The following is a 140,496-nucleotide window of genomic DNA, read 5'->3' as shown; positions in this document are numbered from 1 at the left end:
TGTACAAATGTGGGAGTTGGACCATAAGGAGGACTAAATGCCAAAGAACTGATGCTTTCAAATTGTGGTGCTGGAGAAGACTCTTGAGAGTCCCTGGACAGCAAGGAGATCTAAACCAGTAGATCCTAAAGGAAATCAACCCTGAATATTCATTGGAAGGACTGATGCTGAAGCTGAAGCTCCAATACTTGGGCCACCTGATGTGAAGAGCCGACTTCCTGGAAAAGATCCTGATGCTGGGAAAGATTGAAGGCAGGAGGAGAAGGGGACAGCAGAGGATGAGATGGTTAGATGGCATCACTGACTCGATAGACATGAGTTTGAGCAAATGCCAGGAGATACTGAAGGACAGGGAAGCCTGGCGTGTTACAGTCCCTGGGGTTGCAAAGAGTCAGACACGACTTAGCAACTGAACGACACGCCAAGATACAAATGAGTCCATCTGTGTAAATTCCTAGCACAGGGCATGGCCCAAAGTTAGGGTTGTAAGAGTGTTTATGGTCACTATTTATTTTGTCTTCATGTGAGACTCCTCTGAGAGGTCTTCAGAAAACTGAGGGTCAGAGAAGGGAAGTCACTTATCCAGGGTCACACAGCTGTAAAGGGAGAGCTGAGATTTAAACCTCAGAAGCCTCCCGCCCTAGAGGAGACTGTCCTTTTTTAGAGCGCAAGGGCCAGGGCTTGGCTCTCCCCTTTGTCCTTGACTCCTCACATGACCTTGGGCAAGCTGCGTCACCTTTTTGAGCCTCAATTGTTCCATCTTTCAGATGGTCATGTTACTTTTGCTGAATGAAGGCCTACAGCTGGACTGGATGGATTGGACTAGACTGCAAGCCTGGAAGGGGCCTCAGAAACGATCCAGGCTCATTCTGTCCTTTGAAAGATGTGGTCACTGAAACCTGGAGAAGAGGAAAGCTTCCAGGGCCACACAGCATTTAGGATGCTGCCAGGGCCAGAAGTTTCCAGCCTCTAGGGCCAGCACTCAGGGGGTGACCCCGGGAGACCTCTCTCCCGCTGAAACCTCTGGCTCCTCCCCAGCGGGTGGGGGTGGGTAACCCATCTCCAGGCCGCAGGCCTCTGCTCCTTGCCTCTCCATCTTCTGCCTCTTCTGATGGGTCCAGCCAGGTACAAACCTTGACCTGCAGAGCTACGGTTCCAAAATCTGAGGCTTCACCTTCCCTGTCCCCACCCAGAGCTGGAATGGACATGCCCCAGAGAAACCAACATTCTGATTGGAGCGTCGTTAAGATGGTGGACTGAGGAGCAGTCTTGCAGTTTCACCAGGCGGCCACTCAACCCCCTCTATCCCATTAGGAGCCCATCAACAACTTGGGGGACAAAGGAGGAAGCATTTTTTGGAACCTGCAGAATCCCCATTGCCCTCTCCTTCAAGTCTCTGGAGCTGGAGGAAAAAGCCAGGGAACAGGACCTGTTTGGCAAATGGGATGGGAAGGAAGGGCCTCCCACAGGACACAGAGAGAAACAGCCTGGAAATAAATGGGCACTGCCAGACCGCCTACTCAAGGGGGATTGGAATTCCATCTCGGGAGATTGATGCTCCCTCTTGCTGGTCTCCAACTCTTGATATTGGATTGCTGATACCCCAGAAAGTTAATGCCCCAGGAGCACTGATATTTAAGGATCATTGGAGCCACAATCTCGGGGAGTTGTGATTGCAGGAGTGTTAATCACCGAAGAAGGCAGTTACTCAGGATGTCCCGGACGACCACTCCAGGAAATCGATCCTCCCAAAGCATTGATTCCTGGAACTGTTGGTGCCCCAGAAACAATCGTTCCTTGTCCTCAGGCTCCTGGCCGCCTGGTTTTTCCGGGAGATCCAGCCTTGATGGAGACACTGTGAGGGATTTTTCTCCCCAGAGGAGTTTTGGAGAAACGCTTCTGGACTCCAAGCAGCGGTTCCCACCTCTCTGGCACCAGGGACTGGTTTTGTGGAAGACAATTTTTCCATGCGTGGTGGGGGTGGTTTCGGGATGACTCAGCGCATAACATTCATCGTGCACGTAATTTCTGTTACTATTACCTCGGCTCCACCGCGGAGTGTCAGGCGCTGATCCTGGAGGTTGAGACCCCTGCTCTAGAGCACGGCTCTCTCACTTGCATCATCTGGAGGGCTTCTCAAATCACACGCTGCTGGACCCCCTTCAGAGCTGCAGATTGGGCAGGTCTGGGGTGCAAGCGTTTACATTTCTAACAAGTTCCCAGATGACACAGGTGTTGCTGGTCCCGGGGACCGCACTGTGAAAGCTTCTGTTCTAGAGCATAGATACTAAGTTTTTAACTCTTACATTTTGCATTTACATTTAAAGTCACCCAGTCGTGTCCGACTCTTACGACCTTATGGACTATACAGTCCATGGAATTCTCCAGGCCAGAATACTGGAGTGGGTAGACTTTCCCTTCTCCAGGGGATCTTCCCAACCCAGGAATCGAACTGGGGTCTCCCGCATTACAGGGGGATTCTTTACCAGCTGAGCCACCAGGGAAGCCAAACATCTGACTTGTAGTTTGTCTCCTCCTGCCGCTTAAGAGAGAGATAAAAAGTGTCTGACACTTGCGGCCTATTTCCTCCATTTGGAGACTCCTAGCCTTCCTGCCTGGAGAAGGCAATGGCCACCCCACTCCAGTACTCTTGCCTGGAAACTCCCATGGATGGAGGAGCCTGGTAGGCTGTAGTCCATGGGGTGGCGAAGAGTCGGACATGACTGAGCGGCTTCACTTTCATTTTTCACTTTCATGCGTTGGAGAAGGAAATGGCAACCCACTCCAGTGTTCTTGCCTGGAGAATCCCAGGGACGGGGATGGGGCCGTATATGGGGTCACACAGAGTCAGACACGACTGAAGCGACTTAGCAGCAGCAGCAGCAGCCTTCCTACCTGTTACCCTCTCGTTCCCCCCTTTTCTTTTAGGAGGATTATGTTGCTTAGGGAAAGGGTCGTCGTCCTTAAATCGGTGAGGCAACATATTCTCCTAACCCTTGTATTGAGGGTTAACTCTGGCTGCATTTCATTTCATTTATTTATTATTAAAAATTTATTTTTTGTTGAAGTATAGCTTTTCTTGGAAGGAAGGTTATGAACAACCTAGATAGCATATTAAAAAGCAGAGGCATTACTTTGTCAACAAAGGTCCGTCTAGTCAAGGCTAAGCTTTTTCCAGTGGTCATGTATGGATGTGAGAGTTGGACTATAAAGAAAGCTGAGCACCAAAGAATTGATGCTTTTGAACTGTGGTGTTGGAGAAGACTGTTGAGAGTCCCTTGGACTGCAAGGAGATCCAACCAGTCCATCCTAAAGGAGATCAGTCCTGGGTGTTCACTGGAAGAACTGATGTTGAAACTTAAACTCCAATACTTTGTCCACCTGACTCATTGGAAAAGACCTTGATGCTGGGAAATATTGAGGGCAGGAGGAGAAGGGGACGACAGAGAATAAGATGGTTGGATGGCATCACTGACTCAATGGACATGGGTTTGGGTGAACTCCGGGAGTTGGTGATGGACAGGAAGGCCTGGCATGCTGTGGTTCATGGGATCACAAAGAGTCATAGATGACTGAGCAACTGAACTGAACTGAATATCTTTTCTTAGGCTTCAAATTACTTTAATTTTTTTAAACTGAAGTATAGTTGAACCGTGAACTTCCCAATGTTCAAGCTGGTTTTAGAAAAGGCAGAGGAACCAGAGATCAAATTGCCAACATCCGCTGGATCATGGAAAAAACAAGAGAGTTCCAGAAAAACATCTATTTCTGCTTTATTGACTATGCCAAAGCCTTTGACTGTGTGGATCACAATAAACTCTGGAAAATTCTGAAAGAGATGGGAATACCAGAACATCTGATTTGCCTCTTGAGAAACCTATATGCAGGTCAGGAAGCAACAGTTAGAACTGGACATGGAACAACAGACTGGTTCCAAATGGGAAAAGGAGTTCGTCAAGGCTGTATATTGTCACCCTGTTTATTTAACTTTTATGCAGAGTACATCATGAGAAACGCTGGACTGGAAGAAACACAAGCTGGAATCAAGATTGCCGGGAGAAATATCAATAACCTCAGATATGCAGATGACACCACCCTTATGACAGAAAGTGAAGAGGAACTCAAAAGCCTCTTGATGAAAGTCACAGTGGAGAGTGAAAAAGTTGGCTTAAAGCTCAACATTCAGAAAACGAAGATCATGGCATCTGGTCCCATCACTTCATGGGAAATAGATGGGGAAACAGTGGAAACAGTGTCAGACTTTATTTTTCTGGGCTCCAAAATCACTGCAGATGGTGACTTCAGCCATGAAATTAAAAGACGCTTACTCCTTGGAAGGAAAGTTATGACCAACCTAGATAGCATATTCAAAAGCAGAGACATTACTTTGCCAACAAAGGTCCGTCTAGTCAAGGCTGTGGTTTTTCCTGTGGTCATGTATGGATGTGAGAGTTGGACTGTGAAGAAGGCTGAGCGCCGGAGAATTGATGCTTTTGAACTGTGGTGTTGGAGAAGACTCTTGAGAGTCCCTTGGACTGCAAGGAGATCCAACCAGTCCATTCTGAAGGAGATCAGCCCTGGGTGTTCTTCGGAAGGAATGATGCTAAAGCTGAAACTCTGGTACTTTGGCCACCTCATGCGAAGAGCTGACTCATTGGAAAAGACTCTGATGCTGGGAGGGATTGGGGGCAAGAGGAGAAGGGGACAACAGAGGATGAGATGGCTGGATGGCATCACTGACTCGATGGACGTGAGTCTGAGTGAACTCTGGGAGTTGGTGATGGACAGGGAGGCCTGGCGTGCTGCGATTCATGGGGTCGCAGAGAGTCGGACACGACTGAGCGACTGATCCGATCTGATCTGATAGCTGATTTACAGCGTTGTGTTAGTTTCTGTACAGAAAAGTGACTCGGTTATACATGTATCTACATACGAACTTTTTCATGTTCTTTTCCACTGTAGTTTAACATAAGGTGTTGAACACAGCTTCCTGTGCTGTACGGCAGGACCTTGCCATTTATCCACGTTGTGTATAACAGTCTGCGTCTGCTGACCCCTGCCTCCTGCTGCGTCCGTCTCCAGGGCCCTATACTTGGCAACAAGTCTGTTTGTGCATCTGTTTCATAGATAGGTTCATTCGTGTCACCTTTCAGGCTCCACAGGGTGATGTCGTGTAGCGTTTGTCTTGTTCTTCCTTCACTTGGCACGATAATCTCTGGTTGCACCCATGTTGCTGGAATAACAGCGTTATTTCATCCATTCTCATGGCTGAGCAGCATTCCTCTGTCACGCGCCACGTCTGCATCTGCCCCCTGTCAGTGGGCATTTCGGCCGTCTCCACGTCTTGGCTGCTGTGAATAGTCCTGCTATGAACACAGGGGTACATGTGTCTTTTTGAATCACAGTTTTGTCTGGATATGTGTCTGGCTGCATTTTGGAATCAATCACTGGTGAAGATTTTAAACTGTTGTCCTACTCGGAGAAATTGATTTAATTTATCTTGGGTGGAGCTAATAATTCAAACAGTTCTCTAGGTGATTCCAGGGAGTGGTCAGGAGTGGAGGCCCACTGGGCTCAGCAGGCTTGGGGGAGGTGAAGAACTAGCAGCTGCGTCCTGTTAGAGCGTCTGAGACGGGAGAGGCGAAGCCGGGCACTGGGGCTCTGGGGGAGAACCTTGGGCTGAGCTCCCAGAAGGAGCACCCCAGACTCAAGGCCCAGGCATCCCAGGACCCTCTTCTTAGAGCTACTGAGATGGCTTCTCCTGGCTCTGGTGCTGTAAGGGGGGTCACCCATATTCAGTAGACGCGTATTTGGCACCTACCGTGAGCACTGTTATAGACCCTGGGGTGTACAGCTGTGAGCGAAATAGACAGACATCCCTGCCCTCGTGAAGCTCAAGTCTGAGTTCATGGCACTGATGCCACCAAAAGCGGTCCAGAGGCGCCCTGGCATCTGAGCGCCCTTTGCTCATACTCACGGCTGGCAAAATGATGGCGCCGGAGCCTGGGGCAGGCAGTGAGGTCAGGGCTGGTTACGGGGTGGTGGAGGAAGCGCTCAGTGCACCCTCGGGGTAGATTCTCCCAAACCTGGCCGAGAAGGGAGTCCAACCGTCTTCTGGGTTCTGTTTGCTGTCGGCAGACCTTGGCTCAGCTTTCAGGTGACAGGCCTCTTGACGCCGTCCAGTCCATGCCCCTGCCCCCAGGGAAGGTGATGGCAGGTCTTCCCCTGGGGCGTGCCCCACGTGGGGGGTCTGAAGCCCCCTCTCTCTCACGTCTTTGGACTCTTCTCTTCCTTCTTCGGTTCTGTCCTCCTCTCTTCTTCTCTCTCCATCTCAATCTTCTGTTTTCGTCCACTTTCTGCTTCTCTCTCTCCATTTTCCCTTTGTTGGCCCATTTCCATCCTTCCAGGCACACTCAGACCCCTGACCACCCTGGGGCTTCTGGAAGCATCTCTCGTGATTGGATCCCTCTTCTCTGGCCACATCCGTTTCCTCTTCATGCACGTGTCCTAAGCCTGAAGCTCCACGAGTCCCCTGGGGAAGCCTGACTGGTTTCCCTTCCTCTGCCGATGGATGCAAGTTCTCTCCCTGGCCGGGCCCGCAGAGCAGACTCCAGCATCCTGCCTCTCTCCCTCCTCACGGACCTGGAGCAGCTGGGGGTTACTCAACCGTCAGAGTCCCCGTCGAGGAGCTTCCGATCTTGGTTGGGTCAGGAAGCCCAGCCCTCAAGATTAGTTAGGGAAGCGACCCTGATTCATTCTCTGAGACGTGAATTCAATGAACATTTATGGGCCGCCAGTGATGTTTCAGGCGCTGAGACAGAGTGAGAAATAAATCACAGTCTTTACCCTAAGGAGTCAAGTGAGTGATGCTGAAAGTGCCATTCATCGACTCTTCCGTTCCTTCCCTGTTCATTTGTTCATTCATCCATCCGTTCACCCATTCAGTAACTAGTGACCACCTTCTACGTCACAGACACATGGGGATACAGAGGGGATAGAGAAGTAAACGCGAGACATCTCTGCTGTCAAAATCACCCCCTAGTTGGGAAGACAGACAAGCCGACAGTTCAGGGGCTCAGAGCTCTGATCAGATCCCAAGTTTGGACGGCGGCTCTCCTCTTCAGCCCATCTGCTGGGTGCTGAGTGGCCTGGGCTGGGACCGTCACTGCAGGCCTGGCTCAGGAACGGGGCAGGGTTGCCCTGACGCTGCTCGGAAGGCCTCTGTGCTCCTGACGTGCTGCTAGGCCTGCCTGAGCTGGGTTAGGGGTTGCAGCCCAGAGCCTGCTGTAAAGTGTGCCCCTTAATACCTTGATGGCGTCAGGCACAAGAATGAAAACCGTCTGCCACGGGGAAGTGGAGGAAATAATTTCCCAGCTAGGAAATTACTGAATATTTAGGACCAGGAGCAGATCGTTTAGAGGGGGAATGAATTTCTCCGGCTTCCTCTGGCGGAGATAAATCAGCCCAGATGCTCTCGTACTTTCATTTACCCCTGCGGAACGGGTCTGGATGGGTGTTTATGCGATGTGAAGGTAATCGTTCTCTCAGAGGTAACAATTGCTTTCAAAGCCATCAGTTCCCTCCTGATGCTGGTGTGGCCGACCCTATCGGTCAGCCCCTGCCTGTGTACACTGCCAGGTCCTGGAGGCCAGGGAGCGCAGAAGTGGGGTGATGCCACCTTCCCTTCTCATGGTTGAGATCTTGTTTTTTGGTGGGGCATTGAGGAGGATCCAAGCCTTGGTCAGTAACAATGGGAGACCCAACAAAGTGATGGGGTTGGGCCAAGGGTCTGAGCCCCAAGGCAGGACTGGGGGAGCTGGACTTTAGTTAGACTTAAGGAAGGACTTGCCCTGTCAGAGGGTAGCTGTGGTGTTGCTTTCCTTGGGTGATGGGTCAGAGCAGAGGAGACCCTCATCTGTGGGGGACGGACGTGGGGGATGGGCTGGGTGGCCTCTGAATCCCGAATGACACAGGATTCTGTAGCACCCAGGTTACCAGCCCATGAGTGTTGGTGATCTTGCCTTGACACTGGGCACAGACTAATATTTTCTTCATAAAGTTATGTTCTTCTAGACCGGAGTTTGGTCAACTTTTTCTCTAAGGGCCAAATAAATGGTAAATGTTTTCCTTTTGGTGGGCCACACAATTTCTGTAAAAATTACTCAGCTCTATGGTTGTAGGGCTAAAGGGGCTGTGTCGTTCCATTGCTCAGTCGTGTCCAACTCTTTGTGACCCCATGGACTGCACACGCCAGGCCGCCCTGTCCATCACCAACTCCGAGTTTACTCAAACTGATGTCCATCGAGTCGGTGATGCCATCCAGCCATCTCATTCTCTGTCGTCCCCTTCTCCTCCCGCCTTCAATCCCTCCCAGCATCAGGGTCTTTTCCAAGGAGTCAGCTCTTTGCATCAGGTGGCCAAAGAGCCTGTAGACAGTATGTAAATGAATAGGTGTGGCTGTGTTCCAATAAAACTTTATTTATAAAACACGTGGCGGGTTGGATTGGCCCCCCTGCCTTGGTTTACTGACCCCTGTTCTAGATTTGATTGTCAAACGAAGACTGAACCAGGAGTTTCTGGCTTGTGTTTTTGAGACTGCTTTATTTCATTTTGCTGATTAGAAAAGTAATGTTTGCTTATAGTAAAAAATTAATATAGAAGGTGAAAGTCATTGGTAACCCTCCCCCTTCTCAAAGACACCGGCTGTTCGCAGTTTAATGTCTGTATATATTTTTGTCCCAACACCACATTCCTTATAAAGGTCATCTTGTATAGACCATATTTACTGAGGCTGTTATATTTCGAATCCCAAGTTGACTCTAGCTGAAAGGAAAACAGAAAATGGTGGCTGGGAAATGAAGCTCAGGGTGATAGGAAATGAAGCAGGTGGCCTTCCCTTCCTGGGAACCTCCCTCCCGGGGAGCGGCCTGGTGCCCCTGTGATGCCCCTGTGTGCCAGCTGAGGGGGGAAGGGGAGGGAGCCAGGCCGCCGGGAGCCAGGTGTCCTTAGGAAGAACGTGCTGAACCCAGCAGCGGGGTGGGCACCCTGACACACTGCTGATGGTTGACGGGGGAGTTCTTGGCAGCAGGAAGGGGAGCCCTGAGTCACGAGGGGCTTGGCTGCCCTGAGGGGCTCTCCCAGCTTGGGGCACTGGGAGGGGCTGGCCTGCTCATTGCCTTGCCTTGAGCAAAAATGCATTGAATCAATGGAAAAGGGAGGGTACAAAGAGGTAGAGAGAAATCTAGTCTCAGAAAAAAGCTCCCACTGCCCCCAGGACTCCCAGGCTTCCTGGGGATGGGGGGATGGGGAGCCTGAAGCCCCTTGTGGGTTCTTAATGCCGTCTGTGCCCTGAAACGGGAGCCGAAGGTCCCAGACATGGGCTTTCCTGAAGTCTCAGTTCCGTGGAGGAGAAAGTGTCTTTCCCCATCAGTGACAGGACAGAGAAGAAGGGAGGAGGAGAGGCTGCCCCCGGGCCGGCTGTGTGTCTCCAGGTCCAGGCGGGCGAGGCGGGGCACCACTCCCTCGAGGCTGGGCTCATGCCCACAGCCCCCCTTGGTGTCCCCGAATCTTGGCCCTCGACCACTCATTTCCAGTCACGGGCGTTCTGGGATCACGCGCGGGTCTAATCTGGGAGCATGGAGGTATGCTGTGGTTTTCCGGGAGAGTCAGAGCACCTGATAGTTATAAGAACAGGAATCCTGAGACCTGGGTTTAAGGCCGGCGTTTGTCACCTCCTCACTGGAAGCAAGCCTCCTGTGGTTCCTCACTCTCTGCACCTCAGTTTTCCATCTGTGAAATGGGTGTGCTAGTAACATCCTAACAATCACATGAGATGATCTGTGTCAAGTGCCTGCCCCAGCGAAGGCTACGGGAGGCATCTTTTATTCTTTTGATAAAATGTAATTAAGGCCTCAGTATAATCTCGAACTAAATCTCAGGCTGATTGATAGAAGGTCTGGAGAAAACAACTAGGAGTGGTCAGTCACTTATTTTTTTTCCCTCTAGAATCTAAGAGTCTTGACGACTAAGTTGGACTGCAGACTCCTAAGCCAAGAGCCTTGACCGCCTAGTTCACAGCAATGTCTCTAATGCCCAGCTGGGGCCTGGGGCCTAGTGGGTGCTTATCAGCAGTTGTGGGGAGATGCATATATGCCCAGGGAAGGGGAGTGTCAGAGGCAGAGGAGCTGAGAGATGATCCCCTAGGACCCTTCGTCCCCTCTGGCCTCTGGCCTGAGACCCGGCTTCTTGCCTCCTTTCCCCAGCAGCCCAAGAGCGGATGGCCCAGTTTTCTCCATCACTGTCTTATGCCACTAATGAATTTCAGGTTGGTTGGATCCAATTTGGCTCCTGAGCTACAAAAAGTAAAAGAAGTATAATTAAACAACAATAACAACAATGGAACAGAGTTCAGCTATCAGAGTCGATTTTTCTCGGGAGTTGATGATGGGGAACTAGCGCAGCCTCACGTGGTTCTGGAAGCAGCGCCGGGCGGGGTGCGGCGGCGCGGTCCCGCCTCCAGAGCACGTGCGGTTCCCGCGGGGGCGGGTCTGAGGCTGGGTCCTCTGCTCCCCTCCAGGCATCCGCACCTCTGACCGGTCTGGCATCCCTTGTGACTGGGCTGACCTTTGTCCCTCTTTGTCTTCTGGAACGTCAACTCTCCAGTCAGCCTTCTGCGGCCCTGGCCTGTGCTCCTCCTCCATTCACTGCAGTTCTCTGCCCCCGACTCCTTCTCCTGCAGCAAGGCTCCCCACCTGCTCTGTGGCATCTTCAGAGAGCACAGACCAGCAGCAAGGAGCTGGAAGGGCCCTGAGAAACATGGGCTCCCGCCCCGCAGGACAGCCGATGATCACAGTCGGGTTACCGCATACTTACCACGTGCCCACGTCGCTGCCTTCTCCTCATGGCTCTGCAGAGCAGGTCCTGTCATGGCCCCATTTTTATAGATGGAGAAACTGAGGCTTGGAGAGGTGAAGCACCTCGTCCAAGGATTGCAGCCAGGTAGGGGTTAAGCTGGAGAAGAGCGTGCTGAACGCTGTGTTGCGTAACAGCTGGAAATAGGCAAGGCAGGGCAAAGCCTGTGACTTCAAGATGCTCACAGTCAGGGCAAGCCTCGAACAAGGCTGACTGGCTGGCAGAGTGGATGGATGAGCAGCTGGATGGATGGATGGAGAGATGGACGGATGGATGGAGAGATGGATGAATGGACGGGTGGACAGACAGATGAAGGGGCAGAAAGCCAAATGTGGGGACATAGGAAACGGGCAATGAAGACAGGCTGCACAGATCCCTCTGGGCTTGATGTGGCGGGGACCCAGTGAGCAGTCCTCGCTGACCCCGACGTCACCCCGCTGCGTGCCCTCAGCGACACTCTGAACGTCTCTGGGCATGGTAGTCTCATTTGTGAAATGAGGGCTTCATCGCCATACTCTCTGAATTCCCACTGGACTCCAGTGGTCTCTGACAGACTTAAAAAACTCCAATGGTTTTTTAAGTCTGTCAACCCCAGAGTTGTGAGACTCATGCTCATACTGGGGAGCAGAGGTGATTGTGTGGGCGGTGGCAGTGGACGAAATTTGAATTCTGACTTGTGGGAATTCTCAGAGAACGGCAATTAAAAGCTGGCAGCGGAGACTTAGACACAGGTTTCTTTTGTTCATGTCCATAAATACTGTTTTTTCTTAATTAACAACCAGCATTTACGAATCAGGCAATTTTTCAATTTGCCTTTGAAAAATGAACAGCAGGGCAACATGGGCTCCTACTCCCAGAGTAAGTTAGTGGCAAAGAGCCAAGCTTTGCCCTGAGTCAGAAGGAGTTCAAGTCCCAGTGCTGACCTTTTCTAGCTGTGAGTCTTTGGCGGAAGTTACTTACACTCTGTGCCTCAGTTTCCTTATCTGTAAAATGGGGATGATGATATCACTTACTTCATAGGGTCACTGTGAGGACTAGATAAGTCAGTGCATGTCGAGATTTAGAATAGTGCCTGGAACTCAGTGAGGGCTGTGTCAATATTGCCTTTTCTTATTGTGATTTTTCCCCCCTGGGTTATTAGCCTGCTTAGGGCTGCCAAAACCAAATTCCATGGACTGGGTGGCTTACACAACCCGTTTGCTCACAGTTCTGGAGGCTGGCAGTTCCAGGTCAGGGCGCTGGCATGGCTGGTTTCTCTTCCAGACAGTGGCTCCCTGCTGTTTCCCCATGTAGCCTTTCCTCTGTAAGGGGCATCTCTGGGGTGTGCTCCTTCTTGCAATCACACCAGTCCAGGAGGATCAGGACCCACACTGAAGACTTCGTTGTGAGACTGAGCCTCCTTAAAGGCCCTATTTCCAAGCATAGTCACACTATGGGTTACTGCTTCAACTCAGGGGACACAATTCAGTCCAAACGACCGTGGTGGAGCATCAGCCCAGGGTGGACAGCAGCTGCCTCCTCGGACAGGATTGTTTTTTCCTGCTCACAACAGTCCCCGCTAGGGTGACTGCGCTTTGTGGCCGGGTTTCTAGCTGGAGAGGTAAGGAATCCGCCTGCAGTGCAGGAGAGGCGGGTTTGATCCCTGAGTTGGAAAGATCCCCTGGAGGAGGAAATGGCAACCCACTCCAGTAGTCTTCATTGGAAAATCCCATGGACAGAGGAGCCTGGTGGGCTACAGTCCATGGGGTCATAAAGATTCGGACATGATCAGATCAGATCAGTCACTCAGTCATGTCTGACTCTTTGAGACCCCATGAATCGCAGCATGCCAGGCCTCCCTGTCCATCACCAACTCCTGGAGTTCACTCAGACTCACGTCCATCGAGTCAGTGATGCCATCCAGCCATCTCATCCTCTGTCGTCCCCTTCTCCTCCTGCCCCCAATCCCTCCCAGCATCAGAGTCTTTTCCAATGAGTCAAATCTTCGCATGAGGTTGGCCAAAGTACTGGAGTTTCAGCTTTAGCATCATTCCTTCCAAAGAAATCCCAGGACCGATTTCCTTTAGAATGGACTGGTTGGATCTCCTTGCAGTCCAAGGGACTCTCAAGAGTCTTCTCCAACATCACAGTTCAAAAGCATCAATTCTTCAGCGCTCAGCCTTCTTCACAGTCCAACTCTCACATCCATACATGACCACAGGAAAAACCATAGCCTTGACTAGACGAATCTTTGTTGGCAGAGTAATGTCTCTGCTTTTGAATATGCTATCTAGGTTGGTCATAACTTTCCTTCCAAGGAGTAAGCGTCTTTTAATTTCATGGCTGCAGTCACCATCTGCAGTGATTTTGGAGCCCAGAAAAATAAAGTCTGACACTGTTTCCACTGTTTCCCCATCTATTTCCCATGAAGTGATGGGACCAGATGCCATGATCTTCGTTTTCTGAATGTTGAGCTTTAAGCCAACTTTTTCACTCTCCACTTTCACTTTCATCAAGAGGCTTTTGAGTTCCTCTTCACTTTCTGTCATAAGGGTGGTGTCATCTGCATATCTGAGGTTATTGATATTTCTCCCGGCAATCTTGATTCCAGCTTGTGTTTCTTCCAGTCCAGCGTTTCTCATGATGTACTCTGCATATAACTTAAATAAACAGGGTGACAATATACAGCCTTGACGAACTCCTTTTCCTATTTGGAACCAGTCTGTTTTTCCATGTCCAGTTCTAACTGTTGCTTCCTGACCTGCATATAGGTTTCTCAAGAGGCAGGTCAGGTGGCCTGGTATTCCCATCTCTTTCAGAATTTTCCAGAGTTTATTGTGATCCACACAGTCAAAGGCTTTGGCATAGTCAATAAAGCAGAAATAGATGTTTTTCTGGAACTCTCTTGCTTTTTCCATGATCCAGCAGATGTTGGCAATTTGATCTCTGGTTCCTCTGTCTTTTCTAAAACCAGCTTGAACATCAGGAAGTTCACGGTTCACATATTGCTGAAGCCTGGCTTGGAGAATTTTAAGCATTACCTTACTAGCATGTGAGATGAGTGCAATTGTGCGGTAGTTTGAGCATTCTTTGGCATTGCCTTTCTTTGGGATTGGAATGAAAACTGACCTTTTCCAGTCCTCTGGCCACTGCTGAGTTTTTCAAATTTGCTGGCATATTGAGTGCAGCACTTTCACAGCATCATCTTTCAGGATTTGGAATAGCTCAACTGGAATTCCATCACCTCCACTAGCTCTGTTCGTAGTGATGCTTTCTAAGGCCCACTTGACTTCACATTCCAGGATGTCTGGCTCTAGGTCAGTGATCATACCATTGTGATTATCTGGGTCATGAAGATCTTTTCTGTACAGTTCTTCTGTGTATTCTTGCCACCTCTTCTTAATATCTTCTGCTTCTGTTAGGTCCATACCATTTCTGTCCTTTATCGAGCCCGTCTTTGCCTGAAATGTTCCTTTGGTATCTCTGATTTTCTTGAAGAGATCTCTAGTCTTTCCCATTCTGTTGTTTTCCTCTATTTCTTTGCACTGATCGCTGAAGAAGGCTTTCTTATCTCTTCTTGCTATTCTTTGGAACTCTGCATTCAGATGTTTATATCTTTCCTTTTCTCCTTTGCTTTTTGCTTCTCTTCTTTTCACAGCTATTTGTAAGGCCTCCCCAGACAGCCATTTTGCTTTTTTGCATTTCTTTTCCATGGGGATGGTCTTGATCCCTGTCTCCTGTACAATGTCACGAACCTCATTGCATAGCTCATCAGGTACTCTATCTATCAGACCTAGGCCCTTAAATCTATTTCTCACTTCCACTGTATAATCATAAGGGATTTGATTTAGGTCATACCTGAATGGTCTAGTGGTTTTCCCTACTTTCCTCAATTTAGGTCTGAATTTGGCAATAAGGAGTTCATGGTCTGAGCCACAGTCGGCTCCTGGTCTTGTTTTTGTTGACTGTATGGAGCTTCTCCATCTTTGGCTGCAAAGAATATAATCAATCTGATTTCGGTGTTGACCATCTGGTGATGTCCATGTGTAGAGTCTTCTCTTGTGTTGATAGAAGAGGGTGTTTGCTATGACCAGTGCATTTTCTTGGCAAAACTCTATTAGTCTTTGCCCTGCTTCATTCCGTATTCCAAGGCCAAATTTGCCTGTTACTCCAGGTGTTTCTTGACTTCCTACTTTTGCATCCCAGTCCCCTATAATGAAAAGGAAATCTTTTTTGTGTGTTAGTTCTAAAAGGTCTTGCAGGTCTTCATAGAACCATTCAACTTCAGCTTCTTCAGCGTTACTGGTTGGGGAATAGACTTGGATTACTGTGATATTGAATGGTTTGCCTTGGAAACGAACAGAGATCATTCTGTCGTTTTTGAGATTGCATCCAAGTACTGCATTTCGGACTCTTTCGTTGACCATGATGGCCACTCCATTTCTTCTGAGGTCTTCCTGCCCGCAATAGTAGATATAATGGTCATCTGAGTTAAATTCACCCATTCCAGTCCATTTCAGTTCTCTGATTCCTAGAATGTCAACATTCACTCTTGCCATCTCTTGTTTGACCACTTCCAATTTGCCTTGGTTCATGGACCTGACATTCCAGGTTCCTATGCAATATTGCTCTTTACAGCATCAGACCTTGCTTTTATCACCAGTCACATCCACAGCTGGGTATTCTTTTTGCTTTGGCTCCATCCCTTCATTCTTTCTGGAGTTATTTCTCCACTGATCTCCAGTAGCATATTGGGCACCTACTGACCTGGGGAGTTCCTCTTTCAGTATCCTATCATTTTGCCTTTTCATACTGTTCATGGGGTTCTCAAGGCAAGAATACTTAAGTGGTTTGCCATTCCCTTCTCCAGTGGACCACATTCTGTCAGATCTCTCCCCCATGACCCGCCCATCTTGGGTTGCCCCATGGGCATGGCTTAGTTTCATTGAGTTAGATAGACAAGGCTGTGGTCCTAGTGTGATTAGATTGACTAATTTTCTGTGAGTATGGTTTCATTATGTCTGCCCTCTGATGCCCTCTTGCAACACCTACCATCTTACTTGGATTTCTCTTACCTTGGGCGTGGGGCATCTCTTCACGGCTGCTCCAGCAAAGTGCAGCCAATGCTCCTTACCTTGGACGAGGGCTATCTCCTCACCGCCGCCCTTCCTGACCTTCAACGTGGGATAGCTCCTCTAGGCCCTCCTGTGCCGGTGCAGCCAGGGCGTGGGGTATCTCCTCTCGGCCGCCCCCCCGACCTCGGACGTGGGGGTAGCTCTTCTCGGCCGTTGCTGCGCCGTTGCAGTCTGGCACTCTGGGTTGCTGCCCCTGACCTCGGACGTGGGGTAGCTCCTCTAGGCTGCCCTTTAGCGCGCCCGTCGCCGCCGCCGCCTGCGATCTAGCGACTAAACGGTGACAACAGCCCTTCGTGATTTGCTTAGGACTGAGGGGGTTCCTGGGACTCTAGTCTTTCAGTTTTAAAACGAGGCAAAACCCAGGATGAGCTGGACACTCAAGTCCTAATCACAGCCCACTTCCTTCATTTATTCACCTGCCTGGCCCTGGAATGTTGACCTTGCCTCGGAGGGACACCTGGTCCTAGGAAGGCTGGTGAGAGGCGGGAGAAGAGCACGCTGGGCTTCAAGGCGCAGATGAGTTTCTTGGCCAAGGTGGGAAGAGGATGGAGCCCTGGGCTCTGTGAGAGCCCGGGCTGGCAAGGGTTAAACCTGCCCTGGGAAAGAACACAGCAAACACCAAGGGAAGGAACCAGCAAAAGCATTATCATGATTAATGTTATTTCAAAGACTTAATTTTCCCCCCTCTTTCAGAAATGTTTGTGCGCTGTTGTGCTGAGTGCTCTTTCTTGATTCTGAACGTCCTTCCCCCTGGAGTAATTTGGAACAAGGTCACTGTTTAGCAGGCGGCCTCCTTGCCTCTCTTCTACCTGCTGGCGGCCCTGCCAGGCGGAGGGGCTCTGAGCCAGCAAGAGGCAGACCGATGGAGGAGGCGCCAGGACTGGTCCTGAGGCTTTCAGGGCTAGGCCTCCTCTAGCTGTAACCTAACCTCAGCTCGCCCAGGACAGACACAGTCTTTGGTCCTGGGGTCGAAGTGGGAGAGGTCTGGGGTGAGGATCAAGACCTGTATTCTGGCTCTACCCTTTGTTGGGCTCCCCTGGTGGCTCGGATGGTAAAGAATCCACCTGCAATGTGGGAGACTGGGGTTTGATCCCTGGGCTGGGAAGATGCCCTGGAGGAGGGCATGGCACCCCACTCCAGGACTCTTGCCTGGAGAATCTGCATGGACAGAGGAGCCTGGCAGGCTGCAGTCCATGGGGTCGCAAAGAGTGGGACATGACTGAGCGACTAACCACCCCTTGTTGGCTGGGAGATTTTGCATGTCTCAGTTTTCTCATCTGCAAAGTAGGGACAAGAATGGTATGTCCCCTTCTGGATGGTTGTGTCGGCTCTTAATTGAGAATTTCAAGCACTCCTCAACTTCAGCTGTGCACACTGACCCCCTGGAGTGGGCGAGCGAGGCAACCTCTGAATTTCCAGTAAGCGTTCAATTGCTGCTCACACTGCTGGCCCAGGGACCGCATTTTGAACGACAAAGGTTGTGAAGATGAAATGAAATGTAAGTTCCTAGCATGGTAGGAAGTGCTCGAAGTACATACTGCTTATCACCCTCATATCGTCACGACCGTCATTATCGCTGCTTCCTCTTCACCGTCTTCATCGCCAGCATCAGCATCGTCTTCATCGCCATCGTCATCGCTGACCTCGTGGGTTGGTGCCATCCCTGGACTTGTTGTCTAGGCCTTCTCTTGCTCCCATTCTCCAGCGGAGGTAGTTGAGACCCAGAGCTGGTTTGAGACTGCTCCCAGCCAATTTTACACAGAAGAGAGGCTCCCTGGGGTCGAGGGCTGTTACACTGAAGTAGACAAGAGCCTGATGGTTAGAAATCAGGAGCCTGAGGCTCAGGTCTCACTCTGTTCCTTATTAATTAGGCCTTTGAACTTTTACAACAGGCGGATCACGACCTTAAAGACTATCCAGTTTAACTTCTTCCTCTAACGTCTCTGATATGTGGGGACACTGAGGTCAGATAGAGGAGAAGATACACAGTTAAGGGTATAGATATTGGAGGTGGACAGTCTTGCATTCAAATCTGTGCTTCATCACATGCTGGTTGTGTTACCTTGGGCGAGTCACTTAATCTCTCCAAGTCTCAGTTTTTCCATCTGCAAAATGGGATGTGATAGCCAGGCTCCAAGATGGCCTCCACTGAACCCCACCTTCTGCTATTTACACCCTTTTTCAGTCTCCTCCACATTGTCCCAGATTTGGTCTGTGTGACCAACAGAACATGTCTAAAGGGATGGTATCCACTTCCAAGGTTAGGAGACTAGGTTACCAAAGATGCTGAGACTCTATCTTGAGTTTCTGTCTCTCCCTCCCACTCGCTCTGGGGGAAGCCAACTGCCTTGTCCTGAGACCACTCAGGCAGCATATGAAAAGGCCCATGTGGTGAGGAGCTGAGACCTCCCAATGGCCATGTGGATGAGCCTGGAAGTGGATTCCTTGACCCCTGTTGGACTTTGTGATGGGACAGCAGCCCTGGCTGACAGCCTGCCTGTAGCCTCATGGGAGACCCAGAGCCATCCAGCTAAGCCACTCCCAGATTCCTGACCCTCTGAAGCTACAGGAGATAATCAGTGTTTGTCATTTTAAACTGCAAAGTTGTGGAGTAACTTGGTACACAGCAGTGGGTAAATAACACACGGGGATAATGCTATCTGCCTTGCAGGTTGGTTGTGAGGATGAAATTCAGGTAAGCACTTTGCATGGTACATGATGCGTGCTGAAGGCTGTGTGAAACGTAAATCAGCGAGAGCGTAAAGCAGATCATTGACAGCTCCGAGGTCACATAGCAAGGGCGTGACAGGGTTGACGATCCTGTGGTTCCCAGATGCCCAGTGTTCAGCATTTGTGTCCCCTGAGGCTTCATGACCTCGGTGAGCACCGAAGGCTTTGCCAGAAAGGAAATGGCAGGACTAGGGGGTGTGGGGGGCGAGCGGAAGATGTGACGGTGGTGGTGGCGGTCCCTGGGCCTCTGGGAGGGAGAGCAGTCAGGGTATGTGCAGGGGGTGTAGGGCCGAGCACAGGAATAGTGTCTGGGTGCATATGTGTAATGGTATATGTGGCTGTGCACAGGTGCAAACACAAGAAAGCACGTGTGTATGTGTATGCACACGCACACGTACACTTGTATGCACGCACATGTGAATATGTGTGTGTGCATGCGTGTGTGTGCACGTGTGTGTGTGTGTGTGTGTGTGTGTGTGTGTGTAGGTCACCTCTGAAGACCCTTCAGCCCAAGAGCAGCTGATGATCTGATTCACTGCTTGTTTCTGGGCCTAATGTCTGTGGAAGGCTCAGAAAAACCATGGCAACAAAGAGACAACGAGCAGGAATGGAGAGGCCAGGAACCAGGGTATCTCTGAGGTGACCAAGAAAGAGGCCCAGGAGGAAGGCCCACTGGGCTTTGTTTCCCTGGCCCTCATGAGGCTTCTTGGTAGAGAGATATCAAAGAGGGTCTGAGTGGGAGGTAAGCCCCTGGGCCTCCGGTTTCAACATTCCAGGGAGCCCAGGGTTCTCAGTACCCACCAGATGGCTCCCTTGGGTCGTCTGCTCCCAGGTCCTGGACCACTAAAGTTAGATGCATTGTTCTTGGGAGGCTGTCCATGGCTTCCTCCAGCTTCTTAGATGGGGCTGTAACCTGAACTATGGAAAATTCCTAGATATTACTCATTGTAGAGACAAGCATAATGGAGGCACAGAGAGGTTAAGGAGCCTGCCTCAGGTCACACAGCAGGCTGTGCCAGACTCAGGCCTGGAATCCAGCCTCCTTGCTGAGCACTCTCCCCCAGGGTGGAGCCTCCGGTGGGTGTCCTGGGATGCCCTGGTCCAGAGGCCTCCTGTGTGCATAGCCCCCTTGGGCTGGTCAACCGACTGCCAGGAGAGCTGACCCGCCTTTGCCCCTGCCTGGGCTGGATGGGCCACCCTCTCACCCCTGGCTTATCTGCCTTTGCATTTCCACAGGGAATAACTGGAGAAGACAATTCTGGGGGAATACAGAGTCTGCCAGGTTTGAGTCTGGCATTAACATGGGCAGCTGGGTATCAGGTAGGCTGGAAATAGAATCAGTTAAAAGCGTCCCTCAGAAAAGGCAATGGCACCCCACTTCAGGACTCCTGCCTGGAAAATCCCATGGACGGAGGAGCCTGGTAGGCTGCAGTCCATGGGGTCACTGAGGGTCGGACACGACTGAGCGACTTCCCTTTCACTTTTCACTTTCATGCATTGGAGAAGGAAATGGCAACCCACTCCGGTGTTCTTGCCTGGAGAATCTCAGGGACGGGGGAGCCTGGTGGGCTGCCGTCTATGGGGGTCACACAGAGTAGGACATGACTGAAGTGACTTAGCAGCAGCAAAAGGGTCCCTGGGGGACTGCTGGGATCAGCTTGGCAACTGTCTCTCTTGGCTTCTGCCAGACGATCCATCTCAGGGATGTCTCCTCCTAGCCAGATCCTGCCTGCCATGTACCAGGAACATCTGAGAGTGTTCTGGAAGGTTCTAGAATGTAGAAATGGGTTACAAGGGTCTCAGTTATGTACTTGATCACAAAGAAAGGGAACTGGTGTGCATCTGGAGAGCCTGCTGGTACAAGGTACTGAGTGAAACCCCTGTACACCCTTAGCTTCCCTTCTCATTGCACCTGGGGTATGAGGCTCCATGTTATTGATGAGGAAACTGAGCCTTAGAAACTCTAGATTACTCTGCCAAGGTCACCCATCTTCTAAGTCGCAGAGCTGAGATTTGAATCTAGATCTGTTTAACTCCAAACCTGGCCTTTTCCCACCTCTGATATCTCTCTGAATACCCTCTACACCTGCTATGTCCAAGTACCAGTTTGGATACTGGAGATACAGACGTAAATGGACTCTAGGCTTTGCCTTCAAAGCACTCATAGTTTAGACAGTATATTAGCTATTGCTGCTATGTTAATGCTGTGTAACAAATAGTCCCCCAAATCTCAGTGGCTTATAACTCTAAGCAATTATTCCTCTTGCTCACAGTGGTTGGGTCGGCTGGAATGGCTCTGCTTCAGGCTGCAGGTTGGGTCCAGTATGGCTTCCCTTGTCTCCATCTCCTTCTAACAGTGGCTACTTAGTTCTGCTTCCATGACTGGGCAGAAATGGACGATATCCTCCAAGCCTTCATGCTGAAATCGGTGCACTGACCTGCTTCTCAGTTTCTGGGGCAAGTTACATGGCCGAGCTCTGCATCGATGGGCGGGGAAAGTTTCCTTTTCTACTTAGTGGGGGGGCACTGCAAAGTCACAGGACAAAGGCATAGGTGTCTAACTTTCTAATAGGGAAGCAAGAAGAATAGGGAACAGTAATCTAATCATCTTCTGGAGGAAGACAGACAGGCCTGTGATGAGAACACTGTACTGCATTTCATCAAATCTGAGAAGGCATCAACTGTAAGATACACCATTAATTTATGCAGCAAGAAAGAAAAGTGCCTGCCAACTGAAGCGTGGCATGACGCTTTCTCAGCTGTACTTTTATTCTTATGGAGAGAGCCATTTGGTACTCACGTAGGCGTGGAAGCGACGGCCATACGGACGCTTTGATCGGGTTTCCTCCTGCACAGGCTGTGACAACCGCGTGACCACAGCTGCCGTCCGAGGACATGTGAGATGCATGGGCTGCAAGGCGCAGGCTGGTGTAAACATGTGAAAACATGGACGTTGTGAGATGCATGGGCTGCAAGGCGCAGGCTGGTGTAAACATGTGAAAACATGGACGTTGTGAGATGCATGGGCTGCAAGGCGCAGGCTGGTGTAAACATGTGAAAACATGGACGTTGTGAGATGCATGGGCTGCAAGGCGCAGGCTGGTGTAAACATGTGAAAACATGTGGGTCTTAGAATCGATGAATTGTTTATTCATGGTGAACATGTGTCCACAAATGGACACTGTGCTAAATAGTCTATGTGGATAAACCACTTGTACCTTATGACAACCCAAGGGGGCAAATATCATCCCCATTTCGGAGAAGAGAAGGATAGGGCTCAGAGTAATCAGTTGTCTTGCCCACCACTCACAGTTAGCAAGTTGGGGGAGCTGGGATATGAACTTCCGACAGTCTGACTCAAGACAAAGTGGTTAAGAGTGTGGACAAACTGTATCTCAGCTTCCTCATCTGTAAGATGGGGTTGCTAGCAGTAACGACCGCGCAGGCTGTGAGGCATCTGTTGGAAACAGAGGGAAGCACAGAGTGCTCGCAGCATGCTGGTCCCTCTGATAGTCCATCTGGCCCTTCTGCAGTGAGCATCAGCACAGCACAAGCTACGACTGAGCTAAGAGCTAAGAGATACGCGAGCCCAGAAAGGCAGGCCAGTAGCTTAATCATTTGGGGGGATTGTCAAATTAGATGTGAGAACAGAAAAAAAGATCCGTGCTGCTGCTAGGTCACTTCAGTCGTGCCCGACTCTGTGTGCCCCCACAGACGGCAGCCCACCAGGCTCCTCTGTCCCTGGGATTCTCCAGGCAAGAACACGGGAGCACACGTTTATTTACACAAACATGTTTACCTACCGTGCGCGAGAAGCGCACAGTGACTGAATTTGAAGCCAAAAATTGGGGGGCGAGGCTACTCGCAAAGAGTCAGACACGACTGAGTGACTGAACTGAACTGAATTTTTAAAATTTGAGTTGTAGTTTATCTTCATTTAAATGCACAGAAATTGACGGTTCCATATGAAGGTTTTCCACAAATGTAAATGGCTGTGTTACCACCACCCCAATCACAACAGAGAATATTTTCATTACCCTAGAAAGCTCCATCGTGCCCCTTTTCAGTAAAATGTCTCTATCCTGTTTTTAAAATTTCTGTCATTGTAGATTAGCTTGCCTGTATTTGAACTTGATATAAACAGGAGCGTACAGAATGTTCCATTTTCTATCTGGTTTCCTTCACCCCACATAATACCTAGAAGATTAATCCCTGTATTAGTAGTTCCGTCTTTTTCATTGCTGGCTGATATTTCACTGCTTGCTGGCTATTCACCATTGCTCTGTAGTTCTAAACTCATCCTTCTTGCCTGCGGATGGAAAGTGAAGCTGGGCCCTTTAAATCTCCACCCCTCGACCCTGGCCACACAGCAAGCTCAGCCTCAGCTGGTAGGGGGCGCTGGAGAGGCGCACGGCCGCTCGCCCCGCCCCCTGGCTGGCCCCGCCCCACCCCCGGCTGGCCCCGCCCCACCCCGGCTGGCCCCGCCCCACCCCGGCTGGCCCCGCCCCACCCCCGGCTGGCCCCGCCCCACCCCGGCTGGCCCCGCCCCCTGGCTTCCTGCGTGCGTGCGGGTCCCTGAGCACGTGCGGCGTCTCCCGTGCGCGTGCGTGGTGTCTCCCGCGCGTCTTTGCGGCCGTGGTGTAGCGGCTGACACCCAGCATCCCTTTAAGTGTGGTTTTGTAGTGGGGTGACTGGTGAGACGCCCGTGAGCAGCCCGTGTGCCATCCTTCAGAGTGGACTTCCGGTGAGTCCCCAGGCTGGATTTCTAGCAAGTTCCATGGGTGTGCGGCACGGACCAGCTTTCTGCCCGAGCCACAGGCGTGCCCCTGGGTGAGGTCGGGTGCCCGCGCTGGGGGTGTGTGTGGGCGCTGCTTTGGGGGGCTCTGCCCAGGGCCTTTTTCTGGGGGTTTTACTTAAGGTTTAGGAGGGGCCCTTACTTGGGGGCTGTGTCTCAGCTCTGGGTGGGAGGTCTTCTTTGGGCTGGGGCTCTCGCACCGTTTAGGGCTCTGTCTCAGCCTGGTGGCAGGTTTGTTTTTTGGGCGCCTCTCTGCTCCATATTAGCCCCGAGATCAGGGTGCTCCCCGCGGGCTCTGTATCGGCCGTGGCTTTGGGGGGCTCTTTCTTTAGGGCTCCTCTTCAGTCCTGGGGGCTCTCTCTGGACTTTTGCAAGCCCCGAGAGGCTCTTCCTTGGGGACTGTGTCTGAGTGGTGAGTGGTGGATGCTCTGAGGCTCGATCCCAGCTCTGTGGGTTGTGCCGCTTCTTACACCTGCTGTTCTTACATTAACTATAGTTCCTTCTATTAGCCCTTGTTTGTTGGTTCAGTCCCCTGTTACGGTTGAATAATTCTTCATTTGAAACGTTCCCTGTTAAAATTACTGTGTGATTTCTTTTTCTCAGTTGGACCCAAACCAATATAGAATTGGTTTCAGGAGAGATAACAGGAGATTGACCTGTAAATATGAGATTTATGGATTAGTTTCCTCGTGTCTTTGGGCTTGAGCATGAGCCCTTGCTAATAGGAAATGGAATGCCGGTAACCCAAGGCGTGTAGTGGCCATACAATTAATGGAGATACTACGTGTGGTGGGTTGAGATAAAGCGCTACATCCCTTGGGAGCCTGAGTGATACTGCCCTTGACTGTTAGGGCAGTAATGATGCTATAAGGACTGTGGGGTGGGGTGGGTTCGTTGGAGGGCTCTTGAGTACTTACACAGAGAAAACAACAAGCTAAGGTCCATTAAGTCCCTCTTCTCATGTGGTGTGAGAACCAGCGAGTTCCCATGACAGCCCTTTACAGAAGTTCTTATTTCTTGCAGCCCCAGGGCTGATATTGCTGAAAATCAAATAAAAAATTTAATTGTGCTGGTTGCTGAATTATAACCACAATTGAATTCACATCTTGACAAATTGCTCATGTGGAAATTAGGGCATTAATTGGGAAAGAAGGGGGTCCTGAAACGTGGGATGGGGACATCTGTGGGACCCAGATGAAACTGATGGTCTGAAACTTCCAAGTGGCTGTGAGCATCCCGTATGGGTGGTGGGAGTTTTCCTTCCAGTGTCTGAGGAGGCTGTTCTTCCTCTGCTTGAAAACCGGGTAATAACCTCAGTGGAGGCAGGTACCCTGAAAGGGGATGCCTGTTTTCCTTAAGATTCACCATAACCACCCTCTCTTGTCACTAGACTTTAAGGGTCAAATCTCAGTCCATTCCTTGGTGACTGGGACTCAATAGGACCTATGAGGGAAAATGCAAAAGAATTGACACACTTTTGCTAATCTATATCAGCAGAAATGTGGGAAACGTGTGTGGGAGTTTATTATAAGAGTTTTTGACCCAAGAGGGCAGAGTATCACACCGGATTGGGCTGAATTCTCCGCTGTGGATGCCCTGACTAGGAGTCTGGGTTGATTATTCGCGTGTGCAGTGGAGGCTGGCTCTGACAGCCCACCTGGCTGACTGGCTGAAATCTGGGCTCAGTGGTGCCGTTAGTGGGCTGTGATGTGGAAGAGGGCATTGAAGGGCCTGGGGAGACAGGCGTGTTGCGCTGGATGTATTACATGAAACCTGCAGATTCCAGATCCACGTTGCTGCACAGCCTCAGAAGCCCTCTGGAGGCCAGGTCCTGTGGAAGAAGGAGCCTGCATCGTTGCCGCAAGTACTTGCTGTAACTGTTCCTCCAAATCTGCCCCACAGGGACTGGCAGCCATTTGCCAGAGTGGCTGTGCATTGGGGCACAGGAAATGCCCACACGGTTCTTAAATTACTAGGCTCAGGCTCTGAATTCACACTAATTCCCAGGGACCTGCAGTGCCACTGTGGGCCATACGTCAAAGTGGGCGCTTATGATGGGTAATAGAGTCTTGGCTCCCGTCTGACTCACAGTGGACCTGTTTGGTCCATGGACCCACCCCGAGGTTAGTTATGCAGTTTCTGAATGAATACGTGGAATAAGCGCACTTTGCATCTGTTTCGTTTTCTCCCCTTTCCAGTTTTATTTCGCATGCAAGTTTTTGGAAGCTAGCTTTAAAATATAGTCTTTAGGCAACAATATTCTGTGGAACTGTGACTGAATTTGAGGGGTAATTGGTGGCAGAGGAGAAGGGGACGACAGAGGATGAGATGGCTGGATGGCATCACTGACTCGATGGACATGAGTCTGAGTGAACTCCGGGAGTTGGTGATGACAGGGAGGCCTGGCGTGCTGCGATTCATGGGGTCGCAAAGAGTCGGACACGACTGCGCGACTGAACTGAACTGAAGTACAGTCTTGAGCGACTTCACTTTCACTTTTCACTTTCATGCATTGGGGAAGGAAATGGCAACCTACTCCAGTATTCTTGCCTGGAGAATCCCGGGGACAGAGGAGCCTGGTGGGCTGCCGTCTCTGGGGTCGCACAGAGTCGGACACGACTGAAGCGACTGAGCAGCAGCAGCAGCAGCAGCAGGTACAGTCTTACGGCTGTGGGGCTGTTGGCTTCATTTTATGGAGAGGGTGAGAACTTTGCGTGTAAGAAGGATATCTGTGTCTTCTTAGGTAGAGATACAGAGTTGTGTTGTCATACAGGGGTTTGGTTCCACGTGAGAAGGGCTCACGTGGAAGCTGAGTCATCAAAGAAATGGGTATGCTGGATAAACGCACCCTTCTTGCCTGCGGACTGAAAGTGAAGCTGGGCCCTGTAAATTCCTCCCCGGCTGCCCCCGGCCACCAGGAAGCTCAGCGTCAGCCTGTAGAGGGCGCCGGAGAGCCGCGCGCCGCCCCCGCTCGCCCGTCCCCCCACCCCGGCTCTGCGCGCATGTGCGCGGGCTCCTGAGCGCGCGCGGCGTCTGCAGCGCGCGTGCGCAGCGTCTCCCGTGCCCGGTCACGGCAGCCGTGGTGCGGCAGCCGGCGCACCCCGCATCCCTTTAAGGGCGGTTTTGTGGTGGGGTGATTCTGGTGAGACGCCTCGAGTGAGCCTCCCGTGTGGCGCTCCTCACGGCAGACTTCCGGTGAGTCCCGCAGGCTGGATTTCCAGCAAGTTACGCGGGTGTGCGGTGCTTTGCGCCCGAGCCACAGGCGTGCCCCTCGGTGAGGTCCGGGTGCCCGTGCTGGGGGGAGTGTGTGTGGGCATTCTTCCGTAGGGGTTCCCCTGCCGCCTAGGGCGGCTTCTCTTTGGGCGGGCTCTCATCCTGGGGGAGGGGGTGCTCCCGGGGGCCTTGTTCGATCCACGTCGTGGTGGTGGAGACTGTCCATCGGGGTCTCTCTGTTAGGCCTTGGGGGTTTTTCCTTGGTACTATTCTCTAAAGTTCTCTTTACTTCTCTCTAGCTGGGCCTTGTTAATGCAGTCTGCTGTTACAGTTGATAATTGTTTATATGAAACTTGCTCTGTTCAAATCGCGGTCTGCTGCTTCCCTCCTGTCGGTTGGAAAGGGATATATAGATCATAAGATTGTTTATCCATTTCCTGTTGGTATTTCCAAATTAGGGCTGTTATGAGTCATTTGCCATACATATTGTCAAATGGACAAGATTTTCTGTGTGATATGCTTTCATATTTCTTGGATAGATACCTCTAATCAGTTCCATTGTGAAGGCCAGCCTAATGGACTTTGACTTTGTCTGGAGGGTGCTGAGGAACTCCTGGGAGTTTTATGGGGTGTTTTTTTGTAGCAGCGATGGGATTCAGTGTGGGTCTTAGAAGCATTCTTGGCCCTGTGTGAGCTGGGGGGAGAGCACCAGCCTTCACGTCCCTGAGATGAAGGCGGCAGCTCGGCTCTGTGGCTGTCGCATGTGCTCTGGCATCTGTTTGGAAACCTGTGAAATGGGAATGTTCACACGCATCTACACAACTGTTGGCAGGACTGAACGGGATGATGCCCATGCGGCCTTTGGCATGGGGTAGGTGTGCATGGGGCAGTGCAGCCAAAATGCTGGTTTAGTTGGGGGTTTAAGCCTGGGTGTTCCAGTTTCTCCCTGGCACCAGCTCCCATGTGTCCACAGAGAGAGCCTAGAGGGGTGGACAGGGGTCTCAGCACCCTGCCCAGAGGCACATCTGGACCCGGAAAAGGCAGCACGCAGCTGCCCACTGCTGCTCAGTGCCTGGCGCTTCCCGACACCGTCTTGTGGCTTTCCTCTGGGGAGTGGACCCACAAGGTGGCCTTGGCTTCTGGGCTCTTTGCCCAGCCCCTTGACAATCACCTCAGCTGGCACCCTGCCAGCCTGAGCCCCGAGCCACTGCCCCCCAGCAAGTCAAACGGCCATGATTAGTCAAATAAAATTTCCATCTGTTGAGGAATTTACAAGAGTTATTACGGGCTATAAAACTGATCGGAGGAGAAGGATGGCTCTGAGGGGGTAGGTGCCTCTAATTGTGCGGTAGTGACTTTTAAATAAGGTTGCAGATGTCCTTATCGCAGTGATCCAGATCCCTGTGGTGGGCTGGGCTGGGGGGGCTGGGCTATGTGGGCCCCTTCACTGCAGAGGGAGGAAGAAGAGCGCCCTCTGCATTGGAACCTTGGGGGTCGTGGCATTTCAGCATGATCCTGAATGCACGCAGCAGGTGCTTAATGAATGCGCTTAATGCACGTTTCTGCTTTCTCTGCTTTGCTCCATCCTCCTCTGGGGCCGGAGGCAGGCTCCTGGTCAGAGGCAGCAGCCTTTCTGGGCCAGAGTCCTGCTAATAGACGCTGTGTGACCAGCAGTATAACGCCCTTGGGCTTCCATAGCTTCATCTCTGAAATGGGACAATTACTTACCAAGTGTCCGTCCCAGAGGAACACCGAGAATAAAGGTGTTTGAGAATGTGGGCCCAGCCTTGTTCTCTTATAATATACGGCTTTGTTCTGGTGCTTGGCTTATTTTATGCCCTCCACATCCGGGGTTGGAGGTGACATCTTTTGTCTTGGATGGGAAGGTTTGAGGTGGCCGAGGGACTCCTCTGACGTCACCGGGATGCCAGGGGCTCCTGAAGTCCAGCCCCCTTCCTTCATCCTGAGAGCAAGACTGTACTTTGGGGGCAAACTCGAGTTCCTGGTGGCTGGGGTGAGCCGGGGAGATGGGGGGGGTTCTTGCTGAAAAGGATTCAAACAACACTGAAGGTGGAGATAATTTACCCGACCCCAGAGAGGGTGGTCCCCAGGGTCCAGACCCCCAGAGGCAGGGCTTGGGCCTGAGACCTGAAGACACACAGCCCCTGGCTTCTCGGCCGGAGGTCTCTCCGTGGTCGCTGTCCGTTCCTCCCTGGCCTTCCCTGCCCGCCTCGCGGCCAAGCACAGACTCGCCTGCCCCTCCGTCTCGGGCCCTGTAAGCTCGGGGCGCACGCCTGGGCCCACAGCCGGCCACGCGCTCTCTCCTTGGCCGACACCAGGGCCAGGAGCCGTCGGGATTCCGCCCTCCCTGGGCCCCAGCTCCCCTCCGGACAGCTAACTCTGGCGCTGGGCCCCTTTCCCTGCCAGGCACTTTGAGGGGGACCTTTTAGTTGGAGTGTCTGGAGTCCCTGGGGATGGAGGGGCCGATGCTGATGTGAGGAGCCGAGCCCTGAGGTAGGGCCTGTCCTCAGGGACGCCTTCTCCCTGGGTGCCCCCCCCCGCCCCCGCCCTGTCAGGCCTCAGCCTGGGTATTCCTGCAGCTTGTTCCTTTGGGCTGCTGGCGGCTGTGGAGGGGAGAATCGGCCTTGTAGGGGCTTCCGGCTCCGCGGTAGCTCTGTGATCTGCTGTGTGGACCAGGGACTTGGTCTCCATCTTTGTGACGGGAAAGGTCAGCGTGAGCGTGCGGGAGAGAGACTCCCGGCAGGAGCGGGTCTCTGATCCCTTGGTTCCCCTTCCGAGCCACGCTAGGGCGCCTCTGGGGAGGGGAGGCTTTTGGGGCTGGAGTGAGGGTCTAGGACTTTCCCTGGTACCCCACTGGGGCATGAAAGACCCTGTGATGGGGTGGGCGCTGGGGAAAGGCACTGGCACCTGTGAGCTTTGAATGACGGTGGGGTTTAGGTCTTAGAATGAACTTCCATTGTGCTGACCCCATCCAGAGGGGTCTCAGGGTGTCTAAAATAGTGAGGGGGGAGATGGGTGGTGAACAAGCCAACCCAGGCATGGAAGGTTACAGGTCACAGCAGTGCTGAGACCACCAGAAGTGGATGGTGTGGGTGAGGGGTGGGGGTGGGCAGGGGAGCCTCTGGGTTCCCTCAGTCACAGTGCATGTTCCTGCCCCGTGGTTCTCCCACCTCAACCTGCGGGAAGGTTGGGCTTGGCGGTGGGAGCCCCCAGCCTGGAGTCTGGCTGCTCCGAGCCCCTCCCGGTGCCCCCCCCCCCCTTCCCTGGGGCCTCTCGCCTGGAAGGAGAGTCTGGTAAGTCCCCTCTGGAAAGGATGGTTCAGAGGGCACAGTGAATCCCCTGCAGGCTTGGAGAGGCTTTTTTAAGGGTCCGATTTCATCTTTTCGTCCCAGTTTCTCGTTAGCGGGAGGCCCTCTCCAGGGTTTCTGGGCTCACGCCCAGGCCTTGGGCACTGGAAGGCTTAGAGCTCAGTGTTCCTTCATCTTATTCCTGTTTTCCCTTCTGCCCGCCACCCCTGCCCAAAAGAACAGAGGGCTGGGGGCTTCCATCTGAGAGGTGTAGGGGGTGGTGGGTGTCCGCGGCAGGAAACCCGAGTTGAGGGGTTTCTGTGCTTCAGAGCTCTGTGGTTTACCAGTGGAGGGCCCGGTGAGTCTGAGCTGTGGCTGCCTGCTCGCGGAGTGGGAGCGTGAGCTCCCAGGGCCGTCAGCAGGGTTAATGAGACAGTGACTTCTCTCGTACTTTCTGTCATGATTATGGTGATTTTCGGCGATGTGTCCCAGATCCAGTAGCAAAGGACGGAAGCAGAGCCACGAGGCGTGGAGCTGGCTGACGCCTCGGAAGCTGGCGGCAGAGCTCGCCGGGGTGCCAGGGCCCTCGGTGTGCTCACAGTGTCTGGTTGGCCCCTCACTCAGGTGGCCGGCCTTGGTGTGCGGCCCTTCTGTCCCTCCCCGAGGCCCCTCTGTCTTTCCCTGAGAGTCTGGTCCTGATCGAGTTTATCAGTGTCCTCTTGAGCTCTGGATTTCTCCTCTTTTTTTTTTTAATTGTTTGTTCATCTTTGGCTGTGCTGGGTGTCTGTCGCTCTGGTTGTGGCGAGCAGGGGCCACTCTTCAGCTGTGGTGCCCGGCCTGCTCTCTGCAGAGGTTTCTCTCGCTGTGGAGCAGGACTCTAGGGCACAGGATCAGTAGTTGGGGGTCACGGGCTTGGTTGCTCTGCGGCATATGGCATCTTTCTGGATCAGGGATCGAACCTGCGTCTCCTGCACTGACAGGTGGGCTCTTTACCTCCGAGCCGCCACAGAAGCCGCCCTGGATTTCCCTTCTTGACCAAAGGAAAGAGTGACTCCCCTTTCAGTAGGAGGCAGAGAAAGTATTAGTTGCTCAGTCGTGCCCGACTCTTTGCAACCCTATGGACTGTAGCCCGCCAGGCTCCTCTGTCCATGGGATTCTCCAGGCAAGAATACTGGAGTGGGTTGCCATGCTCTTCTCCAGGGGACCTTCCCAACCCAAGGATCGAACCTGGGTCTCCTGCACTGCAGGCAGATTCTTTGCTGTCTGAGCCACTCATTCTGTTGAAAGTTCCCTGAGGGTGAAGGCTGGCCCGGGCAAGCAGGTGACCGCAACATGGTCCTGCCTACAGAGTGCTTAGTTGGAGTTAGATATGATGGAGTGCGATACGGGGCGTGGGAACACAGAGAGTGTGCAACTTCCTCGGGGTGGGGAGCAGCAGGGAAGGCTTCCTGGAGGAGGTAACATCTGCGTGGACTCTAAACATGAAGTGGCAGAAGCCCAGGCAGACGGGAGGACTGGGAGGACAGCAGGCCAGGAGGAGACAAGAGGACCGGGAGGACAGCAGGCCAGGAGCAGACGGGAGGACCGGGAGGATGGCAGGCCAGGAGCAGACGGGAGGACTGGGAGGACGGCAGGCCAGGAGGAGACGGGAGGATCGGGAGGATGGCAGGCTAGGAGCAAGGAAGGCTTCTGGGCGGGATGACCTGTGCTGTGTTGCTACTGGAGGGTCAGACGTGGGGCAGGGGATGGTGAGCATTGATGGGGCAGAGCCTTGAATGTCAAGCCACGGAGCTTGGGGTCCATGCCGAGGGCGATGGTGCCAGGGACGGTTTGAAATGGGGACAGTGAGATCAGGCTTGTTGTTTAATGGCTTTTATCTCTCTAGCCTAGTAGTCTTTACCATGTTTTTTTTTTTGCCCTTCAGGGGACTTTGGTTGTCAGAACTTGGGGTTGTCAGACGGGAGGACCGGGAGGACGGCAGGGGTGCTGCTGACGTCTGCTGGGTAGAGGCCAGGGATGCTAATAAACCCATCACACCACATAGGGTGCCCTTCCCCACGGCAGAGACTCCCCTGGCCCCAGATGTCAGCACTCCCTGGCCCGTTCGTGGCCTTCAGTAATGAGAGTCTGGGGCGGGGCTGGCGGCTCACGTGCAGTTAGCCTGAAATTTGGGCGTGTTCTTCCCCTTCGCATGTTGCTTTTTCCTGCCGCTCTGGTCACTGTGGCCAGGGACATTACAGGGTTTCCACAGGCGGGCCTGTTTGAGTCTGGATGCCTCTGGCCAGGGGCAGCTCCTGACCACAGTGGCCCAGCCTCCTGGGGCACCCCTCCGTGGACCCTCCTCCTGAGGCCTAGGTCCCTTCCAGCCTCCTCCTCCTCCCCCCACCCAGGCGCTGCTGACAATCCACCAGCCCCACTTAGTATGCAGCCCAAGCCTGGCCCCAGAGCTGGGGTTTTAATGGCTGAATATTTCTTTAAAAAAACTCTGCTTGTCTCCAGGCCCTCATTCCTCTGACTCTGCCCGCCTGGCTCCCTGTGGGAGTTCATGCAGAAACCCGTGTGTTAATAGGCCCACAGCATCTCCGGGCTGGCTCCCACTTAGCCTCCTGCAGAGAGGGCCCTGCTTCTGTGCTGCTCCTAGCCCCTGCCCGCAGCCCGAGCTGTGCTTGATTCCGGGCCCCTGTCCAGGCGCTGGGGGCTGGGTGGGCACAGAATGTTAGAGTCTGCCGGGTGCCGTGAGCTGCAGGCACTGGGACCGCCAGGCCCTGGTCCCATCTAGGGCACGGCCGTTTATTTGTGACTTGTCGGGCCAGTCCCCTCTCCATGAGTGAAACAGACGGAGGCCTTCGAGGCTGTGCTGGGGACAGATCCACCCCCTTTGCCCAGCTTTCAAGGCCTGGGATCTGCCTGCTTCCAGTGCCTCCCTTGGCATTGCAGAATTCCTGGGATGCTTCTGAGCTAGGCTGCCGGCAACCCTGTGTGGCTCAGTGGTAAAGAATCCGATTGAAAAGCAGGAGACGTAGGAGACAGCAGTTTGATCCCTGGGTCAGGAAGACATCCTGGAGGAGGAAACGGCAATCCACTCCAGTATTCTTGCCTGAAAAAATCTCATGGACAGAGGAGCCTGGTGGCTGCAGTCCATGGGGTCACAGAGTCAGTCATGACTGAGTGACTGAGTGTGTACACACACTCTCTCTCACACACACCCCAACCTGATGTAATAATGGGCACACTGTTATTCCCCCATTTTACCAGGAAGCTGTCACTTGGAGGGGTCACTTGGCCAGGGTCACACCTCTGCTGAGTGGTGGTCCGGGGCTTGGACCCCAGGTGCTCCCGCTGAGCCTGCCACGCTTAGCCGGCCTTCCAACCCTAGCAGGTCTCCTGTGACTTCCCTGCAGTTGGATGAAATGAGTAGCAGCTTCAGCCTGCAGAGTCAAAGGGCAGGACTGGCTTGTGAAGTGAGAATGATACTAATGAATTTGCTCAGTCGTGTCTGACTCTTTGCGACCCTGTGGACTATGGTCTACCAGGCTCCTCCGTCCATGGGATTTTCCAGGCAAGAGTACTGGAGGGGGTTGCCCCTGAGAACTTCCCATCAGTAGACCAGTCTGCCTGTGTGGTGGGCTTTCTCATGAGGCGGTGTGGCCCCGTTGCTGGGGGTATGCAAGCAGAGGGCCAATGGCCATTGTCCAGGTGGGTCAGGTGTGTGAGGGACTGGATTAGAAGCTGTCTGAGATCAAAATCCTCTGAGCCTGGAGTTCTCTGAACCTTGGAGTCACGGCTCCCATCCTCAGGATGAGGAACTGCGGCTCAGAAGCAGGCATTTCTGTGCCCAGGTTGCCTGTCCTTCCCTTCCCTTCCACTAACCCTGGGGGCCAGGCACAGCCGGTCACCCCTTGGGTCTCGTGTGGTGACTGCCCTCTGGGCCCTTGGAGGGGAGGAAGGAGGCTTTGATCTGCTCAGTAGTGTCTGTCTTCTGTGCTGAGCACTACTGAGTGCCAGGCCCTGGGGACTCAGGGCTGGGCGGGTGACGGGCAGACAAGTTTGCGTGTGGTCCTCTGGCATCCGGGTCTTGCTCAGGCCTGCAGAAGCTCTCCCTTGGGGCGCGGCCCCGGGCTCTGTGCTTGTCACAGCTGCTCAGGACCTTGATTCAGGGATCGGGACACAGGTCCCAGTGGGCAGCTGGGCGGTGGTTGCGGGGGAGGGGTGCCGTTGGGACCCCGTGTAGGAGGCGAGGTGGGGCGAGCCTGAGGCTCACGGGCAGGGACTGTGACCAGGGTGCTGCTGGAGCCACGCTGGGCAGCCTTCCTCCGGCGCTGGCCCCTGGGGCCGGGGCGTGTGTCTCCTCCAGTTCACCGCCACGTCTTGGTGGCTGCCTGGGTCTGGCACAGGGGAGGGGCTCACGCTTCATCAAGCGACAGCCCCCTCCTGGCCTCCAGACCACAGCCTCTCCGTGAACCCTGCGGACCAGACCCGAGCGCAGTGCTTCACGTCTGTACACTCAGCACGTCCTTGTCATAACCCCAGGAAGGAGGCATGCTAATTACACCCATTCGACAGGCTAAGAAACTGAGGCCCAGGGAGGGGAAGGGAAATGCCCAGACCCCCTCCATGGCTGGCTCCTCATGATCCTTTAGGGCTCAGCTTCGGTGTTGCCTCCGGGGTCTATCCTGAGCCCTGGGCCCGTGACACAGACCTCGCTTTGTCTGTAGTAGGTGGAAATGGCCTGTCTCCACTGCCCTGGAAGGCGAGGTCTCTGAGGACAGCGTCTGCCTCGTGGCGACCACAGGCGGGCAGGGCCCGCTGATCTGCTGTGACATCTGGCTTTTTTCTTCCCGTCGCTTGGCCTGACAGGAGCTGTGCATTCGTCACGACAGCGGCGTCATTTCCCCGGGACCCTGATGCGAGGCAGGGGTCCCCTGTGTGTTTCTACCCAACTCCCGGGTGGTTAAATCTCACCCCAGCTTTTAGACCAGCCGAAGTTCATGCAGCCAGCCCTCCCGAGGAGTGATCACTGGAATTCCTCTGCATAACCCTCAGCTCTTGCCTGATCCTGTGACCCTCCCTGCCCCCGTAATTGAGGTTTTGAAAGCACAGCCGACATCTCCACAGGGAGCCGGGGGTCGTGGCGTGTGTTGCAAGCGTCGTCGCCTGTGCTCTGGCTTTTTGGCCTCGTGGCTGCTGTGCGCGCCGAGTCGTGACCCGGGCGGGCGCCGTGCGTCTCCGCCCCGCCCTCTGTGCGCGCACGGCTGGCCCGCGCTGCGGTCCCGCGGCGGCCCCGTGGGGCGTGGCGCTCGCCTGGCGTGTTGGGCGGAGGGGCTGCGTGTCTCAGCTGCACGGCGTCGGTGGCAGCGCCTGGCTCGCGCCGGGGCCTCCCGTCCCCACGGGTGGAGCTCCCCTGCTGTCTCCCCCCTTCTTCCCGGAGGCCCCCTTGGTGAGGACCTCCTGAGGATTCTGCCACCCGGCTGACATTTGAAGAGCAGTCACATAAAAGCAAAAATCATAACCTTGGACACGCACGGCTCATCAGGCACCATCCACTTCGCCTTGTATAGTAACGCGTTTCATCCTCCCGGCCCGCTGTGGTGGAGCCTGTTATCATCCCCAGTTTACGGATGAGGAGCTGAAGCCAGAGATGGTGTGCTGACCCGGGAGCGGGCGGACGGGAGGTGATGGGGCTGGAACCCAGGCAGTTCCCAGGGCCAGGCCTCTGATCATCCTGCCATGTGAACCTTCCTGGATGTACTCTGGTTTTTCTTCACGGACTCCGTTCATTCACTCAGCCCTTGTTTATGGGTACCGTCTGTGGCCCAAGCATTGTCCTTGGTGTTAGGGATTCAGTCCTGAACAGAACAAGGTTGCTGCCCCCATGGAGCCTCTCTTCCAGCTGGGGGAGACAAACCATAAGTGGATGGATAATTCCATTTCAGAATGGGAGAGTCGTGGAGAAAGATGAGTTAGGAAGGAGGGCCCTGTGATGGGAGAGGGCAGATCTTAGCTAGAGAGGCAGGGGGTTGGGTTAGAGACCCGAGGGGAGCCAGCAGTAACCGTGAGGACGTGATGGGGAGGGGGCTTCCTGCAGAGGGAACAGTGTGCAATGGCCCCGTGGTCGGGCCCTGCGGAGCCAGCTGGAGGACCCATGGTGGGGGTGGGCGGAGGTGAGGTCAGAAAGATGAGCGTGGGGGGTGCTGGTGGGGGCGTTCGGGCAGAGGAGTACAACCTGACGTGCGCTGCTGGGGAAGGCTGTGGGGCGATGCAGCGGCAGAGGAGACGGGCAGAGGTGGTTGCCGTGGTGCGGAGGAGACGGGGAGGGTCCTGGCTGCCTGGGCCACAGTGGTTCTGAGCCCGCTCTCCTTAGACATCTCTCCCCTCCCCTCTCGGCCGCCGGCTGGCTCTGAGCGGCCCTCCCTCGTGTCAGGCCTCCCCTGTGCTCTGGGCACGGGTGGGCTGCCTGTCTGCCCAGGCCCTGGTGCTGCTCTGGTGTGGGACAGCCTTGTCCTTTGGCCTCTCTGCATTCTCAGCCAACACTGAAGGTCCATGCATGCTGCGTTTGTCTTGCTTGGGTCCTCAGGTTTTATTTTTGATGTCTGCAGAAATAACCTGCTTTACGTGTAATCTGCTCGGTAACGTCTCATTGTTCCCTGTTATTTTTTTCAAGCAGGAGGTACTGCTCCACTTGTTTTCTCGGTGCACTTGGATTCTGTTTTGCTGACATGGGGGAAATTAAGCTGTGTTACTTAAGCCATTGAAATCCTGGCTTTTTCTTGAAAGAATGAGGGTTATGGCCTCTGTGGCTATGCAGAAGTGGTGCCCATGAGCCTCTCTGACGGGCGTCTGTGGGCTGGGCTCTGGGAAGCATGTGGGAGCACGTATGTGATGGGGATTCTAGCGAATCAGGGAGGGCTCTTTTCTGCAAACTTCAGCAGAAAAGGAATTGACCAGAAGCAAGTTTATGGGATCAGGTTGAACTGAGGGACTGGCTTTAAAAGGCCAGGAGCTCAGGTAACTCTAGGGAGGCAGTCTCTTGGCAAGACCTGTTCAGAGCCTCTGGGACCCACTGGGATGGGCACTGTGTGTGCGCAGCTGTGTCTGACACTTTCGACCCCGTGGACTGTAGCCCGCCAGGCTCCTCTGTCCATGGGATTCTCCAGGCAGGAACACTGGAGTGGGCTGCCGTTTCCTATGCCAGGGGGTCTGCCTGACCCGGGGGTTGAAGCCACATCTCTTGAGTCTCCTGCATTGGCAGCAGGTTCTTTATCACTTGCACCACCAGGGTGGGCAGCCCCAGCTTCCAGGGACCATGCAGGATGGAATTCCATGTCCTGGGAGAGACGGATCTAACCGAGGGGGCTTTGACCAGTCCGGGCTTGGGGGCATTTGGAACTTTGTGATCAGTAGTCCTGCCAAGACTGGATTTTGGAATAGAGGATCAGTCCAGGACAGGAATTTGGGGTGCTGGTGTCAAAAGAAGAGGGGCTGGGTGTGTGGCCATTATAAACACCTAATGTCCCCTCAGAGGAACTCAAAGATGTGTGAACCGCATCCTTCAAGATGCTAAAGGCAGAGGGTGGCACCTTACGGAATATTAGAGAACAGGACCAAATTCCTCCGGGGGAATGAAGGAGCAGAGGTCAGGGTGGACAGAGGTTTGAGGGTCTCGGGGAGGTTGTGGAACCCTGGATCCGGGTGGTCTTGAGTTGCAGGGGGAGTGTGGGGAACAGTGTTCTGAGCCAGGCTCACTGCTTGGGTTGAGTCACGGAGGTGAGGACGTGCCTGCTGGGCTCCGGGCAGGCGAGGCCAGCCGTGCGTCGCCCGCTGGTGGGCAGCGGGCAGCGTGGCTGGAGCTGCAGGTGGAGGGTGGAACTGGTCAGCAGGCGCGGGGCAGGGCGGTGACTGGCTGGCTGGTGTGGGAGCAGATTTTGAGAGGCTGTGGGGTACACTGGTTTATGGGGACCCTGGGGGCTCAGACAGTGAAGAGCCTGCCTGCGATGCGGGAACCCCCGGTTTGACCCCTGGGCCGGGGAGATCCCCTGTAGGAGGGGAAGTCTACCCACTCCCGTGTTCCTGACTGGAGAATCCCATGGACAGAAGAGCCTGGCGGGCTGTTAGGCTACGGGGTTGTAAAGGGTCAGACGTGACCCTGACCGTGTGCCTGACGCTCTGCCAGGTGCTTTGGTGTGGCTTTGTCGAGCCTGCACAGCAAGACAGCCCAGTAGTGCCGCTGCTGCTCCTGCATGCAGGTGAAGAGATGGGCTCAGAGAGGTTAGGTGACCTCGCCAAGGCCACACGGCGAGCAAATACCAGAGAGGGGTTTGAGCCCGGCCCAGCTGATGTTCTCTGCTCATCTGAGCTGCAGTCATCAGCTGGGAAGTTGGGGGCTGCCTGCCTGCCTGTCCTGGGCTGCGGCCCCAGCCTTGTCTTCCTCGGTGTCCTAGACAGCATTGGGCGCGGCCGTGGGCCGGCAGGGGTGGTGGGAGACGGGGGTTGGGGAGGGTCTGAGGAGACATTCTCCCTGTCTCTGCAGCGCTTTCCATCCTCCTTCGCTGCTCCCTGCAAAGAGATGGAGTGAAGCTGGCAAAATTGGAGTCAGCAGAAAAGTCTAATTTTTACCTTAGACACGTTTGCAGCTGACAGATATTAACCCAGCGTCTTGGCCCTCCTTCCTGACAGGTCTGAGCTGAGTCCTGCCCTGCGTGTTGGGAGACCAGCTTTGTCATGAATCTCCTGTTGCATTTTAGGCACGATGTTTTTCCTCTGTAGGTCTCGGTGTTTCTACCAGTAAAGTGGGGGTGCAGGTCCTCGGGTGGGATGTCACAAATTCAGGAGCCTGCAGGGACCCTCCAGGAGAGATGAGGTGTGAAGAGGGTGTTGGGGACAGCGGGGCCTGACACGCAGGTGCTGCCTGCAGGTACGGTCCCTCGTCAGCGCCGGCCGGCTGCTGCTACCTGGGGTGGCTACCGCCCAATCTCTAGGTTCTTTTCCAAAACAGGCAGAACTCTGAATTGTGCTGGTAAAATATTTCCACTTTTGACTGTTAGCAACTTAATTAGAAATTCTGTGGAAGCCGATGGTAGCGGCTCCATGGTCTGACGCTGGCCTGCGGTTGCTGGCTGGCAGTGCCCGCGCTGTTCTGTCTGGGTTTCTTCTAGCCAGCTGAGATACGGCTCTATTTAATATGCATGTAAATAAAAATCAAATATTTGCCTTCCAGATACACTGATTTGTGTTTATGGATGAGCTCTGTGGTTTATAATGCGCATCTGAGCTCAGAGTTAATAATGGGGCAGAAACCTCGTTGAGAAACTTTAATCTCAGATTAGGGACCCGTGTGTCTGGACCTCCCTCTGGAGTACTTCCGCCTCTAACGTCTGTCTTCACTCCTTCCTGATGCAGATGTAGCCTAGCCTGGTTTCCATGGCGACAGAGCTGGAGTCTCCCCTCGTGTATATTCACGGAGAGCGAGGAGCGGGGAGGGAGGCCTTGAGATCTCCATAACCTGGACAGCAGTCCCAGGGACTTCTGCTTTCTGCTTCTGGGAGATCATGGGCACAACGGGTTTATTTGAAGCCAGTGGGCAGCCCGAGAGCAAGATTTATTGGCTCTCATAAAGTTTTAGAGACCTCTGGCGAGAGCTACTGACTTTATCATATTTGCTGCTGTCCCTAGACTGGAGGGTGCTTGTGGATCGATTTTTTTTTTAGTATCCAGAGAGCAGTGGGTTTATAGTCCCATTTAAGGGTGGGCTTGGGAAAGATCACAAAGAGCCACGAGGATTAGGAGAGGATTTTGGGGTCACAGTGGCCGATGAGCTGACCAGGCATTCTGGTCATTCCCGTGAGGCACAGCGAAAGCCAGGAGGGCTGACAGGCAGGGGAGTGAGATGGCGCCACGGCCTGTGGCGCGTGGTAGACGTCAGCCCTGGGCTCCGGCAGGACGAGGGGAGTGGGTGAGACGCAGACACGTTTCAGGCTGTCTGGGTTCCAGTCTGCATTCCACCACCATGAGGCCGTGGGATTGGGCAGCTGGGTGATTGAGCTTCTGCTCCTTTGTCTGTGACGTGAAGGTCGTAGCCTTCAGCTCCTCGTGGGTTGTGCTGAGGACTGAGATGGTACATGTAAAGCGTCTAGAATAAGAACCTGCAAACTGTTCCTGTAAAGGTTCCAGATAGTAAACATTTGAGCCTTTTTGGGCCTTGGAGTCTCTGCCAAACTCCTCAACTCTGCCATAGTAACTTGAAGCAGCTGTAGCCAATATGTAAATGATGGACAGGGCTGTGTTCCAATAAAGCTTTATTTTTATAGGCCCCGGAATCGCAATTTCATGTACTTGCCATGTGCCACCAGTGATCCTCTTTTCTGGTTCCCCCTCCCCCAACCGTTTAAACATGCGAAACCCATTCTTGGCTCACAAGCCATACATATAAAAACAGGCAGGCGGGCGGATTCTGCCCACGGGCCAGAGTTTGCTGATTGATGTAGAATAATGCCCATTTTATGTTCGTTAAATGTTAGTCGCTGAAATTACCTTTATCTTCTTCATTATCCTTTTCGTCCCTGTAGGGGGCGGCTGAAGGCAGTAAAATATTTGGCCCAGAAAGCGCTGTGGGGAGGAGGGGCATGGGACGACTGTGCTCAGGGAGGACGGTGCAGTTTGTCCCCGCAGCCCAATAGGGGGTCCGCTGGGCCTCACGGATTCTGGGGTCCGAGGCTTCCAGCAGCTCGAGATGCCTGCAGTTGGAGCAGACTGCCTTGGGTGTGGTGGGCTCTTGCCCTGGAAGTGCCCGAGCACAGGCCAGATGCCACTGCCACACTGCCTCGGGCCTGGTCACCGGGGAATGGACGTGGATGCGCTGGGGTCCGAGCTGGGCTCCTGCGGCTCTGGCCAGGGGCGGGGGAGGTTGGGCAGGTTCCCCTTCTTCCAGGTCTCCTTTCCTGATCTCAGAGCACATTGCCCTCTTGCTTCTTGAGTAATCTGGAGATGTGGGTGGGTCCAGCATTGCTCCTCTTTAACAGGAGGGGGGTGGGGGGATAGAGGATGAGCTGGCCACGTGGCCGGACCTGCCAGCTAGGTGGTGGGAGGCGGGGGGTGGGATGGGAACAAAGACTGGCCACGGACCCGGCTCAGACCCCAGCGGCGCAGCTTCCTGCCTTTGTGAGCCTCTCTGAGCCTCAGCTTCCCCTCCGTGAAGTGGGAGTGTGTCACCTCGTCGGCGGGGCGGCCACGAGGCGTCGCCTCATTGGCGGGGCGCTCACGAGGCTGGAGCGCATTGTTGCCGTGCAGTCGCCCAGTTGTGTCCGACTCTTCTCGACCCCATGGGTTGCAGCATGCCAGGCCTCCCTGTCGCTCACCGTGACGTGAGTGTGTGCACGTGAAGAGTAGCGCCCCTGCTGACGGCCAGCCGGGGCGCAAGCTCTGCTCTCCTGTCCGCCCTGGGCCCAGGCTGCTGGGGTGTTCCGGGAGGGTCAGGGAGGAGCTGCCCTGCGGCGTGCGGCTGGCCCCCCAGTGGTTGGCCGTGTGGTTCTCTCTCGGCCTCTGTGCCGGCGTCCTCAGGGCACGGATGGGTGAGGGGTTAAGGGACTCCGGCCCAGCACAAGCCTCCCTGGGCCCGCAGGGTGGTGGGGCCGAGCCCGGGGCAGAGGACCACACCATGTGAGTCAAGGGTGACGGCAGATGGGGATGCCGGGTGGGGGTCACGGGTTTCACGTGCTGGGCCCCCTGCTCGAGTGACTCACACGGGGGAGTCCGTGAATCCTCAGCTGCTCCATGAGGAGTGTTTAATTTTTACCCCATCATGTGGATGAACACATTGAGGCTGAGCCCAGATACCCGTCTGGGGCCACAGAAGAGGAAGGGAGAGCTGAGATTTGAATCTGGGTCAGGCACCAAGAGCCTGCACCTGCCAACCCGGCATCCCCATCTTCCATTCCCATCCCCGGCTTCCATCTTTCAGCTGCTGCTGGAGGTCACGGGGGCCTGATGGTGAGTGTGGCCAGCGTTTTGGGGGTGGGGGCAGTGCCCCAGGCACTGAGCTAAGCAACAGTGTAAAAGAGTCAGTGGTCTGCTGTGTTCATTAACTTTATAATTTCATGACCACTCTGAGCTGCTCCCATCATATAGCTCAGAAAACTGAGGCATGGGGAGCTTGTTGCAGCTTGCTCGGGGTACAGAGCTGGGCAGTAGAGCTGGGACTTAACTCTGAAGCCCGTTCTCACCTGGCTCTCCTGCCGTTGCTGGACACAGAACATGTGAGCAATCACCGTGAAAACCCAAGAGTGCGGCCAGCGTGACGTCATTGCTGAGTCTCGGCCCACCCTGGCGGCACGTTCCCGCCTGTGTGACGGGCACGTGGTCCCCATTGCTGCTCTTGCCTCACAGGATGGTTGGTGCACAAGAAGAGCCACCCCTTTTCTGTAACAGACCCTTCTGAGTGCCTCGATACCATCGTGCTGCCTAAAATCACACAGTAAAAGCCGCGGGCTTATGGGAAAATGGGGTTAAGAGCACAACACTCAAGCACGTGAAAAGTAGAAGTCGAACGCGGTGGCAGCTGTGTTCTGTCCACGGTTCAGGTTAAGAAATGCATGAATGTTAGACTACCAAGCGTGATGCTCCGTCTTGAAGGACACCTGGCGTTTGCTTGTGGGCGTGTGTGCCGTCCTGCCTGCTGGCCACCTGTGCAGTTCACACGCCTGCCACCCAGCGTGCACGAGGAAGGAAGGAAAGCAGGTGCGGAAAGGAAAAGGCAAGAGGATGGAGAGAAAAACAAAACGGGCCAAAGGGAGAGAGTGGGGAGGTGAGAGGGCCTGGGAAGTGACGGGAGGGAGGCTTGTGGCCCCAGCGTGGGTGGCCCCCTGGCCCAGTCAGGTGTGCACGTCTGTCTTCCCTCCTGGCTCAGCAGGGCAGCTGTTCTGTCTGCCTGCTGCTCCTTGTGGGTGAAATCCCGTGGAAGCAAATGGAAAATCTGCACGATGCTCAAATTGTCCCCCAACACAGGGATTGCCCTGGAACAGATCGGCGTTTTCCGAACAAGTGCTCTAACCGAATTGACTGGACTTTGAAAAGTCGGGTGTTAGGAGGTGTGGGAGGGTCTCCTAAATAGAGGCTTCCTTGTAAGAGTCGCCTCCCCCCAGGTGGGGGCTGGTGCTCCGCAGTTCAAGGCTGGGGTGGCCCGGGGGCTTGAGTGAGGTTGAGCCTCCCCTAACATCTGTCTCCCCTGTGGCTCCCGTCAGCTGCTCTCTCAGATCTCGAGGTGCCACACCAGGTCCTATACTAAGTCCAGCCCCCCTCACGCACCCCCGGCTCCCTGGAGCCTCCGCCATTCAGCCGGCGTGCCCGGGGCCGAGGGCTTCCTCCTCTCAGGCCCAGGCCATCTGTGGTCTACTTCCCTTAGCAGCAGAGTCCACCGTGGGGCCTCCACGTGGGTAATGGGGTCGGGTACGTGGCTCCTCCTTGGAGCAAAGAGGGAGAAAAAAGCACAAAAGGATTGCCCGGAATTTATTAGTCTAATTACATTTTCCTAACGTGGTTGACCCCCGCGCGCAGCAGTGCGCTTATCAAAGCCGCAATCACACCAGCATTATTGGAGTTTTAATAAGAGTCAACCGGTTATTGTCCTTACTGCAGCGGACACTGTAGACGTAATCCCCTGAAGCCCCTTGGGGAGGCAGGGAGCTTGCTTTCTCTGCCAGAATATTATTTACATTAATAACAAGGATTAGGGGCCTGCTTTATGCATGTCAGAAAAGCGGACTTCCTCATTCAGGCAGCTTCTCGCCACCAGCTGGGTGCCTGCTGGCGCCCCTGAGGTCAGGAGAGCACTGGGCTGGGTATCACTGCCCACGGCAGCTTGCGGTGTGAGCTCAGGCACGTGGCCGCACCTCTCTGAGCCCTCACTGAAAGGAGAGAACTTAACGATGTCAGGGCAGTGAAAGCGCGTGGAGAGCACACTCTCAGGCGGGAATAAGGGCTGGCTGTCTCAGAAACGGCTGAGTAAAGGGGTAGCTCAGCCCCACTCACGCACGCGTGTGTATTTGTGCCTGAAAGTCCCGCGGCACTGTACCTGGAATGAGCTTTCTAGACTGCCAGTTTCCGTCCCGGTTTGCGTCCTGTGGGGAGTGGTCTTGCTTGGAGGAGAAAGAGACGGTGACGCAGGGGCTCAGTGTGCTCTCCTCTCGGCTGTGTGACTTTGGGTGCCGTTCTCGACCTCTCCGTGCCTGGCTTTCCCTGTCTGTAAAATGGAGATAGGAGGAGGATCTCTCTCACAGGTGTAATGAGAGATTAAGCTAAGTGACAACGCAGAGTGCTACTAGCCCAGTGCTTGGCCCATGCTGGTTTCTGGGGGACTGACAGGGTTTCTAAGCTTCCCTTCTCTGGGTAGTGATGCCGCCTCTGTAGGGTGATGAAGAGGGTATGGTGCAGTCCTGTCTGCGCGATGCCTGGCACATTGGGAGTAGTCAGAAATGGGGGTCCGTTCTCACGAGGACCCCAGAGGTGTCTCTTCATTCCTTTTCACAGACAGCCACAGTCTGATGTGCAGACTGCAGACAGCAGATCGGGAGTTAAAGTCCGGGATTCTCTGAGTCCCCAGTCTGGGCTCGTTTGGCTCCGGTGCGGGGGGTGGGGCAGTAGGGGGCTTTTATGACCAAATTCTCAGCAGCCTTACAAATAACGGCTTCCTGTGTTGGTCCTGGTCATAGAGCCCCCCTTTGGGGAGTGGGGGACACTCTTCTGCCCGCGGAGCAGCTGTGGTGGCCTTGGCTTCAGCCACGCTGGGCGTCTTGGTTTATTACTGGCTCAGAAGTGTGCCAAGGCGGGGGCGTGGGCTGCCTGGTCTCCTGTTACGTCTTCAGGGCCAGACACAGCTCCTGGCACCTAGTGGGTACTCAGTGAACGTCAGACAGACAAGCACCCCTGCTCGTTTGGAGCGCTATGCCGGATGGTGGTCAGTGTAAAGGGGAAAGATAGAGCAGGGAGTAGGACTGGGACTCTGGAGAGTATTTCAGGAAGCTTCCGGTTTTAACTCCCCAGGGGCCAAGAAAGACCCACTGAAAGGGTGCCGTCCGAGTAGAGGCTCCAGAGGTCAGAGAGCAGGCCGTGCAGCTGTCGGGGGAGGGGGAGGGGGCGGGGGCTCCAGCAGAGGAGCAGCAAGTACAAAGGTCCCGAGGCAGGCGCGTGCTGAGGAGAAGACAGGGCCAGGGGTCCTGGAGTGCAGTCCGCAAGAGGGGTGCGTCAGAGCTCTCCCTGCTTTGACAGCAGCTGGGGGGGCGCTTGTGGTAAAGAACCCGCTTGCCAGTACAGGCAGATGTAACAGACGCGGGCTCGCTCCCTGGGTCGGGACGATCCCCTGGGGAAGGACATGGCTACCCACTCTAGTATTCGTGCCTGGAGAATCCCATGGACAGAAGAGCCTGGCGGGCCACAGCCCAGAGGGCTGCAAAGAGTCGGACACGGTTGAAGCAGCTTAGCATGCTGGGAGCTCCAGGCTGCGTGGTGATGGTGGCAGCTGATTGCCAGGGCAGCCGGAAGGAGGCTGGCGCACCCCCCAGGAGGGTCGTGCCAGGATCTTCATCCAGCCTCTGGTGACAGGTGTCCCCTCTCACCTTGCAGGATGCGCCTGCCTTGTCAGGCTCTGCCTTCTCCCTGGACACAGCCTCTAGCCTTCATTAAAAAAAAATCTGATTCATATGTGGGAGCCTCAGCCCTGGAGCCTGGGAGTGAGGAGAGAGAAGTCTAGGGGTTCCTGGGAAGTGCTTCCTCCCCAGGATTCAGGGAGGGTGGTCCCGATGGCTCTTTGGAAGGGACTTGTGAGATCAGAAGAAGTGATGCTTTTGAACTGCGGTGTTGGAGAATACTCCTGAGAGTCCCTTGGACTGCAAGGAGACCAACCAGTCCATTCTAAAGGAGATCAGTCGTTTGGAAGGAATGATGCTAAAGCTGAAACTCCAGTACTTTGGCCACCTCATGCGAAGAGTTGACTCATTGGAAAAGACTCTGATGCTGGGAGGGATTGGGGGCATGAGGAGAAGGGGACGACAGAGGATGAGATGGCTGGATGGCATCACTGACTCGATGGACATGAGTCTGAGTGAACTCTGGGAGTTGGTGATGGACAGGGAGGCCTGGTGTGCTGCAATTCATGGGGTCGCAAAGAGTTGGACACGACTAAACAACTGAACTGAACTGTGAGATCAGAGCAGAATTAACTCTGACTCTCTCAACCTACCTGGAGAGAAACTGAGCTCAGATGGGGCAGTGTTTGGCCCGAGTTCACCTAACAGATAGAGACCCAGGGCTGACATCAGGCCGGAAGTCTGGGGCCCAAGGTGTCCAACGGAGTAGGGGCAGGAATGGGGGTCCTGGGAGGGGCCTATAGAGGCTGCACCCTGCCCACCCCACTGATGGGCTTCCAGAGCCTCAGTTAACTCTATGGAAGTGAAGGAAAGAGAGGGGCCTCTTGGGGTGGGGGTAGCCAAAAAGTTTATTAAATCAGCAGCAGGCTGGGCAGGCAGGAGGTTTTGTAGAGAGAAGCGGATGGGGGTGCCAGAGGCCAGGCAGGATAGCTGGCCAGGTCTGCGCCATCAGCAGAAAGCTCAGGTGTGCCCAGAGGTGACGCTCAAAGGCACCCGTTGTAGGCCTGGACCAGGGTGGACCTCCAAAAGTCTGCAGCCCCTCGCAGGGTCACCTGTGACTGCGGACAGCGAACACTCACAGCCCCTTCAGTCCCCAAAGAGAATGCTTTCCGGGCCTTGGGCTGACTTAGCTACACATCCTGTTTAGGTGGGAGTGCTTTTCTCTTGGAGCTCCCTGGGCTTTCTCCCGACCTCCCTCCTTCCTAACCCTCACCTGCCCTAGATATCTCTGTCTGGTGGGGTGGACAGACAAGGCTAGTAAAGCCAGCATGGGGTGGAGAGGGGGTCTTAGAGCTAGAAGGGGTATCCTTGGACAGTGGGGAAGCAACTAGTCCACCTGGAAGAGTCAGAGGGGCTTCCTGGAGGAGGCATCCCTCAGTGAAAGGACTGGAAGCAGAGAAGCTACCTGGGAGTGTAGGGTGGGGTGAAGGAAGGTCCCTGCAGGCAGAAGGGCACGGTGATAGGAGAGCAGCATGTCTGAGAGACGACAGGGCTCCGCGTGACTGCTGTTACTCTCTGAGGGCTGGAGAAGAGAAGTGTGGGAGTCTTGTACAGACTGATGACAGAGGCCCCAGAGTGTCTGTGGAGAGCAGGGCGCCTCGCCTCTCGTCCTCAGTGCTGGGAGCAGCCGTTGTCTCTACTGAGGAGCTGCCGAGGGGCAGGTGGTGGGGTCACTGGCCAAGGTCACACAGGCAGGAAGTGACAGGGATGGGTTTGTACCTTTAGCCTCGTCTGCCTGACCAAGACCAATGACCTATCCCTGAGGGCCACAGGGAGCAGTGGACAGAAACTCGTGATGAGAGCAGCAGAAGGCCCTGGGGTTGCGACCTGCCCACGCAGCCTTCACCTTGTCTTTTCCACCAGCTTCGGAAAGAACTGTCCTCTTTGGGAGCTGTTGCTGTGGACCTAGACGATGATGGCTTTGAACCGATTCTGTGTCAGCCCCTGGGGCCAGTGAATCTGGGAGGCTCGGTCCCTGGAGTGGCTGGAGGAGCTTCTGTGTTGGTCCTGAGCTTGCCTTGCTCCTGTTCCGGGCTTCCTGGCTTCCCTGCCACCGCCCGCTGCTTCCTCCTCCCTGCCACACGGCCTGATGGCCTCGTTTCCCCTCGCAGGCAGGCGGCACCATCTGCAGCCTTGGCAGTCTGGGCAATCTCGCGCACATTCTTTTGCCTGGCGCACTTGTGAGAGTTTTAAGTAAGCCTGGTTCTAGCACCAGTCCTTAGGGTGACCTTGCTTTTCACGTTTTCCCTCCCTTTTTCTAAGCCAATAAACGGACCACAGCAGAGGAAGTGAAAAATGCAAATAATATACATGTTGCACCCCGTCAGACCCTTCAGGAAGTCTGAGCTCCGTGTCCTGGCTCTCGAGGAGCCTCGTGGCCTCTCAGAGCGCTGCCTGGGTTCACAGCATGCAGACGCCAGCTTCCCCTGCCCACTGCTTCCTTGCGCCTGGCAGCTCTTGCCCAGCAGGGTGCCGCTTGCAATCCCTCTTCCCAGGCACGCTTCCTCCCCTTCTAGCCGTGTCCTGAATCTTTCACTCACGACATCAGACAAATGTACGCCCAGAGGTGAAAGGCAGCCCTCGTGTCTGAGACCCGTGGCCGCGATGGCAGGTGTGGGGAGTGGCTTTCCTCTCGTGCGGCAGCTCTGATAGATGGCTGCTGCTGACAGGAATGGGCTGTGGTGGGGTTCCAGGCTGTGCTCAGTAGGGCGGAGTCCGTGATTGATTAGTGATGTCTGCCCCGACGGCACGAGGGCAGCAGAGTGGTGGACGGTGTGCTCAAACCTGCCATCTGGGCCGGGGCCCTTTCCTCTTACCTTTTCTGCTCTCGTCGTGTCTGTGCTGTGAAGGCTGGTGGCGCGTGTGGAGGTGCCTGTTGGCTGCTCTGAGAGCTGAGTGGGAGACAGGCTCAGGCTTGGGGACAGTTGGGAGTCGCTGTGTTCTGAGATTCGTGTTTATCCAATAGCATGTGTTCTGCCAGCAGCCAGCATCCCTTCTGGGGTGAACAGGAAGTGGTTCCCAGGCACCAGGCCTTGAGATTCTTCTGGTCTCAGTGCACAGGGCCTGCTGTCTTCTCAGCCTCACAGCACAGAGGGGCAGTGAGGCTGAAGCACTCTCGGGCCACACCCCAGGGTGTCTTTCAGGCTCCTGGGGAGTGCGGGTGGGGAGGAGCCCGGGGCTGGTGGAGTGCAGGGCCTGTTCTGCCGGGACCCGTGAAGGCGTCCAAGCTCAGCATTTGCCCCTGAGATCCTGGGTCATCTTTGCCCTCCTCCTTGCATATTAAGCCAGAACTAACAGCCAGTCAGTGGAAGGTGTGTGGTTGGGTATGGCTGCTGAATCAGCAAAGGGCCAGTTTCCAGTGAATCGTAAATCCCAAGGACCCCAGGATCTAAGAAGTGGAGTAGTGAAGGAACAGCTGGGGCCAGTCACGACGCCGTGCTGCGGATTTGCTGGAGGCCCTAGGCAAGTGCCTTCCCCTCTCTGTGCCCGCTTCTCTGCACAGGAAGGGAGATGGCTAGAGATCTGAGGCCTTTCCTGCTCTGCCTGGGCTCACGTGGGTCTGACTGCCCTCAGGTGGAGTGTCTGTGGTTGAACCCAGTAGCCGGCGGTGGTGGGTCCCGGGAGCCCACCCTCCCCATCGCTGACTGACACGCCTGCGGGCTGCAGAAGTGCCAGAGCTGAGCGGCCGACGGGGAGACGACAGGCGGACTGATGGCAGGCCCTCCCGGGTCAGGACAGACACGGCTGCAAGCCGCCTCGCCCTGGTTTTCCAGGCACGACCTGGGAAAGCCTCTGGTTGCCCCTCCGCCGCGGGGCTCCTGTGTCTGCCTCTGCAGCCCTCGTTTCCCTGCCACCCCCGAGACGCCAGCCATGCTCGACAGTCACGGCTCCGTGTCTGATTTCTCCTCTGGGTGTTTGTACCTGCTGATTCCCCTCTCAGATCTGTCCTTCCTCCACCTCCATTCGTCCCTTTAACATCCAGCCGGGGTGGACCTTGCTGGGAAGCTGTCTCTGCCCTCTGCCCTGCGCCTTGCCCCTGGCTCACGTTAGAGGCAGTCTGAGACCCCCACCACTCACCCCCTTGCTCGTTCAGTCTTGGTCTCACTGTCTGCTTTTTTTTTTAATTAAAAAAAATTAAAATCTTCTGGGCACATTGTGCAGGGATCAGGCCTGAGCCCTCTGCATAGGCAGTGTGGAGTCTTAACCACTGAACCACTGGCAAGTCTCTGCTCACTGGATTTGGCTGCTGTCGGTGTGTGATTTCATGCAGGCCCCTTTACTTTCTGCCCAGATTCCTCATTATCAGATCAGACATAGTACCTGTGTTAGTCTGGTGAGGCCAGGCTGTGCTGCTCTGATAAATACGTCCTGCGACCTCAGTGGCTGAAACAGTCAGATCTGGCTTTTGCCTGTTCCAAGTCTGAGGTGAATTGGGTGGCTCTCCAGGATGGCTGCCTCCCGCTTTGTAACTCAGACCCAGGGTGGACCTTGGTTCCACCATCTCAGCGTGGTGCTTCTGTTGTTATTGTCTGCTCACTCAGTCGTGTCTGACACTCTGTGGCCCCGTGGACTGTAGCCCACCAGGCTCCTCTGTCCATGGGATTCTCCAGGCAAGAATCCTGGAGTGAACTGCCATGCCCTTCTCTGGGGCATCTTCCCAACCCAGGGATGGAACCTGTGTCTCTTGTGTCTCCGACACTGCAGGGGGGTCTTTCCCACCGCGCCCCCTGGGAAGCCCCAGGGCCTCCCTGGTCACTGCTAAGGGGGCAGCGAGTGGAGATGGCTCAGTGCCTTTGCCCAGGAGGGACCACTCCTGCTCACATGTCACAGGCCAGAACTGGACTCGGCCCCGCCCAGGACTGGGACGTTTCTTCCACGTGCCCGGGGAGGGGGACTGCACCTGGATGAGCCCCGAGGACTCTCATCGCAGTCCAGAAGTCCAGACCGGGCCAGTGGCTCTGAATTCGTGACTGGCAGCAGCCAGGAAGGGACCTTAGCCTGAGCGGACTTGGAACGCCTCCCGTGTCGCGTTACAGACGGGAGAGCTGCGGTCCAGAGAGCGTGGGGTCCTGCTCGAGACGGCCCCTGGGGCCTGGGGGGCAGGGAGCTGCTCCCAGCCCTCACGTGGTCCAGACACTGTCCTCCCTGCTCACAGTTCTGATGTGTCGCCTGGTAGCCCTGCTGTCTGAGCCTGCTGTGTGATGCGGGCGGGGTGGGGGCGGCGGCGCTGCGGCTCTTGTGAAATTATTTTAAGACCTTGGAAAACAAATTAGAATTTCAAACCATCCGGCCCTCTTGAAAGCAGACTGGGGGTGTGTTAGAAGTAATTTAATTTTTACTTTGTTTTATTAATAGGATGTGGGAGGGGAGGGCGTGAGTTGTGGCTGAGGGTGCTGGGTTCAGAGCCTGGGTGGATGGAATCAGCATGAAGCAGGAACACTGGAGGCGGGGGGGTTGGGGGCCGAGGGGGCACCCCGAGGCTCCGACAGAGAGGCAGCCACGGGGAGTGTCCAGGGGACTCTGGCCTGCACGTGCAGATTCAGAAAAGTGAAAGTGTTAGTCACTCAGTTGTGTCTGACTCTTTGTGACCCCATGGACCTTAGCCTGCCAGTCTCCTCTGTCCATGGGGTTCTCCAGGTGAGAATACCGGAGTGAGTTGCCATGCCCTCCTCCAGGGGATCTTCCTGACCCAGGGATTGAACCCAGATCTCCTGCATTGCAGGCAGGCTCTTTACCATCTGAGCCACCAGGGAAACTGTTCAGTTCAGTCGCTCAGTCGTGCCTGACTCTTTGCGACCCCATGAATCGCAGCACGCCAGGCCTCCCTGTCCATCACCAACTCCCAGAGTTCACTCAAACTCATGTCCATCGAGTCAGTGATGCCATCCAGCCGTCTCATCCTCTGTTGTCCCCTTCTCCTGCCCCTAATCCCTCCCAGCATCAAAGTTTTTTCCAATGAGTCAACTCTTCGCATGAGGTGGCCAAAATACTGGAGTTTCAGCTTTAGCTTCAGTCCTTCCAGTGAACACCCAGGACTGATCTTCTTTAGGATGGACTGGTTGGATCTCCTTGCAGTCCAAGGGACTCTGAAGAGTCTTCTCCAACACCACAGTTCAAAAGCATCAATTCTTCAGTGCTCAGCTTTATTCACAGTCCAACTCTCACATCCATACATGACTACTGCAAAAACCATAGCCTTGACTAGGCGGACCTTTGTTGGCAAAGTAATGTCTCTGCTTTTCAATATACTGTCTCAGTTCAGTTCAGTTCAGTCGCTCAGTTGTGTCCGACTCTTTGCGACCCCATGAATCGCAGCATGCCAGGCCTCCCTGTCCCTCACCAACTCCCGGAGTTCACTCAAACTCATGTCCATCGAGTCAGTGATGCCATCCAGCCATCTCATCCTCTGTCGTCCCCTTCTCCTCCTGTCCCCATTCCCTCCCAGCATCAGGGTCTTTTCCAATGAGTCAGCTCTTCGCATGAGGTGGCCAAAGTACTGGAGTTTCAGCTTTCATAACTTTCCTTCCAAGGAGTAAGCGTCTTTTAATTTCATGGCTGCAGTCGCCATCTGCAGTGATTTTGGAGCCCCCCAAAATAAAGTCTGACACTCTTTCCCCTGTTTTCCCATCTATTTCCCATGAAGTGATGGGACCAGATGCCATGATCTTTGTTTTCTGAATGTTGAGCTTTAAGCCAAATTTTTCACTCTCCTCTTTCATTTTCATCAAGAGGCTTTTTAGTTCTTCTTCACTTTCTGCCATAAGGGTGGTGGTGTCATCTGCATATCTGAGGTTATTGATATTTCTCCTGGCAATCTTTATTCCGGCTTGTGCTTCGTCCAGCCCAGCGTTTCTCATGATGTACTCTGCATAGAAGTTAAATAAGCAGGGTGACAATATACAGCCTTGACGTACTCCTTTTCCTATTTGGAAGCAGTCTGTCGTTCCATGTCCAGTTCTAACTGTTGCCTCCTGACCTGCATATAGGTTTCTCAAGAGGCAGGTCAGGTGGTCTGGTATTCCCATCTCTTGAAGAATTTTCCAAAGTTGATTGTGATCCACACAGTCAAAGGCTTTGACATAGTCAATAAAGCAGAAACAGATGTTTTTCTGGAGCTCTCTTGCTTTTTCAATGATCCAGCGGATGTTGGCAATTTGATCTCTGGTTCCTCTGCCTTTTCTAAAACCAGCTTGAACATCTGGAAGTTCACAGTTCACGTATTGCTGAAGCCTGGCTTGGAGAATTTTGAGCATTACTTTACTAGCGTGTGAGATGAGTGCAGTTGTGTGGTAGTTTGTAATGGGTCTATAATCCTTTTCACACAAATATAAAAAAACGAACACGAAAATAAAGCGTGTTTGCTCTTACAGTGCAGTGCCTTGAGAAGTACAGCACTGCCAGCTGTGAGCTTCCCAGGTGGCCCAGTGGCCAGGGATCCACTTGTCAGGGCAGGAGACTTGGGTTTGATTCCTGGGTTGGAAAGATCCCCTAGAGAAGAAAGTGGCAACCCAGTCCGGTATTCTTGCCTGGGAAATGTGGACAGAGGAGCCTGGCGGACTACAGTCCACGGGACTGCAGAGGAGCTGGACGTGGCTGAGTGAGTGAACAACAGCACAGCTGCATCAGCATCGCAGCCGCAGGCGCTGGGCTGGAAGTGAAGATGCTGCGCCGCTGCGCTCTGTGCACTGGAGCGCGCGACGGCGGCAGCGGCGGTGTCCGCCGGACGCGCGAGCTGCTGACAGCCGCGTGGCTGGGCCTGCCAGCGCACGTCTGAACCTTTGAAAGCTTGCAGCTCGAAGGCTCGTATGTAGGGGACTTACTGTATTTCCAAACAAGGTGGTATTCTGAAGTTCTGGAGGACATGAGATTTGGGAGGGACACTGTTCAGCCTGCTACGGAGCCCGCCCATGGGTGGGCCTCGGGAGGGTGCCGGCCTCCTAGAGCCGTCATGGAGTTCAGTGTGTGTGACTCTCCCTGGAGGACACGTAACTTTCTCTGATTTGTCAGAGAGCCCCGAGATGAGAGTCCGGCAGTCTTTCAGGACACAGATCTGGCAGGTGGGACCGTAGGGCAGAGGACAGGTCATGGGAAACACAGGAAGAAGGGGGGCTCCGGGGAACTGGCCAGGGAAGGGGCCTGACAGAGCGAGAGGAGCTGGGAGAAGGGTGCTCTGGAGGGCCTGGCACAGGGCCATACATTCCGGGGGCCACGGCACCTTTGGAATACTGGGATTTCCCTGGCTGTCCAGTGCCGTTGGACTCCGCGATTTTTACTGCTGGGCCCAGATTCAGTGCCTGGTCAGGGAGCTGAGATCCCTCAAGCTGTGCAGCACGCCCCCTGACCCCCCAGACATAAGAACAAAACCTTCTCCGTGTCGTCTCCAGGAAAATATACTTCTAAACACGACTGCTTTGGTGTATGACTCAGTGGGCGTGTGCCTGCCCCACACTAAGGCCCGTTCCTGGGTCCCCAGAGACCTCAGGTAGGGCCCCTGCCGGAGGAGAAGGGCTTAGAAGAACAGAGAGGAAGAAAACGGCAAGAAATACTGCACACAGCGTCGACGGCTCGGGTCGGATTTGGTGGTCAGGGGCCAGCCGTGGAAGCCCTCATGTCTGCTTCTGGTTTTGAGGATTACAAGAGATAACATGGGTGAAAGTGCTCCCAGGTCTTAAAAGCTAAATTACTTATTTCATCTCTTTTTTGTTAAACAGTACAAAGCACTATCTGTTCACAGTAAGAAAACATGCAGATAAGCACTGAGAAAGAAAATGCCTTTAATCTCATCCCCTGCAGATCGGCGGGTAACGCCTCTGTCCACGGCCTTGGGAACCTCTTCCTCTGTATTCTGTTTGACAGGAAGGGGATGATAATATTTGTAAGAGTTTTAGGGTTTTAATAAAGTGTAAAACTCACGCTTTAACCTAAAATACTAAATACTTCTTTATGGGAAGAAATGACGGTCACGAAGCATCTCTCCTGACTGCATAGGATTCTGGGGTCTGGATGTGTGGGACTTCACCATCTTCTGCTCCTGGGGCGCATGGCCCTGTTCCTGTCCTCCTTTGTAAACAATTCTGTTGTGAACGTCCTTTCAGCTTCTTTTGTAGACGCGCGTCTGTGCAGGGATGTGTGTTGTAAGCCTTGAGCAGTGAAGTGATCTATGGATTTCCCGTTTCAAAGCCTTTATCTGACTCTGGGTCTGTGTGGTGGGGGGGGATCCCTGCAGCTCAGCTGGTTAAGAACCCGCCTGCCAACGCAGGAGACACAGGAGACTCGGGCTTGATCCCTGGGTCCAGAAGATCCCCTGAAGGAGGGCAGGCAGCCCGCTCCAGAATTCTTGCCTGGAAAACTCCACGGACAGAGGAGCCCATGGGGGTCACAAAGAGTCCCAGGCCCGCCCCCCATCCTGTGTGGGGAATGGGGGCGCCCAGAGCCGAGGGTGACCCCCGGGCTCTAGTGCTTCCTGGGATCCCGGCTGGGTCTCTGTCAGATCACGCGTGGGCTCTCTGAAGGTGGTGGTGGTGGTGATTTTTTAGCTTTTTATTGAAGCATCATTGATTCGCAGTGTCATGTTGGTCTCAGGTGTGCAGCACAGTGAGTCGGTGTTTATGGATGACGCGGCGCTGAACGCTGTGGTGAAGGGTTGGTGGCGCTCCCCACGCTGCCCCTTTATGTCCCTGATCTCCATCGCCGTTCACCCGTAGATGGTGCGCTCCCCACGCTGCCCCTTTATGTCCCTGATCTCCTTCGCCGTTCACCCGTAGATGGTGCGCTCCCCACTCTGCCCCTTGCCCTGCCCAAGCCCTCCCCACCCCTCTCTCCACGGGCAGCCACAGCTTGGCTCTGCGCATGTGCGAGGCGGCCTGGCCTGTTCTGTGTGGTGTTTGTGGCTGAAGCTCTGCTGCCCTACGCCTGTGTCCTGGGCTGGGCTGGCTGGGAGCAGAGGGAGAGGCGCCCCGTCCCACTGGCTGCTGGCACTCTGTGTCCTCCGTGACTGCGGCCCCGTGGCGTGCCCTGGAGCTGAGTCCTCGTGCTCTTGAGAGGTGGAGGGGGTCCAGACCCGCGTGGCCATGGCGTGAGGGGCACTGAATCCAGGCCTCTTCTGCATGGAAGTGTTGGTGTGTGCGTGCTCGGTCACCTCAGTCGCATCTGACTCTTTGCGACTCCTTGAACTGCAGCCCACCAGACTCCTCTGTCCATGGGCTTTTCCCTGCAAGAATACTGGAGTGGTTACCATGCCCTCCTCCAGGAGGTCTTCCTGACCCAGGGATCGAACCCAGGTCTTCTGTGTCTCCTGCATTGGCAGGTGGATTCTTTACACTGAGTCACTGGGGAAGCCCATGTAAGTGTTCATTTCCATTTTAAGGAAAAGAAGTTCTGTTTTCTGGGGTATGTGTTTCTTGGGTTCCACTAGCCTGGAATTCTGCAATGAGCAGTAGCGCTTAGCCTGAGCTGGTAAAAAGGGGAGTCTTAGCCAGTTGGCTGAAAGCCTTTGAACTGTTAATAACTTAGAACTTAAGGGTTTCTGGGGTGGGTCCTCTGTTGCCCTCTAGATCTAAACAGGTGCCCGTCTTCCATTCTGCCTTGTGGTGTGAGGACTGGACAGGTGGTTCAACCATTCCCGGCCTCCGTGGTCTGGTCTCTGATGTGGGAGGACGGCCTTTCCCTTATGTTCCTTGTAGGTAGAAGGCTAGTCTCCTTGAGCCCTGTGTGTGAAGAAAAGGGCCATATGCTTGGAGGAGTTACGTTAACCCGTTTCTCCCAGAGTTCAGAAATTGAACTTTTGTTCTTTTTGTCCTCGTTGTTTGGAAGGTCCATATATTCAAAGCCGTGGTTTTTCCAGTAGTCGTGTGCAGATATCAGATTTGGACCATCAAGAAGGCTGAGTGAACTGTGGAGCTGGAGAAGACTCTTGAGAGTCCCTTGGACTGTAGGGAGATCCAGTCAGTCCATCCTAAAGGAAATGAATCCTGAATATTTATTGGAAGGACTGATGCTGAAGCTGAAGCTCCAGTACTTTGGCCACCTGATGCATAGAGCCCACTCGTCGAAAAAGACCCTGATGCTGGGAAGGATTGAAGGCGGGAGGAGAAGGGAGCGGCAGAGGACGAGATGGTTGGATGCATCACCAACTCGATAGCATGAGTTTGAGCAAACTCCAGGTGATAGTGAAGGACAGGGAGGCCTGACGTGCTGCAGTCCACGGGGTCGCAGAGAGTCAGACACGACTGAGCGACTGAGCCGTAACAGTAGGAAAGAGAGCTCAGCGCTTTCCAGGTGCTCCTCCAAACACTGTCTGCGCATCAGCCCGTCTGCTCCTCAGGAGGTGAGCCCCTCGACTCTCCCCATTTCACAGATTGAGGACACTGAGGCCAGGGAGGCAGCGTGGTTGCTGAGAGTGAGGGCTGCAGCTTAGAGGAGACACAGGGTAGGGCGTGTGACCCTGGAACCTCTGCTGTGTCACCTGTGAGATGGAAGCAGCCCCGGCGCTTGGCGGGTGTGCGTGGCGGGTGTGCAGGTGTGCTTGGGTGTGCGGGTGCACGTGGGGGCTGTGCGGGTGCGCGTGGCGGGTGTGCGGGTGCGCGTGGCGGGTGTGTGGTGTGCGTGGCGGGTGTGTGGTGTGCGTGGCGGGTGTGTGGGTGTGCGTGGCGGGCGGGTGCGCGGCGGGGGTGCGGGTGCACGTGGCGGGGGTGCGGGTGCGCGTGGCGGGTGTGTGGCGTGCGTGGCGGGTGTGCGGGCGCGCGTGGCGGGTGTGCGGGCGCGCGTGGCGGGTGTGCGGGCGCGCGTGGCGGGTGTGCGGGCGCGCGTGGCGGGTGTGTGGTGTGCGTGGCGGGTGTGCGGGTGCGCGTGGCGGGTGTGCGGGTGCGCGTGGCGGGTGTGTGGTGTGCGTGGCGGGTGTGTGGGTGTGCGTGGCGGGTGTGTGGCGTGCGTGGCGGGTGTGTGGGTGTGCGTGGCGGGTGTGTGGGTGTGCTTGGCGGGTGTGCGGGTGCGCGTGGCGGGTGCGCCTGACGGGTGTGCGGGTGTGTGTGGCGGGTGTGCGGGTGTGCGTGGCGGGTGTGCATGGCGGGTGTGCGGGTGCGCGTGGCAGGTGTGCAGGTGTGCTTGGCGGGTGTGCGTGGCGGGTGTGTGGGTGCACCTGGAGGGTGTGTGGGTGTGCGTGGCGGGTGTGTGGCGGGTGTGTGGGTGTGCGTGGCGGGTGTGTGGGTGTGCTTGGCGGGTGTGTGGCTGTGCCTGGCGGGTGTGCGTGGCGGGTGCGGGTGCATGTGGAGGGTGTGCGGGTGCGCCTGGCGGGTGTGCGGGTGTGCGTGGCGGGTGTGTGGGTGCGCCTGGAGGGTGTGTGGGTGTGCGTGGCGGGTGTGCGGGTGCCCCTGGCGGGTGTGCGGGTGTGCGTGGCGGGTGTGTGGGTGCACATGGCGGGTGCGCCTGACGGGTGTGCCTGGCGGGTGCGCCTGACGGGTGTGCCTGGCGGGTGTGTGGGTGCGTGTGGCGGGTGTGCGGGTGCGCCTGGTCAGTGTGCGGGTGCGCCTGGCGGGTGTGCGGGTGCTCCTGGCGGGTGTGTGGGTGCGCATGGCGGGTGTGCGTGGCGGGTGTGCTTGGTGGGTGTGTGGGTGTGCTTGGCGGGTGTGCGTGGCGGGTGTGTGGGTGCACCTGGCGGGTGTGTGGGTGTGCCTGACGGGTGTGCGGGTGCGCCTGGCAGGTGCGCGGGTGCGCGTGGCAGGTGTGTGGGTGCATGGTGGGTGTGCGGGTGCGCCTGGCGGGTGCGCGTGGCGGGTGTGCGGGTGCACCTGGTGGGTGTGGGGGTGCGCCTGGCGGGTGTGCGGGTGCGCGTGGCGGGTGTGCGGGTGCGCCTGGCGGGTGTGTGGTTGTGCGTGGCGGGTGCGTGGGTGCGCGTGGCGGGTGCGCGTGGCGGGCGCGGGCGCCTCTTCGTGCGTGCCGAGCCATCTTCCTGGGAAGGATCCGTGCTGCAGTGTGCTGTGGATGCTTTTTTTTGAGGCATAGACTTTATTTTTTAAACACTTGATTTGTTTATTTTCGGCTGTGCAGAGTTCCTTGCTGCTTGGGCTTTCCCTGATTCGGGCTCGTGGGGGCTGCTCCCTGGTTGCGTGTGTGCTCTTCTCGAGGTGTCTCCTGCAGAGCCCCAGCTCTAGGGCCGTGGGCTCTGTAGTTGCAGCATCGGGCTCCCGAGTACAGGCTCAGTAGTTGAGGGCCCTGGGCTTCGTTGCTCCCCAGTATGTGGGGTCTTGCAGATCAGGGGTCAAACAAGGTCCCCTGCACTGGCAGGCAGGTTCTTTACCACTGAGCCACCAGGGAGGCCTGCTTGACTCGTGCAGAGAGGATTCGGACGGTCCCTTCCGTTCCACTTGAGGGTAAGAGCGTCTGTCCGATAGGCTGTTGCTCTTGCAGTTGATGCAAGGCTCACTCCTCCTTTCATCCTCGCTCTCCTCCTGGCGCCCTCGGTCTTAGGTAGCGACCCTCCGCTATGATGGGGGTGCTGTTCTTCATCCCGATGGCCTTTTCTTACAGATATTGGCTCACCGTCAGTTCACCCTTTTATTTCTTAATTTGATGAGCGTGTTACTTCTTGCTTACCTCATCATAACAAATAACAAGATTTAGAGGTGGGAAACAGCACGCGTTTTTGCATGGTTTCTGTGGGCCAGGAGCCCAGGCATAGCTTAGCTGGGCCTTGTGCTCAGGGTCTGATGAGGCTGCAGTGGAGTGGGCTGGGCTGTGTTCTCATTTGAAGGCTTGATCAGGGAAGAATCTTTTCAAAACTAGTTTGGGTTTTGGCAGAAATCAGTCCCCTGTGGTTGGATGACCAAGGATGTAAGTTCTTCCTGGCTGCTGGCCAGGGCTGCCCTCCAGGCCTGTGGGCATCCCCAGGGCCCCGCAGCTCCCGCAGGCCTGGCCTCAAGGCCTCTCCACGGGCCGTTTGCAGCCTGGAGCCTTGCTTCTTCTAGGCCAGCGGGGCGGGTGGGGGGCATCCCTCTCAGCCTGCTGAGACAGTGGTGTAATGCGGCACAGTCGTGGGTGTGATATCACACCAGCTTTGTGATGGTCTGTTGGTTAGAAGCAAGCCTACCTGTCAGGGGAGCGGATTATGCCATGGAGTGGATCCCTGGGGTCGCTTTTAGGCATGTCTGCCACAGTGGGTTTGATAGGCTTATTAAAATTGTATGAAATAAGAGTAATTAGCTCAAAGCATTTTCCTCGGGTGAAGAACATATAATCCTTTTTGGCTGTTAGATCTCGTTTTGCTTTGTACTTCCAACCTGTGTTCTGGAGAGTTAAGGGGGCCAGATCAATAAGGTATTACTTCTTATTTGGAATCTTCTTGCTTTTCTTGTCTGAATTGTATGACCCGAGAGGAAGAGTGAAGAAAGTGGGGGATGAAAGTGAGCAGGAAGTCGCGAGGAGTGAAGGAGGGAGGGGCGCAAACGTGGGGTTTCTTTGCACACAGAAGTAAATTCTTTTCATAGGCAGTTTTATATAAATGCATAAATACTGCATTGTAAATTTTGGTGTAATTTTCCTTTCTTTGTTTATCTCCAATCTTTTGTTTATTCCCCTAACCAGTGACCTAGAGAAGGGAATGGCTTCCCGCTCCAGTGTTCTTGCCTGGAGAATCCCATGAACAGAGGAGCCTGGTGGGCTACAGTCCATGGGGTCGCAAAGGGTTGGAGACGACTGAGCAACTTACGCTAACCAGTGCCATAATCCTCCCTGATTCCCACTCTGAAAGCCCACTAATGATCTCATAGAGATCCTTTCATACATTCCCATCATCTCAAAATCATTCCTAGATCATCACTCATTCGGCCGTCCTTTGTGGAAATCCTTCTGTACCAATAGCTACAGTTCTAGGTCATTCTTTTTAGCAGCTGGACGTCCTGTAATCCCCCTGGACACTCTTCCAGAGCCTGGACGTCCCGTAATCCCCCTGGACACTCTTCCAGAGCCTGGACGTCCCGTAATCCCCCTGGACACTCTTCCAGAGCCTGGACGTCCCGTAATCCCCCTGGACACTCTTCCAGAGCCTGGACGTCCTGTAATCCCCCTGGACACTCTTCCAGAGCCTGGACGTCCTGTAATCCCCCTGGCCATTCTGGACACTCTTCCAGAGCCTGGACGTCCTGTAATCCCCCTGGACACTCTTCCAGAGCCTGGACGTCCTGTAATCCCCCTGGACACTCTTCCAGAGCCTGGACGTCCTGTAATCCCCCTGGACACTCTTCCAGAGCCTGGACGTCCTGTAATCCCCCTGGACACTCTTCCATGGCCTGGACGTCCTGTAATCCCCCTGGACACTCTTCCAGAGCCTGGACGTCCCGTAATCCCCCTGGACACTCTTCCAGAGCCTGGACGTCCCGTAATCCCCCTGGACACTCTTCCAGAGCCTGGACGTCCCGTAATCCCCCTGGACACTCTTCCAGAGCCTGGACGTCCCGTAATCCCCCTGGACACTCTTCCAGAGCCTGGACGTCCCGTAATCCCCCTGGACACTCTTCCAGAGCCTGGACGTCCTGTAATCCCCCTGGACACTCTTCCAGAGCCTGGACGGCCTGTAATCCCCCTGGTCGTTCTGGACACTCTTCCAGAGCCTGGACGTCCTGTAATCCCCCTGGCCATTCTGGACACTCTTCCAGAGCCTGGACGTCCTGTAATCCCCCTGGACACTCTTCCAGAGCCTGGACGTCCTGTAATCCCCCTGGACACTCTTCCAGAGCCTGGACGTCCTGTAATCCCCCTGGACACTCTTCCAGAGCCTGGACGTCCTGTAATCCCCCTGGACACTCTTCCATGGCCTGGACGTCCTGTAATCCCCCTGGACACTCTTCCAGAGCCTGGACGTCCTGTAATCCCCCTGGACACTCTTCCAGGGCCTGGACGTCCTGTAATCCCCCTGGACACTCTTCCAGAGCCTGGAAGTCCTGTAATCCCCCTGGACACTCTTCCAGAGCCTGGACGTCCTGTAATCCCCCTGGACACTCTTCCAGGGCCTGGACGTCCTGTAATCCCCCTGGACACTCTTCCAGAGCCTGGAAGTCCTGTAATCCCCCTGGACACTCTTCCAGAGCCTGGACGTCCTGTAATCCCCCTGGACACTCTTCCAGGGCCTGGACGTCCTGTAATCCCCCTGGACACTCTTCCAGAGCCTGGAAGTCCTGTAATCCCCCTGGACACTCTTCCAGAGCCTGGACGTCCTGTAATCCCCCTGGCCGTTCTGGACACTCTTCCAGAGCCTGCATGTCCTGCAATCCCCCTGGCCGTTCTGGACACTCTTCCAGAGCCTGCATGTCCTGCAATCCCCCTGGCCGTCCTGGACACTCTTCCAGAGCCTGGACGTCCTGTAATCCCCCTGGACACTCTTCCAGAGCCTGCATGTCCTGCAATCCCCCTGGCCGTCCTGGACACTCTTCCAGAGCCTGCATGTCCTGCAATCCCCCTGGCCGTCCTGGACACTCTTCCAGAGCCTGCATGTCCTGCAATCCCCCTGGCCGTTCCCCCGTCGATGGTCGCTCATTTCCTGTTTGTTACCACAATAAGCAGCATGAAGATGGACACCCGCCCACGTGCGCATCCTTCCGTTCTGTTTCTCTGGGGCCGGGTTCCAGGAGTTGAATCACGAGGTCACAGGGTTTGTGTACTTTCAGTTTTTGTAGCTTCATTTCTCCAGAGGCTGTGCACTTTCACCCCGGTAACTGGAAACTCATCTTTCTCCGCATCCCGCCGGTAAGCCTTGTCATTGGTCTTGCTAGTTTGCCCAGGTTGAGAGGTGTGAAGTGACAGCTTATCATTACTTTTAATTTGCATTTCCCCTTCGAGCAGTGGGTCTGAGCTGCTTCTCATCTGTTTGGCCATTTGGATGCAATCGCCTGTGACTTGCCTGTGTGAATCCTTTGCTCATTTGTCCAAAGGGTCATTTGTCTCCGTCTTGTCGACTTGTCAGCTCTCTGTATAGCGTACGTATTAACCCTCTTTGGTCTCTGTGGAGCAGTTCTTTTGCAAGAGATGCTGCATTTCCTGTTAACCCTGTTTATGGTTTCTTTTGCCATACAAAAGTTTAGAATTGTCATATAGTGAGGAATACGTGTCTTTTTTTAAATTGTTTTTTTAATTTAAGATTTTTTGATGTGGGCCCTTTTTAAAGTCTTTATTGAATTTGTCACAGTATTATTTCTGTTTTCTGTTTTTTTTGGGGTGCAAGGCATGTGGGAAGTTAGCTCCCTGAACAGGGATTGAACCTGTACCCCCTGCATTGGTAGGTGGAGTCTTAACCGTGAACCAGCAGGGCAGTCCCAGGAGTGTTTGTCTGTTTGTCCGTGGTTTCTGGGTCTCCGTGGTCTTCTTTGGTTATGAAGGTCCTCACCTGCCCGTGTTTGCTTTCCTTTCACATCACAGTGAAGTCTAAGAAACATTTGTCAAGGGTACGACCTGAGCCAGGGGCTGGGTCACACACCACAGACCTGGGGTAAAGAAGAAGCGTCCCCACCATTAGGGAGCTCTGTGTCCCGTGGGGGATCACAGGACGGAACACAGGTGGGGGTTCAGGAGGGCTGCCCCTCAGCTCAGAGCCTCCCAGTGAGGCCTCAGGGTCAGGTGTGCCAAGGCCCAGTGCCCTCAACCCTCAGAGCGGACAGGTGGGGCCTGGAGTGGCCCAAGCCCCCGGGAGGGTCGCTGCCCGCCATGGGCACTGCATCTGTGGACCCCACACGAGTATCATTGGCTCTGTGTTGGATGTCGTGGGGTTGCCTTGGCTGATGCTTTGGGGATGGTTGCTGAATTGGCCAGGTGAGGAAGGTGGGTGCGGGTCCTGGGGGGCAGTGGGAGGGGGCGGTGGGGCTTGTGCTCCCTGAGGGGCCCTGACCTGTGGGAAGACGGAGGTTCAGGGGAGGTAGGAAGCTGGAGAGGGGCGCCCAGGACCAGGCCTCAGTAGCCAAGTGCAGAACAGAAGGAGACCCAGAGCTGATGCCCAGCGCCAGGGGACGTGTGGGAGAGAGTTGGGCTGGCGCGCTTGCCACAGCGACTCCTGTCTGGCACGTCCGTGTTGCAGGAGCCGGTGTCTGCCCGCTGGCCTCCTGGGTTGCCTTGGGCATCTCTGGGCTCGGATCAGTGGTCGCCAAGTGGGCTCTGTGGATGCCCAGGAGGGTGTGAAAGGAACCACGGAGAGTAGGAGGCAGAATCAGAAGTTCAGCTCTATTTATGTCCTCCCTCCTCCTCTGACGGTGTATTTTTGTGTGTGTTTCATGATGTACATAAAATGAAGGCAGCGCAGGCTTCCAGGGACAAGCTCGCACGCGGGACGTGGTGCTCAGTCACGACTGGAGCACCGTGGTCTCCGTGGGATGCGGGCTGTGGCCGTCCCTGGCCGCCCCAGGAGCGAGAGGACCCCCGACGCAGACGGGAGGGCTGTGCACGTGGTCGGGGAGATCCGAGAGTGAGTGCGGGAAGGAAACAGCTCCTCCTGCGCCCCTGGAAGGCTGCCGCTTCGCATCTGTCACCTCCTCGGAACAGCCCCTTCCAATCCCGCTTACAGTTTATTTTAGCTTCTGTTTTCTTTTCCTTTAGAAAATCTTTTATAATTTGTCGTTACTTGGTCTGTTTAATTTCTTGCCTGTGTGCCCACTAGACTGTCAGGAGGAACCCTGAGAGCGAGACTCAGTGTCTGAGTCCTGGGGGTCAGCTCAGGACAGCACCTGGCGTTTGGGTGGCTCTCACTGCCGTCCACAGCGCGGTGAAGGGATGTGCTGAGACATGGGCGCGAACTCCGGGAGTTAGTGAAGGAGGGGCAAGCCTGGCGTCCTGCAGTCCATGGGGTTGCAAGAAGTCGGGTGTGACTGAGTGACTGAACAGCAGCAAAGGTGTTCTCCATGCCCGTGAAGGTCGACATCACTACCTCCATTTCGTAGGGGAGAAACTTGGGTTCAGAGAGGGTGAGCAGTTTGCTCTAGGCCACACAGCTATTTGGGGATGGCAGCAGGAGGAAGGGGGTTTACCTTTTTTTTTTTGAGTGTCTGACTCTCACTCCATTGGCTGTGAGCAGGCCTGTTCACAGAAGAGCGGACTCAGGCTCAGAGGTGGGAAGTGACTTGCCCGTGGCCATGCAGCTAGGAAGTGGAAGAGCTGGTATTTGAACTCAGCTCTGTGTGGGGCCCAAGCACACCCTCCTTCCATCCTCCACAGCAGTTCCTTTTTTAAAAATGAGTGTACAGTTGACTTGCGGCTTCCCTTGTGGTGCTGGTGGTAAAGAACCTGCCTGCCAGGGCAGGAGACGTAGAGACGTGGGTTCGATCCCTGGGGTGGAAAGATCCCCTGGAGGAGGGCACGGCAACCCACACCAGTATCCTTGCCTGGAGAATCCCATGGACAGAAGAGCCTGGCGGGCTACAGTCCCTAGGGTTGCAGAGAGTCAACCAAGCGACTTGGCACACGACACATAGTCGACTTAGAGTGCTGTGTTAGTGTTGGGCGTGTAGCACAGTGGTTCACTTACACATGTGCGTATATCGGTTATTTTTCAGATCCTTTTCCCTTGTGTGCTGGTGGTGGTTTAATTGCTAAATCATGTCCCACTCTTTGTGACCTCATAAACTGTAGCCCGCCAGGCTCCTCTGTCCATGGGATTCTCCAGGTAAGAATACTGGAGTGGGTTGCCATGCCCTCCTCCAGGGGATCTTTCTGACCCAGGGATGGAACTTGGGTCCCCTGCATTGCAGGCAGACTCTTTACCAATTGAGCCACCAGGGAGGCCCCCCCTTTCCCTTACAGGTTATTAAAAAATATTGAGGATAGTTCCCTGTGCTACACAGGAAGTCCTTGGTGGGTATCTGTTTCATATATGTATATAGTGCATGTATGTGTTCATCTCAGATTCACAGCAGTTCCTTTATTCACGGTCACCTCAGGGGCTGTGGTGTCCCTGAGGTCCATCGGGGGCACATACGGGCACACACTGAAAGCCAGGCCCCCTGGCAGACTCCTCTCTGCGGGCAGACGACGAGGAGGCCAACTGGATCGGGCGCCCGGTGGAGGGCGCTGATTCGTGGGCACCAGGCCCCGGAGCCCGGCTGATTTGCCTGCTTGACGGGGAGGCTGATGTTTTATGCATGGCACCTAATTTTGCCCCGGCAGTCTCTAGCTATATTTAACACCATTAATCATTATTGTTGGCTCCCAGGGGGATGGATCTCTGATTACTGTCAGAAACACATCACACGAGGAAGAGAGGGAGAAAAAAATAAGAGCTCGTCCCCAAGCTGGTTCTTCCGAACTGGAGACGGGAGGCGTGTTCACGGCCCCCTTCTCACTGCCATCTGTGAGGTTCGTGACTTGCGGCTGCCTCGGGTTGGAACCCTGCCCCTCCGTGGCTGGGCTGCAGCCAGGCCCCATGCCTCAGGACCCTACTTCTCTGCATCAGAGCGGCTCAGTCGACTGAGGACAGCTGCCTCAATCTGAGCTCGATGAAGGGCCAACCACGCACTTACTAGGCGCCTACTGTGGGCAAATGTCCCTGCCCAGGGCCACCCACCTGAACCCCGTCGTTCCAACTCTCTCCTTCCTACGAGATGCATTTTAACTCTTCCTAGTGAAAGTGGAAGCCGCTCAGTCATGCCCGACTCTTTGTGACCCCACGGACTATACAGTCCATGGGATTCTCCAGGCCAGAATAGTGGAGCGGGTAGCCTTTCTCTTCTTCAGGGGATCTTCCTGACCCAGGGATCAAACCCAGGTCTCCCGCATTGCAGGCAGTTTCTTTACCAGCTGAGCCACAAGGGAAGCCCAACTCTTCCTAGAGGATGTGACAGATTGGAAACGGAAGCATAGAGTTGGGTTTCACGGGCCTGTGACTGGTTTGATCACATGTGGAAACACCCCCGTTTATAAGAAGTATTTGAAAGTGATGTGATCCTGTGACTTTGCTTTCAGATATCTGGAAGCGTCTTCCGGTTGCATCAGACCCAGGAAAAAGCCTCATCTTCCTTTTTTAAGTTTGTTATGCATTTTCAAAAAAGCCTGTTTCGGCTGTGCGGGGTCTTCATTGCTGCACGTGGCTTCCTCCAGTTGCAGCGAGCAGGGGCTCCCCTGTGCTGTGCGGGCTCCTCTTGGCGGTGGCTTCTCTGGTTGAGGGACGCGGGCTTCAGGCGCACGGGCTTCAGGAGTTGCGGCACAAGGGTTCAGTGGTTGGAGCTCGCGAGCTCAGCAGTTGTGGGGCACGGGCTTAGCTGCTCTGCGGCTTGTGGGACCCCCTGGACCAGGGAGGGGCCCCGTGTCCCTGCGCTCGCAGGTGGGTTCTTAACCCCTGAACCACCAGGGAGGTCCAGCCCCGCATGTCTCATCATCAGATGCAAACCTCCACGGAGCCAGAGGTCTGAGGACAGCGTTTATTTTCTCTTCCCTTCAGGCCTCAGATGGGTGACTGGAAGTCCTACTCGTCCGTCTCCACCGAGCTCCTACTTGACCCGCCCTGTCCTTCCCGCAGGGCCCTGCTCTTCCCGCCACCACCTTTATGCTGACGTGGGGGACAGTGGCTCCTGTCTCATCCCAGAGCTCACGGGGCCTCTCTCTTGAGCACTGTCCACCCTCCTGCTCGTTTATCCATGTAGCCAGTTAACCGAGGAGTGTTCGTGCTTTGTGGGTAAAAATGGGTTTGAGTTTTCCCACCCTTAATGGAATTCCTTTGTGTTCTCTTCCTAGGTCTTAATGTCCTCAGGCAAGTTTCGCTGTTTTCTGGCCCTTCTAGTTATTAAATTGTAGTCCAGTCTGTCTCAGAGCTGTGGGTCTTGTGCCTCATCTAAAGCTATGTCACTCCCACCCCAGACTCTTCTGGCTTTCTCCAGGAGGTGGGAGAGCAGGGCCTGCTCTCTGTTGGACCAGGCAGGCTGCAGTGGGCGCAGCCGCCTGTCCTGCCTGGTGGGTTCTGTGCGCTCTGGCGTGCCCTCCCTCTGACGGCACCTCCTGACACCTGCTCGGTGACCGTCCTCTCCTTGCCTGTCACCTCTCCACGGCCAGCACACTGCTGTCTGTAAGGCTGCCCTTCTGGACACAGCATGTGTCAGGAGAGTTGGTGTTTGGGGCTGCCTATCCTGCAGCCATGAAATTAAAAGATGCTTACTCCTTGGAAGAAAAGTTAAGACCAACCTAGATAGCATATTGCAAAGCAGAGACATTACTTTGCCAACAAAGGTCTGTCTAGTCAAGGCTATGGTTTTTCCTGTGGTCAGGTATGGATGTGAGAGTTGGACTGTGAAGAAAGCTGAGCACCGAAGAATTGATGCTTTTGAACTGTGGTGTTGGAGAAGACTCTTGAGAGTCCCTTGGACTGCAAGGAGATCCAACCAGTCCATTCTGAAGGAGATCAGCCCTGGGATTTCTTTAGAAGGAATGATGCTAAAGCTGAAACTCCAGTACTTGGGCCCTCTCATGTGAAGAGTTGACTCATTGGAAAAGACTGTGATGCTGGGAGGGATTGGGGGCAGGAGGAGAAGGGGACGACAGAGGATGAGATGGCTGGATGGCATCACCATGACTCGATGGATGTGAGTCTCAGTGAACTCCGGGAGTTGGTGATGGACAGGGAGGCCTGGCGTGCTGTGATTCATGGGGTCGAAAAGAGTCAGACACGACTGAGTGACTGAACTGAACTGAACTGATCCTGCCTCCTGGCGAATCCTGACAGGGGACGGGAAGGGGTGGTCTGGCCGCACTTTCCAGCAGTTACTTGTCAGCTGTGTTTTGACTCTTAGGGTACTTGGTCCTCCTTGTCTCTCATTCTGGTTTTGGCCCCAGGCGCCAGGAAAGTCCCCTCGTGTTCTCTTCTTGCTGCTTTCTTCCTGGTTTCTGAGATTATTTCCACTGGTAGCTGAGGATGTAGAAGCTCAGGGAGGTGCAGTCACTCGCCCAGGTCTCTCAGCAGCAGTGAGTGAGTGAGATTTGAACCCAGGTGAGGCTAACCTCAACCCCCTTGGTTAAAAGCCTGGATTATGACGCTTGATTTCCTGGATTGAAATCTTGGCTCTGACATTTCCTAGATGGGTGACCTTGGGCAGAGTTACTTAAGTCTGCCTGGATTTCTTTAGCTGTAAACTGTGGATGGCAATTCACAGTGATACTCAGGGTGGCTGGGAGGATTGAACGCTGTAACTGCAGGACTTGTATTGCAGTGCGCCGGCCCCGCCCCGGGCTCCACAGAGACGTGCCCTCAGGCCCGGGAAAGGGGCACTGAGCAGCAGCCGGCGTGTGTTGGTTGTGTTTCCCTTCTTGCTTTGTCTGCAGGAAGCGCCGAGTGCTGCAAGTGTGTATATAGGCCTTCCTGATCTCGTTTTATTTTTTTCTACTTTTTTCTTTACAGTGAATTTTTTTCCCCATTGTGTCTTATTTCCTACCGTATGAAGTAATGTAATGTTTTCTAAATTCCTCTGTGAAGCTCTGGTTCTCATTGGAGGGGAAGTTGGGGGTAATGTGAAGATTCCAGTTCTTCCCCCTCAGAGAAAGTGTCTTTAAAAGCAGAACTACTCCTGTTGGAGAGGGCGATCAGTGACACCAGAAGTTCCCTTTAACCCTTTAAAGGCTGAAGCAGTAGGCCGTCTGTTAATAAGGTCTGCAGAAGATGACCTCATACATAGGTCCTTGTATCCATTTACGATTAATGCAGAAAAACCCCCAATAAGAGGCTTCAGCAACACAGAAGTTGGTTCACCCTTAAGTTCACGTAGTTTAGAGGTGGGTCTGTGCTGGCGTGGCGCCCGCTGTGTCGAGATCTCTCTTCCTCTGTTTCTGCCGTGTAGTCATTTTCTTCTCCAAGATACTCGTGTTCCAAGATGTGGGGCTCCAGCTGGCAGAAGGGAGCAAGGACAGAGGAAGGCACACTTTCTCCCATTAGGGGCCCTTCCTCGACGTTGCGGATGGACACCTAACCCTACACGCCCGCTAACCATTCTGGGACTACATCTAGCGTCAGCGAAGGCTGGGAAAGGAAGTCTTCATCCCGTGCAAACCTGGGCTTCTCCCAGCCTTTATCTTCTACCAAAAACAGCCTCACCACCTCGCAGGGTTCTTGGGAGGATTAAATAAGAACGTGGTAAAATTTAACAGGTGTTCGGCACATGTAAATTTCCTTCTATTTTTAGTTTTCCCTTCCCTCCATTACTTGGGACTAAGAGGGAAGCTAAAGCTACTCCAGGAAAGATTTAGGAGCAATAAAAAAAGAACGCTCTTTGAGAGGGAGTGGCGCGCACACGAGAATGCTGGGGGAGCGGTTTCCCTTTGGCCGCGTTCAGCGAGGCTGTAAAACTGAAATGAGAAGCAGGGTGTGGGGCCCACGTGGGTCACTCGGGGTTAGATACGTGTAGAAACGGGGTATGGGCCTGACGACCTTGGAGTGACCTCACCCACCTAGGACTCCCCCAGGTCGCTGTGATTGTCGTCCCTAGAGTGCTCGACACTTGCACAGGGAGGTGTGGGTTTGCACGTTTGCACATGTGACTGTTTTCCAACTAGAGATGAGCTCGGGCGAGTCCAAGACTGCGCACCAAGCAGTCTGGCGTGGGGTACGGTGTGGCGCAGCCCCTCCTGCCCGTGCCACCCTCTCCCTATCAGGGCTCACCCCCCAGGAGTGCCTTGGGGCCTTTAAGAGCTGAGCTGGTGAGTGGGAACCCAGTGGGCGGCTCGCTCTGTTCAGTGGAGTCTGCTGGGAGTGCAGCTCTTCCCTGGCATCTCACCGCTGTGGGGCGTTAAAGTCAGTGGTGGGCAGCAAGTCCTGGTGGATCCCCGGCTGCCCTGGCTGCTGAGCATGCCAGACCCACTCTGCTGGGCACAGTGTAATTCCCTGAGGGTGAAGGAGAAGAGGAGGAACGGGAGGTAGTTTTGGGGGCGTTTGACTTGATAGGGGTATGTGTGTGTGATAGGGCTGTATGTGTGTCTGTGTGTGTGAGATAGGGGTGTGTGTGTGATAGGGGTGTGTGTGTGTGAGGTAGGGGTGTGTGTGTGTGTGTGATAGGGGTGTGTGTGTGTGAGATAGGGGTGTGTGTGTGTGATAGGGGTGTGTGTGAGATAGGGCTGTGTGTATGTGTGTGTGTGAGATAGGAGTGTGTGTGTGTTTGTGTGAGATAGGGGTGTGTGTGTGTATGAGATTGGGGTGTGTGTGTGTGAGATAGGGGTGTGTGTGTGATAGGGCTGTGTGTGTGTGTGTGTGTGTGTGAGATAGGGGTGTGTGTGTGATAGGGGTGTGTGTGTGTGTGTGATAGGGGTGTGTGTGTGTGATAGGGCTGTGTGTGTGTGAGATAGGGGGGTGTGTGTGTGTGTGTGAGATAGGGGTGTGTATGTGTGTGTGTGATAGGGGTGTGTGTGTGTGTGATAGGGCTGTGTATGTGATAGGGGTGTGTGTGTGTGATAGGGGTGTATGTGTGTGAGATAGGGGTGTGTGTGTGTGATGGGGGGTGTGTGTGTGAGATAGGGCTGTGTGTGTGTGTGTGTGTGTGATAGGGGTGTGTGTGTGTGTGATGGGGTGTGTGTGTGTGAGATGGGCTGTGTGTGTGTGTGATAGGGGTGTGTGTGTGATAGGGCTGTGTGTGTGTGTGTGAGATAGGGGTGTGTGTGTGTGAGATAGTGGTGTGTATGTGATAGGGGTGTGTATGTGTGTGTGTGATAGGGGTGTGTGTGTGTGTGAGATAGGGGTGTGTGTGTGTGTGTGTGCGCGCGTGCACGCACGCAGCCTGGCGCAGGAGATTGGAGAACTTTCCGACCTCCAGGCTCGGATACCATGGGGCTGGTCTGGGATTCAGACCCCAGGCCCAGCTGGCTCCAGCCATGACAGTGTGCTTTCGGCATAAAGTTTACTTGCGGTGAGACAGTTCTTCTTGATGTCCTCGTCTAACCCTTCCAGGTGGACCCCTCTCTGTGATACGACAGTGTGTTCTGGCCTCAGCCTGAACCCAGTGGGAAGGTTGAGATGGCAGCTTGTTGGGCTGTTACCTTGTGGTCCTAGAGTCGGCTTCTTGACCTCCAAGCTGGGACTTTCCAGGATGACAGAGTTGGAATATCTCCGGGACTTCAGGGTGGCCAGGCCAGCCCCGCGGGCCGAGGTGGAAGGCAGAGCCCACCCTGGCCGCTGACGGGCGCCCCCTGCTCTGCCTCTCCAGGGTGCAGCCACGGGGCTCTCCCTGGTGGCCCAGTGCAGTGGCCCATCACTCTGGGCCCCACGTTCCCCACCACAGGCTTCGAGCCCGGTTTGGGAGCCCCGTGACTAGGGAGCACTTGGTTCCTGGAGAAAGTGCAGGCCTCGCACCAGACCACGTTGGAGACACAAATCCCTCTTGCCCGACTGGTGGTCCAGGGCTGGGCCCCCAGCACCCCAGAGCCTCCGTGTCTGCATCCTCACAGGCAGGATGGCGCCCCCTCGGGCTGCTGGGGGACTTGAGGTGATGGCTGATGAGCCCTGTGTGATAGGTGCTCCCCATCGTGGTCATCAGTCATAATGTTAGGAACCCTGTCTCTCCTGTGAGGCTGTGGTTGCTTAGAGTTGGGCCCCATCCTTCCTGGAGCTGACCACATGGGCGTCTGCCAAGCCATGTTCTGCAGACATGAGTGCCCCGGGAAGCAGGGTCTGTGGTGACACGTGTGAGAAATGCTGCCTTAAACAGGCTCTCAGGGCCCTTGGTATGCCAGAGAGGCTGCCAGTTTCTCCAAGGGCACAGGGTAAGGGTGTAGCATTTCTCAGACTTGCTGGACAGTCAGACCTCTTCTCATTCCTCCTGTGGAGTACAGTGTAGAGCATCCTTGAGAGAAGGTTCTGGAAACCTGTGGGCCTGGGCATGGCTCTGGTGGTGTCCTCCACTTATTAGATGTTTGCAACCTCTGCAAACCTCAGTTTGCTCATCGTAAAATGGGAAGAGGGATCCTCAGCTTTCTGGTGGTCCAAGGATTGAGTGATGGGGCAAACGTCAGGCTGGTACCACAGTGCCGAGCGTGTCGTGGGTCTCCAGCCAGGGCAGTCTTACACCAGCACAAGGCGGTGTGGGGTGGGCAGCAAGGCGTCTTGAGTTGGCTTCAGAGATGAGGTGGGACCTGGATTAATGAAGACGCTAGAATGCCATGGGGTCTGAATGTGGAGAGGATGGGGGCGAGGGAGGAAGTTCCCTTCTCCCCATGATGGTTTTTCATGTAGTCAAATCCCCGGGTAAGTTCACCGTCCTCATCCTCTCTTATCACTGCGCTGCTCCAGGGGCACCTGGGTTCACTCCAAGAAGCTCATAGAGTTAGCTCATTAGTCCAGCTCTGCCTGGAAGGCAGAGGTGAGGTTGTATCGGGTTGTAAGCCTGTGAAGTCTGCGGCGCAGCTAAGCCGCCTCACCAGCCTGGGCTCTGCCTTCCCTCTGGCCCCGGGCTCTGCGGTGAGAGTGCTGCAGAATGCTGCCACTTCACTCTGCAAACATTCGCCACTTTCGAGGTGCCCGGAGCCGGGGCACAGGGGACAGACGAGGCCCCCCAAGGAGCTGACATCTTGCGGGGAGCTGGGCAGCGAAGGTGCAGTTAGGATGCACAGTTGGGGTGGGGTCTGGGAGGGCAGAGGGCCCTCTTGATGCTGGGATGCAGGGCCTGGGGGACAGCATCCTGGAGGGGGTGCAGGATCTCAAAGGAAGACTCACAGCCGACCTGTGCTGAGTGCAGGGAAGGACAGTTGAGAGATATAGACAGACAGGGAATTTTTCCAGTAGTCATGTACAGATGTGAGAGTTAGACCATAAAGAAGGCTGAATGCCAAAGAATTGATGCTTTTGAACTGTGGTGTTGGAGAAGACTCTTGAGAGTCCCTTGGACTGCAAGGAGATCCAACCAGTCCATCCTAAAGGAGATCAGTCCTGGGTGTTCATTGGGAGGACTGATGCTGAAGTTACAATCTTTTGGCCACCTGATGCGAAGAGCCAACTCATTGGATAAGACCCTGATGCTGGGAAAGATTGAGGGCAGGAGGAGAAGAGGGCAGCAGGGGATGAGAAGCTGAAACTGCAATCCTTTGGCTAAGTGTAAGTGTGTAGTTGCTCAGTCCTGTCCGACTCTTTGCGACCCCGTGGACTGTAGCCCACCAGGCTCCTCTGTCCATGGGATTCTCCAGGCAAGAACACTGGAGTGGGTTGCATTTCCTTCTCCAGGGGATCTTCCCGACCCGGGGATCGAACCTGGGTCTTGTGCGTCACAGGCAGACGCTTTACGCTCTGAGCCACCAGGGATGCACAGCCGGCTCACTGGAAAAGACCCTGGTGCTGGGAAGGATGGAAGGCAGAAGGAGAAGAGGGCAGCAGAGGATGAGATGGTTGGATGGCATCACCAGCTCGGTGGACATGAATCTGAGCAAACTCCGGGAGACAGTGAAGGCCAGGGAAACCCAGCCTGCTGCAGTCCATGAGTCGTGTAGTCGGACACAGCTTAGCGACTGAATAACAGCAACGTTAGAATAACAGATTTGAAAGGCCCGCGGAGGCTTCTGGGAGCTGTGGTTTCAGGGTGTGTTCGTCTGAGTCCTGCCCTAATTTCTACCAGGGAAGTGGAGACACATGGCTTTTCAAAAGCCAAAACCAATTACAAAGGCTTCTCCTGTCGGCTCCCGGGTGAAGCCAGCTCGTGCCGTTCTACCGCCTGTCGGGGGAGCTCCCCGCTCTCCCTCTCTGCCAGTCTTTCATGCCCGGACTCTGGTCCTCTTCCTCCTCATGGAACACACGTGCTTTTCCTTTTTTCCTTCTGTGCTGAGGTGTGTGTGTGTGTGTGTGGATAAGAAGCGTGTAGGCTTCTGTGTTAACCTCCATCACTGGTACTGTGCTGTTGAAGAGCTTGTTTCATTTAACTGTTTCCGTTCAACACTTTCATTTTTTTATTTTTATTTTTTTCAGTTTCTTTTCTTTTTTAAAAAAATTATGCTTGGGGCTGGTGCACTGGGACGACCCAGAGGGATGGTGTGGGGAGGGAGGAGGGAGGAGGGTTCAGGATGGGGAACACATGTATACCTGTGGCGGATTCATTTTGATATTTGGCAAAACTAATACAATTATGTAAAGTTTAAAAAATAAAATAAAATTAAAAAAAAAAGTAAAAAAATTTTTTTTTACTTTACAATATTGTATTGGTTGTGCCACACATCAACATGAATCCGCCGCGAGCATATGCGTGTTCCCCATCCTGAACCCCCCTCCCACCTCCCTCCCCATACCATCGCTCCAAGTCATCTCAGTGTACCAGCCCTGAGCATCCTGTATTGAACCTGGACTGGCGATTCATTTCTTATATGATATTATACATGTTTCAGTGCCATTCCCCCAAATCATCCCCCTCATCCCTCTCCCACATAGTCCAAAAGACTGTTCTATACATCTGTGTCTCTTTTGCTGTCTTGCATACAGGGTTATCGTTACCATCTTTCTAAATTCCATATATTTGCGTTAATATACTGTATTGGTGTTTTTCTTTCTGACTTACTTTGCTCTGTATAATAGGCTCCAGTTTCATCCACCTCATTAGAACTGATTCAAATGTATTCTTTTTAATGGCTGAGTAATACTCCATCATGTATATGTACCACAGTTTTCTTATCCATTCATCTGCTGATGGACATCTAGGTTGCTTCCATGTCCTGGCTATTATAAACAGTTCTGTGATGAACATTGGGGTACACGTGTCTCTTTCAATTCTGGTTTCCTCGGTGTGTATGCCCAACAGTGGGATTGCTGGGTCATAAGGCAGTTCTATTTCCAGCTTTTTGAGAATCTCCACACTGTTCTCCATAGTGGCTGTACTAGTTTGCATTCCCACCAACAGTGTAAGAGGGTTCCTTTTTCTCCACACCCTCTCCAGCATTTATTGCTTGTAGACTTGCGGATAGCAGCCATTATGACTGGCGTGAAATGGTACCTCATTGTGGTTTTGATTTGCATTTCTCTGATAATGAGTGATGTTGAGCATCTTTTCATGTGTGTGTTAGCCATCTGTATGTCTTCTTTGGAGAAGTGTCTATTTAGTTCTTTGGCCCATTTTTTGATTGGGTCGTTTATTTTTCTGGAATTGAGCTGCAGGAGTTGCTTGTATATTTTTGAGATTAGTTCTTTGTCAGTTGCTTCATTTGCTGTTATTTTCTCCCATTCTGAAGGCTGTCTTTTCACCTTGCTTATAGTTTCCTTTGTTGTGCAGAAGCTTTTAATTTTAATTAGGTCCCATTTGTTTGTTTTTGCTTTTATTTCCAACATTCTGGGAGGTGGGTCATAGAGGATCCTGCTGTGATTTACGTCGGAGAGTGTTTTGCCTATGTTCTCCTCTAGGAGTTTTATAGTTTCTGGTCTTAGGTTTAGATCTTTAATCCATGTTGAGTTTATTTTTGTGTATGGTGTTAGAAAGTGTTCTAGTTTCATTCTTTTACAAGTGGTTGACCAGTTTTCCCAGCACCACTTGTTAAAGAGATTGTCTTTTCTCCACTGTATATTCTTGCCTCCTTTGTCAAAGATAAGGTGGATATAAAATCAACACACAGAAATCCCTTGCATTCCTATACACTAATAATGAGAAAATAGAGAAATTAAGGAAACAATTCCATTCACCATTGCAACGAAAAGAATAAAATACTTAGGAATCTACCTAAAGAAACTAAAGATCTATATATAGAAAACTATAAAACACTGGTGAAAGAAATCAAAGAGGACACTAATAGATGGAGAAATATACCATGTTCATGGATCGGAAGAATCAATATAGTGAAAATGAGTATACTACCCAAAGCAATCTATAGATTCAGTGCAATCCCTATCAAGCTACCAACGGTATTTTTCACAGAGCTATAACAAATAATTTCACAATTTGTATGGAAATACAAAAAACCTCGAATAGCCAAAGCAATCTTGACAAAGAAGAATGGAACTGGAGGAATCAACCTGCCTGACTTCAGGCTCTACTACAAAGCCACAGTCATCAAGACAGTATGGTACTGGCTGCTGCTACTGCTAAGTCACTTCAGTCGTGTCCAACTCTGTGTGACCCCATAGACGGCAGCCCACCAGGCTCCCCCATCCCTGGGATTCTCCAGGCAAGAACACTGGAGTGGGTTGCCATTTCCTTCTCCAATGCATGAAAGTGAAACGTGAAAGTGAAGTCGCTCAGTCGTGTCCGACTCTAGCGACCCCCTGGACTGCAGCCCACCAGGCTCCTCCGTCCATGGGATTTTCCAGGCAAGAGTACTGGAGTGGGGTGCCATTGCCTTCTACGATGGTACTGGCACAAACACAGAAATATAGATCACTGGAACAAAATAGAAAGCCCAGAGATAAATGCACGCACCTATGGACACCTTGTCTTAAAGATGTGTGTGCGGTAGATATGACCCCAGCAAGCCCGCGTTTCACGGTGCCCAGCACTCCCTGGGCAGCAGCCTCCGGGAGCAGGGGTGTCTTTGTGCAGCCCCGTGGTGCGTCCGAAGTGGGTGTAGACCCAGGAGGGGAAAAGCTGACACGGCGGCGTGCCCTTGACACTCCTCAGGCTCCACCAGCTGACTCTGCGGAAGGTCCTGGCGGGCGGGGAGCTGCCCCTCCCTGCATCCTCACAGGCACTTGGTGACTTTCTGGTTTCGCGAACCGCATGTGTGCAAAGCGTCTGCTTGCTTTCCTGTGTGTGCCTCGGATGAGCGTGTGGCTGAACACCTCTGCGTGCTCGCTGGCTGTTCAGTGGCTGATCCTCGGGTCCCCTCAGTGAATCGGCTCCTCATCCAGTTTGTCTGTTTCCGCATTTTGGGGGCGTTTTTCTTCTTGGTTTGTGAGAGACCCTTCCTTGTCACTGTTAGGCGTTGCCGTGTCTTGTCCTGTTTTGATGGATTTCTGTTAAATGCATCTGTGCTTTCACCGAATAGAAGTCCATCATTTTTATGTCCGTACCTCTCCCTCCCTCTCTCCTCCTGGCCTTAGGAAGTGTGTGTATGCACGCATTTTTCTGTCCTGGTTTTAGAAGTCCTTCCCGACTCCAAGGCCAAAAAGATTCCCCCATGCTCTCTTCCCTTAGCTTCCTTTATAGTTATACTTTTGGAATTCAGGGCTATAATGCATCTGGATTCTGCTCTGTTTTCTGTATGGCAAGCACGCAGCTTTATTTTTTTCCTTACTGTCGATCGGTGCTACCCCCTGCCCCCAACACCCACGTCCCATCACTCCTCCTTTGGTTTCGGGAACCACCTTTATCACGCTTTGATTTTCCATACCCAGAAGATTCTGTTTCTGGGCACTCTCTCCTGTTTTGTTGGTTCATCTGCTTTGTGTGTGAGCATCACAGCTGTTTTTATTACTACACCTCTGGAAGCTCTGTTAATCCCTGGGAGCCCAGATGTTTTGCTCTTCCTTTTTGAGACTGAGTTCGTGAAGGACATTTTCTTCTTCCAGGTGAATTTTAGAATTAATTGATCAAATTCTTAAAAAAAACCTCACCATCATTGATACTGAAATTGCATTGAGTTTTTAAGATTACTTTGTGGAATTAACGTGTTAATAATGTTAACCTGACATTTGGGTTTCCTGTTAATTTTTTATTTTTATTTATTTATTTTTTTGGTTATTTAATAGTTTTAAACTTGCCCTGTTCAAGTCTTGGGCAGGTGGGTCAATTCCAGAATAGTTTATATATATATTTGTAATTTATTTATCTTTGGCTCTTCTGGGTCTTTGTTGCTGCGTGGACGTGGCACGCAGACCTCGCGTTGCAGAGGCGTCTCTTGCTGCGGAGCAAGGCTTCAGTACTTGTGGCACTTGGGCTTGGCACATGCGCTCCCGGGCTCTGGAGCGCTGGCTCAGTCGTCGTGGAGCATGGGCTTAGCTGCTCTGTGGCACGGGGGGGTCTTCCCGGTCCAGGGACTGAACCTGTGTCTCCTGCATTAGCAGGCGGATTCTTTGCCACTGAGCCACCAGGGAAGCCCTAGTTTGTATTCTGATTGATAATATGAACAGTGTCCCATCTTCTGTTGTGTCTCTAGTTGGCTGTTGCCTGTGTCGAAGAATGCTGACGATTTTTAAGTTTCTTGTTCCAAACTATTCAGATTCTTAGATTTTTTTTTGTAAATGCTGATGTGTTTATCTGAGATGTGAACAGTGATATTTTTTCCCTCTCTTCTTCCAATTATGTTGTGTTTTATTCTGCCTGCTGAAAATGCCAGGCCTCCAGTGCAGTGTGGAGTAGCACTAACAGGGGCCTGACTTCCTGCCTTATTTCTAATCTTAAAGGCAGTAAGGCTGAGATTCTCAGCCAAGGATGGCATTTGCTTTAGGTTTTACTCTGTAGCGTTGATCTAGTTAAGGAACTTCTCTTCAATTTCTTGTTTGAGTTTGAAAAAATAAATAGATGTTAAATTTGATCAAATGGATTTGTCAGTCTTGAGAAATAATTCCTGTGCTTCTGTGCTAAATCCCACTCTGTCTAAAAGTACTTATAAAGGCCGTCTCTGTGCCAGACTGAGTTAGAGGTGCTTTATAAATATTAACTCAGTCCTTCTAACAACTCTATGAGCTAGGCACTACTTATTATCCCTTTCTTAGGTGAGACAAGGCAGGCACAGAAAGACTCCTTAACCTGCTCAGCGCCCCACCACCAGTCAGGCCCACTCTGGCATTTGTAGACCCAGGGGAAGAGTGTGAGTGGGTGCTCATATATCGAGTAGAAACACTTAAAGTTCTGAAACAAGCTGACAGACTGTTGAATAGATTACACCCTCCTGTCTGAGAAATAGACCTCAATCAAACCCTGCAAGGTGCCAGTCTGCGAGATACCAAGATGACAGAATTTAATTATTTGTACACATTTCAATATTCTGTGGATAAATCTGAGATACTTGGATGAGTCACAGTCATACGTAATTCATAATTTATACATGTATTCCATAAAACTTAGTCTTCTTGCTTCCAATACAGTAAATTTTGTAGTGATTCAGACTTTCCTATGGTTTGTGTTGTATTGATACTAGTGATATAACACATTAAAATATGGGGCAGAATTATGTTCAGAGTATACAAAATAAAACTTTAATCAACTATGTGATAAATGCAAAAAAGAATTTCTTCACCTTTCGAAAGGTTTTTCATCTTAAAATGTAAAATTATCTGCAGATGTTAGAAAGCAAAACATGTATCAATAAAAGTTTACATTCAAACTTACTTAAAGCTTGAATTTATTTACCCTTTGAAAATATAATTCTGGCGTTCAATATCCATGTAGTTGCCGGTATAGATAATCAGTGTCATGCTTTTACCCGAATTGCGTCTAGAGCTCAGCCTCGCTTGCTTTCTTGTGCTTCGCAGGCGCTGTGGTTTTCACCACGTGTTCCTCCGTCTTCGGGGGCGCTGGGCCTTCCTCAGTGCGCGGGCTTCTCTTGTGGAGCGCGCTAGGGCGCAGGCTTCCGTAGCTGTGGTTCCCGGGTGTAGTTGCTGGGAGGTGCGTGGATCTTCCTGACCGGGGATCAAGTATGTTCCTGCACTGGCGGGGGGTTCTTAACCACTGGACCACCAGAGAAACCCTGACCGTGTGTGTGTGTGTGTGTGTGTGTGTGTTAAAGTGAATGTGGCCATCCTGCATCAGGCAAGTCTGTTGACGCCCTTCTCCAGCAGCACCTGCCTTCTCGCTGTCACTCCGTGTCATTTTGGTAATGTCTGCAGTATCTCAGACGTTTGCGTCATGGTCATGCTCATTGTGGCGACCGTCGTCAGGGAGCTTTGCTGTTACAGCTGCAGAAGGATTGTGACATAGCGGCATCTCCGGTGACGGCTAGCATTTTTTAGCCATAAAGCATTTTTAATGAAGCTATATCCATCGACTTTTTGAGGCCTAACGCTGTGGCATGCTTCATAGACTGCAGTGGAGTGCGCACATAAAAAAGTGTAACTTTAAATGCTTTAAATGCACTCGGAAACCAAGGAATGTGTGTGACTCACTTTATTCTGACGCCCGCTTTCTGGGGGTGGTTTGGAGCAGAGCCCACAATGCCTCTGAGGTCTGCCTGTGCGCGTGTGGGTCCTGTGGTTTTCTCCGTGCTGCTTTTATCCGTATATTTTTTCTGCGCTGGGTGAGCAGTGCTGCGCGCGGGCGTTCTCTAGTTGCTGCGAACAGGGCTGCTCTGTAGGTGTGGTGCGCGGCATCTCGTGTGGCGGCTTCTCTTGCTGCAGAGCACGGCTCTGGGGCACGCAGGCTTCAGTGTTTGTGGGGTACGGCTTAGTTGCCCTGTGGCATGTGGAATCCTCCTGGACCAGGGATCGAACATGTGTCCCTTGCATTGGCAGGAGGTTTCTTTACCATTGGCCACCAGGGAAGTCCCAGTGTTTCAGAATGTTCCTGAGGTGCCACATGAGGCTGTTATGGAAACTGTTCTAATCCGGCAAAATCATGAATCCCTTTGGCCTCCTGCAGATTAAAACTCAGAGCGACCAGGAAGTGGGAGCTCCCAGAAGCATCCTTCGCCCCGCAGGGACCCTGCTGCGTGAGCCCTGGGGGAGACTGGACAGGTCCATCCCTTCTCCTCCTGAACTGCGTCTGCCGTTCAGTTCTGCTGCAGCTTACGGCCGGGTTCCTCTGGTTGCAGCAGTGTGGTCCCCTGTTTCTATGATGTCAAGCAGGAGATACTGCAGAGTGTCTTCTGGGGCCGGAGTGTCAGTCATGGATGTGGGTGCTGACTTGGGGGTTTCGTGGTGCCGGGGCTGTGATGGAGGGGGTGTTCATGTGCCTGTTACAGGCGGGGTCCAGGGCAGGGACCCCGTCAGCTGGGCTCAGGGAGTTACTGCAGCGAGCACGGGGTGGGGGGCTGGGATCGGAGCCCAGCTGTCTGACTCTGCCTCGCCTGCTCGCCGCAGCACCACACCTGTGCACCAGCTGTTTTCGGTTGACTCACACTTGGCTCGCTGAGCCTTTACTTTGGAATTATCTGTCCATGAGTGAGGTGGGCCTGTGATTTCCTTTATTATACTGTCTTTATTCCATTGTGACGTTCAGTCCTTACCAGCCTCATATAGTAGGTTCGGTAGCCTTCCTTTTTTCTGATACTCTATAAGCTGGTTTAATCAGTTTTCAAAGTTGGAGTTTCAGTTGCTTTACAGTGTTGCGTGGCTTCCCGCTGAATAGCAGAGTGATGGAGCTGAATGCGTGTTTATATGCACACTCTTTCCCTCGTGGTTTCAGCCGGATGTTGAACACGGCCCCCTGTGCTGTGCAGAGGGGCCTGTTGTTCGTCCAGCCTGTGCGTCCTAGTCGCGTCTGCTGGCCCTGAGCTCCCATTCCTCTCCTCACGCCCCTTGCCCTTGGCCACCACACATCTGTTCTCCGTGTCTGGGAGTCTGTTTCTGATTTGTAGGTAAGTTCATTTGTGTCGTGTTTAGATTCTGCGTAGTTGTCTTTGTCTGAGACAGTTTCGCTCAGGACGATGATCTCCTGGTCCACCCGTGTTGCTGCAGATGGTGTTGCTTCATGCTCTTTCACTTCTGAGTAGTGTTCTAATGCACGTATGTGCCACATCTCTGTGGGCATGATCAGTTCGGCAGCACTCGCCCACTCAGTCATCTGAGGTTGCGGCGCTTCGGTCAAGAAACCTCTGGTCACCATCTCAGCTTGTTGAACAGTCCATTGGGTCCACTTTGGTTCTTTTACCACTGTTTGCACTTTATATTTTCTGGAAACTTTTGTCGTTTTCAGATCTGTGACTGAACCATGTGGGGGCCCAGAGAGAAGACTCCGCGTTGACCTTTGTCCGTCCCCTGTGGATGGTGCCTGGCCGTCTGCTCCTCGGGCTGCTGTCTCCCCACAGGGCGCCCAGCCATCTCCGAGTGGCTTCTCCTCGGTGTCAGTGTCCATGTCCACTTCCTTCCGTGGCCCCAGCAGGACAGGATCCGGGAGAGGGCAGCTTGCCGCAGTTCAGTGGCTGGTGTTGCATCCCCGTCTCGGCAGGACCGGGTCTGTCATTATCTAGGGGCTGCAGGGACATGAAGAGATGCCATATCGCTTCAGGGCCCTGCAGGAGCGAGTTCTTCAGATAGTTAGAGATGCTGTTAGCGATGAGGCTGCTGAGGCTGTGGGTAGGGGAGAGGGCTGTGTGTGAGGCACCTGTTGTTCCACAATTAAATCATTAAGCCCACCAAGAGACATTTTTAAAGACATATATATAGAGAGAGATGGGCTTCCCAGGTGGTGCTGTAGGTAAGGAACTCGCCTGCCAACGCAGGAGACGTGGATTTGATCCCTGGATCAGAAAGATTCCCCTGGAGAGGGCCAGGCAACCCACTCCAGTATTCTTTCCTAGAGAATCCCATGGACAGAGGAGTCGGGCAGGTTGCAGTCCATGGGGTCGCAGAGTTGGAGATGACTGAAGCTTATTTGCCTCACACACACAGGGAGAGAGACATAGAGAATGAGCACAGAAGCCCAAAGCGAGGGCTCTGAAACCAGCAGTCCTTGGGCTCACATTCCACCGTGGCCACATCCTGGCAGTGTGCCCCTGGGCGCCGAGCCTGGGTCTGCTTATCTGTAAGTTGGAAAGCTGGCTCCAGTGCTTGCTGCTTAGAGGACCCGCAGCCCTGGGTGAAAACATACGCACAGCGCGAGGTGCCGTGTCCGCCAGGAATCCAACCTGCCCGAGCTGGCTTCACACAAGGAGACTGATGGAAGAACTGGGCGCCTCAGGAGGGTCTGGCTGCAGGAGCAGCGTGACCCAGAAACGCTCCTGGTCCCGTTTCTCCGTGACTTTCTTGGCTCTGTCCTTCTTCAGGGATCTGCTCCGTCCTCAGGCGGTACTGGGGCCATTTCAGACCTGACAGTCATGTGGGGGGCCGTGCAGGGCTCCTCAGCCAGATCACAAGTGCTGGGACACACTTGATCACAAGTGGTCAGAGTGCTGGGACAAAAGAGCTGAGCTGAGAGCCGAATGAGCCCTGTCCCAGCCTCTGTGGGGGAAGAGGGGCAGGCAGGCCCAAAGCCAGAGCAGATGCTGTCCATCAGGGAGGGGGCACGGGCCCCGGGGAGGCAGCAGCTGGCTGCCCCCGACGGTTCGGTGGCCTCCCGCAGGCCTTCCTGCTCCTGCCTTGGCCTCATCTTCTGGTGTCATTGCCACGGCCAGCGTGATTCTCCTCTCAGGAGCCGTCCGTGGCAGCGTCCCCCGGGCAGAAGCTCGTTTCTGTGGTTTCCTGGCCTCAGACCCTCTGCACCCTTACTCCTGGCTGCCCCCAAGCCCGCACTCCGGTCTCCTCCGTCCAGTCTCTGCGTGACGCACTTGAGGCCTGTGCCGCCACCTTTCAGGTCTCACGCAGGCGGCATCTTTTCAGAGAGACTTTTCTGATCAGCTTGTCCAAAGTAAGAACTTTCTTCTCCCAAAATACCTACTGCTCTCCCTTGCTGTATTTTCCTTTATAGCCAATGTTTTGGAAAACAAACGTTTCCTAACATGCACACGTGCACACACACACACACACACACGCACACACAAACGCTTCCTAACACACACACACACGCACACACACAAACGCTTCCTAACACACGCACACACACACCCCCCCCAGTGACAGCAGACCTCAAGGGCGCTGGGCACAGGCAGACCTCAGGGGCGCTGGGCACACGCAGACCTCAGGGGCGCTGGGCACAGGCAGACCTCAGGGGCGCTGGGCACACGCAGACCTCAGGGGCGCTGGGCACAGGCAGACCTCAGGGGCGCTGGGCACAGGCAGACCTCAGGGGCGCTGGGCACACGCAGACCTCAGGGGCGCTGGGCACAGGCAGACCTCAGGGGCGCTGGGCACAGGCAGACCTCAGGGGCGCTGGGCACAGGCACACCTCAGGGGCGCTGGGCACAGGCACACCTCAGGGGCGCTGGGCACAGGCAGACCTCAGGGGCGCTGGGCACAGGCACACCTCAGGGGCGTTGGGCACAGGCACACCTCAGGGGCGCTGGGCACAGGCACACCTCAGGGGCGCTGGGCACAGGCAGACCTCAGGGGTGCTGGCAGGTTTGGTTTCAGACCTTGGCAATGAAGCCAGCGTTGCAGTAAGGCGAGTCACACAAATATTTTGGTCTCCCAGTGCGTATAAAGGTTATGTTTATACTCTGCTCTAGTGAGGACTTTCCTGGGGCTCAAACGGTAGAGAATCGGCCTGCAGTGCTGGAGACCTGGGTTCAGTCCCTGGGTCGGGAAGATCCCCTGGAGAGGGAGTCGGCAACCCACTCCAGTATTCTTACCTGCAGAAGTCCAGGACAGAGGAGCCTGGCAGGCTACAGCTCATGGGATCACAGAGTTGAACACGACTGAGTACTAACGTAAACTTTTTAATTTCACAGTGTAGTAGATTAGGTGTGCAATAATGCTGTGTCTAAAAAGCCAATGTACATAGCTTAATTACAGACATTTTATTTGAAAAAATACTAGCCATAATCTGAGCCTTTAGTGAGTCATAATCTTTTTAAAAAATTACCGATGTATGTAGCTGTGCTAGGTCTTACTTGCAGCGAGTGGGATCTAGTTCCCTGGCCAGAGACGCTGGGCCCCCAGCACTGGGAGCGTGGAGTCTTACTAGCCCCTGGACCACCAGGGAGGTTCCAGGAGTCATAATCTCTCTGCAATAATAACGTTAACGATCACTGATCACAGATCACCGTGATGAATACGACAATAATGAAAACATTTGAAATATTACAATAATGATCAAAATGTGACATGGAGACATGAAGTGAACAAATGCTCTTGGCAAAATTGTACCCATAGACTTGTTTGAAACAGGATTGCCACAGACCTTCAGTTTGTAAAAATGTGGTATCTGCAACACGCAACACGCAGCAGAGCCCTGCTCAGATCTGTGGACCCCAGCACAAGGCCTGGCACGGAGTAGGTGCTCAGTAAATGCTTGCCACAGGCAGCAGCTCTAACCCCGCACGTCCTCATAATAGTCCAGGGGAGCTGCTTTTCTCTCTCGCCTGCCTGCCTGCCCTTGTCCGAGGGCCAGGGCAGGAGGGCCCAGGAAGTGGAATCCCCCGACCCGGTGATCTGAGCTGTGTGGCCCGGGCATCGGTGTGTCCACTCTGGTCCTTGGGGGCGGCTGGTTAAAGTCATTGCTCCCCCAGCTGCTTCCTTTTCCTCCTCACCCTAAGCTTCCAGGATCTTATTAGCCCTGTTTACATGGCCGGGATGTCGAGCGATTAATTTTTAATGGCTTGGTTTATTGCATGTTTGAACGGTTTATTGAGTAATTCCCACATTTAAGTGATTAATTCCCCAGAGTGCAGAACGACTGGTTAGTTTTACATTAATCAGGGTTTCTGAATGCCAAGAGACAGTCAATCAATCCTTCCTGCCAGGGAGAGTAATGTTAAAATACCTCAAGGCACAATGAGGTTAAGAAAAGGAGTAATTAAAACCCTGTCTTCCCTCATGCAAATTTGATGTCTCTTTCTGTCTCTGTACTCTGCCCTGCGCCCCCAGCCCTTCCCACGGTACAGGCTCAGCTTGGACCCACATGGGCTTCCCTGGTAGCTCAGATGGTAAAGCCTCTGTCTGCAACGCGGAAGACCCGGATTTGATCCCTGGGTCGGGAATATCCCCTGGAGAAGGAAATGGCAACCCACTCCAGTATTCTTGCCTGGAGAATCCCATGGGCAGAGGAGCCTGGTGGGCTGCAGTCCATGGGGTCGCAAAGAGTCGGACACGACTGGGCGACTTCCCTTTCACTTTGGACCCACATGCTCCTTGGAAGGATCAGCACCACCTTGTAAAAAAACGTCCATTTGTGTATTTTTGCCTGCACTGGGCCTCATTGCCGCAGGCGGGCTTTCTCGAGTTGTGGCGGGTGGGCTCCTCACTGCGGTGTCTTCTCCTGTTGCGGGGCGCAGGCTTCAGTGTTTGGGGCGTGGGGCTTTAGCTGCCCTGTGGCATGTGGAGTCTTCCCAGACCATGGATCGAACCCCTGTCCCTGGCATTGGCAGGCGAGTTCTTAACCGCTGGACCACCAGGGAAGTCGCTCCACTTCACCCTTGTCCTTAGGCTTCTTGTAATGAGTCTCACCCCTCTGCCTCTGGCAGGTGGGGCTTGCCAGCACCTCGCCCCCAGGGAGGGGACTTGGAGCCCATGCTCTTGGCCTGTTGTGTAGGGACCCTGGCTTCTGTGCTCCCAGCTTGGTTCCAGGTTTGCAGGGAAGCTGGGCCATGTCTGGTCTCGAGATAAAATGTCTGGTTTCCCCTGGTAGGCAGACAAAGCCTGAGGGAGCCTTAGGGGGTCCGCCCATGGGGGGTCAGGGGAGGGTGCTGGGGTGGGCTCTGCCTTCGGACCCTGCCGCAGAACCCCGATGGCCTGGCCAGCTTTGAGCAGGAAAGGGCTGTCAGCTGCTCTGGCATCCGAGTTTCCTGTGGTTGCTGCTATAACAAGAGACCGCAAACGTCATGCTTAAAATTGCACAGATTCATTACCTTGCTGTTTGGAGGTCAGAGCACAGAATGGGCGTCCCTGGGCTAAAGTCAGGGCTGTGTTCTTTTGGCGGCTCTGGAGAAGGGCCTGTCCCGGCCTGTTTTGGTTTCCGCAGGCTACCTGCGCCCCTTGGCTCGCGGCCCCTCCTCCGTCTTCAGAGCCAGCGGGGCTGTCGCGTCTTCCTCCCTCTAAAGGGTCGTTGTGGGTCCACTGGAGAACCCAGGTAGCTCTCCCTAACCCACGGCCAGGTGATTAGGATCCCTCGTTGCCCTTTGCCTGTATCCCAACACGTTCACGATGGGGTGGGATGTGGACGACTTTGTGCTGTGCTGAGCACAGCAGCTGTGGGGTGAGAAGCAAGGTGGCTGCCTGGTGAGAGGCATGGACTCGGGAGCCAGAGACTGTGGGTTCAGACCCTAATCCAGCTCCTAATCTACAGCTAAAGCTGTGGGAAGCAGGGTGAGTTGTCTGTGGCTCCGTTTCCTTAGGCATAAAACAGGCCAGCGATAGTGCCTCCTCACAGACGGGCTGTGCTCTGAAATGAGGACAGACGTGCCCGGCAGGGTGCCTGGGTTGTGGGAAGCACACTCCGCGTTCTCCAGCAGCAGAGGGTCCTGGAGACGGACTGTGGGTACATGAGTGGATGAGCACTGGGATGATGGCATCCAGCCCCTGGCACTGACCCTCCCCTGACCTCCCCAGGCTGTTTAAATAAGAGTCCCTGAGATTGGATCGGCCAAAAAGCTCGTTCGGTTTTTTATGTAGGATGTTATGGAAAAACTTGAACAAATTTTTTTGCCAACCCAATAGATAAAAGGGCCAAGTGGAGGACTCCTTGCAAAATGTTTATAACCACAGAGCAGTTCACAGGGGCCCCAGATGGAGCCCTGATGGACAAACCCTCAAGGGCCCTGTGTGCAAACGCTGCAGACCCTGGGGAGGGGAGAGGGGATGGCCCGGAGGGGAGGGGAGACCCCGGGCAGACAGTTAACGGGAGCAGGCGCAGTCGGGGCCCCACGGGTTTAACAAAAGCCAGTGTGTTCAGGTTTGCACCCCGTTTCCTTCAGACGGTATTGCTAATCCTTCGAACATCCACGAAAGGGAGGTTTTCTCATCTGAAAACTAAGGCTGGGAGAACTGATTAACCTTAGGTCAGCGGTTAATCATGGTGGTAGTTACGGCTGGGCCTCTGGAAACCCACGGGCATGGGTTTGACTCCTGATTGCCCGGAAGCCAGGGTGTCCTGGAGCCGATCGCGTCACTTCTCTAAACTTTAATTGCTCCATCCACAAACCAGAGAGAGTACTGGAGCACTGTGCCCTCGTCCGGGGCTGTGCAGGTTAAGTGGGGTAATCTGTGGGACCACTGCGCCGTGAGTGCTCAGCGGGCGTTGTGTGGTCCGTGGAGGCCTGAGCTGCCAGGTGGAAGTTGTCTGGTGTGACGTTGCCTTTGGGAGTGAAGGTTTGATTGGCATCTCAAAGACCGCTGGGGTGGGGTGGAAGAGAGCGTGCCACGCAGCAGCGGTGCGGGAGGGGCCTGCTTTTTACAGCAGCGTCTGCTGCAGCGCCAGGTGCGTGGAGAGGAGAGGAGGCGGGAGGGCGGCCGGCGGCCAGGACCGGGGCCTCTGCAGGCGAGGGCGCGCGCAGACTTCATCTTGCTGCCCGTGTGTGGGCCTGCTTCGATGCTCTGTCGGGCCCGACTCTTTGCGACCCCATGGACTAGCCCGCCAGGCTCCTCTGTCCGTGGGATTTCCCAGGCAAGAATGCTGCAGTGGGGTGCCATTTCCTCCTCCAGGGGATCTTCCCAACCCAGGGATGGAACCCACATCTCTTGCGTCTCCTGCCTGGCAGACAGGTTCTTTACCACTGGCACCACCTGGGAAGCCTCCTTATTGGCTGTGGGAGCTGTTAAGGGGTTTTGAGCAGGCAGGGAACCAGAAGCCTGCGGAGGAGCTGTTCTTTGAGGGACATGGGCGCCGAGTCCATATGGAACAGTGGTGCTGCCAGCGAGTTGGTGTATTCTAAGAAATTGATTCATCCAACCCAGATGGATTTAACAAAAGTATGCCAGCGATGTGATGGGAACATGGAAGCCAAAGACCAAAACTTGTCCACCTTGGAATCTAGAGTCCTGTTTCTTGAGAGGGAGATAGCTAGACAGGAAAGTGAGTGAGTGCTTGCTTGGCTCAGTGCAGTGCAGATAATAAAAGGAGCTAACGTAAAATTGGCTGAGAACAGAGTGAGTGGTCCAGTGAAGGCTTCTCTGGGGGATGACCCTTGAGCTGAGACTGGAAGGATGGTTTCCTGAAGAGCAGGGACAGGGGTTTCAGACAGAAAGGGACGCACATGCCGGACCCCACGGGAGGAAGGGACAGGCTGTGGTCCCGGGACAGGACAGGAGAGGTCAGTGGGGCTGAAGAGCGGCGCTGTGGGGCAGGAGGTGCAGGACGGTGTGGAGAAGCAGGCCCGAGCTTAATGGCAGCGTCTAGAGTTAATTGTGGTTCTCCTTTCTCCCTCCCCTGGATTATTCCAATCAGCATAAGCCCTTAGCGTGTTATTTCTCATCTTAAAAAAACCCAGACCTCCTGGGGTCCCAGACCTCTTCACCTCTGTTGTGTTTCTTCGCTTCCTTTCATGGAGCCTGTCCGCTGGCTGTCTCCAGTGTAAACTAACCTCCCTCCTCTCATCCTTTCTCTCTCAGAGCTTTTAATTCTTAGAGACTGTTCATGCCTAGAGCTGTAAGAATAGTTCAGTGCACCTCAGAGTGCACCCTTCACCCATATTCAGTAGTCACTTTTTTGACCACATTTGCTTTGAGGCTTTTTCTATATATATATGCTTTTTTCCCCTGATCTATTTGAAAGTAAATTGCATGACATTCTACCTGTAAATACCTCTCCACAGATCTTCTTAAAATCAAGGATATTCTCTTTCAAAACCGCAATATAGTGATCAAGGGCAGGAAATTTAACATTGAAAATATAACCCATATTCACATTTTACCCATAGTTCCCAAAATGTGCTTTTAAAAATTTATGTGCAGTGAGAGTCACTCTTCTTGACGTGTAGCTCTGAATTTTGACACATGTGTGCACGCAGGTGTGTACCCGCTGCTGCCGTCAGGGTGTGATCTGGTCCCAGCCCGCGCTGTGCCCCTTCCCCCGTGGCCTGCGCTTCCCCACCGCAGCCCTGGTGCCGGGTGACCCGCCCTCTGTCCTCGGCTGTGTCTTTCCCACGATGCCAGGTCAGTGCGGGTGGCAGCAGGTAGGCCCGACCTCCTTCACTCGGGCTGATTTTGGAAGTGCGTCACGGCATTGTTTCAGTGGTCAGTTTCCTCGCATTACTGAGCAGAACACGTGGAATGAGTGTACCGCGGTTTGTGTATCCATTCCCAGTTGAAGAACTGGTGAACAACCAGTGGTTCCGGTTCTTAGTGATTTGCATTGGTATAAAGTGATTTTTAAATTGGCATAAAGGCTTGAATGCAAACCTAAGCTCCTACTGCTCTTCAGAGGAGAATTGCTGGGCTGAGTGGTGTATGTTTGACTCTGTAAGAAGCATCCGAGCTCTTGCCCTGATTGGGCCTTTGTATATTCCCAGCAGCAGCATGCGAGTTTCAGTCTCTCTCACCTTGTAGCAGTTGGTTCTGTGCTTAAACTTTATCTCAGCCTAGTGCGTGTGTAGCGGCACCTCAGTGTGGTTTCAGCGAGCTTTCCATCGTGATATTAGCATCTTTCTGTGCGCTCACCATCTGTGAAGCCTCTTTGACGGCATGTGCACATCTTTGGCCCAGTTTTAAAATATTAATTTCCTGTCGTCTTTTTATTTCTAAATTGATATATACGTGACTTATAACATTATATTAACTTCAGGTGTAGGACATAATGATTCAGTATTTGTATACATTGCAAAATGATCACCCCAGTAACCCTGGTTACCACCTGTCACAAAGCATTTTTTTGTTATGACGACTTTTAAGATTTAGTCTTAGCAACTTTCAGATGTCAGTACCGCATTGCTGGCCGCCCTCACTGTGCTGGACAGTAAAGCCCTGTGGCTCACTCACTTTGTAGCCTCTCCACCCCCTTCACCCACTTTGCCCCCCTCTGGTGGCCCCCAGTCTGTTCTGTGTGCGTGAGTTTTCATTTTTTTTATATTTCACATATAAGTGAAAGCATGCAGTGTTTGTCTTTCTCTGTCTTATTTCACTTAGCATAATACCCTCAAGGTCTGTCTGTACCATCACAAATGGCAAACTTTCATTCTTTGTCATGGTTGAGTACTATTCCATTGCACACGCGTGCACACACACACACACACACACACCTACCTTTCTCTCTTCATTTGTTCACACGTCTCCCCACCTGCTTCTTTCAAAAGAGACCCAAGGCCTCTAGATGTGTGCTGTGCCTGTAGCCTGCCCCCGGCTGAAGCTGCGGGCGTAGCCGGGCCTTGCCACGGGAAGCCTGGCAGTGGGCTCCGGGCTCAGGTCTGTGCGGCGCCCTGCTGTCCTGCCAAGAAGCGTCTTTGATTGTTTCAGGCCCATGAGGCCTGGAAATGCCAGCCCCCTTGGACACCAGAGCCAGGTGCTCAGGGGATGTCCCCTGTGGGGGCTAAGTGTGCCCACCAGCTTTAGCAGGGCCAGGGGGAGTGTGAGGCTGGGCACGCCTGCCGGCTTCAGCAGGGGCAGGGGGTGGCATGGAGGTGGAGTCTGCCCCCTGGGGTTCGCGGGGTAGAAAGGGCGTCCACCTAGGCGGCTGGCTGGTGCCTGCATCCTGGGGAGAGCCCCGCGGGCCCCCGTCCCTGCCGCAGACGCTGCACGGCTGGCCGGTCAGGCTCTCGTGTGTGCTCCGGGCACCGGCACGCTCCCTGCCTTTGCCAAGGGTCCTGAGGCAAGTGAGGCTGCCCGCGAGCCCTTTCAGAGTGGATTCTCTGGCTAGACACTTACCCTGTCCATCCTACTTCCAGCATCTCCCTCCCTGTCCTGGAACACAGCAGGGACTTGCTTTTATTCTGGGGGGACGTCTTCCGGATTCACAGTTGGGTCCCTGCTCCAGCTGGCACCGTTTCCCTGCCTCTCCTCGGGGCCCCTCCTCACCCCACGAGTCTCCGTCAGCTCTCTGGGCCCAGCGAAGCCCAACGTCCTTTTTGCAAACGTGTATGTCTCGTTTAGCGTGACCCCCGAAATGAAAACATGTTAAAAAAAGAGTGGCGTCTCCACTCCATCTGGGATGTGCGTTCTGTTGGTGTTCAAAGCCAGCTGTGGTGGGGCGTCTGTCTGCGGGGCAGGTCCCAGGGTTGGGGCACCCAGTGTGGGATACAGACCCCTCTCTCCTCAAAGAGAAGCGCCGTACTTGTGAGATCCCCCAGCTGTGGGTCTCTGGGCCGGGGATGGGGTTTTGGGTGAGGCGGCGTCTCTGCCTCTTTGATCCTTTGTTATTGAGGAGCGGATGAGCTAGTTTTCAGAGGGAGTTGTCTCGTATGCAGCTGTAGGTTTGGTGTGCCCTGTGGGAGAGGGTGAGCTCAGGGTCTTCCTACACTACCCCCTTGAGCCACCTCCATCTCTTTTCTGATTATTGATCTTTCGATAGCTCTTTATATTCTGGACACAAGTCCTATGTCAGAAATTTGACTTGCAAATACAGTTGACCCTTGAACAACATGGAGGTCAGAGACAGCGACCCGTGCACAGTTGAGAATCTGGATGTAGCTTTGCAGTTGGTCCTCTGTCCACCTTTCTGCATCTTTGGATTCGCCCGTGGGCAGCATAGTGTTGTCGTGCGCAGTTATTGAAAAACCCGCATGTGAGTGGACCTCTGCAGGTCAGAGTCTCTGTGTCATTCAAGGGTGAACTGTATTTTCTGCCATCCTGTGGCTAGTCTTCTGAATTTTCATTAGTAGCGTTTTTCAAAAAGCAGGAGTTTTTAATTCTGATGAAGTCTAGGATACAAATGTTTCCTTTTATGGGTTCTGCTTTTGATGTTGTATCTGAGAACACTTAGATGTTCTTAGATAAAGTCATAGAGATTTTCTCTTCTGTTTTCTCCTGTAAGTCTCACAGGTTTGTTGTTGTTGTTGTTTTATAATCATGGTTTACATTATTCATTCTGAGTTAATGTTTGTATTAGAGGTGAAGAATGGGTTGAGGGTTTTTTAAACCTCTCGGAGGGATTCGGTTTTTCCAGCATCGTTTGTTGAGTAGACTGCCTTTCATCACTGAAATGTCCTTGCGTCTTCGTCAGTCAATTGGCTATATTTGTCCCAGTCTGTTCCTGGGTGTTGTTTTTCATTGATCTGCGTGCCCATCCTTTCACCAATACTGTACTTTTTGATTATTATAGGTCTTGGAATCACATCGTATAAGTCTACCAACTTTGTTCTTCTTTTTCAGAATTATTTTGACTATTGTAGTTTCTTTGTCTTCCTATATAAATTTTAGAATCGTCTCGTTGATATCTAAAACAGAAATCCTACTGGGATTTTGAGTGAGTGAGTGAAAGTCGCTAAGTTGTGTCCATCTCTCTGCAACCCCATGGACCGTAGCCCGCCAGGCTTCTCTGTGCATGGAATTCTCCAGGCCAGAATACCGGAGTGGGTAGCCGTTCCCTTCTCCAGAGATCTCCCCGACCCGGGGACTGAACCCACGTCTCCTGCACTGCAGGCAGATTCTTTACCGTCTTCGCCCCAGGGAAGCTTGATTTTGATTGGGATTAAATCTAAAGATCGATTTAGGGAGAATTAACATCTTAATGATATTGAATCTTCTAGTCCATGAACACAGCGTATCTGTTGATTTGTTTAGGTTTTCTTTGATTTCTTTCATCAGTGTTTGTAGTTGTTAGCATATTGTACTCAGTATAACATGTTTTGTTAGATTTATACCAAAGTATTTTATAGTTTTTGATGTTATTGTAAGAAATTTTGATTTCCAGCTGTTAATTGATAGTTTATAAAATACAATTGATTTTTAAAATATTGAACTTATGTCCTGGGAGTTGTCCAAGCCCAGTTATTACTACTAGGATATTTTTTTGTAAGTACTTTGGGGTTCTTCTGCACACAGGAACGGTTTCATTTATTCTTCTCCAGTTGGTGTGCTCTTCATTTCATAGTCTCCTTGCCTTCTAGCACTACTGGCTGGAACTCCCAGTTCACCCAGGGTGAGAATTGACCTCCTTGTCTTACTCCTGATCTTAGGAGGGAAACTGAAGTATATTATTTGTAGGGTTTTTTTGGTTTTGGAGACGCCTTTTTTTAGGTTAAGAAGATTCTCCTTTATCCCCTAGTAGAGTAGAGAGTTTTTATTATAAGTCTATGTTGAATTTTATCCAGTTTTTCTTTTTGCACCCACTGAGATGGTCATGTAGTTTTTCTTCTTTCTTCTGTCAGTAGGTTGAATTATATTAATTAAAAAATCTTAAACCAGCTTTACATTTCCGGGAAAAGCCCCATTTAGTTGATGAGTGTTGGGAAGATCCTCTGGAGAAGGAAATCGGAACCCACTGCAGTGTCTTGCCTGGGAAGTCCCATGGACAGAGGAGCCTGGCGGGCCGCAGCCCACGGGGTCACAAAGGGTTGGACATGGACTCAAATTAGCGACCAAAGAACAAAAATTAGCAAATTACTCTTTTTATATATTGCTGAGTTTGCTGATGTTTTATTCAGAATTTTGTTCATCAGAGACTTTGGTTTGTGTTTTTCTTTTTTTGCAGTATCTTTGATTTGGTCATCAAGGTCACACTGCCCTCATGAGATATGGGACCTCATCTTCGGCTTTCTGGAAGATGTTGTGTACAATTAAAATCATTTTTTCTTTGCTTAAATTTTTGGTAGCATTTACCAGTGAAGCTATTTGGTCTCGAGTTCTCTTCATTGGGAGGTTTTAAACTCCCAATCTCTTTAAAAATCCAATCTCTTTCATAGTCACAGTGCTGTTCAGTTTATATATTCCTTCTTGAGTGAACTTGAACAGATTATGTCTTTGAAGAAATTTCTTCCTTTCACCTGTGTTGTCAAATTGATAGTCACAAAATCGTTCATGATCACTTCTTGTTACTTTCACATGTGTGGTGTCCAAATGATGTCCTCTCCTTCCTGCCAGCAGTCCCGTGTGTCTTACCTCTTTCTTTCTCAATCTGACTAGAGGTTTATCAATTTATTAATCATTTCAAAGACCCAGCTTATGGTTTTATTGACTTTTCTGTATTGGTTCCCTATTGATTTTGTTCTTTATTTCCATCCACTGCTTGCTTTGAATTTAACGCATTCTTCTTTTTCCAGCTTCTAAAGGTGGAAGCTTACTTGAAACGTGGTTTTCTTTTTCAAATATAAACATTTAATGCTATAAATGGTGCTGGAGAACACTCTTGAGAGTCCTGTGGACTGCAGGGAGATCAAAACAGTCAATCCTAAAGGAAACTAATCCTGAATATTCATTGGAAGGACTGATGTTGAAGCTGAAACTCCAATACTTTGGCCACCTGATACGAAGATCCGATTCATTAGAAAAGACTCTGGTGCTGGGAAAGATTGAAGGCAGGAGGAGAAGGGGGTGACAGAGGATGAGATGGTTGGGTGGCATCACCGACTCTGTGGACCTGAGTCTGAGTGCACTCCGGGAGCTGGTGATGGACAGGGAGGCCTGGCGTGCCGTGGTCGCTGGGGCCACAGGACACGACTGAGCGACTGAGCCCACAGTGCTGTGGATCCCCCGAGTGCTGTTCAGCTGCATCTCCTGAATTTTTAGATTCTACTTCAATTTTCAGTTTAAATATTTTCTAATTTTTTCTTTGACCCAGGTACCATTATTTTCACATATATGGAGATTTTCCACATGTCATTCTGATTTTGACTTCTTTTAATTGCTTTATGGTCAAAGGACATGCTTTATATGCCTCAAGTCAGTGCTGCAAGAGAAAAGAGGACGCAGACAGACAGCCGCCGCCTCCAGGGGCTGCTTCTCTGGGTGTGACTTTCCTCCTCAGTCTGTTTTGTTTCCCTTTTGCTGTTCAGAGTCTCCAGGGAGCTGCTTTTTGTGTGATGTCGAACTTGTTAGTTATCCTCACGGTAGAGAGGACTATGCTGCACTTACTGCGTCTTGACTGGTACCAGAGCTGTTCCTGCTGCTCCTGACGGGAGCCCATTCCTCAGTGTCCAGGGTCAGAAAGCGCACACTGTGTTGGTGGCCATGTTCTTTAGTTCTCAGCGCTCCCTTGGCACTGCTTGCTGTTTTGTAGAGTGCTGGAGTTTCTGCAGAGCAGGCTCTGTTCTGTAGAATCTCTCTCCCATGCCTCAGACTTTTCTCCTCCCCTTTCCAGTGAAACTCTCTTGCCTGATGGCTTCTGTGTAGCTTCATCCAGTTGGTATTTCTTTGTCTTCATCTTGATTTCTCAGCACATGCAGCTCTTCTCTTGAAGTAGTTGTTCTGCTTGGCCTTTGAGATGGCCCCTCTGGGTTCCTGCTCACCTCCATGGCCTCTGCTTTGCATCCTCCTCATTGGTTCCTCTCAAGGCCCGGCCTCCAGACCTTAGAGCCGCTCAGACATCAGTCTTCCTCTACAGCGGGTCCCCGCATGATCTCATGCATCCCCAGAATCTGCAGCTCCACCCATTCGCTAGGGCTCCCCAGGCGGTGCTGGTGGTAGAGCATCCACCTGCCAGCGCAGGAGACACGGAGACACCAGTTGCTCGATCCCTGGTCGGGAAGACCCCCTGGGGGAGGAAATGTCAGCCCGCTCCAGTCTTCTTGCCTGGAGAATCCCTGGACAGAGGAGCCTGGCGGGCTACGGTCCATGGGGTCACGAAGTGTCAGACACAACTGAGTGACTGAGCATGCATGCGCCCATCCACTGACCTCAGATGCAGCTCCAGCTCAGGTAACTGTAAGCTCTGCCTTAAGGCATCCTCGTGTGTGTCTGGTAGGCATCTCAGACTTTTATCGTGTCCAAAATCAAATTCCCGATTTCTTCCCTATCCGAAACCTGTTCCTTCCGTAGTCGTCTTCTTAGTGAGTGCATATGTCATTCTTCCGGCTTTTTGGGGTAAAAATCTTGGCATTGCACTTTATTCCTCATCTTGTCTCACACTGCGTCGTACGCATCTTTCTTAAACACGTCCAGAATCTGAGCACCTCTCTCCTCGGGAGTTAGCAGCTTGGTGCCGCCGCCAGCATCTTTCTCGGCTTTCTGCCTCCTGCTTCTCGTCTTGCCCTCACGGTCTGAACTTTATATCAGCCCAGTGGTCCTTTTTATAACTCAAGTCAGATAGTACTCATTCCCCAATTCAGACCCTTAGTGGCTCCTCTCGGCTCGAGGCACAGCACAGCACCCCCGGAAAGCCCGTCTGAGACCCTCAGCTCCCGTCCGCTCGCCCGCCATGTCCCCCACACGGGCTTCGGGGATGCTCCTAGATCACAGCCGGCAGCTTTTGCCTCAGGGCCTTTGCACTTGCTGTTCCTTTAGCTTGGAATGATTTCCCAGGTAATCGCATGCCTCGTTCTCTCACTGAACTCAGGTCTCTGCTCAGCTGTCCCTCTATAAAGAGGTCCTGTTTAGAATAATGCCAAGCTTCTGTGCCCCTTATACTCCGTGTTGCTTTTACCAGATTTTCTTTCTCTTAATTGTGCTAATCCCACCTGGCGTGAAGCATTGATCAGGTGCTTGCTGACGGTCTCTCTCAGTAGAGTGTAAGCTCTGGGAGGGTAGGAAGCACATCAGAATGATTTGGATCCATAATGCTCAGTAGGGGTTTGTTTTATACAGTAGGTGATTCAGTAAAATGCTTTTGAATGTGTACATTTTAGTCTCCATCCTGGGGATGGGTTCCTTGGAGCCACCCAGACTTTCTTCCTGCAGTCATGGTCCAGGGGGAGGATGGCCCCTTGCTCCCCATCCTCAAGTTCCCAGGCCAGGGCAGCTGGGCCACCCACCTGGAGGTCCCTAACTGAGCAACTCGATCAAGCGTCGCAGTGGACATTAGCCTGCCTGCGCCTCCTGGCTCCAGACGCCGGGGGCGAGACTGAGCAACTCGATCAAGCGTCCCAGTGGACATTAGCCTGCCTGCGCCTCCTGGCTCCAGACGCCGGGGGGAGGAAGCGGCTGCGAGCTGCCCTGCTCTTGAGGTGCAGAGAGGTTGGTGCTACAGCCTACGTCCCAGAAGTCATCTGGATGCCCGTTTCTCCATCGCTCTCGGTCCCAGCAGGCAAGGAGGAGACCGGTGCCTTGGTTCCGTCTCGCTCCTTCTCTTTGCTGTCCCCCATCTATTGTCAGAGCTAACTCGAGGAAGCCTAACCAGAGGCCCAAGGCTGGTGACAGCGGGCGGCTGCTGGCCAGGGCCAGGCGGTGGCTGCCCTGCTCTGTAGCGCCAGGTCGACGCGGCTGCAGCTCAAAAACGGAGGTAGGCGCACCGCTGGCGGAGTGGTGGCTCCGGAGCGTGGCCTCAGGCTGAGCTGCTCCAGGGTCTCTCATGCTAGACACCCACGTGCATCCTTGATACCAAGTCTGCTGAGTTGTGATGATGTGCATTCTGCAAAGGGATTTCATGTATCTTTCGTTTGTCTCCACATCCACTGGGTTTGCGCCTTAATTTTTACTCAGTGAAGCCACTCCTTGTACCGTGTGCATGTGGGAGTTTGGACAAATGCAGTCGTGTGCCCACCACCGCAGCCAGAATAGAGCACCACCCCCAGTGCCCCACGCCCCCTGGGGCCAGCCCTTCTCCACCCCTGGCTGCTGAGAGCCACTGATTTGTTTTGTCTTTATGCTTTTGCCTTTTCCAAAATGTTGTATGCACGGGAACTCCTACAGCACGCATCTTCTGAGTCTGACCTCTTCCGTTGAGCTCAATGCATTTGAGAATTATTCATGTTACTGTGTGTATCACTTAGTCCTTTTTCTTGCTGAGTGCGAGTCCATTGGATGGAGATGTGTCTGTGCCTCTCCAGTTGATACTTAGCTTGTTTCTACACTTGAGTGATTATGAGTGAAAGTTCTAAACACAGGAACATGTGTTCTTGTGCAAACAGAAGCTTTTGTTTCCCTTGGGTAAATCCTTGGAGTAGAAACGCTAGGCTGTGTGGTCGATGCATGTTTGACTTTCTGAGAAGCTGCCAGGCTGCTTTCTATGGTAGCAGCACAGTGCCGCACCCCCCGCCGGCAGCGCGCATGGGCTCCGGGCCTCCGCCTCCTCGTCAGCTCTTGGCGTGCATGGGCTCCGGGCCTCCGCCTGCGCGTCAGCTCTTGCTGTGGTCGGCCTGCGGCTTCAGCCGTTCTCATAGGTGTGCAGCAGCATCATGGTGCTTTTGGTTCTCATCTTCCTAACGACGTTGAGCATCGTCTCCCGTGTATATTTGCCATTCCTGTATTGTCTTTTGTGAAGTGTTTAAATCTTTCACCCATTCAAGAAATTGGGATATTTTCATATTATTGGGTTTTGTGAGTCCTTTATATTTCTTGGATAAAAGTTCTTTATCAGGTATGTGGTTTGTAACTATTTTCTCCCAGTCTGTATCTTGTATTCGTTATTCTCTTAATAGTTTCTTTTGAAGAGCAAAAGTTCTTAAGTTTGATGAAGCCCCACCTCTCAATTTGCTCTTTTATGAATCAGGCTATTAATGTTGTATCTTAGAAAACTTCGGAGATCACAGTGATTTTTCTGCTGTGTTTTGTTTCAGAACTTGTATAGGTTCAGGTTTGATATTTAGGTTTATGGTCTATTTTGAGTTAATCTTGAGCAAAGTATGAAGTGTGGATTCAAGATTCTTTTTTTGCGTGGGGACCTGCGGTCGTTCCTGCCGTTTATTGTAAAGACTCTTCTTCCTTATGTTATTGTTTTTGCACCTTGTCGAAGGTCAGGTGGCATTTTTCGTGTGGATTTATTTCTGGACTCTCCACCCTGTCCTTTAGAGCTGTGTGATTATCCTTTTTGACCAATACCACATAGCCTTGGCTAGTCCAGTTTTTATAGTCAAGTCTGAAAATCAGGTGGTGACCACGCCTGCCTTCTCAGCGTGTGTGTGTTTGTAATTGCCCTCACTGTGCAGATGAGGGCACCGACCACGGTCACGATCAGCTGTGTAACCCGAGCCTCTTGTATATAGTCCGTTAGATTCTCAGCACACAGTCAAACTCTGTATCTTCTCATCAGCCTCGCCTGATGCTCGCCGTGTTCTTTGGAGTTTGGTTTGGGTTTAAGTCTCACCCTGGTCTTACCAGTTGTGTGGCCCTGGGAGGGGGTTTCATCTCTGTGTGCCTCAGCTGCCCTGCCTGTCAGTGAGCGTCATGGTGGCGCTTGCCAAAGGGCCTGTGGTGAGGTGAAACAGTACAGACGGTGGTGAAAAGGAAGTGGGACCGTGTGCTGGGTCAAACCCTGTGAAATTGCTGCTGTTTGATCATTTTTGATGGACACATGGCTGCGTGCCTCACTCAGCCTCGCAGCACTGGATGGGCAAGAGGGCGTCTCCTGCAGCGTGGCTTCCGCGGTTGTCGTCGTCACTCCTGTCGCTGCTCCTGTTCTCGCTGTTACTACCGAGGGCGGTGGCCCCGCAGCTGGAGCGGCGTCTCCCGCGTGTCCTCAGTCAGGCAGCCAAAGTCCACAGGCCCGTCCTCTGTGACGAGCTTCTCAGGTCTGCAGAACGTGAGAGAGCCCCCGGGAGCAGAGATGCCCACATGGTGGGGACGGCATGCCAAGTGCAGGGGGAGAAGCTTGCTGGGAAGTGGGGCAAGTGGATCGGCTGGCCATCCAGGTGGGGCCTGTTAGGTGCACTTCATAGAATGGGAGTTTGGGAAGAACCTTCCAGGTGCAGGTTGCAGCTTGTTCAAAGGCCCGGAAAGGTGAGCAGATGAGCTCAGGGGAGCCTGAGGTTTGACTGTGGGGTGGAGAAGCCAGTGGCGGCCTCGAGGGGGTGCATGGTCACCCCTGTCCTCTCCCTCCACAGGTGGCCAGACTTGCTTGCGGAGCCCGTGAGCAGGCCTCCCCACCTCCACCATGTCTGCAAGAACCATCATCATTGACCACGGCTCTGCTTTTCTGAAGGCTGGCTTGTCGGGCTGGAATGAGCCGCAGCTGGTCTTGCCCAGTGTCGTGAACTACATCCCCTGCCGGGAGAACCCGGGCCCCAGCTGCGCTCGGCGGCGTGTGAGTCTCGGCATCGACATCTGCCGACCCGACACCTTCAGCTACCCCGTGCAGCGGGGCCGCGTCGTCAACTGGGAGGGCGTGGAGTACATCTGGTCGTTTATCCTGGAGAAGCATCGGCTGGAGCACGAGGACTTCCCTGTGATCGTCACAGAGAGCCCCCTGAAGGAGCCCGTGGACCGTCAGAAGACCCTGGAGGTAAGGCCTTCTCTGGGCTGCCCCTCCAGGGAGCGGGCCTGACACTGTGTTCAGACCCACGTGGGCACGGGAGCTCCGCCCTCTGAAGCATTCACGCCGTGAATGCTGATTGTGCCCCGCGTGTGTGCCCAGCACTCGTGTTAGGCGAGGGGGGTCTCATAGAGGCCCCCTGGGGCAGGAGGCACAGCAGGTCAGCGCTCTGTGAACAGGGTGCGGTGGGGAGGGGGCTCTGGGCGCTCACGGCTCCATAAATGTTCACACAGCACCTTCCGTTCCTCAAAGAGCTTATGTGCTGGAGGAATGCTTGACGGTGAGCAAGTTAACAAGAATTCCAGGTAGTAATCAGTTCTAAAACCAAAATGCAGTGGGGTGAGACTGACTGAGGGGAACAGGGGAGCCCCTTTGATGTGATCAGGGAGGCTTTCCCTGGGAGGCTGGAGCCCAGCAAGCTAGGGAGGGTGGCAACAGGGAGCCGGGGGCCGGAGCTCATCGGTCTGGTAGGCTGTGGGATGTGGTTGGACTTCACTCTAAATCAAAGGTTGGCAAACTATAGCCAGTTGGTCAGGTGTGGCTTACCGTCTGTCTTTATAAATAAAGATTTATTGAGACGTGCCCGCGGCCGCTCACTTACATGTCAGCTGAGGCTGCTCTCACCCCACAGCAGCAGGACTGAGGAGCGGGAGCGAGGCCATGGCTCGCCGCTGCAGGTCTGCTAGATGAAATGCATGGTAGGCTGGGATTTCCCATCAACAGCAAGCACTGTTCCAGCGAATCCCATGTTGCATAGAATATAAAGTGAAGGGAAACGGAAGTTGCTCAGTTGTGTCCCAGTCTTTGCGACCCCATGGACTGTAGCCCACCAGGCTCCTCCGTCCGTGGGATTTTCCAGGCAAGAGCACTGGAGTGGGTTGCCATTGCCTTCTCCAGGGGATCCTCCCGACCCAGGGATCGAACCCAGGTCTCCTGTGTTGTAGGCAGACACTTTACTGTCTGAGCCACCCGGGAGGTCATAGGATATAGTGAAACACTATTTGTTGTCCAGCTAAAATTCAGATTTAATTGGGCATTTTGTATTTTGATTTGCTACATCTGATACCCTGAACTACTTATAGGAAATGTTTGCCAACCTCTGCTCTGAGTGAATATGGAGCTCCTGGAGAGCTTTAAATGGGGTGAGGGGGTCACATTTGATTTTTATTGGAAAAAGAGGACCTTGGCTTCTGTATGGGGAATGGATGGTAAGGGGACAATAGTCTGAGCATAGGAATGGATGGAGCTCCCTCCCACTGAGGGGAGCAGGTGGGCCTGTGGGCCTGCAAAGGCGGCTAGGTGGCCAGAGGCTCCAGGGGCTACAGAGCTGGCCCGTTCAAGCCTTTCTGCATCTGTGGTGTCAGCCCTGGGGACGCAGCCTGGGCTGGGCAGTTGGGGAGGAGGGGGTGGGGTGCTCTGTAAAGACTGGGGGGTGACAGGCAGGGGAAAAATTAGCCGGGGGACTTGCCAAACTCTAAAGATCAGAATTCCAGCTTTGTCCTGGTGTTTGGAAAGTGTTTATCTTAAAAAACGGGCTTCCCATGTCAGGAGGTGAGCGTCCTCCACCCGCCCCACCGCCCCCCCCTTGCCGCCTTCCCTTCCTGCTGGTCCTCCTTTCAGGAGGCGGTGGGCTGTGTGCAGCACGGCTTTCTTCTCTCATCACTTCTGTCTTATTAAAAAAAATGGTTCAGGGGCTTCCGTGCTGGCTCAGTGGTGAAGAATCCATCTGCCAATGCAGGAGACATGGGTTCGATCTCTGGTCCAGGAAGGTCCCACGTGCCGCGGAGCAGCCAAGCCCATGACCCGCAGCTACTGAGCCTGTGCTTGGAGCCCGGGAGCCACAACCACTGAGCCCGAGCCCCCGAGAGCCTGAGCCCACAAGCAGAGGGGCCGTCACAGCGAGAGGGGCCCTGCAGCCGCAGCGCAGCCCCGATCGCCGCAGCTAGAGAAAAGCCTGTGCGGCAGACACCCGGCACAGCCAAAAATTAAAAAAAAAAATTTGAAAACAACTGAAATAGTTCAGGCTGCAGCTCCCGCCCTGGACCTGCCCTGGCTTGCGCTGTGCTGCTCACACAGCCAGGCGCCTCAGCGCCTGCGTGCACATGCCCAGGCTCTCCCTGCCCGTCCACCAGAACGGGCTTCCCAAAGGCCGTCGTCAAGCAAGCTCCCGAGGGCCAGCCTGGCTCTTTCTGATCCTCCAGGACCCTTCCCGAGTCCCCCCAGGGTGAGCCGCAAGGGGCGGGCGGTCCCTGGAGGACGCACGTCTGTGCCGCCTCGCGCTCTGCCTGGCACGGTCCTGGGGGGCTCGCTGAGCGTCTCTCTGCTCCCCTCCTGCAGATCCTGTTTGAGTTGCTGAATGTGCCGTCCGTCCTCCTGGCCGACCAGCTGGAGATGTCGCTGTACTCGTCCGGCCTGCTGACGGGCGTGGTGGTGGACTCAGGCTGTGGCCTGACCCGCGTGCAGCCCTTCCACCTGGGCCGCCCACTGCGGCCCGGGGCGAAGACGCTGGAGTTCGCGGGCCAGGACCTCTCGGTCTATCTCTTTAAGAGCCTCTTCAAGGAAGATTACAATCGCCACAACCTGTTCCAGCTGGACACCGTGGCCAGCACCCAGATGCATAAGTGCTATGTGCCACAGAACCTGGGGGACGAGCTGGACTTCTATCAGAGCCTGCCGGACGGCGCCGACGAGCGCAACAGCTACCATCTGCCAGACGGCACCAAGGTGGAGCTGACCCCCATGCAGCGGCTGGCCCCCGAGATGTTCTTCAGCCCCCAGGTGTTTGACCTGCAGGGGCCCAGCCTCTCCCAGGCCGCCATGGACTCCATCGAGGCCTGCGAGGCCAGCCTGCGCCCGCTGCTCACCTCCCACGTGGTGCCCTGCGGGGGCAACACCCTCTACCCTGGCTTCACCATGCGTCTCTACCAGCTGCTCGCCAGCCATTTCTTCCCCACCAAGGCGTCCGTGTTTGCGGGCTCCAGCCGGCACTTTAGTGTCTGGCTGGGAGCGTCCGTGGTGGCTCACCTGTCAACGTACAAGCCCGAGTGGCTGACGAGGGAGGAGTATGACGAGGGGCGCAGGCTGTAGCCGGCTGGCCTGCTCCGTGGCCCAGCCCCCTCGGAAGCGCGTGGGGGGCTCATCCCAGCGAGAGGCTGGGCCGGGGTGGGGTGGCCGGCTTTGGAATTCAGAGGTCATGGGAGATTGTTTTAGGCTCTAGGGTTTTATCTTGTTTCAAGACTGGGATTCACCCCATGGGAGGACAGGTTGTCACCCTGGAAACCCTTAGGGGGGGCTAGTCTGTCACTGGGATGGAGCTGCCAGCTGCCATCTTCACGCTTAACAGTTGCTTGTCTTTTCCTGGCATTTCTCTTGGGCGGTCCCATTCTTTTGATTGAGTAGGTTTTAATGGGGGCAAGGGAGAATTATTTTTGAGTAGGGGATAGGGTGGGTGGGGATGGGAGAGTTGAAGTCTGTAGACCTCCCCCCTCCTTCCAGGTGAGTGCGGGTTGGTGTGGGAGGCCTGGCGCACCCTTCCTGCCCTTGGGCCCCTGGCCGAGGTCTTGTTTTCCGTATGCAAATAAATAACTCGTTTGGAAGTGCTGGTTTCTGTGGTTGTGGATGGGGCAGGGTGGGCAGTCCCTCTGGGGGGACGCAGGAAGTGTGAGCACGTGAGTGCCGGGGTGGGGCCTGGGCCGCCCGTAGGGACTTCAGGGACCTGTGAGCGGTGGTTCCCCCGGAGCCCAGTGGATGAGGGCCTGGCGCGCCCTTCTCTGACGGCCGCGTCCTCCCCACTCCTTCTGGACATTCCGGTGCTCTGCGGAAGTGGTGTTCCTGTTGGTTTAGTGTTTATTCAGTCAATACCAGGGAACCTACCACGTGCCTGGTATTCTGCTGGGTACTGTGGACTTCACGGTGAAAAGATGCATGAGGTTTCTGGTTCCAGGAGGTTGGTGTCTCCTGCGGGGGCACATGTGACGGGTACAGGCAGGCCTGGGGTGCCAAGGGCTTGCTTCCAGCTGGCTCTGAGAAAGCAAATGTCACGACACAGCCCTCTGAATGTTACGGTAAAGAATCTACCGGCAATATAGGAGACCCGAGTTCAATCCCTGGGTCAGGAAGATCCCCTGGAGAAGGTGTTGGCAGCCCACTCCACGTTCTTGTCTGGAGAATCCCATGGATGGAGGAGCCTGTGGGCTGCCGTCTGTGAGGTCGCAAGGAGTCGGACGCGGCCGAGCGGCTGAGCAGCGGTGGCGGGGCACGTACAGGTCACGTTCATGCTGCGCCCGCCCAGTGCGGCAGCCTTGCATCTGGAAGTCCATACGTGGCTCAGCCTAAAAAGACTTTACTGCTGGGGCTTCCCTAGTGGTCCAGCGGTTACAGTCCACCTTACAATGCAGGGGATGTGGGTTCCATCCCCGGGCAGGAAAGATCCCACGTTCCTCGGGGCCTGCTAAGCCCACACGCCACAACTAGAGCCCGAGCGGCACGCCTCCTGAGCCTGCACGCTGCAGCAGAAGTCCCTGCCTGACGGTGAAGGCGCCACGCGCCGCAGCTGAGCACCGACGCAGCCAAAACCGCTGTATTGCTAGCACATGCTCCTACCCGAGCCCTCAACGTATTGTAGCAGTAACATCAAAGACTGACCGCACATCACCGTTACAAATACGGTAATAATCATGATGGAAACGTCTGGAAGGTTGCAAGAACTGCCCGACTGTGGCCCAAAGTGAGCAAACACTGCTGGGGAAATGGCCACCTATAGACCTGCTCAAGGCAGGGTTGCCACAAACCTTCAGTTTGTTTAAAAAAAAAAAAAGCAGGTATTTGTGAAGCATTCTGAAGTGAAGCGCAGGAAAATGAGGTGTGTCTGTCCGGAAATCTGTTTCAGGAGCTGATGAATGAAGCAAATTAAATACTATGAGGTCACGTGATCTGGAGTGTGCAGGATGCCTGTTTTCAGTGGGGTGGACTGAGCTGGAGGTTTCTGGGGACTGTGGGTGACTTGCCCCCTCCCTCCTCAGCACGCTGTGAGCTCACGCCACCAGGCATCCTTGTAGGTAGGACCGCGTGAGCACACAGGTACTGGCCAGTTGGGCGTGTGCCTGGTTTTTAAAATTGCTCTATGAGCCCTTGGGATACAGTGGCTCTGATGGGGAGGGAAGAGCTGCAGGGGCACAGGGGCTAAATGAGTGGACAAGAGTCTCCACCCCAAGCCCACCAACCTGCACGGCACTGGGACACGAGGAAGAACCCACTGTGTTCAGCCACTGAGATCTGGGGATGGTTACAGCGGCTTTTTGCTTATTCCAGTAATACAGAGGAAAGAGTCCTAGCTTACTGTTTATGTAAGACTGAAGGCAGGAGGAGAAGGGGACGACAGAGGATGAGATGGGTGGATGGCGTCACCGACTCGATGGACATGAGCTTGAGCAAGCTCCAGGAGATAGTGAAGGACAGGGAAGCCTGGCGTGCTGCAGTCCATGGGGTTGCAAAGAGTCGGACACGACTGAGTGACTGAAAAACAACAACAACAAAAACAATATTCCCGCTTGTAAACAGCAGAAGTGGGGTTCAAATCAGATCTGGGCTCTTAGCCACTCTGTTGTATGGCTGCTTCTGGAGGGAGACTTTGGTTCTCTAATGCTTCATTCCCATCTGCCTCTTAACATTAGAGAACCAAAAGTTTAGTGGGTGGAGGACTGACACCGGGTAACCCTGATGTTCCAGGGATTTGTTGTTGGTCGCTCAGTCATGTTCAGCTCTTGGTGACCACATGGACTGCAGCGCGTCAGGCTTCCCTGTCCTTCACTATCTCCAGGAACTTGCTTAAACTCATGTCCATTGGGTTGGTGATGCCATCCAACCATCTCATCCTCTGTCATCCCCTTCTCCCGCCTTCAATCTTTCCCAGCATCATGAGTTCAGTGAATCACGCTGCCAAAGTATTGGAGCTTCAGCTTCAGCATTAGTCCTTCCAATAGGTATTCAGGGTTGACTTCCTTTAGGATTGACTGGTTTGATCTCTTTGCTGTCCAAGGGACTCTTGAAGAGTTCCAGGAATAGGAGGAGGAATTTGGAGACCAGAGTCATACTCACCTCGTCTTTGACACATGAACTGCATTCTCTCATCCACATCCTTAGCCCTGAACCTTAGCCATCAGTGGTTCCCAGAGGCAAGTGGGGCCTCAAATGCCCCATGGACTTGGAGTCAGACTTGAGTAACAGGCTGGCCCTGCCAGTAATGAAGCTGTCTTGGGCTTCTGCATCTTCCCTGAGTCAACCAGGTGAACAGTAGGAATAAAACGTTCTCCTCTCCAAGGTTTGGGGTTGAGGATGAACCAAAACAAAGGGTGAGAAGTCACATTGAAAACGAGAAAGTGCATTGAAATATATTACTTTAAATTTTATAAGTGGATGTTTCTCTCCTATTAATCAGGAGTATTAATAGCAACGGCAGCCACTGTGCCTTGTCAGGCACTGTGGTGAGTGCTTTACAAAGGGAATTGAGTTTAATCCTTGCACACACACTGTGAATGAAATAAGTGATATTTGACCCCACTGAACTTCAGAGATACTAAGCACCTGCTCAGGTTCACACACATGCTCAGGCTAATAATGCATTGCCAGTTAGGAATGGATTCAGCATTCCTGAAGGAAAACTAGACTAAAAGTGGCTAAAACATATTGGGGTGTTGTTTTTTTTTGGGGGGGTCTCAGGTAGCAAGTAGGCAGTCCAGTGGAACAGTGGTATATCTATATAGTCAAGGACTCTTCCACTTAGAGTTTGTTGCCTTGTGATCACAAAATAGCTGCAGCAGCTCCTGGTATCACACCCACAGTTCCTACAGGAAAAGGTAGGTTGAAAAGAGTGTGCCATTTGTCTCTACAGGAAAGTGTCATCCAGCCAATTTCACCAACTTCAGCATGTGTCCCTCGGCAGAAGAGGGATTTGAATCTATGTCGATCCATACTAGGGCCCACGTTGTTACCCACAGCTTCAGACTACCTTCCCAGTTTTCTGGACTTTGTTGGATCCCTTGACCTGAGAGATGAAGATGTGTGATTTTTCCAGGCTTGAGTGAAAGCTGCTTTTGAATTGAAATCAAGGTGTTGACATATCAAGCAATAATCTTTGTGCTCCAAACTGGGTTATTTGTGTACTCTTGGCAGAAGGGGGAAAACACAGAAATGAGTATGAGAGAAAAGAGGTTGCTGGAGAAGAGCTGGGCAAGGGGTATTTTTTATTCCTTGTGTAGCTCTGGGCAACTGTCATCAGAACTCTTTTTCTCATTTTATTCTGAATGTAACATTTAACCTTTCTGTTCAAGCATCAAATCTGGCTGCCTGGTATATAATTACGAACTGCTTTGCTTTCTCTCCCCTCCCCCCGCCCCGAAAGCTTTTAAAACTCCCTTGCTGGGTACCATCTCTCTCCTCCGACTCTCCAATTAAATTAAAAATAGCACCTCCGTGGGGCTGTGCAGGGCCACGCCAGGCCTGATAGGGCAGTGAGTGGTGCCCAGAAGATGCCTGCGGGCTCGGGCATGGTCTGGCAGCTGCTCAGAGCTGGGGGAAGCTTACCCTTCACGAGGGGTCCGGGGCTGCCTGCCAGGGCAGCCAGGTGCAGGGGAGTGGGAGGCAGGGTCTTGGCAACTGGGGAAGGGGCTGGGTGGGGCTGGCAGAGGGGACAAAGGGAAGAGCCCCTGGGGGTCCGTTCGCAGCTGTGAGGGTTCTGTCATGCCAGTTTGTGTTGCCAGTTTCTGACGGGGCTTGGCATCTTGTACTTGGGTTTGGGTGGGATTTGGATGCCTGAGTTCCCTGAGATAACCCCGATAGAAGCTTCAGGTTCTGTTGATGCAGAAAACAGTGTTAATACTGAGTACCTTCCTGGTGGCTCAGATGGTGAAGAATCTGCCTACGATGCAGGAGATCCGAGTTCAATCCTTGGGTGGGGAAGATCCCCTGGAGAAAGGAAATGGCAACCCACTCCAGCATTCTTGCCTGGAGGATCCCATGCACAGAGGAGCCTGGTGGGCTACAGTCCATAGTGTTGTAGAGTCAGACAGGACTGAAGTGCCTTAGCACGTATGCACACACACCCTCCTGGCCGGAGAAGAGATGTCCAGTGTCTCCCCACCTCTAGGCCCCCTTTCCCTAGAGAGGTAGGTGATGAAACAGACAAGGGGTCAGACTCTGAAGCCGGGCTGTCGGGATTAACGTTGTTGCTGTTTTGCTTTCTAGCTCTGTTGCCTTGAAGGAAGTTACTTAATCTTCTGTGCCTCAGTTTTCCCACCTGAAAAATTGACCCAATAAAGACATCTACCTCAGCATGGTTTTGCTGATGACCAGATGGTTTTGATGAGTTAACACATGTGACACACTTAGAAAGTGGCAGACCAAAAAGCTAGCTATTATTATACCTGTATTCACCAACCCATATTGAACAAGTCCTTAGGCAAAAAGACCCTGGCTTTTCTGTTCATTTTTACTGGGTCACATGCAGATAGGAGATAAAAAACATCAAAAAAATGCTACTTTACTTTGCAGGGGAAGGCATTAAAGGGTAATTGAGTGCTGGACCAGATTCACATTCTATACACAAAGGTGTCACAGGGATGGAGAGAAGCTGGTCATGGGGAGTGACAGGAAGTGGTGCTTGAGATGACTTTCGCCAGAGGAGTAGGAGTTAGCCCAAGCTCTCTCTCCTGTTCGGAATGCCTGTCCCTGCTACCAGTAGCCTAGCTGCTTTTGACCTAGGGAAAAAGCTGGCTTAAAACTCAACTTTCAAAAAATGAAGATCATGGCATCCGGTCCCATCACTTCATGGCAGTAGATGGGGAAAATGTGGAAACAGTGTCAGATTTCTTGAGCTCCACAATCCATGTGGATGGTGACTGCAGCCATGAAATTAAAAGACGCTTGCTCCTTGGAAGGAAAGCTATGACAGACCTAGACAGTGTATTAAAAAGCAGCAACATCACTTTGCTGACAAGGTCCATCTAGTCAAGGCTATGCTTTTTCCTGTGGTCATGTATGGATGTGAGAGTTGGACCATAAAGAAGGCTGAGCACCGAAGAATTGATACCTTCGAACTGTGATGTTGGAGAAGACTCTTGAGAATCCCTTGGACTGCAAGGAGATCAAACCAGTCAATCCTTAAGAAAATCCACCCTGAATATTCACTGAAAGGACTGATGCTGAAGCTGAAACTCCAATACTTTGGCCACCTGATGCGAAGAACTGACTCCTTGGGAAAGACCCTGATGCTGGAAAAGATTGAGGGCAGGAGGAGAAGGGGACGACAGAGGATGAGATGATTGGATGGCATCACCAACTCAATGGACATGAGTTTGAGCAAGCTCTGGGAGATGGTGAAGGACAGGGAAGCCTGGTGTGCTGCAGTTTATGGGGTCTCAAAGAGTCGGACATGACTTAGCAACTGAACAATGAACAGCACTGATACAGTGTGGGATTAAATAGATGGAATACTTGGAATGGCTGGAGAACAAGAGTAGTAGGGAGTGGGGCGGAATGAAGGTGGAGGTGGGTAGGGCCGGCTCTAGAAGGATGTTGACTGTCACACCAAGGAGTGAAGACTCCATCCTGAGGGTGATGGGGAGGCCTGTCCGAATTGGAAGCAGAGTCACGATATCTCTTGAAGAGCTGGAGCTCTAGGAAGAGCCTGGACAATGGCCCAGAGAGGGACCTGAGCAGAACAAGACTATAGATGATGGAAACGTGCATTCCATTAGACTCTAGGATAAGCTGTTTTTGTTTGTCCAGGATGCTTTAGAGTGGGAATTTGGTATTGACAATATCTGGGCTTGTGGGTTTAGGGGGCCAAAAACCATCTTCCTGTTGTCTGTCTGAGGTCTAGTTGTTGTCAGTTATAGAGAAGCTTATCCTGGATGAACCGGGGCATTCTGATATGTGAACCGTGAACTTCCTGATGTTCAAGCTGGTTTTAGAAAAGGCAGAGGAACCAGAGATCAAATTGCCAACATCTGCTGGATCATGGAAAAAGCAAGAGAGTTCCAGAAAAACATCTATTTCTGCTTTATTGACTATGCCAAAGCCTTTGACTGTGTGGATCACAATAAACTGTGGAAAATTCTGAAAGAGATGGGAATACCAGACCACCTGATCTGCCTCTTGAGAAATTTGTATGCAGGTCAGGAAGCAACAGTTAGAAGTGGACATGGAACAACAGACTGGTTCCAGATAGAAAAGGAAGTACATCAAGGCTGTATATTGTCACCCTGTTTATTTAAGTTATATGCAGAGTACATCATGAGAAACGCTGGACTGGAAGAAACACAAGCTGGAATCAAGATTACTGGGAGAAATATCAATAACCTCAGATATGCAGATGACACCACCCTTATGGCAGAAAGTGAAGAGGAACTCAAAAGTCTCTTGATGAAAGTCAAAGTGGAGAGTGAAAAAGTTGGCTTAAAGCTCAACATTCAGAAAACGAAGATCATGGCATCCGGTCCCACCACTTCATGGGAAATAGATGGGGAAACAGTGGAAACAGTGTCAGACTTTATTTTTGGGGGCTCCCAAATCACTGCAGATGGTGACTGCAGCCATGAAATTAAAAGATGCTTACTCCTTGGAAGGAAAGTTATGACCAACCTAGATAGCATATTCAAAAGCAGAGACATTACTTTGCCAACAAAGGTCCGTCTTGTGAAGGCTATGGTTTTTCCTGTGGTCGGGTATGGATGTGAGAGTTGGACTGTGAAGAAGGCTGAGCGCTGAAGAATTGATGCTTTTGAACTGTGGTGTTGGAGAAGACTCTTGAGAGTCTCTTGGACCGCAAGGAGATCCAACCAGTCCATTCTGAAGGAGATCAGCCCTGGGATTTCTTTAGAAGGACTGATGCTAAAGCTGAAACTCCAGTACTTTGGCCACCTCATGCGAAGAGTTGATTCATTGGAAAAGACCCTGATGCTGGGAGGGATTGGGGGCAGGAGGAGAAGGGGACGCCAGAGGATGAGATAGCTGGATGGCATCACTGACTCAATGGACGTGAGTCTGAGTGAACTCCAGAGTTGGTGATGGACAGGGAGGCCTGGCGTGCTGCGATTCATGGGATCGCAAAGAGTCGGACACGACTGAGCGACGGATCTGATCTGATCCTGGATGATGACTGGAGAGGCAGCCCCCAGTGTGGGGCCTGGGGAGAGTCATCTCCAAGGCGAGTGAAGGAGGTGAATTCAGGTTGAGAACAAGATGTGCCCTGTACCAACTGAGACGCCCGGGCTTGGCTCCAGGGACTTTTTCAGCACCACGAATGCCGGACAGCTCCCTGGCCTCTCATTTCCCACCTCCTCGTGGTCTCCTCTTCCAAGAACCAATCCCTGCTGAGAAAGGAGGAACCATGGCTGCCTTTCCCTTAGAGCTCTGGTCAGAGTCAGGCAGACCTGAGCTTGCGTCTCTGTTCCCCACTTGGCTGCTGTGTCCCCTGGGACAAAGGACAGCCCCTCTTAGGTTCTGCGGCCTCCACTGTAGGGAGGGGATGATGGCATCCACCTCCCTGGGCTGATGTGGGCTTTAAGTTACTTATTCACTCAGTGAATATTTATTAGCCACACACTTTGTACTGAGCCCTTTTCTACGCTCTGTTAGATTGAAGAATGTTTCTGAAGTGGCTTAACATCGTGCTTGGCACATAGTAGGTGCTCATTAAGGGTTAATTTCCTGTCCGAGTTATTCATCTGTAACAAAAAGCTGGGATCAGTGACTCCAAGAGCAACCAACCAGTTACAGGCGTCACAAAGTATACCCCCAAAGTTTTTGTGCTGCAGGCAAACTTCTTTTTTCATCCTGTCCTTTTGATGAACTTTTCCAGTAAGGTGTTACGATCTTGATATACAACCACTCTCGGGGCTCTTCGGAGTTTTAAAGTGGCCCTAAAATCAGAGTGTGAGAGGTGGGTCCAAACTCTTCTTAAATAAGGTAGAATTCATTGGAATCCTTTGCCTAAATTCAGGCCACTTCTTCTGACCCCCAGTTCTGTGGCCAACCCCTCGACTTTCAGCTCCCTCCGGGAAGAAAATGATGTTTAACACAAGAACACTGATGAGGGTGAAGATACAGATTCACTCAGTTCCTTCACTGAAGCCCTGCTGGGTGCTTGGTGCTGCCCAGGACATAGAGGACAGACCCGCCCCCCCCCCCCCCCCCCCCCCGCCGGGGATTCAATAAAGGGTGGGCAGGGCAGCCAGGACCATCTCCTCCAACCCTGACTCAGAGTCGCTGCTTAGCCAGCAACCAGGCTCCTGGAGGGGGTGGAGTAGCCCAGCAGCGCCCTTGCTGCTGGAGATAGTCGGCTGGGGGAGGGAGTTGGCTGTAATCCGTGTTTAATTTCTCTGGGGCCTCCATTATAAATTCCATAACTCCACCAGTCAAAACATGACTCATTCCTGGGACTGCAGCCCCCACCGGGGAGTGGAAAGCCCTGTGCTGTTTTGCCGCCTTTTATCACCACTAATAAAGGCTTGGCAGCCAGAATTTAGCGGCTGTGGGTGGTTTTCTTATGCATGTGAGTTCCTCCGCCTCCCCTCCCCACAGTATCGCTCTAGAATAAATGCTTGCTTGCTGGGCTGGTTTTCTACCAGCTTTGTAATATTCTCAGCCTGAAAAGCTGTGGGTCTGGGGGAAGTTCGCAAAGAAGGGGCCACAGTGCTCAGGGTTAATTGGGTCTTTGATGATTCTGACAAGGGCAGTTCGCTGTGTGACTTAAGAGAAAAGAATGGGTTTGTTGGAAGTAAACAGAACAGAATTGCAGGTGTGATGTTTTCCCTGCTGGTGCGCCCCCTCACCCAGCCAGCCTAACGCCCCTGTGCGAGTGCCCCTCACCCAGCCAGCCTAACGCCCCTGTGAGAGTGGGCTGCGCAGGCAGTGCCCGCTCGTGCCCCCTGACTGTGCTGCCCTGGGCAGGCGGCTTCACCTTCCTGAGCTTCAAGCTCCTTATCTGTAAAATGCTGCAGACAAGCCATCAACCCTGGCTGTCCTGTAAGGCTTACGTGAGTATGGACTTAGTCAAGTGCCTGGCCCATCGGAAGAAAGCCAGCTAAGCAAGGTTGGAGAAAAAAAGATCCCCCACGGTCATGCCATTTCATCTAACACCTTAGTCATTACATATTCATTAAAAACCTTCCCCGACGGCCTTAGTAAGGTATTAGTTTGTTGTCTTTGCAATAAGCAACCAACTTGGCTTTCATCTCTAAATACAGAGCCTGTTTCCAACCTGCTCGCCCCCCTACCTGGAGTTAAGGTGGTCTCACTGTAGGTAGGAAATGGTTGATGGGTGGAGCTTTGCTGGGGGAGTCGGGGGCACATGGATGGAGGGTGTGTGTGTTGAGAGCTGGCCCCGCCTCAGAGGAGAAGGGTGAGACGGTGGTGGTGGTGCAGTCGCTCAGTCGTGTCCGACTCTGCGGCCCCAGGGACCGCAGCACGCCAGGCCTCCCTGTCCATCACCAAGTCCCGGAGTTTGCTCAAACCCATGTCCATCGAGTCGGTGATGCCATCCAACCATCTCATCCTATGTCGTCCCCTTCTCCTCCCACCTTCAATCTTTCCCAGTATTAGGGTCTTTTCCAATGAGTCAGCTCTTCGCATCAGGTGGCCAAAGTATTGGAGTTTCAGCTTCAGCATCAGTCCTTCCAATGAATATCAGGACTGATTTCCTTTAGGATGGACTGGTTGGATCTCCTTGCAGTCCAAGGGACTCTCAAGAGTCTTCTCCAGGGGGCAGGGGCTAATGATGATGTGACGATGAGAAGTGGGCCTGGGTGGTGAGCTCTGGGGGGGGCCTTCCAGGGACTGAGAGCCGGCCGGCGAGGAGCTGTAAGGGCCGCGAGAGCAGTTAGAGAGGCCTGCGCCCAGGCTCTGCTGCTGTCGTTTTCCAGCTGGACTGAAGCCGCACCCCAGCTTGTTTGGAACTCAAAGCCAGCCAAAACTCAGACTGGGACTTGAGCCCCAGCCCCTGCCTTAGGCAGGGACTCGAGTCCACTGTCCTTCGACTGCAACTGCTTACCCGGTGCCAGAACTTACCAAAGCTCAGGTTCTTTTGTCTCACTGCAGAAAGAATTCAGCATGGGGCCAAGAGGCGAAGAGTGAGTTTATCAGCATAGGAAGTTTGTGAGAGATTCAAGGGGGCAGGCAACGGAGCGCAGCCCCGAGAACAAGGAGGGCTACATTTTCATAATCAAAGAAGAAGTGAGGCGGGGAGAAGACCACCTTCTTCCTCAGCCTGAGGCAGACGTCAAGTCTTAGATTAGTTCCTCCTTTGACCCTAAAGGGTCAAACTGGAACTGTCATGGTGCTGTTTAAGGCCTGTGTACTAGCGAAAGGGCAGTAACATTTAGTAAAATACGGTGACTAATCTCAGGTTTCGGCATCAAGTCGCCCTTTATCTGCTTTTTCCCATCTCACCTGTATTTCTGTCTTGACTACATACAGAAAGGCTACTTTCAAGGACCATTAACTCCCTGACCTCGTAACAAGATCCAGGTCCCACGTTCACCGTCTTTGTGCTCTAACTAGTCAGGCTTTGTGGCTTGAGTGTGCCTGGACCTTGGATGCAGCTGGTCTTCCTTCGAGGGGGTACAGATTGTTGCTAGGTGACCGGCTTCTTTTCTTCAGTAGTTACTAGCTTAAAGCAGGCTCCCAAACTCCCTTAAAATTCCCACTCTGTCTTTAATCCCCTAGTGGGACTCCTAAACTAATTATCCCATTCTATCCCTCTCAGTGTGACCTGAGGCTGATTCTCAGGATCTCTGAGCTTCACCCCCCTTATCTGTGAAATGGGGATTGTAATATTACCTGCCTTATGGTGGACAGAGCTGAGGGAGCTGCTGCGAGCAGAGTGCTGAGCACAGCGCCTGGCCACAGGAAGCGTGCAGCAAATGTTGGCTGCTCTTGTTGTGATCGCGATGCTGGTGAATGATCACACGTCTTTGCAGCTGGTCTAAGGCGGGAGTCGCTGGCACGAATAGCCACTGTTGTGCTTCCGGGGTTATTGGCCATGCCAGGGGCAGTGAGTTCACGTTCCAGGAATGGTTGGACCCCCTGCGAAGGCTCACTCCCCCAAGCTTTGCCCAGCGCATCTTAGAGCAGCCTCGGCAGAGCTGGTCTTGCACCCGCCCTGAGGTGGTTAACAGTTTTAATGTGAAAAGCCTCTTTTCTTCTGGCTTCTGGGGAATTAGGGTGAAGAAGGAGAATGTCAGTGTCAGCCACGGGCAGTTCGAAGCAAAACTGTTGGCCTGGTGGCCAAGACCTTGAAATCCAGATTCACCTTGGATGAGCCCGAGTAGCAATAAATAATCTTCCTTTTGTCTTTGCTTTCAAAACACATCCAGAAACAGTCACGTCTCACCCGCTCTCTAGCTACCACGGTGGGCCTTCCTCTCTCCCCTGGGTTCCAGTGTGGGACCCCCGCCTACCTGAGCATTTGCAGCTTTGCCCCCAATGCAGGTAGTTCTCTACGCACTCAGCGGCCAAGGCCTGTTAAACACAATGTCACGTGCTCTGCTTGGAAAGGCCTTCCTGCTGAAAGCTGGCCGTTGGTTCACTTCTCACTCAGAGTAAAAGCCTCAGTACCCGCTGTCTCTGTGAGCCCTGCTGGAGGATGCGTGGACCCCTCGCCCTTTCTCGCCCTGCCCCACTGTCTCTGAGCCCTGCTGGAGGGCACGTGGACCCCTCACCCTTTCCCGCCCTGCCCCACTGTCTCTGAGCCCTGCTGGAGGGCACGTGGACCCCTCGCCCCCTCCCGCCCTGCCCCACTGTCTCTGAGCCCTGCTGGAGGGTGCGTGGACCCCTCCCCCCTCCGCCCTGCCCCCCGGTGTAGCCCCCCTGGTGGTCCCTGACTTGGCTGGTGTGCTCTGGCCCAGGCCTTTGCCCCCCGCTGTTCCCCAGACATCTGCTAGCTTGTCCCCTTGCTTCTTCAACTAAATGCCACCTCACTAGAGAGGCTTCCCTGACCCCCTGAGAAACCAGCAGCCCCACACCCCTCTCTCCTCTCGCCCAGCAGCCCCGCACCCCTCTCTCCTCTTGCCCAGCAGCCCCGCATCCCTCTCTCCTCTTGCTGCTTTGTGTTTAACACTTGAGTTTGTCTCCCTGCTAGAATGTAAGCTTCATGAATGCAGGACTTCGAATTGTGCTCACTGCTGAAGCCCCAGTGCCTAGAACGGTGCCAGCGCACCCTCAGCAAATGTTGTTTTGAATGAATGAATGATCACATCATCCTTCCTTGAGAGCAGTTGTGCAGTCTACAGAGAACGGGCAGTTCAGTTAGTTCAGCTCAGTCGCTCAGTCGCGTCCACCTCTGCGACCCCGTGGACGCCAGGCCTCCCTGTCCATCACCAGCTCCGGAGCTTGCTCAAGCTCATGTCCATTGAGTCGGTGATGCCATCCCACCATCTCATCCTGTCTTCTCCAGTAGCATATTGGGCACCTACCCACTAGGGGAGTTCATCTTTCAGCATCCTATCTTTTTGCCTTTTCATACCATTCATGGGTTCTCAAGGCAAGAATACTGAAGTGGTTTGCCATTCCCGTCTCCAGTGGACCATGTTTTGTCAGAACTCTCCACCCTGACCTGTCTGTCTTGGGTAGCCCCACACGGCATGGCTCATGGTTTCATAGTTAGATAAGGCTGTGGTCCGTGTGATCAGATTCGTTAGTTCTCTGTAGAGAATGGGCAGCCAGTACCTTCTTCTCTCCTGAACCAAGCAAAAGTGTGTGAGTCCAAACACCAGCAAGATGTTCAGATGAGCTGATCACAGAATTTTCTGGCATTCAGTTAAACACTGGCGTGGTCTTGTGGGTACATTTATTGAATTGACTTTTGAAGCGGTTTGAAAGCTTCTCACCAGCAGGATTGCGTATTTAGGTAGCTGCCTGATAGACCTTTCTGTGGGAGATACGGGTCTGATTATAGAGACAAAGAAGAAATCCGAAGTAGTGACCGCACGGCCTCACGATGGCCTGCTTGTAGCACGCGTGCATGCGGAGCCGCTTCAGTCGTGTCTGACGCTTGGCGACTATGGACTGTATCCTGCCACAACAAGGTCTGATCGGGTCACCTCATTTAACCGCCCTCGTATCTGCTCCGGCTTCCCGGGCCCCAGTGGTGAAGAGCCCACCTGCCAGTGCAGGAGGCCTGAGGCGTGGGCTCCATCCCTGGGTAGGGGTGATGCCTGGAGGAGGGCATGCAAACCCACTGCACTTACCTGGAGAATCCCACAGACAGAGGAGCCTGGCGGGCTACAGTCCACGGGGTCACAAAGAGTCAGACGTGACTGAAGCACTTAGCGTGCATGCATATCCATTTACTGAGCACCTGCTAAGTCTTAAGCTCTGAAGAGTCACAGATGGGTGGCTCCTGTCCACGAAGGGCTCACCGTCCAGACCCTCAGTCTTACCACCTAAGCCTCCCATCCCAAATCACAGCATTTAAAGCTCTGTCAGCCTTCCTCCCCAATGCTGGCATATTTCAAGCTCACCCTCCATCTGAGTTTCCACCACCTTCCCCACCCCACTGCCCAGTGACTCGGGCTGGTTTTCCATTTCCCTTCCAATTCAGTCTGGCTCAAAACGCCATCCCTGGACTTCCCTGGTGGTCCAGCAGTTAAGGATTCTTCTTTCAATGTAGGGTTTGATCTCTGGTTAGGGAACTAAGACCCTACATTCTTTGGGGCCACTAAGCCCAGCTGCTCACGTGCTCTGGAACCCGGGCACCACAACTAGAGAGTAGCCCACGGGCCACAAAGAAGGACCCCGCATGTCTCAGCAAGGATTCTGCGCGCTACAGTGAAGACCCAGCACAGCCAGAAATAAACAAAACCCCGTTCCCGGTCCCGCTCAGTCTGCGCCCAGCCCTTGCAGGCGATGGTTGGGGGCAATGCCTCTCTTTCTCGGGTATTTGTGGGAGGCTGAGTGTTGTTGACCGTGGCTACTGGAGCCCAGGAAATGTGTCTCACAGTCCAGGGGCAACAGAAGAGCTCAGTGGAGAGACCCAAGGCCTTGTCGTTACGTGGGAAGCCCAGCTTTTAAGTCTGGGCTCGCTGTGAGCCTCAGGGTTCTCGCCTATAAATGAGGATGCGAAAACGCTTTGTCATTATTGGGGAGGTAGGAAGCGTCACCACGTGTGAGGAGCCCATCACGGCCCCTGGCCTGTTGGAAACGGGCAGTGCAAAGCCTGTGGGGTGGTGGCTAAAGGCGTGTTTCCTGGAGCCCGAAGGCCTGGGTTCAAATCCTGCCTTTGCGGCTCTCCAGCGCTTTGACTTTGGAGAAGTCACTCGGCCTTTCTTTGCCTCGTTTGCAGGCTGGCGTGGACGTCTGCCCGAGGGCTGCTGGGAGTCCCTGAGAGTCTGTGACTGTCTTGTAATAAACCCATTAGTGGCTTAGGGAAAAGACTGGAATCTTCTAGAAAAAAATAGCAGCTCCCTGATTTACAAATGGGGAAACTGAGGCCCAGGGAGGCAGAACAGAGACCCTGCCCTCTCTCAGTCCCGTGTCGCTGTGTCTGCTGCCCCCGGGGACCCTGGGACACCTCTGAGGGGCGTGTCCTGGGCGGGGCCGGAGCTGACCTTCGGGAGTCAGCCTCTGGTTCCACGGCTTCGTCCCCCAAGTGAGAAAAAACGCCTTGGCTACGCTCTGTGTCACAAACACCCCTCATCTGCAGACCCTGCAATTCTCCGGGAGAAAGGAGGGGATGAAAAATGCCGATGTAGTCTGCCCGACTCCTGGGCCAAGATTTAGTGACGGGAACTGTAGTGAGGTCGCACATTACGGAGCCTTCATTACTTTTACAAAATACGTTCCAGTGGGTTCACCCGCCGCTCTAAAGCGCTGTCGTAAATAATTAAACTCCGCTTGTCAAGGGGGCCGAGAGGGCTGCAGAAACCGCGACTCTGCAGGGAGGGGGGCCGGGAGGCGGGAGGTCTGGGGCCCGTGGGGCTGTCTGTGCCCTGTGACCTTGAGCAGCAGGCTCCTCCTTCGGCCCGGCTCCCCAGGTCGGAGCAGGCGGCCTCCGGAGCCCCTGCCGGCTCTGGCGCCAGAGACGCTCTGTCTCACCGAGCACGCCTTTTGGGGAGGGCGGCTCTATGCATCCTTCCATTAATCCAAGTTCCAGGCGCGCTGTCAGACCCCCGGAGAGCAAGTGGGCATGGAGCGCGCAGTCTCAGCTCACGGTTCAGTGGAGAAGGACATTCAGGAAACTGATCTCAACACTAGCAGAAGCCCGGGGCGGGGGAGAGCCCAGGAGGGCTTCCTGGAGGAGGTGCTGTTGGACTTGCCCTGAGACGATGGGTTGGAGTTAGACAAAGGAGGGCTTTTGAGGAAGAGATCATCCCGTGCAAGGGTGCAGAGGAGGACCTAAGAGTTAGAAGGCTGGCGGCCACTTCTGTCAAGGGCGAAGGTGGCTCAGGAGCGTTGGTGGGTGATAGGAGCTGATCTGGTGGTCTTGAATGTCAGGCTGAGGAATGTGCTTTATTGCAAAGGCAGCGGAGCTTCCACAGGCCTGTGCCTTCACCTTGGCAAAGCAGAGTTAGGGTTAGGTACGTTTACCCCCTGCCCATCCCCGCCCCCCCCCCCCGCCCCCCGTTTACTCCTTCCTTGGATTTGCCCCACTCTAGTACTCTTGCCTGGCAAATCCCAGGGATGGAGGAGCCTGGTGGGCTGCAGTCCATGGGGTCACTAGGAGTCGGACCCGACTGAGCGACTTCACTTTCATTTTTCACTTTCATGCATTGGAGAAGGAAATGGCAACCCACTCCAGTGTTCTTGCCTGGAGAATCCCAGGGACGGGGGAGCCTGGTGGGCTGCCGTCTATGGGGTCACACAGAGTTGGACACGACTGAAGTGACTTAGCAGCGGCAGCAGCAGTCACTTTTTCTGGAGGAGGGCATACAACCCACTCCAGTGTTCTTGCCTGGAGAGTCCCATGGACAGGGGAGCCTGGTGGGCTACAGTCCGTGGGGTTGCAGAATCAGACACGACTGAGCACACACACACACACACACACACACACACACTTGCTTTTTTGGGCTGCTTGACAAAGTATCCAGCCTGGGGGCTTAAACAACAGGAGCTTCTTCGCTCAGCAGTTCTGGAGGCTGGGCGCCCCAGACCGGGCGCGGGCAGGGCTGGGGTCCGAGGCCCCCTCCGTGCCTGGCAGTTGGCACCCTCTTGTGTCTCACCGGTCTCTGCTCTGCACGTCCCTGGCGTCTCTCTGTGTCCCGGTCTCCTCTTCTAACAAGGACATCCAGTCAGACTGGACCGAAGACTAAATGGCCTGATTTAACTGGGTCACCCACGCCTGCAGCTGGTCCTTGGGATTCCCGCCGTCACTCACCTACTCTGTAGTCCCCAGCTGCTTTGTGCGGGGAGCTCCTTGCTCCTCCAGGGACCTTTCTGATCTGCCCCCACTTCCCCCCGCGATGCCCACGTCGGCCCCCGAGGGGCTCTGTGCTGGGCCAGCGCCAGGCTTTAGGTGACTCTCCCCCCGCCTCCCGTGATGCCCACGTCGGCCCCCGAGGGGCTCCGTGCTGGGCCAGCGCCAGGCTCTAGGCGGCCCTCCCCTTCCCGGCACTATCGCCTTGGCGTTTTCCGAATCACTCATCCCTGTTGTGCTCCTACCATCCAAGCACCCAGGGGTCTCATATCAAACCCTCTTGCTGAAGACCCTCTCCCTGGGCTTGAGGGAAGGGTGGGCACCCCACCTTCTCTTGGTAGGGGGGAGCTCTCAGAATCCCAACAGTTCCCCCCGCCCCCCTCATCTCCAGCTCCTCCCGGTCTTTCCACCCCCTTCTAAGCTGGAGGTGGGAGTGCGGGGTGGCAGGGCCAGCTCTCCTCACCTTCTTTGTAAACCCTGCTTGGGCGGCTCATGCCTTGTCTGAGGATGCGGGCGTGCTTGGCATCTGCTGTCTATTGTTTTTGAGCCTAATCCCGGATGGAGACCCCACAGTTGCATGTTAGCATCCAGCTTCCCTCACACGCACTGTGAGCCCCCGAACCCCAGGGCCTTTGCGTGCACTGTGCTGTTTCCTCTTCCTCTGCCCAAACAGCCTGTGCCCAAACCCCTGCATGGCTGAGGCCTCGCATAACAACCTCAGATGTCTCCCCTTGCCATTCACGTCCCCTCCCCAGCTGGTCACGCTGTCAGATCGCCCTGCCCTTTCCCTCTAGAGAATGTGTATCAAGCCCTGAAGCCATCCATCGGCTTGTTTATCGCCTGTCTTCATGCCACACCCTCTTCCTCCACGGACCTTAGCACATTCGCTCCGTGAGACTTGGTCGGTTTTGTTCACTCTAATCCCAGAGGTTCCAGTGCTGCCTGGCACAGAGCTAACAGTAGGATATGTTTGGGTGATCTTCCCCTTCCTCTGCTCAGCGCAGGGGGTCTGCACTCTGGCCTGTAGGGTTTGATCAAGGTGTGGGGACATCTCAGAGGGTCCAGGTAGCAGGGGCTGCAGAGCTCTGGCCATCTGTTAGATGCAGATGGCAAGGGTGGGTCACTGCTCAGACCGGCTCGAGCCAGCCTGTCCAGCTCTCGCTGGGTCCTCTTCCACACTGCATGAGTCAGGAGCTGGCCCGCAGACGCTCAGACTCCAGGCAGGAGCTCTCGGGCCAGGGGAGGTGGCTGTGAATATTGAAACAGCCCCAGATGGAGGTCATGCAAGGTCCCCATGTCACCAGGAGTGGGAGGGGGCCCAGCTGTGAGCCAGCTTGCCTGGGGGCGGGGAAAGTGGAGCTTCCCCTGGGGAGAAGCAGCCATCAGAGCAGGCGGCCTGATGGGAGAGGCTGATCAGACTAGGGATGGGAGGGCAGGATCCCTGGGGCAGGTGGCAGTCGGGCAGAGAAAGCCAGTCTAGCCAAGGGAGGAGAAGTTGGAGATTCACTTCCTCAGAGGCTATGACCCTGGACTCAGCTTTCCTTGGCTTTGACCCAGGTGGGGAGAGTGGCCTAGTGGCTTGGGACGCAGTACCCGGCCTAACGCCCACAGGCATTGCCGTTTGTCCTAATTTTAATGAGATCAGAATTTTAAACACGGCTGTTTGCTTGGTGGGCAACGGGGCAGCTGAGCAGCTGCTCGCGAAGCATCCGCTGTGTGGTCGCTGCTGTGCTGGCCACGCGGGGACGTGAGTGGGGCTGTGCCTCCCTATGGTGCGGGCAGACACCCCCAGGCACGCTGCCAGCCCTCACCCGGGAGTCAGTGTTCCGCGCGGGGCGGCAGTCCTGAGCTGTGCCCGTGCAGTCTCTCAGGGCCCCAGGGGGACGGGGCCCGTTTCTCCCGGGAAGGTGCTCAGTGCTCACCTTCGCGGCCTCCCTTCCCCCTTCCTCTCCCTTCTGACTCCTGTGCTGGGCACGCGGTGTCCTGGGATCACCTCCTTCATAACTGACCTGCACCCAAATCCTTGTCTGCTTTGGAGGGAACCCCAAGAAAGAAAGGTGGTTGGGAGAATAGAAGAAGATGCAGCCTTTCGTTTTTCTTATGGAGGAATCGCGAGTTCAGAGAGGTTGAGCAGCTCCCCCTGTGTCACCCAGCCAGCAAGGGAGGGGCCTGGCTCAGAGCCCAGGCCTGCTTTGGTCCTCAAGGTCCAGATGGTAGCCTGGAGAGCAGAAAGTGCAGCTGGGTCTCTGGAGCCTCGCTAGCCTCTTGCTTATGGGGCAGCAAAAGGTCCCTGGGCCTGGCTTCCAGAACATTCTGCAAGGGGCAGAATTTAAAAGAGATACTGAAAGTAAAAGTGGTAGTTGCTCAGTCGTGTCTGACTCTTTGGGATCCCATGGACTGTAGCCCACCAGGCTCCTCTGTCCATGGATTTCCCAGGCCAGAGTACTGGGGTGGGTTGCCATTGCCTTCTCCGGGGGATCTTCCCGACCCAGGGGTTGAACCGGGTCTCCTGCATTGCAGGCAGATTCTTGACCATCTGAGCCACCAAAAGAGACCCTGCGGACCCCAGAGTCAGGGGCTGAGAGGCCAGCACCGTGTCTGTTAAACGAGGAGAGTCAAGGGCCCGGGCGTCCAGCCAAGTCCGCGGCCGTGGCCCTGGCAGCTGTGGGGTCAGAGAGGGAGGGCCGCGCAGCAAGAGCCCTGCAGGTGGGGATGCGGAGTTAGAAGCGACAAGGCGGGAGGGTGAGGGGAGGAGGCCCGGCCCGCCCCCGCACAGATGGTGCAATTAGAAGGTTGGACAGATTCTCTGCTGAAGACGCCGCTGGGGGAAAGGAAACAGTTCTGCGGGGGGTCTTTTCTCTATTTTAAAAGCAGGCGGCAGCGTGTAATTCCTTCAAGTAAATTGTGTATTTAAGTGCTCAGGGTGGAGACGCAGCCGCCTTACTGGCTTCTCTGTGGAAATTAGGAAGATGCTGGGCCCTTGTCTCGGCGCTCCCACTGGGGGCGGCGGGAGCAGATGGCTCCCCTTTTATTGCCTCCCAAGGCAGCGGCGGCCCGGTGCCCCTGCTGAGACGGCTGTGCCCGACCCCACCCACACCCCCACCCCGGCAGAGGACACTCTCCCCGGACTCCTCAGGGCGCAGAGCGCCCCACTGCCCCTGTGTCCTGCACAAAACCGCAGGATCACCAGGACGGAAGAAGGCCTACTCGGGGGATTTTAAGGAGATTCTCAAAGATGGAGAGGGCAATGGCAACCCACTCCAGTACTCTTGCCTGGAAAATCCCACAGACAGAGGAGCCTTGGCAGGCTACAGTCCATGGGGTTGCAAAGAGTCAGACACGACTGAGTGACTTCACTCACTTCTTCGGAGACGGTGCCTTGAAACAGAGCCAGGCACACAGTAGGCGTTTAGGAGGTGCCAGGCCCGGTGCCCCCCAACTCGCTCAGCCCTGCTTCCACCCCGTGACCTCTGGGGCAGAGTGGGGGTGGGCTACACTCAGGCCTTGGGGGCTATGGGGCGTCATTCCTTCTCCCCCTTGAGCCCGCCCCTGCCCTGCACGCCCCCAGCTCCCTCCCGGTGGTCCAGACACCACCAGGTGGAGGAGGCGGGAGGTAGGAGGGGGCGGGCTTTCTGCGTTAGGAGCGGGATCTGCGTTTACTTTAAGGGCAGGGGACCCTCCACCCTGGTCCCTCTCAAGAGGGCAAATCTGCCGATCCCCTCCGGAGCCTGGGATGGACGGATGCGGGTAGGATTCCAGGGAGCTTGAGTTCCTGTGCGTGTGCGCACATGTGCGTGTGTGTGTGTGTGTGTGTGTGCATGTTCACGTGATGCAGCACCCTTCTCTGTGTCTCTGACGCCTCGCCTCTGTGTGTGTGCACGTGTGTGCACGCCTGCGTGATGTAGCACCTGTCTCTGTGTCTCTGTCTCTGTCTGACGCCCCGCCTCTGTGTGTGCGTGTGTGTGTGTGCGTGTGCGTGTGTGCACACGTGTGTGACGCAGCACCCGTCTCTGTGTCTCTGTCTCTCTGCCGCCCCGCCTCTGTGTGTGTGTGTGCGTGTGTGTGTGTGTATGTGTGTGTGTGTGTGTGCACGTGTGTGTGTCTCTGTCTCTCTGCCGCCCCGCCTCCCTGGCCGACTAAGGGCACTGCCCCTCCCCTCCTGTGTGCCCCAGCCCGCTCACCTGATGTCACAGGTGCGCACACGGGACGACTGACTGTCCGAGAAACAGGCCCTGGGCCAGCCCCCAGCTTCATCTCTCTGCAAGCTGCTGCCAGCCCAGACCCCTGGAGGCAGGGCTCTGCTGGCCTCCCCAGAGCAGGCAGCCCTGAGCTGAGTGCACCCAGGCCACCCTACTGTCCCTTCCCCAAAACCCATCCTCAGTTCTCGCCTGCTCTCTGGACACCCTGGGCAGGCTCTGTTGGGGCGGTAGGGTAGAGGGTTCCGTTTGGGGGTGGGGGACACGAATCCTGAACACCAGCTGTTCTGGGGGCTCTTTAGGCCACTGTGGGCTCCAATGCCAAGCAGTCGCCCCAAGGGCCTGGAAAATGTGGCGCGATTTCCAACCCAGCCAGGGCCCTGGAACATGGGTCAGATGCCTGTGGATAAATGGGGGGCTGCCTTTGCCCACTGAGGCAGCATCCTGGCTGGGGGAGCTTGGGGTGGGGTGTGACTTTGCTTCCTTTTGCAACATTCCAAACTCACAGACTTCCCTCTACCAGGGGCTGCTGGACTCTCAGATGAGACGCTAGCCGCCCCCGACAGAGGAAGTGCGGGAGATTAATGACACCAGGGGGCCCAGGTTCAAGTTCTGCTCTTTGCCCCCATGAGCCTGTTGCCCCCATGAGCCTGATAAAGCCCCTGCTGGGGACTGGCCTCGGGTTCTCAGCCTGTATGCTGGGGCCAAATGTCTGCTACGGGTCTTCAGCGCAGGCGAGAGGGACCGTGAGGCTCCCTGGGCCGTGTTCCACCTCTCAGGCGTGACCGGGGGCCTTGATGGAGGGCAGTGGTTTTCCGTGAGCGTGGGAGCTCCGTGCAGCGGGGTAGCACCCAGCTCCTGGCACATAATAGGTGTTCCAAGTATTTTTGTGGAATTTAACGTTCTGCGAGGGCAGGGATTTTTGTATGTTTTATTCGCTGCTGTATCCACGGAGGAGTCTCAGCAGGTGTTCTAGAATGAATGAAGGACGGCTCCCAGGATGTCTTTGGAGCTGAGAGGTCCGGGTGGAGCTCTAACACTCACCTCCTCTCTTTACTCCAGGAAACTGCACTGAGCCCCTGGCCCGAGTCCGCAGCTCTCCTGTTCCCGCCATGCCCTCCCCACCCCAGCCGGGCCAGGTCAGCCTGGTCCTCCGAGGTCAGCTCTGGCCCGGCCGCCCCACCCGCCCAGCCTGCTCCTCCCTGTCCTCCGGCTCCCATGGCAGGCGGGAGGCGGTGGGAGGCATGGTTGGACCAAGGGTTGGAATGACTGCTCCAGACTCAGCTTCCCAGGTGGACCAAGGCACTCAGGAAGGTCAAGTTGAACGGGCCCCTGGAGATATGGGCCAACCTCCCCACTGTCAGTAAGGGGATGCCAAGCCCCAGCTGGGGAAATGTCACATATCAGTGCCTCATGAGGCAGCTTCAGGGTAGGGACTGATGGATTTCAGTCCATCAAGAAGCTTAGCTGAAGCGTCTGAAGACCTCCCAGCTCAGACCCTTTCTCCAGCCCCACCCTTGCAGCAGTTCCCGTCTCCTCTCCCCGGAAGGTGGCGGGGCTCCTGGTGGCCTGCTCTCCCCGCCTGGCCTCTGATGGAGCGACCCTCCATCAACAGAGCCCAGGCCACAAAGCCCCTTCTAGCGGCTGCCTGCCTGCCGCCCCTCCAGCCTTCTCTCCACCCAGCTGCCAGAGCGAAGGTTTAAAAATAGAAATTAGACCATGACACTCCGTGCTTAGAACCCTCCAGGGGTTCCCCTGCAGTTAGAATAAAATCCCTTCAACAGGAGTTGACAACCTTTTCTGTAAGAACCAGATAGTAAATATTTTTGGTTTTGTGGACCATATGGTCTCTGTTGAAACCATGCCAAAAAGGAAAAAAAAGCACAAAAGCAGCCACAGTTCACAGGTGAGTAGATAGACATGGCGGTGTTCCAATAAAACTTTATTTACAAGAAAGGCAGTGGGCTGGGTTTGGCCCCGGCTGGGATTTGCTGACCCCTGACCTACGAGGTCTTGCGCAGTCGCGTCCCCAGCTTCCTCTCCCGCCTCGTCACCCACCATCCTCCTCCTATCTCTGTCCATGCCACTTCATCCACCCTGATATCCCTCAAAAACTGCAGGCTTACCCCCATTCCAGGGTCTTTGCATTTGCTCTTCCCTCTGCCTAGAATAATTTCCCACAGATCCTTGTAAGACGGACTCTGTCAAAATACAGATCTCAGGACAAAAGCCACCTCCTCAGAAAGCCTTTCGTGGCCCGTCTGGCTAATAAGCATTCCTCTCTGCTAATTCTTGCTCTATCTTCCCGGTTTTATTTTCTCAGAGCATCTCTCAGAGCATCTGAGATGCTGCCTCCTGGGCTGCACTCCTCATTTTGCCCCAAATACAACTTACGTTGCAACTCTCAAGTTACGCATCTTCAGAGCACAGAATTTGCTTAATCATTTATTTCTTAATCCACCCATCCATGTATCCATCATCCAACCATCAGTCCATTCATCTGCCTGTCCATCCATCATCCATCTATCTATTCATCCATTTACCCGACCATGCATCCATCCATCCACCCATCCACCCATAGTCTAACCCTCGCTTCCAGAATGTAAGCTTTACCCGGGCATCACTTTGCCTGCTCACGAATGTGTGCTAATTGCCTAACTGAGCTGTCCATCCAAGGTCACAGAGGTGCTGTGTGACCAGATGAGGACAGGCCTGCCTGGCTTAGAGGAAGACTCAGAAACCTCCTCAGGTTTCCCCTGCCCCCACCGCAAGGCAGCAGCTCTCCTCCTGCTGGAAAGCTCTTTGCCAGCTTCTGGGCCACCCCGTCCTTCTCCAAGGTAAAATAAATCTAAAGAAAGAAGAAGTCACCACCTTTGGGAGCCTCCACATGAGCACAGTTCTGATTGAGTCAAGGAAGCTGTGCTCCGGAGGCTGAAATGATGTTGTTGAAGCCCTTGAAAATGAAGTGTCTCCCATACGAGTGTTTAATTATCCTTTTATAGGACAGCAACTGGGCATTAGGATTTTTTTATAATTATTAATAGGGTATTAAACAATGAATTATCATGAACAATTAAAATTAATTGCATTTCTTGGAGTTAATTAAATTATTTCTTTAATAGAACAAGCGCCTGAGCAGACATGAAAATGAAGAGCCAGTCCTATGAAAGTCTGCAGGGGCGTGTGTGATGAGGCAGGGTGCTTTCCCTCTCCCACCAGGGGAGGGGATCAGAGAACAGCCCGGGGCCTTGGGAATCCCACAGGTTCCCGGGAGGAGGGTGAGCTGGACCCGGGTGGACCCAGGCTGCCTGCTCAGCCTCCTGACTTGAGTCCTCACCCATCAGACCCAGCTCAGAGCCTGATGCCTCCCTCCCTTCGTTTCTTTTCTTTGTTCCTCTTTCTTAAGCCCTTTCTTCTCAGTTATGATCCAGGAAATGTCCAAGGCCCTGGAAACACAGAGACAACCCTAACCCTAACCCTCCTGGAGTCTATCGTCAAGCAGAGAGAGCTGGCACTGCGTTAATAATGGCTAAGAGTCAGACAGCTGGGGTCAGCTTTGGCCTCTGCCTCTTACCAGCTGGGTGACCTTGGACAAGCTACTTTCTCTGAGCCTCGGTTCCACCATCTGTAAGTTAATGCCTACACTGTGGAGCTGTTAGGAGACCAAAGGAGTTACTACATGGGAAGCATTGAGTACCAGTGCTTAGGACACAGTGAAGTGAAGTGAAGTGTTAGTTGCTCAGTCGTATCTGGCTCTTTGCGACCCCATGGACTATAACCCGCCAGGCTCCTCTGTCCTTGGAATTCTCCAGGCAAGAATACTGGAATGGGTAGCCATTCCCTTCTCCAGGGGATCTTCCTGACCCAGAGATCGAAACCGGGTCTCCCACATTGCAGGCAGATTCTTTAAGAAGAATCTTTTAAGAGAATTAAGAGAAATTTTCTAGAAAGAAAGTCCTTATCTGAGTCTTGAAACATGAGTCTTGGCCAGGCTGAGATGTGAAGGAAAAGATTTCCAGGCAGCAGGAACGGCATGTGTGAAAATGCAGAGGCTTGGCAAGGGCAGTGCCAGGAAATGCAGCAGTTCCCGTTCCAGCAGCTTTGCCTGAGAGTTGCGGGCTGGGGAAGGATGTGGCTTGGGAGCCAACCTACAGAACGGTGTCCTGCCCTGTGTAGTCCTCTCCCACACTGTACTGGGGTTGCTGTGTATTCCTGAAGGAAAGGGCGGAAGTGGTGGCAGGTCACTCCTGACGCTAGCTCCTGAAAGGCACGTGGCTTCTCTTTTGTTCTGGGGTCACTTGCCTGCGGGGAAGCCTGCCGCCATCTCAGGCAGCCCTTCGGGGAGGAGCCTGTGGTGAGCAGCTGAGGCCTCCGGCCAACAGCCATGTGCGTGAGCCGTCAGAGATGTGGATCCTTCAGCCCCATGCGAGCCTGCCAGTGGCCACCGCCCCAGCCGACACCGTGACTGCAGCTTCAAGAGAGACCTAGAGTTGGAAACACCCAGCTGAGGTGAACCCTCAGAACCTGGGTGAGATCATCGATGTTTCTCATTGGTTTAAGCCACTACCCTCTGGGATAATTTCTTACACAGCAGTTGATAGCTGACACAAGTGCTTAGTGGAGTCCCGGTTGTGAAGGGTCTAGTGGGAAGCACTTTCCATGGGAGATGAAGGCAGATTTGCAGATGAGGACGATCACTCCAGCTGCCTCAGAGAGGATGGAGTGAGGAAAGATAACAGTTGCTAGTTATTGCTCATTTATTATGTGTCAGGCACAGTTACGACTTCTTCATACATATTAACTCAATCCTCTGAACAACCCTATAATGTGGGTACTATTACTATGCTAATTTAATTTTAATTTTTAATTGAAGTACAGTTGACTTACAATGTTGTTTAGCTTCTGATGTGCAGCAAAGTGATTCAAAAGAACTAAAGTGAAGAAGAGCTAAAGAGCCTCTTCGTGAAAGTGAAAGAGGAGAGTGAAAAAGCTGGCTTAAAACTCAGCATTCAGAAAACTAAGATCATGGCATTTGGTCCCATCACTTCATGGCAAATAGATGGGGAAACAGTGGAAACAGTGACAGACTTTATTTTTGGGGCTCCAAAATCACTGCAGGTGGTGACTATGGCCATGAAATTAAAAGACACTTGCTCCTTGGAAGAAAAGCTTTGACCAACCTAGACAGCATATTGAAAAGCAGAGACATTGCTTTGCCAACAAAGGTCCATCTAGTCAAAGCTATAGTTTTTCCAGTAGTCATGTATTGATGTGAGAGCTGGACTATAAAGAAAGCTGAGCACCGGAGAACTGATGATCTTAAACTGTGGTGTTGGAAAAGACTCTTGAGAGTCCCTTGGACTGCAAGGAGATCCAACCAGTCCATCCTAAAGGAGATCAGTCCTGAATATTCATTGGAAGGACTGATGCTGAAGCTGAAACTCCAATACTTTGGCCACCTGATGCAAAGAACTGATTCATTTGAAAAGACTCTGATGCTGGGAAAGATTGAAGGCAGGATGAGAAGGGGATGACAGAGGATGAGATGGTTGGATGGCATCACCAACTCAATGGACGTACAGAGGATGAGATGGTTGGATGGCATCACCAACTCAATGGACGTGAGTTTGAGCAAGCTCCGGGAGTTGGTGATGGACAGGGAGGCCTGGCACGCTGCAGTCCATGGGGTCGCAAAGAGTCAGTCAAGACTGAGCAACTGGACTGAACTGATACATATGCACCACGTCGTCTCTATTCATTCATCTGTCGATGGACGTTTATTTCCATGTCCTGGCGATTGTAAACCGTGCTGTTATGAACATAGGGATACATGTATCTTTATGAATTATAGTTCTGTCCAGATATATGCCTGGGAGCGGGCCTGGTGAATCACATGTGTGTGTTTATGGGTGCTTAGTTGCTCAGTTATGTCTGACTCTTTGTGACCCCATGGACTGTAGCCCACCAGGCTCCTCTGTCCATGGGATTCTCCAGGCAAGAATACTGGAGTGGGTTGCTATGCCCTCCTCCAGGGGATCTTCCTGACCCAGGGATGGAACCCAGGTCTCCCACATTGCAGGCGGATTCTTTACCTACTGAGCCACCAGGGACGCCCAGATCATATGACAGCGCTCTTTTCAGTTTCTGAGGAACGTCCATGAGGTTTTCCATGGCGGCTGCACCAGTTTGTGTTCCCACCAACAGTGTTGGAGTGTTCCCTTTTCTCCAGCGTGTGTTATGTGTACACTGTGTAATGCTGGCCATTCTGACCATTGTGTGAAGTGGAACCTCACTGTAGTTTTGATTTGTGTTTCTCTAATAATTCGATGCAAATTTTAAAGACGAGTAAATTGAGAAAGGTTGGAAAACTTGTTCTACATCCCACAACTAGTAGCTTATGGTGAAGCTGGGTTTTGATCCCAGGCAGTTTCTCAGCTCTGTGTTATGCACCCTCCCTGGAGGCCGGGAAGACCGCCAGAGCCGGACGTGTGAGCACAGGGACTCAGGCAGGTACTGGATGTGGGAGGCAGTTAGAGTTGAAAGACGTGTGAGAACTGGGGTTGGCAGGACTTGGTGCCCGCCCGGACAGGAGAGTGATGGGAAGGGGATGGCCGCAGGCTCCGCCACTGCTCTCAGCTGGGGTCCAGGCTTGAGGTGGCTCCGCCCGCAATGGTGAAGCCGGCGGACGGGAAGGTTTGAGGGCAGAGTGCACACGTCCTCGGGGACGTGATGAGTTAGCGATTCTGAAGGGCATCCAGGTAGCCCAAGGGAGATGTCGGTCTGAGATCAGATATTCCCTGTATCCCACGGCTCCCCCTTCTTAGTTCTTGTCAGACCTAAGAGTGACCTACATGCCTTTCTCCCTGACATTCCCCTGGAGCCCAAGCCTTGGAGCTGGGTCATCTTGGGGCCCCCGTGCCAAGCATGCAGCTGGGCTCCCGAGGCTGCCAGGGATGCCTGTGGAAGGCGAGGCTGAGCCCGGCGCTCAGCTCTTGTGCCACGCACTGCTCCTGGCTGGCTGCGGTGGGGAGCATGGCGGGCAGGCGGGAGCCTGGAGCCACGCGTCAGATCCTGATGGCCAGCTCAGACGTGTGGCCACCCTTGTCTCTGCCCCATCGGCTGGCCTCTCCCCAAGCCCGCTCCTCCAAATCAGGCTTCTTGGAGTCTGTGGGGCTATGTCACCATCCCTCTGTCACACTGGGTGGGCAGCCAGGGCTGGGGTTCCCTGCTCACAGCACCACTCCCTGGTTCCTGGGTGATGCTGAGAGACTCATCTCCTGGGCCCGGGGAGGGCCTGGAAAGACCCCCTCCAAACTCATCAGGGCCTCTCCTCCCACCAGCCCTCCCCCGCGGGGTTGGAGTGCCAGCCTTGGCGGTTATCTCCTGTGCATCCCTGGAATGGCTTCTGCTGCTCCAGGCCCCATGCTGCCTCTGATAGCGCTTGGTTCCATGTAGGAATTTCCGGGGACAGATGGCCAGGTCCACGTGGGCAGTCCCCCCTCACATGATCACATGGGCTGGCCGAGACCCAGATGTTCCCACCTGTCTGAAGGATTCCATCAAGTGACTGGGTACCAGGGTTTTGAGGGGCTTAGGTGAGCAACCCTGACCTGGAGAACCTCTGGAAAACCATCAGGAGACCAGAGGGACCGTTTAGAGCAGGAATGCTCAGCACAGGGAAGCTGGGGCAGGGAGGCCTTGGTTCCCTGTGGTCATCTGGCAACGTGTGGTTATCATTGGAGGCTGGGCGCTGCTACAGGCCTGTGGGGAGAGGCCAGAGGGGCCGATGACCGCCTCCTACGATGCACAGGAAAGCCCCACAGTGCAGAATGATTGGCCCCAAGTTCAATCGCACCAAGGCGGAGCTATCCAGCCCTGGGGACCCACAGCATCTGGGGAGGGCAGAGCTGCTCTAGGAGCCCCAGCACGTCCTCCCCAGGTTCTGAGCAGATGTGTGCTCGCCAAGTCCTGCTCCTGGGACATTCCCCGGGGCCGCCGTCTGCTCTGATCTGAAATGACAACTCAAATGTGGGGAGACAGGGGCTCCCCAAGAGCAAGGGTGGGCGGCCTGCGGCCACCCTCCTCTCCACACCCCATCCCCTGGGCTGGGGGAGAAGTTTTCAAATTGTGTTTCCGGAACCTCCCCGTGGGACATGGGGGACGTTGAGAGGGTGGGGATCTGGGGCGCCCCCTCACCCCGGCAACTCTTTCTGTTGTTTTCAAATCCGGGGGCTGTGTGGAGATGAGGAATCTCTAAGCCACCTAGTGTGGGGTATCAAACACTGTGACTTTATTTTTCTCTCACTGAACAGGATTTCTGTCCCAAGCTCCCTTTCTGCCTGAGGGCAGAAAATGCAATCTCAGACAATTGCAGGTAAATTCAGTCCTTTTGAGTTCACGTTTGGTTCGACTCAGGGCCGCGGTCCTCTCTGCTGCTCAGGGCGATGAGTTCCGGAGGCGTCACGGTGACGGCAGGCGGCATCCTGTGCCTGCGGTCAGCATCAGTCCCCGCGGGGCCCCTCCGTGGGGGGCGGTGTCCAGCGGGCGCTCGGGGCGGTGGGCTCGCTCCTCCTCAGGGGCACCCACAGGCTCTCAGGTCTCCAGGAATTCGATTCGTGCCTCCTCTCTGCTCCCCTCCTCTTCCACCCTTCCCCGTCCCCACCCCCCTCCTTCCCCTCCCTGCTGAAAGTGAAAGCTCAGTCGTGTCAGACCCTGTGATCCCACTGGCCCTAGCCCGCCAGGCTCCTCTATCCAGGGGGTTCTCCAGGCAGGACTACTGGAGTGGGTTGCCATTTTCTTCTCCATGGCATCTTCCCTACCTAGGGATTGAACCCCGGTCTCCTGCATTGCAGGCAGATTCTTTACTGTCTGAGACACCGGGGAAGGCCCCTCCCTGGTGGAATCCAACAAATCTCTATGCTCCTCCATGCAGAAGCCCAGAAGTTAACCCCAATTCCCCAAGGGCAGCAGCCTGCACGAGCTGTGTTTGCAAAGCGCTTTTGGAACGTCTGGCTGGTTTCAGACATCTCAGGTGAGCTTTGCGGGGCGGAGCTGTAAGCCTCGGTGTTACAAGCGATGTTTACCTAAAAGCCTCGTCCTCCCCTCACTCAGGCACTATCCAGAGGCCGCGCTGCAGAGCCTGCCCATCCCTGAAGTCACTCCGGGCCTCTCGGGGAGGCTAGGTATGGTGGGGGGTGGTGCACGCCTAGGAGGCCAGTGGGAGATAACTGGGGGTGCCCAGGCGGGTGCCCACTGGATGTCAGAGCAGGATGGGCATCTGTCTAGGTCATTCTGCTGCAAAACCATGGAGTCTGGCTTAGCCTTTCCAATGGCCGGGAAGGGTGGCAGGGGATGAAGGCAGAGCCTACCCCACCCCAGTCACAGAGACTGCCCCATGGGAGCTGGGCTGCTGGATGCAGAGGTGTGGCCTTCCCTTTCTCCCCTCCCACTTCCCGCAGAGGGGAAATGACCTGCTCTGCGCCGTGATCTCTGCAGTCCACCCAGTGAATCTACAAGGCAGACGTTGTTAGCTTATACAATTATTTCCATGTTGCAGATGAAGAAACTGAGGCTCGTCAGAGCGGTATGCCCAAGTCCCACTGTACATCAGTGACGGAGATGGGAGTTTTAAAAACTGCCGTTGCTTCGTATCCTCATTAAGACAGTTTAAACAGATGCTAATGTGTGTGGATATGGTTAGACTGCCTCGCGTTGCTTTCTCATCTGTCCCTCACGTTGGCGTCCCGTCTGGGGCTTCAGTAATACTCGCAGACCTGTAAAGACACAAAACTGCGCCGCGCTGTTCCGTAACTTCTCCTTTCATCTGTCTTTTCCTTAATGGTATCCTTTTGCTTGAAAATGTATTCTGAACACCTCAGGTCAATGCGATGGATATAGGCTACGACTTTTATGGTTTTCGAGCGGCTGACAGCATGGTCTCCAGCATTCACTCTGTCCTCTGAATGCCCCTCCCTGCTGTTTCGAGGTTTCTGCTCTTACAGTCCTGTGATGGCTACCCCGCAAGGGACGCCCATCGTTAACAGGGCTTTAATGTCTGAGGATCGATTCTACAAGCAGGAGCGCAGGTCAAGGGTTATACACATTATGTTTTCATAGGTATCAGAGGCAGGATTTGAATTCGAGAATATCTGACTCCAGTGCATGAGAAAGACCCAGGATACGAGACAGTGGCATGACCCCCGGGTGCCACCCTGACAGTCAAGCCTCCTGCCTCACCTGCACGGAGCATCTGCCTGGGCGCAGGGAGGCTGGCCTCCCAGCCCAGGTGGAGCCTCTGGTCACCTGACCACAGCTTGGTCCATCCTCTGAGGCAGCCCATGAGGGGAAGGGTGAATGGGGTGTCATTTCCACCCTGCAGACGGGGACTCCCAGACTGCCGAGTAGTGGGGGCAGGGCCAAGGCGGGGACGGAGGTTTGGGGGCTGAGTGGAGGGGAGACTCGCCAAACACCACGCAGCTGGTCAGTTAAGCCTGGGAATGGAACTCGAAGTGGGGGTCCAAAGCAGGGTCAGTGGGGTAGCAAGGACTTCCCTCTGCTCCCTTGGGGTGGAGCCGGGCGCAGGCAAGCCTCCGACCCTCTGCCCGTGGCCTGCTCCAGGCGTGGGCTCTGGGCCGCCTTCGGGGTAGGACCTAGCGGGAGCATGGGCTGTGCTGCTCTGACCAAGGGGGTGGATTCCCTTCTGCTCCAGCTGGTGGAGGCTGGGCATGGCCGTGGATGGCACCTGTTCCTGAGATGACGGATGTGCTGCTTATCTCGAAGAGAGAAGCCCCAGGAGGGGGCCTCAGGGAAGAGACAGCATCAGCGGCCAGATGCTGGTAGGGGGAGTAACTGACAGGTGGGGGCCGCGGCAGGCAGCCCAAGCAGGGCAGGGCCGGGTGGGGAGGGAGAGCTGGGGCTCCAGTCTGGTGAAGGGGGGCACAGCTCCCCTCTGCAAGGAGCTGGTCTGATGGGGAGGTGCAACTTCCCAGTCTGAGAGGAGAGGCACAGCTTCCACCCTCGAGGAGCTCCTGGTCTGGTGAGGTCAGTGATCCTGGCCCATGGAGACCCCCCAGCCTCTTGGAGATGATAGAATAATGGTAGAAAACTTTGACAGTTTTCCGTCACTGAGAAACCTGCTTCAAACACGGAAAGAGGCCCCTCCGTCAAGAAGTGACATGATGGGCGATGTGGCCTGGTGGGGCGAGCACAGGCTTCGGAATCTGGTTGGAATCCCTACCCAACCTCCCACAAGTTGTGCGACCTTGAATACATTACCTTGCCTCTCTGAGCCTATTTTCTCACCACATATGGGGAGATTACTAAGTGAGTTAATACTCAGCCAGCCCCGAGTACAATGATTGGCTGTGAGTGCCCAAATCATGGCAGCGACTCGGATCTTATTTGGGCAGGTTTAAACCATGGAGGGCTTCCTGCAGGAGGAGAACCCCGAGGCTAGACTTTGATGGCTTGGGCTTCTTTTTAAGTTTTTTCTGAGATCCTGGAGGATCTCAGCCTTTTCGGGCCTCACTGCTTCTCCTCGCACCTCTCCTGGGCGGCTGAGCCAAGCAGTTCAGGAGCGCTGATTTCTTCCAAGTAAGAGGACACGTTTAAATGGAAAAGTGTAATGAAGGTAATTAAAGGAGATGGACGATGCCCACGGAGGGTCCAGCTTATAATGGAGAAGCCACTGGGTTTGGGAGCCCCCTGTGCCCCCCATCAGGAACACTCCATGCATTGCTACATCGGTCATTTCTGTTCACCTGACGTGGTCACGGTCAATGCAGACAAAGTGGAAACGAGTCAGGCCAGGCTGCCAGAAGCCGGAGTGTTAGGAAACAGTCCAGACAGGTGACGAGGCAACAGACGGGAACTGCAGAGGGCAGGAGAGGCTTGGAAGCTCCAAGAGTCTCGGGAGGTGGACTGGGAGCCAAGCAAGCTGCTGGGAGCCCCTTCTTTGTAGATGGTCAGCCAGCTTAAGGGCTGGACACTGCCTGATGTACCTCCCTCAGTGGGTCTCTCTGGCCGTGACCTCCAGGCTGCCTGACCTGAAGGACTCATGATTCGGGTCTTTTTTGTCTCTTTAAACTCCAGTTCAGTTCAGGTCAGTTGCTCAGTCATGTCCGACTCTTTGCGATCCCGTGAATCGCAGCACACCAGGCCTCCCTGTCCATCACCAACTCCCGGAGTTCACTCAGACTCACATCCATCACATCAGTGATGCCATCCAGCCATCTCATCCTCTGTTGTCCCCTTCTCCTCCTGCCTTCATTCCTCAGGAGGCAGGTAAGTTGGTCTGGTATTCCCATCTCTTGAAACATTTTCCAGTCTGTTGTGATCCACACAGTCAAAGGCTTTGGCGTAGTCAATAAAGCAGAAGTAGATGTTTTTTGGAACTCTCTTGCTTTTTCGATGATCTGACAGAAACTCCAGGCCCCCATGTGTGGCTTGGGTCCCAAGGTGGAGCTGACGGGCGCTGTTATTGCGACAGGCTGAGCCAGATGGGAGCCAGTGGGAAGGGAGACGCCAGGACCCAATGCCTGGTGTGGCAGGAGATCAGGCTTCAGGGCAGCAGGGCTGGGACGTGGGAGCGTCACCGCGTGTCCTGGTCCTCGCGTTTTCATTCACTGAGCACCTCTGCCTTGGATGCTGTGCACCCACCCTGTAAGTGAGTGGGATTGTTATCGCCACTTTGCAGACAAGCAAGCAGGTTCAGAGAGGTTAAGGCACTTTCCTCAGTCACACAGCTACCTAGCGATTGGGCCAGGATTCAGGTGTAAGCCTGGAAAATCCCAAAGGCAGTGTTCCAAGCAGGCTGGCCCTAGAGAGCTCCTGGACGGGCGGGGGTCAAGCCCTCCTGGGAGCGCTGCCTATGGATAGGAAACCACGGAAGTGGAATTGGGAAGCTGGAGTCCTTCCCAGGGTGGGAGGGGCTTGTCTTACCTTCACCCCTTTCGCAGACTTGACATAGGTCTCCACGACGGGGCTCTTCTGGCTTAAAGGCGTCGTTACTTGGGCCCCAAGGAAGTGCCCTTTCTGGGCAGAGTCGTTCGGGTCTCCCGACTGTGGCCCCGTGCCTTGGAGCGCTCCGCACGTTCCCCGCCCTGCACGTCACAAGGACACTAACCCACCTTCCAGGGATCGAGCCCGCTCAGGGTCAGTCTTCGCCTTGAGCTTGCTGCCTGGGTCTCTCGTGGCCCCACTTTAGGCTCTTCCCTTTACCTGCACGGCTCTTGGCTTTGGCTGTGGGTGTCCGCTCCCCGCCCCCTGGAACATTCTCTGGCCCAGCATGGTGCCCGAATCCACGCCTGAGCCCCCCAGCTCCTAGTCTCTCCAGAGATGTCCGGTCCCTGCCCGGAGGGCCTGTCTTCCTGATGTCCTGAGCTCCATGTTGACCAGAGCAGAGATGGGAAGGGTTAAGGCAAGCCTAGTGCCTGGGAGGAGAGAGAAAACACCCCCGAGGCTCTTCCGTTGCAACCCCTGTTCTCTGGGACAGGGCTGCTGTCAGACAAATGGGCCAAATAGCAGGAAGGTGTGTAATGGCAGCGTCATTTCAAAGCGATTATCTAGGATAACAGTAATTATGTCCAAGAACAGAGAAGGTCAAACGGGCTGGCCCCACCGCTCGACTCCAGGGAACCTCTTGCCAAGAAAAGGCTGTGTGAGCAGGGATGCAGGCAGGCACGGGAAGTGGGAGGAGGGGGTGGGGGCAGGGGCAGAACCCCCTCGACCAGGGTCTCAGGGGGCTGCCCGGGCTGAGCCTCCAAGACAGCTCGGCTGCCCGTCTCTTGTGTCAGCCCGTCTCTGGTTGGTCCTCGGTCCCCGTCTGGGTGCGACTCTCTTTCCCTAGGGACCTCAAAAGGTGCCTCTGAAAAGGGGCCTTTCCCGGTGCCCGCGGCTGGGTGAGCCTTCCCTCTCTTGGCCTTCGTGTTTGCTCTCCCTTCCTTCTCTGTATCCATCACGATGCTGTCCACACGCTCTCACATCTGCTCATCCATCCCGTCACTCACCGTCTCTAAACCCAAGGGCCTGGAAAGCCCTTCCATGCTGCTCCCCACCATCACCCACTGGCTCATTCGCCCCCCCCATCTGGGTTTCCTCTTCTATCGTCCCCCTGCCCACATTTTCAATATTCACTGGCTCGGGTCCACTCTTAGCTCTTCCACGTGCTCTTGTTAATACCCGTCTAGCAGCTGGTCAGCCTGTCCATCCACCCGCCTGCCTTTCACTAACCACCGTTCCACCTGCCTACCCGTTCTTTGGTCACCCATCTCTCATCTCGTCCCTCCCTTCCCTTCTTTCTTTTCCCCATCTGTTCATTCATTCCTTCCCATATCCGTCCACCACTCACTGTCCGTCCTTCCAGCCATCCTTCCAACCACCATCTGCTGTTTACAGTCTGCCTTTCCA

The 140,496-nt window shown here is 54.0% G+C and overlaps 1 protein-coding gene across 7 annotated transcripts; it reads left to right on the top strand.

Annotated features, from left to right (window-relative positions):
• The first annotated feature begins 23,400 nt into the window (after positions 1 to 23,400).
• On the top strand, positions 23,401 to 105,083 carry ACTL8 (actin like 8). Of its 7 annotated transcripts, none has more exons than XM_025278850.3 (3): positions 23,401 to 23,499; positions 101,060 to 101,457; positions 103,825 to 105,083. In XM_025278850.3, exons 2-3 carry the CDS (start codon positions 101,110 to 101,112, stop codon positions 104,572 to 104,574), a joined length of 1,098 nt encoding a protein of 365 aa, XP_025134635.3. In that variant the 5' UTR covers positions 23,401 to 23,499; positions 101,060 to 101,109; the 3' UTR covers positions 104,575 to 105,083. The 7 variants fall into 7 exon arrangements, with proteins under 7 accessions (XP_025134635.3, XP_025134638.3, XP_006066625.4 ...); XM_025278853.3 differs by lacking the exon at positions 23,401 to 23,499 and adding an exon at positions 26,581 to 26,745; XM_006066563.4 differs by lacking the exon at positions 23,401 to 23,499 and adding an exon at positions 62,333 to 62,437.
• The last annotated feature ends 35,413 nt before the right edge of the window (positions 105,084 to 140,496 follow it).

The sequence above is a fragment of the Bubalus bubalis genome, chromosome 2 (assembly GCF_019923935.1).
Source record: "Bubalus bubalis isolate 160015118507 breed Murrah chromosome 2, NDDB_SH_1, whole genome shotgun sequence".
NCBI lineage: Eukaryota > Metazoa > Chordata > Mammalia > Artiodactyla > Bovidae > Bubalus > Bubalus bubalis.
Note: the sequence above shows the minus strand (reverse complement) of the source record. Positions and strands in the feature narration are given on the sequence as shown.

Excerpts from the sequence above, each read along its gene's own strand:
- ACTL8 (XM_025278850.3), top strand. The coding sequence starts at position 101,110 with ATGTCTGCAAGAACCATCATCATTGACCACGGCTCTGCTTTTCTGAAG. Across the intron at positions 101,458-103,824 it reads ACCGTCAGAAGACCCTGGAG|ATCCTGTTTGAGTTGCTGAA; the intron begins GTAAGGCCTTCT and ends CCCCTCCTGCAG.